Source organism: Melanerpes formicivorus, unplaced genomic scaffold (genome assembly GCF_026170545.1).
Source record: "Melanerpes formicivorus ecotype bairdi unplaced genomic scaffold, bMelFor1.0.p_v2 SCAF_9, whole genome shotgun sequence".
Classification (NCBI taxonomy): Eukaryota; Metazoa; Chordata; class Aves; order Piciformes; family Picidae; genus Melanerpes; species Melanerpes formicivorus.
Window position 1 is genome coordinate 22,108,581 of NW_027142361.1, and position 144,179 is coordinate 22,252,759.

The window sequence follows — 144,179 nt, forward strand, 5'->3', positions numbered from 1 at the left end:
GACAAGTTCACCCTCCTCCTGGAGGAAGACAAAAGCCAAGGCATGAGCCAGGCTTGCACGCACCCACCGCATGCAGTGCTCATGCTGACACGAAGTATGGGCATAATTCTTGCTTCACGCTTTCTATAGGCTGAGGCCAGTTGTTTATGAGAGTGCCCATTGTTCAAGCCCAGCCTCGAGGAATCTATAAGTATCACCCCAGTTGGTAAACAAGTGGCCCCCTCATTCACTTTGTCTCTGTGCTTGCTCGAGAGAGCAACTCTCGAGCTGCAGCCTTTGCCATTGAGCTGATTGTTGTTAGCACGCATAGTGAAAGCCCGTTCATGGTGAGAAGCCCAGAGGGAGGACCTTCGCTGTTTCTAAGGAATCCAGCGTTGCTATAGCCAGTTGTACCGACCGGGAGAGCCCATTGTGCCACCGGAGGACTGGACCAACCCCCGAGGGTAAGATCTGCCCAGTTGCCGGGGAGAAGGGACTTGATCGATACCGAGTCCACGTATGCCTAGCCCTGCCGTAGCGGGAGAGAAGCCGCCGAATGCCGCTCTGAGGAGTGCTGCTCTGAGCCCTGTGAACCTCAGGGAAGACTAAAGCATTGTTCGTGCCTATACTGCACCAAACCCAGGACCACTCTGACAGTCCCGCTGCTCCTTTAAGCTCAGTAGACAAGAATCCGCCGCATAAAACAGCTGCATTCTCTCCCCGAGGCTGTTTGCATTAGCCCCGAGGACCGCCATGGTGGGGCCGAGCCCCGTAGCTTTGTCCGCTGCCACGTCGACCAAGCCCACCTACCGGCCACCATCGTCCCGCCCTGCCGTGCGAGCCGACTTCTGAGGGCCGACCCGACGGACCGACCCTGTCCAGGACTGATCCCTGTTGTCTGAAGGGATTCGAATATCTTCCACGTGCTTTCCATCCGCTAGCACTCAGTTCAAAGTATCCGCGTCTAGCAGAGTAAGCGCTGACGCATAGAAAGATTGTAATATTGCTGTGTATAGCCAGAAGCTGCCCGCGTCCCGCCGAGTCCCATCTAGTGGCCAAGCCGCGGAACTGCACCCTTTGTTATATAAATATAGAAAGGGTTTATAAATAGTTCAATTAAGTCCTAATCATAACACTAAGCCACTTGTGGAATGTATTTCACGAACGTGCACTAGAACATGTATATAAGTTGGTGATTCATCGGTTATTAATAGTTTGATAATTAATAAAAATAATATTTTCATAATTCATATTTCATATTAATAAATTTAATAACCTCTTCACCACATGGCCTTCCAGTATCTGAAGGGGGCCTACAGGAAGGCTGGGGAAGGACTTCTCAGGATCTCAGGTAGTGATAGGACTAGGGGGAATGGAATGAAGCTCGAGATGGGGAGATTCAGGCTGGATGTGAGGAGGAGGTTCTTCACCATGAGAGTGGTGAAGCCCTGGAATGGGTTGTCCAGGGAGGTGGTTGAGGCCCCATCCCTGGAGGTGTTTAAGACCAGGCTGGATGAGGCTCTGTCCAGCCTGATCTAGTGTGGGGTGTCCCTGCCCATGGCAGGGGGGTTGGAACTAGATGATCCTTGTGGTCCCTTCCAACCCTGACTGATACTATGATACAACGGAACTCATTTCAAAAGCCACCTTGTAAAGAAGTGGACCAAAGAGCACGGTATTGAGTGGATATTCCATATTCCTTGCTATGCACCAGCTGCAGGGAAGGTTGAACTCTACAACGGTTTAATGAAGACCACTCTTACAGCCAATGGGTGGTGGATCTTTGAAAAACTGTGAAAAACATTTAGCACAAGCAACCTGGCTGGTTCAGTGAATCGAGCTGGACCTCCACATTCAGATCTGCTACAGAAAGTAGAAGATGATAGAGTTCCTGTTGTTAAATGAAGAATCTGTTATGTAAAACTATTTGGGTGTTTTCTCCCTCAGGAGAGGCTAAACCTGTCTGAGGGGTGGTTTCAGCTGAAGGTCCAGGTCCCGTTTATTGGGTAATGCAAGAGAATGGTGTAATTCAGTGTATTTCACAATGAAATTTAACTTTAGCTGAAAGAGCTTAATTTCAGACTGTTTTTCAGCTACATCGCGTCCAAAGGAAGAATCTACGAGGAATCTATGGTGCACGAACCCTGAGAACCCTGAGAGCCCTGAGTCAACTAAGAGACCCTGAGAATCCCGGTTTCCTTTTCTTCACTTCGTCTGCGAAGAGACAAACTGTTTTCCATTTTTCTCATTTCCTGATTTTCTTGGACTTTTGAATCATCTACATCTGAGTATAGCTGGAATGGACTATGAACTTTACTCACGAACTGTAAATATCATCTTGGATTGGATGGACAGTACGAACAGCCAATGCAATTGTTTAGAAGGGGTGGATTATGACCGTTTGAGGCTGTGCCTTTAAGAAAGGGACAGTGCTGGGACACTCTGGCTGAATGTTTTGGAATAATAACAAAAACAATCAGATATTCTAAACGAATTTCATTGGTAGATTGGTGGAATTCAACTTTAATTTTTAGTGCATGCTGGAATTTTTTCTCTGTTCGTTCCTTTCCCTCTCCCTTCCAGCTTGCCTGCTTCTGGGCTCCTGGCCAGAGCAACCTTGGATAAAGATAAGTACTAATACTGCATGCGCTTTTAAGGCCTAACCAAATTTCATCCTTATTAATTACCTTTTCTCTCTCACTAGCCTGTTTTGGGAAAAAAGGGAGGTAGGGGGAGAGAGGGGGGTACGGGGGGGATCCCTCCTCTGTCCGGAGGAGGGAATTTCATTCCTGTATTCTTTTTTTTTTTTTCCTTGCTGTATATTTCTGTATATATATTGTAAATACTGTATATATTGTGTATACCTAACCTGCCTTTCCACATTGCTTGTAAAATATAGCATCCCTTCCACTTCTCCGACTGAGTTAGCTGTAGGTTTTTTTTTTCCTCTTTGTGGGGGAGAGAAAGCTAGGCCTTCTCTCTCAACCCACTACAGCATGGAAAGAGAGAGGCTTTTCCAGAGAGTGATGTACATCTAGACTGGGCTGAGTTGTTATTTGACAGCACTTTTCTCAGGGCATATAACAGGAATCTAAGATGTGGGACACCAGTCAATCACTAGTAGAAACATAACATTAGTGGAAAAATGTCTCTCATGGTCACTTGCTACTTGTCCACTTAATGCTCTCTTCTAATCGTGGATCAAAATCTGTGCATTTCAGACCTTTTATTTTTGGGGGGGTTTTCATGACTCTCAGCTCCTGAAAGGATGTGGTAGCAAGGTGGGTATCAGTCTGTTCTCCCACATTAAAAAACAGAACAAGAGGAAACAAGAGGAACAAGATCCTCCTGGAGTACCTACTCGCTCAAAAGAATAGTGAAGAGATGATTGGGAGCAGTCAGCATGGCTTTGCCAAGGGCAAATCCTGCCTGACCAACCTGGTGGCCTTCTATGAGCAGGTGACAAAATTAATAGATGAGGGGCGAGCAACTGATGTCATTTACCTGGACCTGAGCAAAGCCTTCGACACTGTCCCGCACCACATCCTGGTCTCCAAACTGGTGACACATGGGTTTGATGGGTGGACCACTAGATGGATAAGGAACTGGCTTGATGGCCGCACCCAAAGAGTGGCTGTCAATGGGTCCATGTCCCAGTGGAGGCCAGTGACAAGCGGAGTCCCTCAGGGATCAGTCCTGGGACCTGTCTTATTCAACATCTTTGTGGGTGACATGGACAGTGGCATTGAATGCACCCTCAGCAAGTTTGCTGATGACACCAAGCTGTGTGGTGCAGCAGACATGCTGGAGGGAAGGGAGGCCATCCAGAGGGACCTTGACAGGCTGGAGAGGTGGGCACAAGCCAACCTCATGAAGTTCAATAAGAGCAAGTGCAGGGTCCTGCATCTGGGTCGAGGCAATCCCAGGCACAAATACAGGCTGGGCAGTGACTGGCTGGAAAGTAGCCCTGAGGAGAGAGACTTGGGGGTGCTGGTGGACAAAAAGCTCAACATGAGCTCTCAATGTGCACTTGCAGCCTGCAAAGCCAATCAGATCCTGGGCTGCATCAGGAGAAGTGTGGCTAGCAGGTCGAGGGAGGTGATCCTCCCCCTCTACTCAGCCCTGGTGAGACCCCACCTGGAGTGCTGTGTCCAGTTCTGGAGCCCCTTTTACAAGAGGGATGTGGAGGTGCTGGAAGGTGTCCAGAGAAGGGCCACAACGATGATCAGAGGGCTGGAGCACCTCTCCTATGAGGACAGACTGAAGGAGTTGGGACTTTTCAGTCTGCAGAAGAGAAGGCTCCGAGGTGACCTAATTGTGGCCTTCCAGTATCTGAAGGGGGCCTATAGGAAGGCTGGGGAAGGACTTCTCAGGATCTCAGGTAGTGATAGGACTAGGGGGAATGGAATGAAGCTGGAGGTGGGGAGATTCAGGCTAGATGTGAGGAGGAGGTTCTTCACCATGAGAGTGGTGAAACCCTGGAATGGGTTGTCCAGGGAGGTGGTCGAGGCCCCGTCCCTGGGGGTGTTTAAGAGCAGGCTGGATGAGGCTCTGGCCAGCCTGATCTAGTATGGGGTGTCCCTGCCCGTGGCAGGGGGGTTGGAACTAGATGATCCTTGTGGTCCCTTCCAACCCTGAATGAAACTATGAAACTATGAAACTATGAAATTGTCTCAACCTGAGCCAGAGGAGGCTTAGGTTGGACTTTAGGAATATTTTCTTTCTCCAAAGGGCTGTCAAGCTGCTGGAACAAGTTGCTCATGGAAGTGCTGAAATCCCTACCCTTGGAGGGGTTTAAAAGACATGTAGATGTGGTGCTGAGGGACATGGTTTAGTTGTGACTTGGCAGTGTTCTGTTAACGGTTGTACTTCATGATGTTAAAGGTCCTTTCCAATCCAAATGAGTCTATGATTCTGTGATTCACACATAGTGAAGACAGGTGAAATACAAAGGCTTTCACGTTGTGATATTATGCTCATCTTTGTTTCACTGACTTCTGAGGTGTACACAAAGTTGGATGATTCAGGTGAAAATTAGACCTCTAGTGAGGTGCTCTTAGAGGTCTTTTCTAACCTGATTAATGTTTCTAACCTGATTAATTTTGTGATTTATCAAAAGCTATTAAAAGTGGTATCACTAATTTTAAAAATAAATAAATAAATAATTATCTAACTGTGGAAATTCACCTTTCTGCTTCTTCCTCCTTGTCTCTCACCTGCATTGGTTATTCTTACAGAAAATAAGTGCACAGCTTAAAGGAGATTTTAAATGCTCACTGAAAGATGTATTTTAACATAATTATCATTTAATGTGCCCTCATTCTCTCTTACCAAGCAGCTTGGACTAAAATAATTTTCTAGCTTCTGATCCCTTAAATATGATCTAATTTTGATTTGGGACCATACAAATAATGGCAAGAAACAAGATGGAACTCAATTTAAAAATCACTGTGAATACAGACATAGAATAGAATAGAATAGAATAGAATAGAATAGAATAGAATAGAATAGAATAGAATAGAATAGAATAGACCAGGTTGGAAAAGACCTTTGAGATCATTGAGTCCAACCTATCACCCAACACCATCTCATCAACTAAACCATGGCACCAAGCATCCCATCCAGTCTCAAACACTTCCAGTGATGGTGACTCCACCATCTCCCTGGGCAGCACATTCCAATGGCCAATCTCTCTTTCTGTGAAGAAAGAGAGCTATCATGATACTTTCATAAGCATCCTAGAGAAACTTATTTGAATGCCTTTTCAGCTCCCTTAACCCAAGATATGTATTGTTCATGGCATTAAGGCCATGCAAAATTTTTGTCTAAGTCAAGAAAATAAGTTTGCAGTTTCTTTAATCCTCACATTCCAGGCAACCAGCACCAGAACAAGAGGACACAGTCTCAAGCTGGACCAGGGGAAGTTTAGACTTGAGGTGAGGAGAAAGTTCTTCCCAGAGAGAGTTGTTAGCCATTGGAATGTGCTGCCCAGGGAGGTGGTGGAATCACCATCCCTGGAGGTGTTCAAGAGGGGATTGGTTGTGGCACTTGGTGCCATGGTTGAGTAATCATGAGATCTCTGGTGATGGGTTGGACTTGATGATCTCTGAGGTCTCTTCCAAACTTGGTGATTCTGTGATCATTTGATGATATTTCTGACACAGGTGTCAAGGTCCGGAGACACAGTTCTTTTAAATATTCCCGTGTTGTGAAATTAGAGGCACAAACGAGGCCAAAGTATCAACAGCTAGACTATTTATTACATAAACAAAGTGGAAATAAGAAGGGGAGAGGGAGAAAATGGAGAGGGAGAGAGAGAGGGAGAAGAGGGAAGGAATTAGAAGGAGAAAGTCAGAAAGAGATTATATTACCAACGGTCAGGGGTGGTGAGAGTCCAAGATGCGTTGTGTTGCCCCGTGATGTTATGGTGCCGTCTTCTCTCTTCTTCTTTGACAGTGTCACTCAGGTCTTTCATACAGTTTTTTAGTCCTCAGGCAGGTGTTGGTATGTCAGGTATTCCAGAGGCAAGGAAATAATCCAGGTATCCGTTCCCCCAGAAATCTTTCTGTGTATTGCTGTGTATGTGGGCAAGATTTTTGGATGGAGGCGGGAGGGGCCTCCGTCCCCCCCCTCCATTCAGACAAGTCCTCCCACATTCCTTTACACAGGTGGTGGAAACCATTGTATCACCCTGCCCAGGGTACTTGATGGGCGGAAATTATTTTGCCCAGAAGGCGTGATGGCTGGGTCCTTGGGTCCATTGTTGTAGTCCAGTGTTATCACGATGCAATCACAAGCTGATTTGCATCCAGGATTGGTAGACAGGATTCTTTGCATCTTTCCAGTGGCTCTGCTATCAGTTTATCTTTGTTGACTTACATTAAGAGAGACAAACTTGTCGTCTTCCATAACAGGTTAAACAGGAAAAATAGTATAAAAATAATTTTTAAAGGCAGTTTCAATGCTGTTGTAACTGGAGGCAGTTGGAACAAGAGAGAGAAACTCTACTTATGAAGTTGTCTTTTTCTGCTTAAACCATACTTTTATGGGTGCACCACAGTTATCAATTAAGCATTTCTTTCAACTTTTGAGGGAAACAGAAGACTGAACCTGAATTAAACCTGAATTCACACTTTTGAAGTTCTACTAGGAACTTTAAAGGTAGAAAGAAGCAGTTAAGTCATAAAGAGAACCATCAGCTGGGATTCATCTGCTCACAGGTATGTTTCTGCAGATTGGACATCTGTGCCTGAGCGCAGCTATATCCCAAATGTCAGTCGAGAGATGGAAGAGCTTTCATTTCCTTCTGTGTTGCAAGAAGGGGCCGCTATACGATCAATGTGATCAGCGGAATCCAACTTTATTGAGCATCAGACACATCTTATATACAGTTTACTATAACTATGCCTACTTGGTAACATACTATTGGTTACAGATTACATGTCAACCCCACCTCTTGCAGTTTTAACATCCTACTTCAGCTAGCCACACACATCTTGTTTGGATAAGCCCCCTACTTGTTTTACGACCCTCACGATTACACGACTACAGTGCCCTTGTGACACTTCGTGATAATTCAGCTACATCCATCATGTTCTGTGGCATTCCTTATCTTGGCAGGGCGCCAGGCAGTCCTGCAGGCATCCCTTATCTTATCAGAAGGCCAGAAGGTCCTGCAGGCCTCTTTCCTTTGCCCATCCTTCAACAATTCCCCCGTTTTCTTTAACAACTACAAAAGATTCAGTAAAATGATCAAACTGTTTCATTACACATCTAAATATTATTCGTGCAGCAATAATAATAATAATAATAATAATAATAATAATAATAATAATAATAATAATAATAATAAACAAAAGCGCAATGCTTCCTTGGCCAATCCTTTCGCATTTTGATGAAAGGTCATATGTGCTTCTCAGGCCTTTACTGAGGCTGAGACTGGTACAGATAAGGATACCAACTTATCTGCTCGAGTGTTTCCTTCTCCCAGGCCAACATCAAACTTATGACTTCTAATATGCAAAATACAATATGATGCTGACCTACATCTTATGGCTTGTTGTAACCTCAACATCAACTCATATAATCTCTTATTTGTTACATCTTTAATCAGGGTATCCTCTATCCGTTGTACAACCCCTGTAACATACATGGAATCTGACACTACATTAAGAGGTTGGCTCATCCAATGCTGTAATTCCCACAACACTGCCAACAATTCCAAAGTTTGAAGTGAGTCCTGTGGTTCTGCCTCTAACATCACATGTATCCACTGGCTAATACTCTTATCTTTCCAAGTCACTGCAGCTTTTCGGGAATGCTTCCCTGCGTCTGTAAATACTGTCAGAGCACCCACAATTGGTTGCTCCTTATATTTTGGTATACCAATCCACGATTGCTGCGACATCCAGCCTAAAATCTTATCTTGCAAAGGTGCAGTCTTAATGACAGCACCTTCAAAAATTGTTTGAAAAATGGTATGTTGTGGTTGTAAGGATGGAAAGACCCATTCCAATACTCAGGTCTGTACACTCTCCTGACCTCTTTTTCCCCCGTTTTCTTTAAAGCTTGAGTCAAGGACCCCGTAAGGTGTTTTGTTTCTGCTAAGGAAAGGTACTGGGTCCTATTAATGCTCACCGTTGGCCTAATGCTGTTTCTTTTTATTTCAAATTTCTCCTAGCTAAAACTTCCATAATTCTTACATCCTCTCTAAGTTTTGTTAAATCACATTTAAAATCACATATAAAATGAAAATTTGAGAACATAGTATGCTTTAACTATTCTTTCTTATAACATAATACCTGAATTCCCCTCTTTTGTTTTTATAACCTAACATTAAAATGTATTTTGTGCTATAATTGATTTTGACTTTTCCTATAACTATTTAAAATTACAACAAACTGATGAGTTAACATTTAAATCCATATAAACATTTTCTCTAACCATACAATCATTAAGCAATTATGATATACAGCCCTAAGTATTAAACAATTCTTTAAACTAACCATTATTATCAATCTGCAAGTGTGTTACTCTCTATTCCAGTTCTTGAACATGCTTATGCATTGAGACTAAGTGATCTAACAGATTCATACAACACAATTAAAACAATCATATAGGCCATAAACCCTTTTGCTAGTTATGGCCTTGATTTCAACATGCGTCACAGCATGCTCCAACCGGTTGTCCATTAATCTTAATGGGACCTTTTACGTCAGTTAAAATCTTTTGTGGTCTATTGTCCAACAAGGTACAAGGCTTAAGTTGAACTAATAACAATGTTTTAACAGAGCTGGCATAATACATGGTCAAAGATAACAGACATTGTAAAAAAGAAATTTAGATCTTAATAATTCCAGTCTTTACATTTCACTCCCCTTATTGACAAAAAATACTTGATTATGCCTGAACACATTGCAAAGATTCAAACATAAATACAATCCTTAACACTGTTTTACAATCTGCTTTAGGGGTATGTTGCATTTTTATTTTCTCTAGGATGGTCAAAAATCATAAATTGTTTAATAATAGCAAGATTTCTTTAATCTGTAAAGGTAGATCTGGCCAGGCTCTAGCTTCACAGACAGAAAACTTGCAGGCAAACAGCAAGAGCAAAAGAACTTCATTGCTTTGCCCAATAGCATTTTTGCTCATCCTAATAATGCTAATCTCTTATTGGTACCATTATATATATATATATAATCCTTAAAAGCTATTACAAATACAAAATAAGACCAAAATTCTCATTCCATAATATACCTATAACAAACCCTTAACTTATGCTAATACCAAAAATCCTTAAACCTTAAAAAACTATGTTAAAATTGATCCATCAAATCAGTGTCTAAAAAGAATAAAATTGTTACATTAACTAAAAAACACTTTCCAAAATTAAAACCTGTTTATACATTCCTTAACTATATTACATGGAGCTCCTTTGAAATGCCTATAGGCACACAATTAAAAAGGTTCGAACCAAAAGAAAATCATACAATGTGAACTCATTACAAAGCACTTACACCTTACTGCAATTACTATGTACCAAGTACTTATAAATACCAATTGCTTACTTATTCATTATGCTTATTAGAAAAACTTAACAAAACTCTAAATAACAAATCTCTGAAAGACATTACAATCAGAAATGACAAAATGAGTACTGTTGCTTTAAATCAGAGCAGAGTAGTGCGGCTAAAGCCGCTGCGGGGGAAAGGGGTGGGGGCTGCTGGGCCGCTGCTACTGTCGGTGCTGTCGGTGTCGGTGGTGCGTCAGCCGGTACCGCCTTGGTCGGAGCCGTCGGTATCTGCAGGGGTCGGCAGGGCTCGCGGGAGGGATGCGGCCATAAGAACGCCGTAATTGCGAGCCTCCAAGCGCTCCATTTTTTCTAAGAGGGGCCGTAAAGCAAAGTCGGCGCTGTTTGAATTCCTCGCTGCCGGTGTTGTCGCGTTCCGAATCCGAGCCGTCGCTGGCGATGTCAGAGGAAGGTGTTGATAAAAGGGGTCGAACACACTGAGCTGCCTTTTTTCGGTTTTTTCCCCGCTGTGTGCAAACGGCAGTGGTGACGGCTGGTAAACGGTGTGGTCGCCACAAGATGTATCGGGGGCGGCCCCGGTCGATCGGTCGATAGTTCTCAAACACATCTTTCAGCTGCAACTCAGATACACCTGGCGCTGCATCTCTTCCTGACAAAGTTGCTCTAACTGCAGCAGCCATTCGCTGTTCCAGTTCATAGGTTTTAACACAGTTCATGCATTCTCGCCACGGCTTTTGCAGCTTGATGGTAACCCAGTCCCACAGTTTGTCAAAAGGCTTATCTCCTAACTTACACCATTCTCCTTTTTCATCTCCCTTCTCGTGTAAATGCTCTGCAACCCTTCTCCAATAATCTCTGTTTCTTTGTCCTAAATCATCGTTAACCTCTTCCCTATTTACTTCCTTTGTCTCCACAACTTCCTCACCCTTCCGCAACTCAGAAGAGTGAGGCGACGGAGGAAATTTCCTCCTCTGCATATTCTAACATGGGTACTAACTCCCTTTTAAAATCCAACTTACATCCTCGCTTTTCTAAAAAGCACTTAAACAAATCATACGCCGCCTGCCTATCCATTACTATCTATTATGCGGTAATACCTGTGCGCACAGTCTACTCAGAGAAGTGTCGGCTTACGGCGTCTTCGGTCTTCTGCTGCTTCCTCCGCCTCTCTGTGGGTCGGTAAACACAGCACCAGTACTGCTATCCTGGACCGGAATACTTCTTGCTTTTCGCGCTCTCGAACCCTGAATAGTCCTCTTCGGAACGGCACGGCTTCCTTCTTCGCCGTGACTCCTTTCGGAGATTTGCAGAACCCTCCTTTTTGGGTTCAGGACCCACTCTGTGGGGTCCCTGTTCAAGGCGCCGTTGCCCGCATTCTCCACCATTTGTTGCAAGAAGGGGCCGCTATACGATCAATGTGATCAGCGGAATCCAACTTTATTGAGCATCAGACACATCTTATATACAGTTTACTATAACTATGCCTACTTGGTAACATACTATTGGTTACAGATTACATGTCAACCCCACCTCTTGCAGTTTTAACATCCTACTTCAGCTAGCCACACACATCTTGTTTGGATAAGCCCCCTACTTGTTTTACGACCCTCACGATTACACGACTACAGTGCCCTTGTGACACTTCGTGATAATTCAGCTACATCCATCATGTTCTGTGGCATTCCTTATCTTGGCAGGGCGCCAGGCAGTCCTGCAGGCATCCCTTATCTTATCAGAAGGCCAGAAGGTCCTGCAAGCCTCTTTCCTTTGCCCATCCTTCAACACTTCTGTACTAAGTTACTTCTAAAATACATCAGATGAACAACACAGCTTTCTGCACTGAGTATGAGAAGAACCTTTGCTCAGCCATAGCTCTTTGTAATATAAAGTGATGGGAGGTGAATCGGGGCCAGGTTGGATGAGGCCTTGAGCAACTTGGTCTAGTGGAAGGTGTCCCTGCCCATGGCAGGGGTGCTGGAATTAGATGATATTGAAGTTTCCTTCCAATCCAGACCATTCTATGAATCTCTTAATTCCATTATTTCAGATTCTAAGGGCTGTCTTCCTGAAATCCTGGACACAGTCTCAAGCTGCACCAGGGAAGGTTTGGGCTGGATGTTAAGAAGTTCTTCACAGAAAGAGTGATTTGCCATTGGAATGTGCTGCTCAGGGAGGTGGTGGAGTCTCCATTGCCATGGTTTAGTTGATTAGATAGTGTTGGATGACAGGTTAGACATGATGATCTCAAAGGTCTTTTCCAACCTGGTCTATCCTATCCTATCCTATCCTATCCTATCCTATCCTATCCTATCCTATCCTATCCTATCCTATCCTATCCTACTCTGTTCTACATAAATTTCTTAGTATGAAAATTTGTAATTGTGTTGTTTAAGTTATAATTTTAATCTCCAGGGTTCACTCTAAAATCACTCATGAGAAGCAAAGGCACTTGGAGAGGATTACTGATCCCTTGTTCAGATAAGTATCAACAATTGCTCTCAGAAAGCGCCTCTTTCTTTCCATTGACCTTAAAGGGGTGCTGGAGGATAAACTTGGTCTAATATCCTGATTTTAAACACAGACTAAAATGAGGCAAGTTTAATGCTCAGTTCAGTGGGGAAAATTAAGGTCTGAATGTCTTCAGTTCTTCTTCCACTATCACAGCAAATATTCTATCACTTGTGGAAAAAACAAGACATGAAGCCCAAGGCAGCACACCAACCACTACCTTGTGTGCTTTGAAATTGAAGGTGGGAACTCTCAGGATATCCAGGCATTGATCAAGTGAACAAAAATGCAACAAAGTTAAGTACATTTTTGTTGTCCTTGTTGTTAACTTCGTTGGTAAATTTCCTGGCTCTGGAGCTAGTTTGTTGAGATCTGAACTGGTTCTTTTTGCATGCAGAGAGATTCACTCCTGCGGAGGCTCTTACATATTTTATTGTTTATTTTCTAGTAATTAGTCTGAACCAGTGACTCAAACAGAACTAGCCAAGTGAAAAAGAAAATATAACAAAGTCCCTCAATATGTTGCCTTTGCCTTGGGCAATAAGCAGCTGACAGCTAATGGGACAGATGATGCTCCTCTTCTCAGTTCATCCATTTAGCCGCTTGTTTAAGACACAAGAACGCCTATGTGCCTTGACCCACACTTTGCCATTAGAAACTTTGTTGTGTGTTCTTGGTAAAGCTGGACAAATATTTTTCCTGACTTTTGGAAAGCACCAATTTTTTTTCAGCAAAAACTTGAAACCTGCAGTGTTTTGCTTTGCAAATCCAGATATGCTGCCTTTATACACTAAGTTAGAAATCTCTTCCTCTCTTTCTCTGGCAATTACAGGGTTAGTGGCCTCTCTAAATGTGCTGCAAGCTCCTCTCCTGATAAAGAAGTGGCAAGTGGCAGTCTGTAGTGAACAATGCTTATGGTCAGGATTGTGCCCCAAACATTTGTGTAGGATATATTTCTCTGTGTGTTAACCCTCCTTTGTTCCCCCTCCTTTCTGGAGGTGGCAGGAGGGGATCCTGGCGCCACTGAGTCCAGGTAAACAGCCTAACTGGGCGTGGTCTCACCCCTGTAGTACACAAGAGGCAGGCTATATGTTTGTTTCCCTGGGTATAGCATATACTTAGGCCATATTTGGTAGGTGTCAGTTCATTGGTTAATCTTTGCGTTAGCAACAGATGCTTATTGGACCAGTATTCACTGGGGCAAATGGTAAATAGGGGTCGTTTGGTAAATGAGCCCCCCCCCCTCGGTGTTGGAGACTCTGTGTGTGTGCGTGCCAGTGCTTCAAGAGGCCTCGTGGTCCTTTGCCACCGTCACCCAGCTGCGTGCGGTGCCGTGGACAGCACACCGTGGGATCAACCGCTGCGTGATCCATTGCTGTAGGAGAAAACGTGGTAGCCCGTGCGAACCAGTGTTGCTGACCTGCCACAGCCCCCCTCCAAGCGAGGAACCTTTTGTATCCTGGGAGAGAACAGCAGAGCCACATGGTGCGGCCACACGGCTGGTGCCATTTCCTGTCTCCTTATTATGGCACATCCGTGCCACGTTCTCTGGACTATAAACATTATTAAGGAAAGACTTCACGAAGTTCTCAGCTTGTGAGTAAGCCAAGCCCTTCTTTATAAAGCTTCAGTCAGGGTAGCGTTTAAATTGCTCCAGGTGGAGGGTTGCCGGTCACTGACCAACCCCTCCCCCGCCACTTCCTGATTCATTTTGATTTAAGTGCCCATACATAACATTCTGTAAAGATAGTTCCACTAACCGAATATTGATACCTGTGAAGGGTGACTGTAAATGCCCCGTTACAGAGTTTGTATATATATATAAATAAACTTACATTTTCATTGATACATCTGCCGATCATTTCTGAGGGCATATCCACTACACAGTCCAGCATCAGCAAATGTTGAGGGAGATGCAGCACAGAGTTAGAGAGGAAGGAGAGAGAAACCTCAATGTTGTAAGGGATTATGACATGTATTAATGAGGCTATGCAAAGTGAAATAGCTGGGGGTGGTAGTGGGGAGAAAGAATAGCACCCTGCAAGCAGGTGAAAACCAGGTAACAGCAATTGCTTTTGTTTCTGGAATCAAGTTTCCCCTCCTGAGACAGATGTCAATTACAGGTGATGGGAGTTGCCTACTGGACACACCTCTGGACTCCTTGGGAAGTAGCCTAGATCAGATGTTGGAGTTTAAATAGATGAAGTTTGATGACATTAATCTTTTTCCTCAGGCAATGAGCTGCAGTCTCAGGGCATAGATGTCTAGTAGTTTAGCAGGGTGTAGGTGAAGTTACTGAGTGAAAATGTGTGGATACTGTCTTAAGCTCTTGGTTTACCAAAGGCGTTACACACCAGATTAAATTCTTCACCGTGAGAGTGGTGAAGCCCTGGAATGGGTTCTCCAGGAAGGTGGTTGAGGCCCCGCCCCTGGAGGTGTTTAAGACCAGGCTGGATGAGGTTCTGGCCAGCCTGATCTAGTGTGAAGTGTCCCTGCCCATGGCAGGGGGGTTGGAACTAGATGATCCTTGTGGTCCCTTCCAACCCTGACTGATTCTATGAAATTCCACTATCATTGCTTATCTAAAGAGTAGCTAAGTATAACTACTGGAAGAAGATGCTTTATATTAGCAACTTCAAAGCATAGCACATCTGTTGTCCTTGCTGCACCAGTCACATGTCCTACCCTCTTTTCCTACTCCCTGCCCTCTGGTCCATGTCAGTGCTGTTCCTGAAGTTAAACTGAGTGAGAATCTGATGGCAGGAATCAACACTGATTTCCACATTGACTGTGTTTATTTCTATTCATTCCCTTGGGGACTTTGAGGTTTTTCTGTTTTGTTTTCTTTTCTCATTTTCTTCCAAGGAACTTTACCGCTGTCTCTAAGGGAGACAATCCAACTTTGCTAGCTGGTGATGGCAGCTCGGGGGCTCCCTCAAAATGTTGAAAACTCCCACTTTCCAGAAGGTTTGTTGAAGAAAAGTTTGCACAGCTTGTGCTGAGTGCTTGTTACACAAAAGGATGTGGAGCTCACAGGTACAAAATACCTCTTTGGTCTCTCTTCCAGAGCTCCAGTTTTCCCAGCATACAAACTCTTATCCCTCCAAGGCAGAAACTGGCATCAGAAATCCTTTTAAAGATCCACTGGAAGTTTTCACAGCAGTGGGATGAAGAGTCAGGACCCACTCCCAATCAATACAAATAGACTAGTGTGAGGAGAGGCTGAGGGAGCTGGGGTTGTTTAGCCTGGAGAAGAGGAGGTTCAGGGGAGACCTTATTGCTCTCTACAACTACCTGAAGGGAGGTTGTAGCCAGGAGGGGGTTGGTCTCTTCTCCCAGGCAACCAGCACCAGAACAAGAGGACACAGTCTCAAGCTGCACCAGGGGAGGTTTAGGCTGGAGGTTAGGAAGAAATTCTACACAGAGTGATTGCCTATTGGAATGGGCTGCCCCGGGGAGGTGGTAGAGTCCCCCTCATTGGAGGTGTTTAGGAGGACACTTGATAGGGTGCTTGGGTGCATGGTTTAGTTGATTAGGTGGATTGGATAATAGGTTGGACAAGATGATCTCGAAGGTCTCTTCCAACCTGGTTTATTCTATTCTATTCTTCTATTCTATTATCAGAGAGGTTTCCAAACTTCCTATTCGGTATCTCTAAAACAAACAAACAAAAAGAACCCAAAAACCCCAAACAAAAGAGCAAAAAACCCAAACCAAAACAAACAAAAAGAGAGAGAAAAAAAAAAAAAGGAAAAAATAGAAGGAAAAAAAATGTTGAAGAAGTCAGGAAGAAATGTAATTGAAACAAAAACATGGCCTTAACTGCAGCATAATATACAAGGAAAATTATACTGTCAGTGTATTCCTTCTTTGGACAACTTATCCAAGCTGTCTCTTAACGCTAATAAAAACCAGAATATTACAACTTTTGAAAACCAGTTTGGTTTCTTTCTGTTTGGTTGTGGTTTGGGATTTTTTTTTTTAGCATGTGCTTGTCTTACTGCATTTAGTTCAGTGTAAGCAAAACTGAAGAGTTTCAGTTTGACTCTGGCTGGTTTGCAGGGTTCCAATTAAGCCCCAGATATGTTGAAGTCCAAAGCTCTTGAGAGCGGGGTGAAGGCATGTTTATTTTCATTTTGGAAGGAATGCTTCCCATGAAAATAACTCTGATAACTAGAAACTAAATTGCTGTTTCATGTTGTTATTTAATTTTGTGGATGAGAATTTCGGATGGGGTTTGGGTATCTCACGGTTCAATTTGCATGTCATTGGGATTAAGGAAATTATTGTGAAGGAAGGCAGGATGAGGGCATAGAGCACAACAGACAATCTGAAACGATTCTCTATTTAATTCTGGGAGAACACAGTACTCACACAAGGCACTATTGTGGAGTTGCCATTGGACTGGAGCCTGTTTCATTCAATTTCCATGCACAGGGAAATTGTTCCCAACTCCCTCAGGCAGCTTTGAAGATCTGCTCAGGGATACTGAGGAAATTTAATCTGAATTAATTTTGTGTTGCAGTTTGAGCTGGGTGCCCCCCTGCAGTGTTTACTTCCTGTGTCCAGAAGTCCAGCCCAGAGGGGTGGACACAGGAAATTATGTAGTATTTCCTACCACAATCCTTTGCACCACTATAAGATCCAGTGCGGAGTCTAGCACTTGCTCTTTTCTTCCTCCTCCATCAGCCGGTAACTGGGGAGATGTCTCCTGGCTTTGGGCCTGGCTAGGCCCAAGGCCACGGGGGGATGGGCAGTCTCAGATCTGGCCATCTGAGACTAGCCTAGCAGTGGGAGGGGGAAGAAGGAGCCCTGGGGGTCTTGGCTGTACCCTCAGGTGGGGATGGGATCTCTCTGGGTCTGCTTTGGGATTTTTCTTTGTCACTCTGCTTTTGCTTTTCTGTAAAGGTTCACTGCTTTCTATTTAAACTTTCCATCACCTTTGCAATCCATTTGTCTGAGTGTTTATTGTTGCCAGGGGTGGGGAAGGGGGCTGCCTCAACCCAGCACATTCTTGGTAGCAGAGGATGGTTAAGGTGGGCAGAGGGTCTGCCCCCAACCCGTTACATTCTTGGCGAGCCAGGCAGGAGTAGGAGTTGGTTATTGTGGCTACTCTGCAGATCGGATTGCAAAAGATAAGAGAGTTTAAATTTAGTTCTGGGCGTCATTTTGGTCTTCTGGCAGTTGGGGGCTCGTGTTGTTGTTGGGGCGACTGTGTTAAGTTCTTGTGGATTGCAGGGGGACTCCTGGTGCATGACCGGTGGCAGAGAGTCCCTCCTTCTATTTCAAGCAGGGATGGTTCTTAACCATCGGAATGGGGGCACCGCTTGAGAATGCGGGACCTGCCTACCTCCACCTTTATTCTCTGCGGAGCAGTAGAGGCGGCAGGGAGTGAAGTGAGGGAGGAGCAGTGGCGAGCAGATCAAAGTCAGGTCCGCTCTCGCTGCGGGGTAGGGCCAGCCGCGGCGAGCGGGCGAGCTCGGCTCCCTATGGGCGAACGGGGACTCCAGCTGAAAGCTGTTCTCAAGGGCCCTGAGGACGTGATCATGGCTTTTGCTGGAGGAGACGTTTGAATGCCTGAGGGGTGGAGGCGATTTTGATTCTGTACCGCGGCGGCAGAGGTGGGCGGAGCCCTGCTGTGTGCTCGGGCGGCGGCGGGCCCCGGCCGTGCGCTCGGAGCGGCGCCAGTGGCCCCCGGCCATCCACCTGAGCTGCAGTGGCGGCGGGACCGGCCGTGCACTCAGGCTGCGGCGGCGGTGAGCACGGCCGCGCGCTCGGAGCGGCGACGGCGGTCCTGGCCGTGCGCTCGGGCTGCGGCGGCGGTGAGCACAGCCGTGCGCTCGGAGCGGCGCCGGCGGTGAGCACGGCCGTGCGCTCGGGCTGCGGCGGCGGTGAGCACAACCGTGCGCTCAGAGCGGCGGCGGCGGTGAGCACGGCCGTGCGCTCGGGCTGCGGCGGGGCCGGCCCTAGTCTCTTCCCCGACTTTTTTCGGACGAGTTCTGAAAATGGCGCCGAGCACCTGGCTCCACCTCCCTTCTTCTCACTAGGTTGTGGTGCAGCCCCTCCCTCCGCCAGGGGAGGGTTAAGTTGTTGGATGCTGGCTCGTTTTGGTACGCGAACGCCTAGTGGAAAGGCGGTGTACCGTGACATGCATCTATAGAGCCTCGGGCCGCGGCTGGAAGCGGTCAGCACTGGGCTTGGGACAGGTCCGTGCAGGGTTGTGAAAGGCTCAGCGTGCTGTTTTCCTGGAGGGGTGGAGAAGCAGTGTTACAGTTTGAGCTGGGTGCCCCCCTGCAGTGTTTACTTCCTGTGTCCAGAAGTCCAGCCCAGGGGTGGACACAGGAAATTATGTAGTATTTCATACCACAATCCTTTGCACCACTGTCACCGGCTGAGGCTGTACCCTTAAGAAAGGGAATATGGTGGACAGAAGTTGGTAAACGGAAAGAATTATCTAAACTAATTTCATTGGTAAAGTGGGAGGAAGCACCTTCTGAAATGGGAGTGAACTGGGCATTTCAGCACTTTTATCTTCAGTCTTGCTTCCGCCTCTCCACGGTGCAGCAGCTCTCTCTGTGCTGGGCTTTCTGCCAAGACTTCGGCCTTGAAACCGATAAGATACCAGGCCTGTATTAACTCCTTTCCAATTAACACAAACTGCTTCTAACTTTTTTTCCTCTCTTTTCTTTCTCTTTCTATCCCACTCTGGGGAAAGGGGGAAAGAGGGGAGAGCGGAGGTGGGAAACCCCCCTCAGCAGAGGGGGGAACTCTCATTTCTGTGTTACTCTGTTGTATATCTTTGTATATATTGTAAATATTGTAAATTTGTATATATTCCCCTGCATATCCTGCATTGCTTTGTAAATATAAAGCTCCACTGCTTTGCTAATTCAGCTTGTGAGGTTTTTTCCCTTTCCCTTCAATTTTCTTTCCCTTTACTTTACAAGGGGGAAGGGAGGAGGCTTCTTGGCCTTACCCTTCCAACCCACCACAACCACTATAACATCCAGTGCGGAGTCTAGCACTATCTCTTTTCTTCCTCCTCCGTCAGCTGGTAACTGGGGGAGATGTCTCCTGGCTTTGGGCCTGGCTAGGCCCAAGGCCACGGGGGGATGGGCAGTCTCAGATCTGGCCAGCTGAGACTAGCCTAGCAGTGGGAGGGGGAAGAAGGAGCCCTGGGGGTCTCGGGTGTACCCTCAGGTAGGGTTGGGATCTCTCTGGGTCTGTTTGGGTATTTTTCTTTGTCACTGTGCTTTTGCTTTTCTGTAAAAGTTCCCTGCTTTCTATTTAAACTTTCCATCACTTTTGCAATCCGTTTGTCTGAGTGTTTATTGTTGCCAGGGGTGGGGAAGGGGGCTGCCTCAACCCAGCACATTCTTGGTAGCAGAGGATGGTTTCAGTGGGCAGAGGATCTGCCCCCAACCCCTTTACATTCTTGGCGAGCCAGGCAGGAGAAGGAGTTGGTTATTGTGGCTACTCTGCAGATCGGATTGCAAAAGATAAGAGAGTTTAAATTTAGTTCTGGGCGTCGTTTTGGTTTTTGGCAGTTGGGGGCTCATGTGGTGTGTTGGGGCGACTGTGTCAGTTCTTGTGGATTGCAGGGGGACTCCTGGTGCGTGACCGGTGGCAGAGAGTCCCTCCTGCTATTCAAGCAGGAGTGGTTCTTAACCATCGGAATGGGGGCACCGCTTGAGAATGCGGGACCTGCCTTCCTCCACCTTTATTCTCTGCGGAGCGGTAAAAGCGGTAGGGAGTGAAGTGAGGGAGGAGCAGTGGCGAGCAGATCAAAATCAGGTCCGCTCTCGCTGCGGGGTATGGCCAGCCGCGGCGAGCGGGCGAGCTCGGCTCCCTATGGGCGAACGGGGACTCCAGCTGAAAGCTGTTCTCAAGGGCCCTGAGGACTTGATCATGGCTTTTGCTGGAGGAGGCATTTGAATGCCCGAGGGGTGGAGGCGATTTTGATTCTGTACCGCGGCGGCAGAGGTGGGCGGAGCCCTGCTGTGTGCTCGGGCGGCAGCAGGACCGGCCGTGCGCTCGGAGCGGCAGCAGCGGTCCTGGCCGTGCGCTCAGGTTGCGGCGGCGGTGAGCACAGCCGTGCGCTCGGAGCGGCGGCGGCGGTGAGCACGGCTGTGCGCTCGGGCTGTGGCAGGGCCGGCCCTAGTCTCTTCCCTGACTTTTTCGGACGAGTTCCGAAAATGGCGCCAAGCACCTGGCTCCACCTCCCTTCTTCTCACTAGGTTGTGGTGCAGCCTCTCCCTGCGCCAGGGTAGGGTTGTGTTTTGGATGATGTCACGTCTTGGTACGCGAACGCCTAGTGGGAAGGCGGTGTACTGTGATAAGCATCTGTAGAGCCTCGGGCCGCGGCTGGAAGCGGTCAGCACTGGGCTTGGGATAGGTCCGTGCAGGGTTGTGAAAGGCTCAGCGTGCTGTTTTCCTGGAGGGGTGGAGAAGCAGTTAGAGCCTGATTGTTCTGACTGGCTTGCCCCAGGGGTGGAAACATGCCTCTGAGTAAATAGTGATGGGAATAAAGGTTTGGTTGAGAAGTTGTGAGGTTCTTTCCAGGTGACCAGGATGTCCAACGGATCCATGAAGAGCCTGCACTGCAGAAGAGTAAACTGCATCGCTGAGAGGTTCTGCTAGATGAGGGAAGAAGAACTGGAATGGACGGACACTTGAGCCTGAATGAGAGACTGTTTGGGTGGACGCCCAGATGAAGATATGGACTTTGCTGAACATGTCATTGGAAGATTTCTGATTTAATGATGTGTTTGGGTGCAAAGATTATGGTATGAAATAAGGGGTGGTATGTTACAGTTTGAGCTGGGTGCCCCCCTGCAGTGTTTACTTCCTGTGTCCAGAAGTCCAGCCCAGGGGTGGACACAGGAAATTATGTAGTATTTCATACCATAATCCTTTGCACCACTATAAGATCCAGTGCGGAGTCTGGCACTATCTCTTTTCTTCATCCTCCGTCAGCCGGTAACTGGGGGAGATGTCTCCTGGCTTTGGGCCTGGCTAGGCCCAAGGCCATGGGGGGATGGGCAGTCTCAGATCTGGCCATCTGAGACTAGCCTAGCAGTGGGAGGGGGAAGAAGGAGCCCTGGGGGTCTCGGGTGTACCCTCAGGTAGGGATGGGATCTCTCTGGGTCTGTTTGGGGATCTTTCTTTGTCACTGTGCTTTGGCTTTTCTCTAAAAGTTCCCTGCTTTCTATTTAAACTTTCCATCACTTTTGCAATCTGTTTGTCTGAGTGTTTATTGTTGCCAGGGGTGGGGAAGGGGGCTGCCTCAACCCAGCACAAGCAGTTAGAGCCTGATTGTTCTGACTGGCTTGCCCCAGGGGTGGAAACATGCCGCTGAGTAAATAGAGATGGGAATAAAGGTTTGGTTGAGAAGTTGTGAGGTTCTTTCCAGGTGACCAGGATGTCCAACGGATCCATGAAGAGCTTGCACCACAGAAGAGTGAACTCTGCATCGCTGAGAGGTTCTACTAGATGGGTGAAGAAGAACTGGAATGGACGGACACTAGAGCCTGAATGAGAGACTGTTTGGGTGGACGCCCAGATGAAGATGTGGACTTCGCCGAACATGTCATGATGTGGTGGGTTGGAAGGGTAAGGCCAAGAAGCCTCCTCCCTTCCCCCTTGTAAGTAAGGGGAAAGAAAAAATTGAAGGGAAAGGGAAAAAAAACTCACAAGCTGAATTAGCAAAGCAGTGGAGCTTTATATTTACAAAGCAATGAAGGATATGCAGGGGAATATATAAAAATTTACAATAATTACAATATATACAAAGATATACAACAGAATACCACAGAAATGAGAGTAACCCCCCTCGGCAGGGAGGGTTCCCCACCTCCGCTCTCCCCTCTCTCCCCCCCTTTCCCCAGAGTAGGTCAGAAAAAGGGAGAAAGAAGAAAGAAAGAAGTTAAAAGCAGTTTTGTGTTAATTGGAAAGGAGTCAATACAGGTCTTCTATCTTATCGGTTTCAAGGCCGAAGTCTTGGCAGAAAGCCCAGCAGAGAGAGAGCTGCTGCACCGTGGAGAGGCGGAAGCAAGGCTGACAGAGAAGTGCTGGAAATGCAAAGTTCACTCCCAGTTCAGAAGGTGCTTCCTCCCACTTCACCAATGAAATTAGTTTAGATTATTCTTTCCGTTTACCAACTTCCGTCCACCATATTCCCTTTCTTAAGGGGACAACGTCAACCGGCCACAGTCCACCCCTTCTAAACAATTTCATTGGCTGTTCATACTGTCCATCCAATCCAAAACGATATTTACATTTCGTAAGTAAAGTTCATAGTCCATTCCTGCTATGCTCAGATGTAGATGATTCAAAAGTCCAAGAAAATCAGAAAATGAGAAAAATGGAAAACAGTTCATTTCTTCGCCGGTGAAGCAAAGAAAAGGGAAACAGGGATTCTCAGGGTCTCTTAGTTGACTCTTAGTTGACCTCTTTCAGCTAAAGTTAAATTTCTTTGTGGAATACACTGAATTTCACCATTCTCTTGCATTACCCAATAAGTGTGACCCGGACCTTCAGCTGAAACCACCCCTCGGACAGGTTTAGCCTCTCCTGAGGGTGAAAATACCCAAACAGTTTTACCTAACAGATTCTTTTCTCTAACAACAGGAACTCTATCACCTTCTACTTTCCGTAGCAAATCTGAATGTGCAGGTCCAGCTCAGTTCACTGAACCTCTACTATTTACCAGCCAGGTTGCTTGTGCTACATGTTTTTCCCAGTTTTTCAAAGATCCACCCCCCATGGCTTTAAGAGTGGTCTTCAACAAACCGTTGTAGCGTTCAATCTTCCCTGAAGCTGGTGTATAGTAGGGAATGTGGAATATCCACTCAATACCGTGCTCTTTTGCCCAGCTCTTTACAAGGTTGTTCTTGAAATGAGTTCCGTTGTCTGACTCAATCCTCTCTGGAGTTCCGTGTCTCCACAGGATCTGTCTCTCCAGACCGAGAATGGTGTTGCGTGCAGTTGCATGTGGAACTGGATAAGTCTCCAACCATCCAGTGTTTGCCTCTACCATAGTAAGCACGTATTGCTTACCAGAACGAGAACGTGGTAGAGTGATGTAGTCAATCTGCCAAGCTTCACCATACTTGTACTTGGACCATCTGTCACCATACCACAAGGGCTTAAGTCGTTTTGCCTGCTTAATAGCAGCACAAATGTCACAGTCATGGATGACTTGTGTGATAGCATCCATGGAAATGTCTATGGATCTGTCACGAGCCCATTGGTATGTTGCATCTCTGCCTTGATGTCCTGATGAATCATGAGCCCACCGAGCTAAGAATATCTCACCTCGGTGTTTCCAGTCGAGATCAAGATTAGAGTCCATGTCTACTTGAGAAACTCTTGCAGCTAGATCTGCCTGATGGTTGTGTTGCTGTTCCTCAGTAGCTTTGCTCTTAGGAATGTGAGCATTGATGTGTCTCACTTTCACTGGAATTCTCTCGATTCGATCAGCAATGTCCTGCCATAGGTTGGCTGCCCAAATGGGTTTTCCTTTCCTCTGCCAACCACTCTTGTTCCAGTTCTTTAGCCAACCCCATAGAGCATTGGCTACCATCCATGAGTCGGTGTAGAGATAAAGCTTTGGCCATCTCTCACGTTCAGCCACGTCGAGAGCTAGCTGGACATTTCTGTGTTACTTTGTTGTATATTTCTGTATATATTGTAAATACTGTAAATTATGTATATATTAACCTGCATTCCCTAAACTGCTTTGTAAATACAGCACATTCCTTTTGCTAATCCGGCTGTGCATTTTTTTTTTTCCTTTCAATTTTCTTCCCTTTACTTACAGGGTGGGGAGAAGGCCCGGCCTTTCCCCCAACCCTCGACATCACAGAATCACAGAATCACCAAGGTTGGAAGAGACCTCAAAGATCATCAAGTCCAAGCTGTCACCACAGACACCATGACTAAACCATGGCACCAAGTGCCACGTCCAATCCCCTCTTGAACACCTCCAGGGACTGTGACTCCACCACCTCCCTGGGCAGCACATTCCAATGACTAACAACTCTCTCTGTGAAGAACTTTCTCCTCACTTTGAGCCTAATGTGAGGGTTTATAAAATGTGAAAGTGTGTGCCTTTTTCAAGCCAGTTTTATTCAAAGGGTAGTTACATCTTCTAAGTCACTAGTGATGGCTTTCTATCCCACCATGGTTCTCCAGATCCTTCTGCTCTTCTCACCTCTTCAAATGAATCATTTTTATTATTTTTTTAAATGTATTTAAGCATAGAAGGCAACTACCCAGCAGTAGGAGCAAGCTTGGCCTTACGCAAATACCTTGAGAACATAAACAGACCTATTTTCTCATGGGCACATTTTATAGGTGTGAGAGACCATGTTCATGTTGGTGGTGGGATATGGCTGATACCCATCAGCAAGAAAATAGGGCATATCAACTAAAGCAACTATGACTCACATTAAATCAATTAAAGGTATTCTCCATCTGGTTCTACCCAAGGGGTTTGTAATGATTTAACTAAATTGGTTTCTAAACAGATTTAGTTAAATTGGTGAATAAACTGTGTGTACAACAGCCAAAAGTAAGTACAAAAGAGTCTAAGTAAGTCAGACAAATCCAGTTGAGTAGAAGAAACACAGTGAAAGAGCTGGGGAGGAGATTAAGTGGCAGCATAGCCTTTAGAGGTTATGCAGAGTGATTCTGAGCACAGCTGTAGATCTAATGACAACATTAACATCTGTCTCTACCTGCACTGACTTTTGGTCTCAAAAGCAGTGGGAGGTGCAGGTCTGAGCCTGAAAATATGAATGAATATGTTCAGAAAGCTCAAAAGTGGTGGTACTGAAACTGTCTGCTGTACTTGAAGCCTCAGTGAGCTAATGCTGACCTACAGAAAACAGCCCAAAAGAGTGGCAGAAGGGTATAAATGGCTGTATTTAGGCTGGGTGGTTAAGAAGTGCATAGTTGCAGATGCCAAGTGCAACAGAGAAGAGGTAAAGAGCTATGCAGTGCTGAACATTGGTACAAGGAGGTAGTCTCATGGCTAAAACTACTCCTAAAGAGTCAGAATGTAGATCTTAGAACTGGTGTTGATTCTACTTGCTTGGCAGTGAAGGAATCATCTCATGCACTTATTTCAGACCATCTGCAGTGATCATCATCACAATAGTACTGGATGTAGTTTACCTGGACTTCAGCAAGGCCTTTCACACCGTCCCCCATAGCAAACTCCTCGCCAAGCTGTCAGCCCATGGCTTGGACAGCAGCAATCTGAGCTGGGTTAGGAACTGGCTGGATGGCCGAACCCAGAGAGTGGTGGTGAATAGCGCCACATCCAGCTGGCGGCCAGTCAGTAGTGGGGTCCCCCAGGGATCAGTGCTGGGCCCCATCCTCTTTAACATCTTTATTGATGATCTGGATGAGGGCATTGAGTCCATCATCAGTAAATTGGCTGATGACACCAAGCTGGGGACAGGAGTTGATCTGCTAGAGGGTAGAGAGGCTTTGCAGAGAGACCTCGACAGGCTGGACAGATGGGCAGAGTCCAACGGCATGAGATTTAACACATCCAAGTGCCGAGTTCTGCACATTGGCCACAACAACCCCATGCAGTGCTACAGGCTGGGGTCAGAGTGGCTGGAGAGCAGCCAGGCAGAGAGGGACCTGGGGGTGCTGGTTGATGGTAGGCTGAACATGAGCCTGCAGTGTGCCCAGGCAGCCAAGAGGGCCAATGGCATCCTGGCCTGCATCAAGAACAGTGTGGCCAGCAGGAGCAGGGAGGTCATTCTGCCCCTGTACACTGCACTGGTTAGGCCACACCTCGAGTACTGTGTCCAGTTCTGGGCCCCTCAGTTTAGGAAGGATGTTGACTTGCTGGAACGAGTCCAGAGAAGGGCAATGAAGTTAGTGAGGGGCTTGGAACACAAGCCCTATGAGGAGAGGCTGAGGGAGCTGGGGCTGCTTAGCCTGGAGAGGAAGAGACTCAGGGGTGACCTCATTACTCTCTACAACTACCTGAAGGGGGGTTGTAAACAGGCAGAGGTTGGTCTCTTCTCCCAGGCAGCCAGCACCAGAACAAGAGGACACAGTCTGAGGCTGCGCCAGGGGAAGTTCAGGCTGGAGGTCAGGAGGAAGTTTTACACAGAGAGAGTGATTGCGCTATGGAATGGGCTGCCTGGGGAGGTGGTGGAGTCACCGTCACTGGAGGTGTTCAGGAGGAGACTTGACAGGGTGCTTGGTTGCATGGGTTAGTTGATTAGGTGGTGTTGGTTGATAGGTTGGACACGATGATCTTGAAGGTCTCTTCCAACCTGGTTTATTCTATTCTATTCTATTCTATTCTATTCTATTCTATTCTATTCTATTCTATTCTATTCTATTCTATTCTATAAGAAAGGATTTGAGTTCCTGTTCCTACATAATTCCTGGCTGTAGCTTAGGTGTTAGCATGAGCCATGGAACATTCCTACGGGCCATTTTAAATGTGATCACCTTATTCTGAAGGCTGAGAGTTTAATCACAGTCACATCCAGACAATACCAAATGACTACCATGAGGGTGGTGATAAACTGAAACAGGTTGCCCAGGCAGGTGGTAGAAGCCAGGCTGGATGTGGCTCTGAGCAACCTGATCTAGTGCAAGGTGTCTCTGCTCATGACAGTGGAGTTGGAACTGGATGGTCTTTAAGGTCCTTTCCAACCCTGACAGTTCTGTGATTCTAAGACTTCAGGGAAAAGTGCATCCTCAAAATGTTAGAATAGAATAAACCTTTATTAGAATAAACCAAACCAAACCAGGTTGGAAGAGACCTTCAAGATCATCGTGTCCAACCCATCAACCAATCCAACCCTCCCAAACAGCTAACCCATGGCACCAAGCACCCCATCAAGTCTCCTTCTGAACACCTTTAATGACGGCGACTCCACCACCTCCCCAGGCAGCCCATTCCATAGCGCAATCACTCTTTCTGTATAGAATTTCTTCCTGACATCCAACCTGAACCTCCCCTGGTGCAGCCTGAGACTGTGTCCTCTTGTTCTGGTACTGGGTGCCTGGGAGAAGAGACCATCATCCGCCTGTCTACAACCTCCCTTCAGGTAGTTGGAGAGAGTGATAAGGTCACCCCTGAGTCTCCTCTTCTCCAGGCTGAGCAACCCCAGCTCCCTCAGTCTTTCCTCATAGGGCTTGTGTTCCAAACCCCTCACCAACTTTGTTGCTCTTCTCTGGACTTGTTCCAGCAAGTCAACATCCTTCCTAAACTGAGAGGCCCAGAACTGGGCACAGTACTCAAGGTGTGGCCTGACCAGTGCAGTATACAGGGGCAGAATGACCTCCCTGCCCCTGCTGGCCACACTGTTCCGGATGCAGGCCAGGATGCCATTGGCCCTCTTGGCTGCCTGGGCACACTGCAGGCTCATGTTCAGCCTACCATCGACCAGTATCCCCAGGTCCCTCTCTGCCTGGCTGCTCTCCAGCCACTCTGTCGCCCGCCTGTAGCACTGCATGGGGTTGTTGTGGCCAATGTGCAGAACTCGGCACTTGGATGTGTTCAATCTCATGCCGTTGGATTCTGCTCATCTGTCCAGCCTGTCGAGGTCCCTCTGCAGAGCCTCTCTACCCTCCAGCAGTTCAACTCTTGCCCCCAGCTTGGTGTCGTCAGCAAATTTACTGATGATCGACCCAATGCCCTCATCCAGATCATCAATAAAGATGTTAAAGAGCACAGGGCCCAGCACTGATCCTTGGTGCACCCCACTAGTGACTGGCTGCCAGCTGGATGTGGCACCATTCACCACCACTCTCTGGGCTCGGCCATCCAGCCAGTTCCTAACCCATCGCAGTGTGCTCCCGTCCAAGCCCTGGGCTGACAGCTTGGCCAGCAGTTTGCTATGGGGGACGGTGTCAAACGCCTTGCTGAGGTCCAGGTAGACTACATCCACAGGCCTCCCCACATCCACCAGGCGGGTCACCTGATCGTAGAAGGAGATCAGGTTGGTCAGGCAGGACCTGCCCTTCCTAAATCCATGCTGGCTAGGCCTGATCCCTTGGCCATCCTGTAAGTGTTGTGTTATTGCACTCAGGATGACCTGTTCCATGATCTTGCCTGGCACTGAGGTCAGGCTGACAGGCCTGTAATTCCCTGGCTCATCCAACCGGCCCTTCTTATGAATGGGCACCACGTTGGCCAGCTTCCAGTCCTCTGGGACCTCTCCAGTGAGCCAGGACTGCTGGAAAATTATGGAGAGTGGCTTGGCCAGCTCATCTGCCAGCTCTCTCAGCACCCTAGGATGAATCCCATCCGTTCCCATGGACTTGTGGGGATCCAAGCTGCTAAGGAGAGTTCCAACCACCTCCTCATGGAACATAGGGAAACTGTGCAGCTCCCTGGCTCCTTCTGCCAGCTCTGCAGGCCAGCTGTCAGGAAGACGTTCTGCCCTTCTAGTAAAATTGGAGGCAAAGAAGGTGTTAAGTATCTCTGCCTTTTCCTCATCCTTTGATACAATATTTCCCTCCATGTCAACCAAGGAGTGGAGGTTGTCCTTTCCCTTCCTCTTACTATTAATGTATTTATAGAAGGACTTTTTGTTGTCCTTCCCAGTAGAGGCCAGTTTAAGCTCCAAGTGTGCTTTTGCCTCCCTAATTTTCTTCCTACAAGACCTAGCAACATCCTTAAACATTCTGTGGGTTGCCTCCCCTCTCTTCCAAAGGTGATACACCCTCTTTTTTTCCCTCAGTTCCATTAAATGTTCATGAACCATCCAGGCTGGCCGTCTGCCCCGGCGGCTCATCTTCTGGCACATTGGCACAGCCTGTCCCTGAGCCTTCAACAATTCTTCATTGAAGTAGGTCCAGCTCTCCTGGACCCCTTTGTTTTTAAGGGCTTTATCCCAAGGAACCCTCTGAATTAGTTCCTTGAGTAACCCGAAGTCTGCCCTCCGGAAGTCCAGAGTGGAGGTCTTCTTGCCGCCCCTCTTGGCTTGACCAAATTGCCGAGAATTCAATTATCTCGTGGTCACTGGACCCCAAACACCCTCCAACCACCACATCTCCCACCAGTCCTTCCCTGTTGGTGAAGAGGAGGTCAAGCATAGCCTTGCCCCTGGTAGGCTCTTGCAGCACCTGGGATAAGAAGCTGTCCTCCATGCATTCTAAGAATCTTCTAGACTGTCTCCTCTCTGCCGTGTTGAGTTCCCAGCAGATGTCAGGCAGGTTGAAGTCGCCCATGAGAACAAGGTCCGGAGATCTTGAGACAGCCCTGAAATTCCTGTAGGAACTGGTCTTGCTAAAAAGCCCATCAAAATTGCTCCTTCTAATTATGCAAACATTCTGGCAAGCAGAATTGTGGCAGGAAATTGTGGTGGAGCTCCTCCCACGGTTGGCCAGTTCAGTGATCAAATGAGGCAATTGCAGGATTGCATGACACGTGTTTCTTTGGTTTCAGCCATTCAAACTCTGCCTGGAAAAATTGAGAATTGCATGAAAGAGCTGAAGGATGAATTTAAAAACACAATATCCCAATTGGCACAAAGAGATAATTGCAATTCTTCCTCCAGGTGGATACAAGTTTCATCTGTGAGGAATACACGTCCTCCAAGGATGTCATTCCAAAACAGATCAAACCAAAACAGACCACCAAGGCAGTCACGTAGGACTATTTGGATAACTCTGCGTGATCAATTTGGTAAGAACATGAGCAGATGGGATGGTCAACCAACCTCTAATCTTTTCAGGAGACTGAGGGAACTGCAAAGTGGCAGAACCCGAGGTAGCAATACCAGAAGGGTAGCTGTTACTTCCACAGTTCCCCAGAACAACTATAATAGCTCCAAGAGTGGCTCTAGTTATAACACTGCACACTGTGTACATCCAGTGGCCTGGCACTTCACAATTTTGGAAATACAGGGCCTGGGTTGACACAGGAGCCCAGTGCACCATAATGCCATCAAATTATCAGGGATCAGAGTCTATAACTATTCTGGGAGTCAATGGTGGATCTCAAGAGCTAACTAAGGCAGAGGTCGATATAATTTTAAGTGGTAAACAATGGAGGAAGCATACAGTGGTGACCAGACCTGATGCACCTTGTATTTTGGGAATTGATTTTCTGAGAGAAGGGCATTTCAAAGGCCCTAGAGGTTACAAATGGGCTTTTGGAGTAGCTTCTGTAGAAATTGATGGACAAAAACTAAAGCTGTCTGTTAGACCGGAGCTTTCTGATGAATCTGCAGTTGTGGGACAACACAAGATACAGGACATTAAATTACCGGTTGCTTCTCAGACTGTGCATCACAGACAATACAGAACCAACCGTGACTCTTTGTTGCCCATTCAGAATCTGATTCGTCAGCTGGAGAGTCAGAAAGTTGTCAGCAAAACTCATTCACCTTTCAACAGTCCAGTGTGACCTGTGCGAAAACAGAATGGAGACTGGCGTCTGAAAGTCGACGACCAAGCCCTGAATGAAGCAACTCCGCCTATGAGTGCAGCAGTCCCAGACATGATGGAGCTACAGTATGAGCTGGAATCCAAAGAGGCCAAATGGTATGCTACCATAGACATTGCTAATGCATTTTTCTCTATTCCCATAGCAGAGGAATGCAGGCCTCAGTTTCCTTTCACCTGGAGAGGAATCCAGTACGCTTTCAACAGCTTGCCAATGGGCTGGATCCACAGCTCAAACATCTGTCATGCAGTAATACATGATGCTCTGGAGAAAGGTGGTGCTCGAGAACACATTGTCGTAGGGTTGGAAGGGTAAGGCCAAGAAGCCTCCTCCCTTCCCCCTTGTAAAGTAAAGGGAAAGAAAATTGAAGGGAAAGGAAAAAAAAAACTCACAGCTGAATTAGCAAAGTAGTGGAGCTGTATATTTAGAAAGCAATGTAGGATATGCAGGGGAATATATACAAAGTTACAATATTTACAATATATACAAAGATATACAATAAAGTAACACAGAGATGAGAGTTCCCCCCCCTCTGCTGATGGGGTTCCCCACCTCCACTCTCTCCCTCTCTCCCCCTCTTCCCCAGATCAGGTTAGAAAGAGAGAGAGAAAGAGAAAAGGTTAGAAGCAGTTTTGTGTTAATTGGAAAGCAGTTAATACAGGCCTTTATCAGTTTTCAAGGCCGAAGCCTTGGCAGAAAGCCCAGGAGCTGCAAGCTGCTGCCCAAAGGAGAAGCGGAAGCAAGACTGAAGATAAAGTGCTGGAATGCCCAGGATACCCTCCTGCACTCCCAGTTCAGAAGGTGCTTCCTCCCACGTTACCAATGAAATTAGTTTAGATTGTTCTTTTCATTTACCAACTTCCGGCCATCATATTCCCTTTCTTAAGGGCACAGCCTCAAACGGTCACACACATCCAGTTCATCGATGATATCATCGTCTGGGGTAAAACTGCTGAAGAAATCTTCGAGAAAGGTAACAAAATCATTGACATTCTTCTGAATGCAGGTTTCGCCATCAAGCGAGACAAGGTGAAAGGACCTACCACAGAGATTCAGTTTCTGGGAGTGCGGTGGCAGGATGGACGCCGACACATTCCAGTGGATGTGGTAAATAGAGTCTCTACCATGGCAAATCCCATGAACAAGCAAGAGACCTTAAGTTTCTTGGGGATAGTAGGATTTTGGAGACTGTACATTCCTGGATGCAGTCCGATTGTGAAACCTCTGTATTATGTGACTCAAAAGAGAAACAATTTCCCCTGGGGGCCTGAACAACAAGCAGCTTTTGACCAGATAAAGCAAGAGGTAGTTCAAGCAATGGGTCTGGGACCTGTCCGAGATGGTCCAGACATGAAGAACATTTTGTACACGGCTGCAAGTGACAATGGTCCAACCTGGTGCTTGTGGCAAAAAGCTCCAGGTGAGACACGTGGACAAGCCCTTGTTTTCTGGAGTCGAGGTTACAGAGGTTCAGAGGCAAATTATACTCCAACAGAGAAAGAGATTCTAGCTGCCTATGAAGGAGTAGAAGCAGCTTCTGAAGTAATTGGAACAGAATCACAGCTTCCCTTGTGTGGTGGGGTGGAAGGGTAAGGCCAAGAAGCCTCTTCCCTCCCCCCTGTAAAGTAAGGGGAAAGAAAAATTGAAGGGAAAGGAAAAGAAAACTCACAAGCTGAATTAGCAAAGCAGTGGAGCTTTATATTTACAAAGCAATGTAGGGTATGCAGGGGAATATTTACAAATTTACAATATCTACAATATATACAAAGATATACAATAAAGTAACACAGAAATGAGAGTAACCCCCCTTGCCGAGGGGTTCCCCACCTCCGCTCTCCCCTGTCTCCCCCCCCCTTTCCCCAGAGTAGGTCAGAAAAGGGAGAAAGAAGAAAGAAAGAAGTTAAAAGCAGTTTTGTGTTAATTGGAAGCAGTTAATACAGGCCTTATCAGGTTTGTCAGTTTGAAGGCCGGAGCCTTGGCAGAAAGCCCAGCACAGAAAGCTGCTGCCTGAAGAAGAGGCGGAAGCAAGACTAAAGATAGAAGTGCCGGAGTGCCCAGTTCACTCCCAGTTCACTCCCAGTTCAGAAGGTGCTTCCTCCCACTCTTCCAATGAAATTAGTTTAGATTATTCTTTCCTTTTACCAACTTCTGTCCACCATATTCCCTTTCTTAAGGGGACAACGTCAACCGGTCACACCTTGGCTCCCAGACTGCCAGTTTTGAATTGGATGTTCAAAGGCAAAGGTTACACATCATGCCACAGATTCAACCTGGTCTAAGTGGATGGCTCTGATAACACAGAGAGCTCGAATGGGAAATCTTGAAAGACCTGGTCTAGTGGAGGTGATCTCAAGTTGGCCTGAAGGTACCAAATGTGCTAAACCTCCAGAGAAGAGAGTAACTCATGCTGAGGAAGCTCCTCCTTACAATGATCTTTCTGATGATGAAAAGAAATATGCTTTGTTGACAGACTGTTCCTGTCATATTGTTGGAAACAAGCGAAGGTTTATATTTACGCCTGATAGTTATGCAGTTGATATTTATGCTTGGTAGTTATGCAGTTAGGGAATGATGATGTTGCAACCAGAACTCCCAGGGCTATCAAAGATGACTTCAGGGCCCTGGGAGATCTGGTTGAGGGATCAGGGGCACAAATAATTTTTTCATCTATACCCTTAGTTGCAGGTGGGAATACCATAAGGAACAGGTCAGCAGCTGAAGTCAACAAGTGGCTTAGAGGCTGGTGCAGGCAAAAGAATTTTGGGTTTTTTGATCTTGAAAAACTTTCTGCTGCACCAGGCCAGCTGGCAACAGATGGAGCACATCTGTCCCAGAGGAGGGGTAAGATCAGAGTGTACGAGAATGGCCTATCCCTCAAAGGGAAAAAGATTCTGGGGAGGCAATTGGCAGGTCTCATAGACAGGGCTTTAAACTAGTTTCGAAGGGGGAAGGGGTTGAAACCAGTCCCCCCAGGCTGGGGTCTGGGGGTGATAAGCCAGAGCCAGAGGTGAAACCAGCAGCCCGGCTGAAGTGCATGTACACTAATGCATGAAGCATGGGCAACAAACAAGAGGAGCTGGAAGCCTTGCTGCAGCAGGAAAGTTATGATGTAGTTGCCATCACAGAGACGTGGTGGGACGACTCACATGACTGGAGTGCTGCAATTGATGGCTACAGGCTCTTCAGGAGAGACAGGCAAGGAAGAAGGGGTGGAGGGGTAGCCCTGTACGTCAGGGAGGCACTAGATGCCATTGAGACGGAGATTAGGGACGATCGGGTTGAGTGCCTGTGGGTAAGAATTAGAGGGAAGGCCAACAGGGCTGACATCCTGGTTGGAGCCTGTTATAGACCACCCAACCAGGAGGAGGATGTTGATGAGTCATTCTATAGGCAGCTTAAGGCTGTCTCAAGATCGCCTGACCTTGTTCTTATGGGTGACTTCAACTTGCCTGATATCTGCTGGGATCTTAACATAGCAGAGAAGTGGCAATCTAGGAGGTTCTTAGAATGCATGGAGGACAGCTTCTTATCCCAGGTGCTGCGAGAGCCTACCAGGGGCAAGGCTATGCTTGACCTCCTCTTCACCAACAGGGAAGGGTTGGTGGGTGATGTGGTGGTCGGAGGGTGCTTAGGGGCCAGTGACCACGAGATAATTGAATTCTCATTATTTGGTCAAGCTAAGAGGGGTAGCAAGAAGACCTCCACTCTGGATTTCCGGAGGGCGGACTTCAGGCTACTCAAGGAACTAATTCGGAGGGTTCCTTGGGATAAAGCCCTTAAAAACAAAGGGGTCCAGGAGAGCTGGTCCTACTTCAAGGAAGAATTGTTGAAGGCTCAGGGACAGGCTGTGCCAATGAGCCGGAAGATGAGCCGCCGGGGCAGACGGCCAGCCTGGATGGTTAAAGAACTTTTAATGGAACTGAGGGAAAAAAAGAGGGTGTATCACCTTTGGAAGAGAGGGGAGGCAACCCGTGAAAAATTTAAGGATGTTGCTAGGTCTTGCAGGAAGAAAATTAGGGAGGCAAAAGCGCATTTGGAGCTTAGTCTGGCCTCTGCTGTGAAGGACAACAAAAAGTCCTTCTATAAATACATTAATAGTAAGAGGAAGGGCAGAGACAACCTCCACTCCTTGGTGGACATGGAGGGGAACGTTGTGATAAGGGATGAGGAAAAGGCAGAGATACTTAACACCTTCTTTGCCTCAATTTTTACTAGCAGGACAGAATGTCTTCCAGACAGCTGGCCTGCAGAGCTGGCAGAAGGAGCCAGGGAGCAGCATAGTTTTCCACTGTTCCAAAATGGGGTAGTTGGTGATCTGCTCAGCCGCCTGGATCCCCACAAGTCCATGGGACCAGATGGGATCCATCCTAGGGTGCTGAGGGAGCTGTCAGAGGAGCTGGCCAAGCCGCTCTCCATCATTTTTCAGCAGTCCTGGCTCACTGGCGAGGTCCCAGAGGACTGGAAGCTGGCCAACGTGGTGCCCATCCATAAGAAGGGCCGGTTGGATGAGCCAGGGAATTACAGGCCTGTCAGCCTGACCTCAGTGCCAGGCAAGATCATGGAACAGGTCATCCTGAGTGCAATAACACAACACTTAGAGGATGGCCAAGGGATCAGGCCTAGCCAGCATGGATTTAGGAAGGGCAGGTCCTGCCTGACCAACCTGATCTCCTTCTATGATCAGGTGACCCACCTGGTGGATGTGGGGAGGCCTGTGGATGTAGTTTACCTGGACCTCAGCAAGGCCTTGGCAAACTCCTGGCCAAGCTGTCAGCCCATGGCTTGGACAACAGCACTCAGCTGGGTTAGGAACTGGCTGGATGGCCGAACCCAGAGAGTGGTGGTGAATGGCGTCACATCCAGCTGGCAGCCAGTCAGTAGAGGAGTCCCCCAGGGATCAGTGCTGGGCCCCATCCTCTTTAACATCTTTATTGATGATCTGGATGAGGGCATTGAGTCTATCATCAGTAAATTTGCTGATGACACCAAGCTGGGGACAGGAGTTGATCTGCTAGAGGGTAGAGAGGCTTTGCAGAGAGACCTCGACAGGCTGGACAGATGGGCAGAGTCAAACGGCATGAGATTTAACGCATCCAAGTGCCGGGTTCTACACATTGGCCACAACAACCCCATGCAGTGCTACAGGCTGGGGTCAGAGTGGCTGGAGAGCAGCCAGGCAGAGAGGGACCTGGGGGTGCTGGTTGATGGTAGGATGAACATGAGCCTGCAGTGTGCCCAGGCAGCCAAGAGGGCCAATAGCATCCTGGCCTGCATCAAGAACAGTGTGGCCAGCAGGAGCAGGGAGGTCATTCTGCCCCTGTACACTGCACTGGTTAGGCCACACCTCGAGTCCTGTGTCCAGTTCTGGGCCCCTCACTTTAGGATGGATGTTGACTTGCTGGAACGAGTCCAGAGAAGGGCAACGAAGTTAGTGAGGGGCTTGGAACACAAGCCCTATGAGGAGAGACTGAGGGAGCCGGGGCTGCTTAGCCTGGAGAGGAGGAGACTCAGGGGTGACCTTATTGCTCTCTACAACTACCTGAAGGGGGGTTGTAAACAGGCAGAGGTTGGTCTCTTCTCCCAGGCAGCCAGCACCAGAACAAGAGGACACAGTCTCAGGCTGCGCCAGGGGAAGTTCAGGCTGGAGGTCAGGAGGAAGTTTTACACGGAGAGAGTGATTGCCCATTGCAATGGGCTGCCTGGGGAGGTGGTGGAGTTGCCGTCACTGGAGGTGTTCAGGAGGAGACTTGACAGGGTGCTTGGTTACATGGGTTAGTTGATTGGGTGGTGTTGGGTGATAGGTTGGACGTGATGATCTTGAAGGTCTCTTCCAACCTGGTTTATTCTATTCTATTCTAAGGTGGAAGTCTGCAGTGTGGAGTCCAACACGCCGAGTTGCTCTCGATGTAGCTGAACGTGAGAAATGGCCAAAGCTTTATCTACACCGACTCATGGATGGTAGCCAATGCTCTGTGGGGTTGGCTAAAGAACTGGAAAAAGGATGGCTGGCAGAGGAAAGGAAAACCGATTTGGGCAGCCGACCTATGGCAGGACATTGCTGATCGAATCGAGAGAATTCCAGTGAAGGTGAGACACATTGATGCTCACATTCCGAAGAGCAAAGCTACTGAGGAACAGCAACACAAACATCAGGCAGATCTAGCTGCAAGAGTTTCTCAAGTAGACATGGACTCTAATCTTGATCTTGACTGGAAACACCGAGGTGAGATATTCTTAGCTCGGTGGGCTCACGATTCGTCAGGACATCAAGGCAGAGATGCAACATACCAATGGGCTCGTGACAGATCCATAGACATTTCCATGGATGCTATCACACAAGTCATCCATGACTGTGACATTTGTGCTGCTATTAAGCAGGCAAAGCAAATTAAGCCCTTGTGGTATGGTGACAGATGGTCCAAGTACAAGTATGGTGAAGCTTGGCAGATTGACTACATCACTCTACCACGTTCTTGTTCTGGTAAGCAATACGTGCTTACTATGGTAGAGGCAAACACTGGATGGTTGGAAACTTATCCAGTTCCACATGCAACTGCACGCAACACTATTCTCGGTCTGGAGAGACAGATCCTGTGGAGACACGGAACTCCAGAGAGGATTGAGTCAGACAACGGAACTCATTTCAAGAACAACCTTGTCAAGAACTGGGCAAAAGAGCACGGTATTGAGTGGATATTCCACATCCCCTACTATGCACCAGCTGCAGGGAAGATTGAATGCTACAATGGTTTGTTGAAGACCACTCTTAAAGCCATGGGGGGTAGATCTTTGAAAAACGGGGAAAAACATTTAGCACAAGCAACCTGGCTGGTAAATAGTAGAGGTTCAGTGAATCAAACTGGACCTCCACTTTCAGATCTGTTACAGAAAGTAGAAGGTGATAGAGTTCCTGTTGTTAGAGAAAAGAATCTGTTAGGTAAAACTGGGTATTTTCTCCCTCAGGAGAGGCTAAACATGTCTGAGGGGTGGTTTCAGCTGAAGGTCCTGGTCACACTTATTGGGTAATGTAAGAGAATGGTGAAATTCAGTGTATTCTACAAAGAATAAACTTAAACTAGTAAGTTTAGTTTAAGCAAAGATTTCCTGTTGTATTGTGTTATTGGCCCCACCCTAAGTTAGGAAAAATGACCAAGAAGGCTTAGAATAAAGAATATTGACAGCCAACTTCCTAAAAGTATGAAGTTTAACCCTCATGCAGTTCGAGTTCATGGCTGGGAGTTAAGACATTTTGGGTTGTATCTCAGTTCTAAATCAAATGTATTGGGCTTGATTCAGATCCAGGTACAGAAGGTATCCAAAGCTGCCTAGATCTAGACATATAGTGTCATTTTCCAGGCTGGATGTGGCTCTGAGCAACTGGATGTAGTGTGAGGTGTCCCTGCCCAGGACAAGGGGGTTGGGACTGGATGATCCTTGAGGTCACATCCAACCCTAACAATTCTATGATTCTATGATTCGAGACTGCCCAGCATATTCCAGATATGCACACAGGAATGAAATTATGGAACCCCTCCTGTCTTTGGGATTGCCAGCTAGAGGCCATCCAGAGAGGGCCTAGAAAGAGGGACAACTGACATGTCTGTGCACTCATAACAGCCAGTGGGGATGCAAACTATGAAGCTAAGAGAGCAGCCCTCTCCTTTTGAGAGGTTGAATAACCCTCTTGTCTCTGTTGTCGAAGTGTAGGTGGAGGCTGCCCATCCAGGTTTCCAGCTGGCTCAGCAGAAGTGCATAATTGTTCCTCAAGTCCTGTGTTATGTCTGTTAGGCCTATGAAGATATATCTGAGACATTTTAAATGACACTAAGTACACTAAGTATCTATATAAGTAACCTACATAGGCAGCTGAATCCCCCTGTGAGCTTCAGCAGATGGTTCTTTCTTATCTATACACCTATGCAAGCAGATAGGTATTTAAATGCAGATGTGCTGGCCAGGCCGCTCTCCATCATTTTCCTCCAGTCCTGGCTCACCGGTGAGGTCCCAGATGACTGGAAACTGGCCAATGTGGTCCCCATCCATAAGAAAGGTCGGATGGAGGAACCTGGAAACTACAGGCCAGTCAGCCTGCCCTCAGTGCCAGGGAAAGTGATGGAGCAGATTATCCTGGCGGCAATAACTGCCCACCTGAAGGACGGCCAAGGGATCAGGTCCAGCCAGCATGGATTTAGGAAGGGCAGGTCCTGCCTCTCCAACCTGATCTCCTTCTATGATCAGGTGACCCATCTGGTGGACGTGGGGAGTCACCAGGACTGGAGGTGTTTAAGAGGAGACTGGATGGGGCACTTGGTAACATGGTTTAATTGATTAGATGGTGTTGGGTGATAGGTTGGACTCGATGATCTCAAAGGTCTTTTCCAACCTGGTTAATTCTATTCTGTTCTGTTCTATTCTATTCTATTCTATTCTATTCTATTCTATTCTATTCAGCACCGAATCTGATTCTTCAGAATGCTGCCCAACAAAGCCTTAGGCAACATGTCTGTTATTTTGATGAACGTTGTTTAACATGGTACTGTGAAAAAAAAAATAGATGGCCCTGGTCCTAGAGCTAGGGTTCCATAGTATGTGCCACCCATACATAGGAGAAACCAGGTTTAAACTCAACAGATACTAGGCACAGAGAAGTAGGGGACAGAGATCACAAGATCACAGGATGTTAGGGGTTAGAAGGTGTGGCAATGCCAGCGACGAGCAGTGTGAGCAATCTGGCAGTGCAGGCCTAGAGCCTGACATGGTGGTAGGCCATAAATGCAGAGTTAGCTAGCAGTGTAGCAAAACAGTTCTGTGCCTGCAGCATGTAACTAAAACAAGACACTGGTAGCTATAAACATGGACAGTTATCTTGGGACAACAGGACATGCACCTGCATCAACAACCTTGTTGTGTCATTAGTAGTTGGACCAATAATCTGTAATAGTGTAATGTGTGGTCACTCAGAGGGAACCAATGGAGCTATGCCAATGAGGCTCTCCGAGTCTATATAAGTTGTAGCAGTTGCCTTGCTACTCACTTCTTCTTCTGCCTTTCCTGTCTCCTGTTTCTTCTACACTTTACAGTGCTATACTTGCACTACAGGCCTGCTCCATAGGCCTGCACTTCAGGCCTGCACCATCGGCCTGCAACACTGGAACAATAAAGGAACAATACTCGATCACATTGGTCAGCCGTATTGATTCCCAATCTCCGTTGTCTACAAGAAGGGACCTCTGAAGATTATGAAGTCCAACCCCCCTGCCAGACTGAGACCATAGAAGAGCACAGGAGACCTGTGCTCTCTATGCACAGGTCACACAGGAACACATCCAGATGGGTCTTGAAAGTCTCCAGAGAAGGAGACTCCACAACCTCTGGGCAGCCTGTTCCAGTAGTCTGTGACCCTCACAGTGAAGAAGTTCCTCCTCATGTTGAGGTGGAACCTCCTGTGCTGTAGTTTATATCCATTACCCCTTGTCCTATCAGAGAGTGTAACTGAGCATAACCTGTCCTCTCCCTCTTGACCCCCAGCCCTCCGATATTTAGAAACAGTGATTAAATCCCCTCTCAGTCTTCTCTTCTCCAGACTAAAAAGCCCCCGGTCTCTCAGCCTCTCCCCATAGGGCAGTGTTCCAGTGCCTCAATCATCCTGGTAGCTGTCAGTTAGACTCTCTCAAGCAGATCTCTGTCCCACTTGAACTGATCATCTGAGTGGTGATTATAACACACAGAGCCACTCTTGGAGATATCTGGAAGGCAATAATTCTTGTGGGGGGGTGGGAACCCTTGCATTCAGTTCCAGCAGCAGTCTGTGCCACTGCAGTTTCTCCTGGGCAGGTTGTATAGTATATAAAGGTGATGATGTGCATCATCTATAGGCCAGTGCACTAAGGCTTAGTCACAGCAACAGACCGCCACTGGCAGCAGCTCCTTCCAGCCTCCACATCTTTGGCACTGACAGAGGACTCTGCTTTCTGTCAGTGTATTTGTGCAGTGACACATATTCTCTAGTGATTAGATTAACGTCAGCAAAGGCAATATGAAAAACCCACACAGATTACCACTGTCACCCGCAGTAATTACATTTATTCATTTCCATTAAGCCAAGTTTGTACAAGCTGAGCAAGGGGCCAAATAACCAATAAACACACAGAGGCAAGAAATTAAAATGCTGATCCATTCACTGTGAAAACAATCAAACCATCATCTTTCTTTAGGCAGCTCATTCATCATCCAAGAGGGCCACAGTGTGCAGATATGGAGGGCTGGAAATCTAATGTTATTACATGTAAATTCACTAACATGAAATTACTGCCCCTGATATGATTTTACTAATAAATTAGTTAATTTCTATCTTTTCACAAGAGACTTTAGGGACTGTGGAGAATTGTACATGAGCCTTGCAATCTCGCCTGCTTTATTTCAAGTGAAGAGGCAGTTTAGTTCCTCCCTCCACCATCATCCCCTCCTTCGCCTTGTGACTCTTACCCTCACTCTGTTTCATCAGGGGATAAATAGACAGTCATAGTTTTATTGCCTTGTAGCCAGTTTTGTTGCCTTGGGTCCAGGAGAGGTGTAAGAGAGTAAAGGTCCCTTGGCTTTGCATTTTTCCTGCTGTGGCAGTGACTGGAACAAGCAGGTATCTAGACCTTGTCTCAAAGTTTTCTGAACTGTAAAATCCATGCAAGTTGAGTTTTAGGAGCCTGAACTTCTTCTTTTATATATACCAAAACTGGTAGGATAAGAAGAGCCAGTTCCTAAAGTGACAGCAGAGTCACAGGTCCATGTAGTAGTAGGACTGGATAAAGAAAGAGTTAATATAAGGAAACACTGAGACAGATCCATTTTTATCTCTCTCAAAACTGTTTTGCCTCCCATATCTCCTTTAGATCAAAGCACCCTGATGTGCAGGGGGTGTAAAGGACTTGAAGTCAGTGACCATATATCTGTTTGAGAATTTGATCCACAACCTCAATGGGCTTCAGAGTAGTGCAGAGTTTTAACAGGTTAAAAGGCTTTGATAGAGTTACTTCTGTTTTGCAAAGGTGTAAAAGGAGAATGAGTTTGGGATTAATTTCCCATTTTTATTCCTGCTAAGTTTCTTCTGAATTTGGCCAATCTCCAGAAGGAATGGTGCTTTATTCTTCCAGACATATAGATGATTCTTCAGTCTGACTCAGCAGCAGCAGAAATACTTTCCTCAGTCTACATCCCTTGCTCCCCTTAAAGTCAAAGGCAAGATACAAGTCACTCAATGCTGAACTTGATTCTTTTTTTGCTTCTCAATTATAAGAGAGCAAATTTAGTCAATTCTCCTTCCATCACTGGTGGTCCAAATCAATTCCAGACCATCAGGTCTGCTTTCTCTGCCACCATGGCTTTGCATTGGTAGCAAGAGTCAGCAGTGAAAACTCACTGTCTAGTACCTGTGAGACATACCCAGAGCAAATTCACATATCAAAGTTAGTTTCACACAGAGCAGCTTTCAGGAGCAGTCACTAAATGATCATAGTGTTTACATCTCTTAGATTCTGTGGAGCTGGATCAGTTTATAATACTAGGGGGGAGAGGGGAACATGTTTCAAAAGCACCTGTGAGTTCTGAAGTCTCACTGTTCATTTCCTATGCTGTCATTCATATTGTGTGACTGAGTTATTTCATTTCACCCCTTCCTCACCTATTCCAGCACTGCTTGTATGTTCAGCATCAAGGACATCTGTATCTCACTACATGTTTTGTGGTTCTTTGGCCAATAAGACCCCACAGAGGATTTGGGGCCATCCTTGCTATCAGATAAATAAGGACATTTATCTGCTTTAATACAAATGTCAAAGAATTGCACACCTAAGCCTGATCCAGTTATCTAAGCTCTTCCTGCAGTCAATGGGAAGAAACAGACCTTTTTGAAAGCATGATTTTGAAGCAGATGACTATCTGGCAGTGCCTGAAATAATAATACATATCAGTTGTGGATTTTTTTTTGGGGGGGGGGGCAGATTTTAGAGTGCCCTTTTGATATGGCTCTCTAGATCATCTTCATTCCATGCACTGCAGTTCATCACAACTGATTCATTCCTTTGGCCTTGGAGTGAACAGGGTTACTTCCAAAGGAAATTAAGCCAGAAGATAAACTCTAGAGTTGTACCCAACAGTTGCTAACTATGGATGGGAATGGGGACAAGCTAGACCAAAGTCAAATCCTTCTGAAATGGCTACAGGATGGATGCTAGCACTGCAAGATGGATTGGCTCAATCTACAAATTCAACCTTGTTTGTCCAGACTAAGTGCTAAGATGGATATTGTCTATGTCTTCCTTCTACCTCAGAAAGTTATATAGAGTTTACTATTAAATTTGAGGTACCTGAGCAATGTAAGCTGAACCTCAGTTTAGGAAATAAAGGACCTAACATTGACTTGTGCAAAGTACTCAGAAGACAAAGAGAATCATGATAGTTCATCCCTGTTACTAGGAGTATGACCACTGTAAATAACTTCTGACTGAAGAGATGTTATTTCATTAAGGAAACAACTAAAATTCCCAGTAGTCTTTCTACCCAATAAGCTGATTATCTGTAAATCAGCCAAACTTGCTGTCAACATGGACAAGCTGTTGACAAGTTTAGTAGTTTGTCTTATCTTGATTGTCATAAAAAATGAAATTATACAGTCAGAAGGACCTCAATATGTCAGGAGTTACTATCTGGATCACTAAGATTTACCTACCAGTCATGTCTGAACGAGGTTGGGATGACAGAAGGGGGAGCAGTGATCAGGGCAAGGGCTGTGTTGAAGCAAGGCAGCCTTTTCCTGTCCTCACCTTCTCAGAAGTAAATTAGGAGATTGTTCTAACCAAGTCTTCAGACTTTCATCAGAATTGAACTAGCACAGGAAAAAAGATTTCGGGCTTACAAAATCCCACCGCATCCAATTAGCACCAAAGTGAGACATAAATTCAAGCAGCAGGTCACAAGATCAGTCCACCACTGCTGGAGTTCCTCTGTAGTCATCACAGCCAGGGTGACTGTGGCACATTGCTCTCTTGTTTCAAAGACTCATAGGTATTAGGGACAACTAAATTATCATCAAACCAGTCTTCAGTGTAATGAAATTCAGACAAGGGTCTTGGACTAGGTTGAGTGACACTGACATACTTCCCTCTTCTCTTGCAAAACTTCAACTGGCTCAAATGCTAGAGCTTCTGGTGCAACCCAGCTCTCCACGTGGAGGCTTTTACAGCTGAGCTGATGGCCATGCTAAAAACTTGACCACATTCAGCTCATCTAACTAACCACATCACCTCTAGATGCAGATTATAAGTGGATGGCAGAAGCTGCAAGCTGTCTTTGGCTGTCTGTCCCATTCATTTGACAGAGGTTGCTGTTCATCATTGGAATGGGCTGCCCAGGGAGGCTGCCTTCTATATGATCGCTGTCTGGGATTCTTTTGGCTTATCAGATACAGGAATGTGACCTCTAGCACTCTCCCGATTGAGATAAGGCAGTTTACGATTCCAGTAGGTGAAAGAGTAGTTTTGAGTGATGGCTGGGATCCAAAGATGATTTATTTTATGTGTGTAATCCTGCTGCTGCTGCTAACTAATGCGTATTCGCTATATACTTGGCATCGGGAGAAAAAGGTGTCTAAAGCCTGTTTCATTATGAAGCATAGATCAAAGAGGAGGAGGCGTACCTCTGGGTCAGCCCCAGAGACGTCCAGTGATGAGGAGAATGGAGAATCTGTGTCAGTTAAAGATAAAGCTAAAAAGTCTATTGGAAAGGCTGCTTTGAACGGTTCTGTTGCTGATTCTGGCAAGCAGCCAGGGGCAGTGGCAGCTCCCAACATGGCGGCTACCCTGGCTCCAGCTGTAGCCACCATTAACGAGGCAAGGTCATTTCCACCCACCTTCTCGGCAGGACTGGAAGCCACTTCCACAGCAGCTGATCTGTCTCAAAACCTGTCAGCTTCTGTCAAGGTGTCTGTAAATTCAAACACAGATCCAATTAAGCAAGTAGCAGTTTTAAAGACTAAATGGAAAGGCCAAAGATGATCCAGGAGTTAATGGGGGAGAAGAGCAGGAGACTGATCGTGGGGAGGGACCTTCTACTGGAAAAGATCCTGCTGAGGAGGAAGAGAAGGTTTGTTTTAAAGATCTAGCAGAGTTCTGTTCGTCGGGCAGCCTCTCGGGACAGCACCAAGACCAGCAACCGCCGGGGACCAGCTGCTGCTCTCCTTTTCAGGCTGCGGGAATTGCCAACACTGCGGAGATTTGCTGCGAGGCAGGAGCAGCCGTCTTTTCACGTGGTTAGACTCATGATCCCAGTGGCGGGAGCGGCTTAATTTAAAAGGGTTTGCTGGGGCTCGCGGGGACTCTGTTTGTCAGGCAGCCCGCATTCTCTTGTACTCTCTCATGCTCTCACGCGCCGCCGCACTTTTACTAGTTGTTTTTTTTGGTTTTTTTTTTTGTGTAGTAGGTGCTGTGGCCAGGGACAGGCATGGTTGTAACTCGCAGCAAAATCTCCCTAAAAAAATCAGTGTCAACCCAGACCGAGGTAGAACACAAGCAGGTAGCTGTCCAGGTATCTGGCTGTAGAGAATGTTGGAGCCTGGTTCTTGAGAAGCAGGGTAGTGGGGGCAACTCTTGCATAAAGTGTGAGCAGATTGACTATCTGCTTAATCTGGCGGCCAGACTGAAGGATGAGGTTGCTAGCCTTAGAAATGTAAGGGAACGTAGGAAAGAGATGAACCAGAGGAGGAAGGAGATGGACCAAAGGAGGAAAGAGATGAACCAGAGGAGGAAAGAGTTGAATCAGAGTAAGCAGTCTCTGCAGGCTCCCCCAGCAGAGGCTGGTTATTCAAAAAGCAGAGGGGAATGGACGCAGGTTCCTCACAAAAGACACAAAGTAAAACCTCCTTGCCTCCCCTCACCTTCCCTGCTGCTCTTGGAAAACAGGTATGGGGCTCTGGAGATCGAGGGTGAGGTGATTCTGATGCCGGAGGACACGCAGGGGTTCTCCCTGAGGTTAAACAGCCTAAGGTTAAACAGCCTAAGGCAAAGCAGCCTAAGGTTAAACAGCCATCCCCTGGCATCAGGACCTGTTTCCTCAAAAAAAAGAGGAGGGTAATTGTTATTGGTGATTCCCTTCTGAGGGGAACGGAGGACCCCATATGTCGGCCTGACCCATCTCATAGGGAACTCTGTTGTCTGCCAGGAGCCCAAGTTAATGATGATACCAGTAGGCTGCCTAGCCTGGTGCACCCTACTGACTACTATCCTTTACTAGTTATGCAGTTAGGGAATGATGATGTTCCAACCAGAACTCCCAGGGCTATCAAAAATGACTTCAGGGCCCTGGGAGACCTGGTTGAGGGGTCAGGGGCACAAATAATTTTTTCATCAATACCCTTAGCTGCAGGAGGGAATACCATAAGGAACAGGTCAGCAGCTATAGTTAACAAGTGGCTTAGAGGCTGGTGCAGTCAAAAGAATTTTGGGGTTTTTGATCTTGGGAAACTCTCTACTGCACCAGGCCAGCTGGCAACAGATGGAGTACATCTGTCCCAGAGAAGGGGAAAGGGCACAGTATATGAGAACGGCCTGTCTCCCAAAGGTAAAAAGATCCTGGGAAGGGAATTGGCAGGTCTCATCGACAGGGCTTTAAACTAGTTTCAAACGGGGAAGGGGCTGAAACTAGCCCCCTCAGGCAAGAGTCTGGGGGCGATAAGCTAGAGTCAGAGGTAAAACCAGCAGCCCAGCTGAAGTGCATGTACACTAATGCACGAAGCATGGGTAACAAACAAAAGGAGCTGGAAGCCTTGTTGCAGCAGGAAAGTTATGATGTAGTTGCCATCACAGAGAGGTGGTGGGACGACTCACATGACTGGAGCGCTTCAATTGATGGCTACAGGCTCTTCAGGAGAGACAGGCAAGGAAGAAAGGGTGGAGGGGTGGCCCTGTACATCAGGGAGGCACTAGATGCCATTGAGACGGAGATTAGGGACGATCGGGTTGAGTGATTGTGGGTAAGAATTAGAGGGAAGACCGGCCGGGCAGACATCCTGGTTGGAGTCTGTTATAGACCACCCAACCAGGAGGAAGATGTTGACGAAGCATTCCACAGGCAGCTTAAGGCTGTCTCAAGATCTCCAGACCTTGTTCTCATGGGCGACTTCAACCTGCCTGACATCTGCTGGGATCTCAACACAGCAGAGAGGAGACAGTCTAGGAGGTTCTTAGAATGCATGGAGGACAGCTTCTTATCCCAGGTGCTGCGAGAGCCTACCAGGGGCAAGGCTATGCTTGACCTCCTCTTCACCAACAGGGAAGGACTGGTGGGCGATGTGGCAGTTGGAGGGTTTTTAGGGGCCAGTGACCACGAGATAATTGAATTTTCAGTATTCGGTCAAGCTAAGAGGGGCAGCAAGAAGACCTCCACTCTGGACTTCCGGAGGGCAGACTTCAGGCTACTCAAGGAACAAATTCGGAGGGTTTCTTGGGATAAAGCCCTTAATAATAAAGGGGTCCAGGAGGGCTGGACCTGCTTCAAGGAAGAATTGTCGAAGGCACAGGGACAGGCTGTGCCAATGTGCCGGAAGATGAGCCGCCAGGGCAGACGGCCAGCCTGGATGGTTAATGAACTTATAATAGAACTGAGGAAATAAAAAGAGGGTGTACCACCTTTGGAAATTAGGGGAGGCAACCCACAGAATGTTTAAGGATGTTGCTAGGTCTTGTAGGAAGAAAATTAGGGAGGCAAAAGCACACTTGGAGCTTAAACTGGCCTCTGCTGTGAAGGACAACAAAAAGTCCTTCTAAAATATACTAATAGCAAGAGGAAGGGCAAGGGCAACCTCCAATCCTTGGTTGACATGGAGGGAAATATTGTACCAAAGGATGAGGAAAAGGCAGAGATACTTAACACCTTCTTTGCCTCCATTTTTACTAGAAGGACAGAACGACTTCCTGACAGCTGGCCTGCAGAGTTGGCAGAAGGAGCCAGGGAGCTGCACAGTTTCCCTATGTTCCATGAGGAGGTGGTTGGAACTCTCCTTAGCAGCTTGGATCCCCACAAGTCCATGGGACCAGATGGGATTCATCCTAGGGTGCTGAGAGAGCTGGCAGATGATCTGGCCAAGCCACTCTCCATCATTTTCCAGCAGTCCTGGCTCACTGGAGATGTCCCAGAGGACTGGAAGCTGGCCAACGTGGAGCCCATCCACAAGAAGGTCCGGTTGGATGAGCCAGGGAATTATAGGCCTGTCAGCCTGACCTCAGTGCCAGGCAAGACCATGGAACAGGTCATCCTGAGTATAATCACACAGCACTTAGAGGATGGCCAAGGGGTCAGGCCCAGCCAGCATGGATTTAGGAAATGCAGGTGCTGCCTGACCAACCTGATCTCCTTCTACGATCAGGTGACCCACCTGGTGGATGTGGGGAGGCCTGTGGATGTAGTCTACCTGGACCTCAGCAAGGCCTTTGACATCGTCCCCCATAGCATACTCCTGGCCAAGCTGTCAGCTCATAGATTGGACGGGAGCACACTGCACTGGGTTAGGAGCTGGCTGGAGGCTGAGCCCAGAGAGTGGTGGTGAATGGTGCCACGTCCAGCTGGCGGCCAGTCAGTAGTGGTGTGCCCCAAGGATCAGTGCTGGGCCCTGTGCTCTTCAACATCTTTATTGATGATCTGGATGAGGGCATTGAGTCGATCATCAGTACATTGGCTGACGACACCAAGCTGGGGGCAGGAGTTGAACTGCTGGAGGGTAGAGAGGCTCTGCAGACAGACATCGACAGGCTGGACAGATGGGCACAGTCCAACGGCATGAGATTTCACACATCCAAGTGCCGGGTTCTGCACATTGGCCACAACAACCCCATGCAGTGCTACAGGACGGGGTAAGAGTAGCTGGAGAGCAGCCAGGTAGAGAGGAACCTGGGGGTACTGGTCGATGGTAGGCTGAACATGAGCCTGCAGTGTGCCCAGGCAGCCAAGAGGGCCAATGGCATCCTGGCCTGCATCAAGAACAGTGTGGCCAGCAGGGGCAGGGAGGTCATTCTTCCCCTGTACACTGCACTGGTTAGGCCACACCTCGAGTACTGTGTCCAGTACTGGGCCCCTCAGTTTAGGAAGGATGTTGACTTGCTGGAACGAGTCCAGAGAAGAGCAACAAAGTTGGTGAGGGGTTTGGAACACAAGCCCTATGAGGAAAGACTGAGGGAGCAGGGATTGCTTAGCCTGGAGAAGAGGAGACTCAGGGGTGACCTTATCACTCTCTACAACTACCTGAAGGGAGGTTGTAGACAGGCGGATGATGGTCTCTTCTCCCAGGCAACCAGTACCAGAACAAGAGGACACAGTGTCAGGCTGCGCCAGGGAAGGTTTAGGTTGGATGTTAGGAAGAAGTTCTATACAGAAAGAGTGATTGCCCATTGGAATGGGCTGCCCAAGTAGGTGGTGGAGTCGCCGTCATTGGAGGTTTTCAGGAGGAGACTTGGGGTGCTTGGTGCCATGGGTTAGTGTGGTGGGTGGAAGGGTAAGGCCGAGAAGCCTCCTCCCTTCCCCCTTGTAAGGTAAAAGGGAAAAAAAAATGAAGGGAAAGGAAAAAAAAACTCACAAGCTGAATTAGCAAAGCAGTGGAGCTATATTTACAAAGCAGTGTAGAGTATGCAGGGGAATATTTACAAATTTACAATATCTACAATATATACAAAGATATACAACAGAGTAACACAGAAATGAGAGTAACCCCCTCGGCAGAGAGGGGGTTCCCCACCTCCGCTCTCCCCTCTCTCCCCCCCTTTCCCCAGAGTGGGATAGAAAGAGAGAGAAAAGAGAGGAAAAAAAATTGTTAGAAGCAGTTCGTGTTAATTGGAAGGGAGTTAATACAGGCCTGGTATCTTGTTTTCAAGGCCGAGGCCTTGGCAGAAAGCCCAGCACAGAGACAGAGCTGCTGCACGAAGAAAAGACGGAAGCAAGACTGAAGGTAGGAGTACCAGAGTGCCCAGTTCATTCCCAGTTCACTCCCAGTTCAGAAGGTGCTTCCTCCCACTCTTCCAATGAAATTAGTTTAGACTATTCCTTCCGTTTACCAACTTCCGTCCACCATATTCCCTTTCTTTAGGGGGCAACGTCAACCGGCCACAGTCCACCCCTTCTAAACAATTTCATTGGCTGTTCATACTGTCCATCCGATCCAAAACTATATTTACAGTTCGTGAGTAAAGTTCATAGTCCATTCCGGCTATGCTCAGATGTAGATGATTCAAAAGTCCAAGAAAGTCAGAAAATGAGAAAAATGGAAAACAGTTCATTTCTTCACCGACGAAGCGAAGAAAAGGGAAACAGGGATTCTCAGGGTCTCTTAGTTGACTCAGGGCTCTCAGGGATCTCAGGGTTCGTGCACCGTAGATTCCTCGTTGATTCTTCCTCTGGACGCGATGTAGCTGCACAACAGTTTGAAATTAACCTCTTTCAGCTAAAGTTAGATTTCTTTGTGGAATACACTGAATTTCACCATTCTCTTGCATTACCCAATAAGTGTGACCCGGACCTTCAGCTGAAACCACACCTTGGACAGGATTAGCCTCTCCTGAGGGTGAAAATACCCAAACAGTTTTACCTAACAGATTCTTTTCTCTAACAACAGGAACTCTATCACCTTCTACTTTCCGTAGCAAATCTGAATGTGCAGGTCCGGCTCGGTTCACTGAACCTCTACTATTTACCAGCCAGGTTGCTTGTGCTAAATGTTTTTCCCAGTTTTTCAAAGATCCACCTCCCATGGCTTTGAGAGTGGTCTTCAACAAACCGTTGTAGCGTTCAATCTTCCCTGAAGCTGGTGCATAGTAGGGAATGTGGAATATCCACTCAATACCATGCTCTTTTGCCCAGTTCTTTACAAGGTTGTTCTTGAAATGAGTTCCGTTGTCTGACTCAATCCTCTCTGGAGTTCCGTGTCTCCACAGGATCTGTCTCTCCAGACCAAGAATGGTGTTGCGTGCAGTTGCATGTGGAACTGGATAAGTTTCCAACCATCCAGTGTTTGCCTCTACCATAGTAAGCACGTATTGCTTACCAGAACGAGAACGTGGTAGAGTGATGTAGTCAATCTGCCAAGCTTCACCATACTTGTACTTCGACCATCTGTCACCATACCACAAGGGCTTAAGTCGTTTTGCCTGCTTAATAGCAGCACAAATGTCACAGTCATGGATGACTTGTGTGATAGCATCCATGGTAATGTCTATGGATCTGTCACGAGCCCATTGGTATGTTGCATCTCTGCCTTGATGTCCTGACAAATCGTGAGCCCACCGAGCTAAGAACATCTCACCTCGGTGTTTCCAGTCAAGATCAAGATTAGAGTCCATGTCTACTTGAGAAACTCTTGCAGCTAGATCTGCCTGATGGTTGTGTTGCTGTTCCTCAGTAGCTTTGCTCTTAGGAATGTGAGCATCGATGTGTCTCACTTTCACTGGAATTCTCTCGATTCGATCAGCAATGTCCTGCCACAGGTTGGCTGCCCAAATGGGTTTTCCTTTCCTCTGCCAACCACTCTTCTTCCAGTTCTTTAGCCAACCCCATAGAGCATTGGCTACCATCCACGAGTCGGTGTAGAGATAACTCTTTGGCCATCTCTCACGTTCAGCCACGTCGAGAGCTAGCTGGACAGCTTTTACCTCTGCGAACTGACTGGATTCTCCTTCTCCATCTTTCGCCTCTGCAACTCGGCGTGTTGGACTCCACACTGCAGACTTCCACCTTCGCTTGTTTCCAAGAAGACGACAGGAACCGTCTGTGAACAAAGCATATTTCTTTTCATCATCAGAAAGGTCATTGTAAGGAGGAGCCTCCTCAGCACGAGTAACTTTCTCCTCTGGAGGCTTAGCACAGTTGATGCCTTCAGGCCAACTTGAGATCACCTCCACTAGACCAGGTCTCTCAAGATTTCCCATTCGAGCTCTCTGTGTTATCAGAGCAATCCACTTAGACCAGGTTGAGTCTGTGGCATGATGTGGTGTGGAGCCTTTCCCTTTGAACATCCAATTCAAAACTGGTAATCTGGGAGCTAGAAGAAGTTGTGATTCAGTTCCAATCACTTCAGAAGATGCTTTCACTCCTTCATAGGCAGCTAAAATTTCTTTCTCTGTTGGAGTATAATTAGCCTCTGAACCTCTGTAACCTCTACTCCAGAAACCAAGAGGTCGTCCACGTGTCTCACCTGGAGCTTTTTGCCACAAGCACCAGGTTGGACCATTGTCACTTGCAGCCGTGTACAAAATGTTCTTAATGTCTGGACCATCTCGGACAGGTCCCAGACCCATTGCTTGAATCACTTCTTGCTTTACCTGGTCAAAGGCTGCTTGTTGTTCAGGTCCCCAGTGGAAATGGTTTCTCTTTCGAGTCACATCATACAGAGGTTTCACAATCTGACTGTATCCAGGAATGTGTAGTCTCCAAAATCCCACTATCCCCAAGAAACGTAGGGTCTCTTGCTTGTTTGTGGGACTTGCCATGGTGGAGACTCTATTTACCACATCCACTGGAATGTGTCGGCGTCCATCCTGCCATCGCACTCCCAGAAACTGAATCTCTGTGGTAGGCCCTTTCACCTTGTCTCGTTTGATGGCAATACCTGCATTCAGAAGAATGTCAATGATTTTGTTACCTTTCTCGAAGACTTCCTCAGCAGTTTTACCCCAGACAATGATGTCATCGATGAACTGGATGTGTTCTGGAGCACCGCCTTTCTCCAGAGCATCGTGGATCACTGCATGACAGATGCTTGAGCTGTGGATCCAGCCCATTGGCAGTCTGTTGAAAGTGTACTGGATTCCTCTCCAGGTGAAAGCAAACTGAGGCCTGCATTCCTCTGCTATGGGAATAGAGAAAAATGCATTAGCAATGTCTATGGTAGCATACCATTTGGCCTCTTTGGATTCCAGCTCAAACTGTAGTTCCATCATGTCTGGTACTGCTGCACTCATAGGTGGTTTTACTTCATTTAGGGCTTGGTAGTCTACCGTCAGACGCCAGTCTCCATTCTGCTTCCGCACAGGCCACACTGGACTGTTGAAAGGTGAATGAGTTTTGCTGATGACTTTCTGACTCTCCAACTGACGAATCAGATTCTGAATGGGCAACAAAGAGTCACGGTTGGTTCTGTATTGTCTGTGATGCACAGTCTGAGAAGCAACCGGCAATTTAATGTCCTGTATCTTATGTTGTCCCACAACTGCAGATTCATCAGAAAGCTCAGGTCTGGCAGATAGCTTCAACTTTTGTCCATCAATTTCTATGGAAGCTACTCCAAAAGCCCATTTGTAACCTCTAGGGTCTTTGAAACGCACTTCTCTCAGAAAATCAATTCCCAAACTACAAGGTGCATCAGGTCCGGTCACAACTGTATGCTTCCTCCATTGTTTGCCAGTTAAACTTATATTAACCTCTACCTTACTTAACTCTTGAGATCCACCAGTGACTCCCAGAAGAGTTATAGACTCTGATCCCTGATAATTTGATGGTGTTATGGTGCACTGAGCTCCTGTGTCAACCAAGGCCCTGTACTTCCGAAATTGTGAAGTGCCAGGCCACTGGATGTACACATCCCAATAGATTCTATTATCTCTGTTATCCCTTTCCTCCCCCTGGCGGGAGGCAGGGCACCCCTATTTATGGGGAACATGCGCTCATGTGCATTGCACATAGTTTGCAGGGTTATAACTTTGCATGTTATAACTAGAGCCACTGTTGGAGCCATAAGAGTCGTTCTGGGGAACTGTGGAAGTAACAGCTACCCTTCTGGTATTGCTACCTTGGGTTCTGCCACTTTGCAATTCCCTCAGTCTCCTGAAAAGATTAGAAGTTGGTTGGCCATCCCAGCGGTTCATGTTCTCACCAAACTGATCACGCAGAGTTATCCAAATAGTTCTACGTGATTGCCTTGGTGGTCTGTTTTGGAATGACCTGTTTTGGAATGTCCTGTTTTGGAATGACCTCCTTGGAGGACGTGTATTCCTCACAGATGAAACTTGTACCCACCTGGAGGAAGAATTGAAATTATCCTTCTGTGCCAATTGGTATATGGAATCTTTTCACTCTCTTATGCAATTCTGTATATCACCAGACATAGTTTTAATGGCCGAAACCAAAGAACCACGTGTCATGCTATCCTCCAATTGTCTCATTTGATCACTGAATTGGCCAACCGTGGGAGAAGCTCCACCATAACTTCTTGACACAGTTCTGCTTGCCAGAATGTTTGCATAATTAGAAGGAGCAAGTTTGATGATCTTTTTAGCAAGACCAATACCCACAGGAATGTCATCAGGATTCAGAGTTTCATGTTCACCATAGAGTAGCTCTCTAACAGCAAATTCTCTCAAGCGCTTAATTCCCTCATCTATGGTAGTCCAGGGTTTAGGATTCCATGGGAGATCATCTCGGGAAGGGTATCTCAGGGCAACCGCCATTAAAAGGCGTATCCAGAGATTAACCTTACCGAGAGCCCTGCCTAGATGTCTATCTATTCCATTGTCCCTTGAGAGAGTTCCTAACTGAGCTGCTGACTTGTCTCCAACTGTTAGAGCTGAAGCACCTGTATCATAACACCTACTAAGCCAAGCTAGAACTGGCTCCTTATCTGCCCTGGTGAAATCTTTACGGACATTTCGCAATTCCTCCCGTGGTGACGAACAGTCTGTAATATCATCTTGATCTTCATCTCCCTGAATTCTTTGCCCATATAATCCTGCTGTCATTCTCCTAAGGATCTCTTTAAGCTGAGAACCACCTTTGCCAGCTGCTTTCCTAGCTTCATCTCTATCCTGCTTTGATCTCACTAGGTTAGCTAGATCTTTAAAACAAACCTTCTCTTCCTCCTCAGCAGGATCTTTTAGAGTAGAGGGCCCCTCACCAGGATCAGTCTCCTCCTCTTCTTCTCCATCTTTGGCCTTTCCACCTCTAGTCTTTATAACAGCCACCTTAACTGGAGCTGTGTTTGAATTTACAGCCACCTTAATGGAAGCTGACAGGTCCTGAGATAAAACAGCTGCTGGGGCAGTGACTCCCGGTCCCACCGAGGGAGTGGGTGGAAGTGACGTTGCTCCGTTAATGGCCGACGGAGAAGAAGAAGAAGGAGAAGGAGTAGGAGAAGGAGTAGGCGCCATGTTGATACCAGCCGATGCCCTTGGCTGCTTGCCAGAATCAGCAAAGTCATTTAGAGCTGCCTTACCAATTAACTTTTTAGCCTTCTTTTTAACTGACACGGGTTCTGCACAGTCCTCATCACTAGATGACTCTGGGACTGATCGAGAGCCACGGCGTTTTCTTTTTGATCTAGTTTTAATAACAAAACAAGCTCTGGACACCTTTCTCTCTCGCCGAAAAGAAATCAGGAGATACACGTTAATTATCACCATCAGCAGAATTATAGACACCAAATAAATCACCTTTGGATTCCAGGCATCTCCTAAAGTTACTCTCTCCTCAGGCGGAATCTTAAAACACTTTATCTCAATTGGGAGAGTGGTGGAGGTAACATTCCTGTATCTCACTGGCCATAAGATATTAATACATTTTCCATACCATAATTTAACTCTATACATAACCCACATATAAATTGTCTGCACCAAATATTTACCCAGGTAATCCAAAATCAAACCCAAACAATATCTGTAAACCAGAGCCCCAAAAATTGAAAAGAATAATCGCTCCACAAACCACAATACCTTCATGTTTGCTAATTCAGCTAGAAAACACTAAATCAATCAAATAATAAATTAAACTAATTATCTGCCCCACGTTGGGCGCCAATAGAAAAAAATGTGGTGGGTGGAAGGGTAAGGCCGAGAAGCCTCCTCCCTTCCCCCTTGTAAGGTAAAAGGGAAAAAAAATTGAAGGGAAAGGAAAAAAAAACCTCACAAGCTGAATTAGCAAAGCAGTGGAGCTATATTTACAAAGCAGTGTAGAGTATGCAGGGGAATATTTACAAATTTACAATATCTACAATATATACAAAGATGTACAACAGAGTAACACAGAAATGAGAGTAACCCCCTCGGCAGAGAGGGGGTTCCCCACCTCCGCTCTCCCCTCTCTCCCCCCCTTTCCCCAGAGTGGGATAGAAAGAGAGAGAAAAGAGAGGAAAAAAAATTGTTAGAAGCAGTTCGGGTTAATTGGAAGGGAGTTAATACAGGCCTGGTGTGGCCGGTTGACGTTGCCCCCTTAAGAAAGGGAATATGGTGGACGGAAGTTGGTAAACGGAAGGAATAGTCTAAACAATTTCATTGGTAAAGTGGGAGGAAGCACCTTCTGAGCTGGGACTATACTGGGTTTTTCCAGCTCTTTGTCTTCAGTCTTGCTTCCGCCTTTCCATGGTGCAGCAGCTCTGCAGCTAACTCTGTGCTGGGCTTTCTGCCAAGGCCTCGGCCTTGAAAACAAGATACCAGGCCTGTATATTAACTCTTTTCCAATTAACACAAAACTGCTTTTAACTTCTTTCTTTCGCTCTCTCTCTCTTCTAACCTAATCTGGGGAAAGGGGGGAAAGAGGGGAAAGAGGAGGTGGGGAACCCCCTCTCTGCCGAGGGGTTTACTCTCATTTCTGTGTTACTCTGTTGTATATCTTTGTATATATTGTAGATATTGTAAATTTGTAAATATTCCCCTGCATACTCTACATTGCTTTGTAAATATAGCTCCACTGCTTTGCTAATTCAGCTTGTGAGGTTTTTTTTTCTTTCCCTTCAAGTTTCTTTCCCTTTACCTTACAAGGGGGAAGGGAAGAGGCTTCTCGGCCTTACCTTCCACCCACCACATTTTTTTTTTATTGGCGTACCCAACGAGCGGCAGATAATTAGTTCAATTTATTATTTGATTGATTTAGTGTTTTCTAGCTGAATTAGCAAACATGAAGGTATTGTGGTTTGTGGAGCGATTATTCTTTTCAATTTTTGGGGCTCTGATTTACAGATATTGTTTGGGTTTGATTTTGGATTACCTGGGTAAATATTTGGTGCGGACAGTTTATATGTGGGTTATGTATAGAGTTAAATTATGGTATGGAAAATGTATTAATTTCCTATGGCCAGTGAGATACAGGAATGTTACCTCCACCACTCTCCCAATTGAGATAAAGGGTTTTAAGATTCCGCCCGAGGAGACAGTAACTTTAGGTGATGCCTGGGATCCAAAGCTGATTTATTTCATGTCTATAATTCTGCTGCTGGTGATAACTAATGTGTATTCTCTGTATTCCTGGCGTCGGGAGAAAAAGGTGTCCAGGGCGTGTTTTGTTATTAAAACTAGATCAAAAAGAAAATGCCGTGGCTCTCGATCAGTCCCAGAGTCATCTAGTGACGAGGACTGTGGAGAACCCGTGTCAGTTAAAAAGAAGGCTAAAAAGTTAATTGGTAAGGCAGCTCTAAATGACTTTGCTGATTCTGGCAAGCAGCCAAGGGCATCGGCTGGTATCAACATGGCACCTACTCCTTCTCCCACTCCTTCTCCTTCTTCTTCTTCTCCGTCGGCCATTAACGGAGCAACGTCACTTCCACCCACTCCCTCGGTGGGACCGGGAGTCACTGCCCCAGCAGCTGATTTATCTCAGGACTTGTCAGCTTCTATTAAGATGGCTGTAAATGCAAACACAGCTCCAGTCAAGATGGCTCCTTTAAAGACTAGAGCTGGAAAGGGCAAAGATGGAGAAGAAGAGGAGGAGACTGATCCTGGTGAGGGGCCCTCTGCTCTAAAAGATCCTGCTCAGGAGGAAGAGAAGGTTTGTTTTAAAGATCTAGCTAACCTAGTGAGATCAAAGCAGGATAGAGATGAAGCTAGGAAAGCAGCTGGCAAAGGTGGTTCTCAGCTTAAAGAGATCCTTAGGAGAATGACAGCAGGATTTTACGGGCAAAGAATTCAGGGAGATGAAGATGAAGATGATATTTTGGAGTGCTCTTCTCCACGGGAGGAATTACGAAATGTCCGTAAAGATTTCACCAGGGCAGATAAGGAGCCAGTTCTAGCTTGGCTTAGTAGGTGTTATGATTCAGGTGCTTCAGCTCTAACAGTTGGAGACAAGTCAGCAGCTCAGTTAGGAACTCTCTCAAGGGACAATGGAATAGATAGACATCTAGGCGAAGCTCTCGGTAAGGTTAATCTGTGGATATGCCTCTTAATAGCGGTTGCCCTGAGATACCCTTCCCGAGATGATCTTCCATGGAATCCTAAACCCTGGACTACCATAGATGAGGGAATTAAGCGCTTGAGAGAATTTGCTGTTAGAGAGCTACTCTATGGTGAACATGAAACTCTGAATCCTGATGACATTCCTGTGGGTATTGGTCTTGCTAAAAAGATCATCAAACTTGCTCCTTCTAATTATGCAAACATTCTGGCAAGCAGAATTGTGTCAAGAAGTTATGGTGGAGCTTCTCCCACGGTTGGCCAATTCAGTGATCAAATGAGACAATTGGAGGATAGCATGACACGTGGTTCTTTGGTTTCGGCCATTAAAACTATGTCTGGTGATATACAGAATTGCATAAGAGAGTGAAAAGATTCCATATACCAATTGGCACAGAAGGATAATTTCAATTCTTCCTCCAGGTGGGTACAAGTTTCATCTGTGAGGAATACACGTCCTCCAAGGAGGTCATTCCAAAACAGGACATTCCAAAACAGGTCATTCCAAAACAGACCACCAAGGCAATCACGTAGAACTATTTGGATAACTCTGCGTGATCAGTTTGGTGAGAACATGAACCGCTGGGATGGCCAACCAACTTCTAATCTTTTCAGGAGACTGAGGGAATTGCAAAGTGGCAGAACCCAAGGTAGCAATACCAGAAGGGTAGCTGTTACTTCCACAGTTCCCCAGAACGACTCTTATGGCTCCAACAGTGGCTCCAGTTATAACATGCAAAGTTATAACCCTGCACAATATGTGCAATGCACATGTGCACATGTTCCCCATAACTAGGGGTGCCCTGCCTCCCGCCAGGGGGAGGAGAGGGATAACAGAGATAATAGAATCTATTGGGATGTGTACATCCAGTGGCCTGGCACTTCACAATTTCGGAAGTACAGGGCCTTGGTTGACACAGGAGCTCAGTGCACCATAATACCATCAAATTATCAGGGATCAGAGTCAATAACTATTCTGGGAGTCACTGGTGGATCTCAAGAGTTAAGTAAGGTAGAGGTTAATATAAGTTTAACTGGTAAACAAAGGAGGAAGCATACAGTTGTGACCGGACCTGACGCACCTTGTATTTTGGGAATTGATTTTCTGAGAGAAGGGCGTTTCAAAGACCCTAGAGGTTACAAATGGGCTTTTGGAGTAGCTTCAATAGAAATTGATGGACAAAAATTGAAGCTGTCTGCCAGACCTGAGCTTTCTGATGAATCTGCAGTTGTGGGACAACATAAGATACAGGACATTAAATTGCCGGTTGCTTCTCAGACTGTGCATCACAGACAATACAGAACCAACCGTGACTCTTTGTTGCCCATTCAGAATCTGATTCGTCAGTTGGAGAGTCAGAAAGTTGTCAGCAAAACTCATTCACCTTTCAACAGTCCAGTGTGGCCTGTGCGGAAGCAGAATGGAGACTGGCGTCTGAAAGTCGACGACCAAGCCCTGAATGAAGCAACTCCGCCTATGAGTGCAGCAGTACCAGACATGATGGAACTGCAGTATGAGCTGGAATCCAGAGAGGCCAAATGGTATGCTACCATAGACATTGCTAATGCATTTTTCTCTATTCCCATAGCAGAGGAATGCAGGCCTCAGTTTGCTTTCACCTGGAGAGGAATCCAGTACACTTTCAACAGACTGCCAATGGGCTGGATCCACAGCTCAAGCATCTGTCATGCAGTGATCCACGATGCTCTGGAGAAAGGCGGTGCTCCAGAACACATCCAGTTCATCGATGACATCATCGTCTGGGGTAAAACTGCTGAGGAAGTCTTTGAGAAAGGTAACAAAATCATTGACATTCTTCTGAATGCAGGTATTGCCATCAAGCGAGACAAGGTGAAAGGACCTACCACAGAGATTCAGTTTCTGGGAGTGAGGTGGCAGGATGGACGCCGACACATTCCAGTGGATGTGGTAAATAGAGTCTCTACCATGGCAAGTCCCACAAACAAGCAAGACACCCTACGTTTCTTGGGGATAGTGGGATTTTGGAGACTACACATTCCTGGATACAGTCAGATTGTGAAACCTCTGTATGATGTGACTCGAAAGAGAAACCATTTCCACTGGGGACCTGAACAACAAGCAGCCTTTGACCAGATAAAGCAAGAGGTGATTCAAGCAATGGGTCTGGGACCTGTCCGAGATGGTCCAGACATTAAGAACATTTTGTACACGGCTGCAAGTGACAATGGTCCAACCTGGTGCTTGTGGCAAAAAGCTCCAGGTGAGACACGTGGACGACCTCTTGGTTTCTGGAGTCGAGGTTACAGAGGTTCAGAGGCTAACTATACTCCAACAGAGAAAGAAATTTTAGCTGCCTATGAAGGAGTAAAAGCATCTTCTGAAGTGATTGGAACTGAATCACAACTTCTTCTAGCTCCCAGATTACCAGTTTTGAATTGGATGTTCAAAGGCAAAGGCTCCACGCCACATCATGCCACAGACTCAACCTGGTCTAAGTGGATGGCTCTGATAACACAGAGAGCTCGAATGGGAAATCTTGAAAGACCTGGTCTAGTGGAGGTGATCTCAAGTTGGCCTGAAGGTATCAACTGTGCTAAACCTCAGAGGAGAAAGTGACTCGTGCTGAGGAAGCTCCTCCTTACAATGACCTCTCTGATGATGAAACGAAATACGCTTTGTTCACAGACGGTTCCTGTCGTCTTCTTGGAAACAAGCGAAGGTGGAAGTCTGCAGTGTGGAGTCCAACACGCCGAGTTGCAGAGGCGAAAGATGGAGAAGGAGAATCCAGTCAGTTCGCAGAGGTAAAAGCTGTCCAGCTAGCTCTCGACGTGGCTGAACGTGAGAGATGGCCAAAGAATTATCTCTACACAGACTCGTGGATGGTAGCCAATGCTCTATGGGGTTGGCTAAAGAACTGGAAGAAGAGTGGTTGGCAGAGGAAAGGAAAACCCATTTGGGCAGCCAACCTGTGGCAGGACATTGCTGATCGAATCGAGAGAATTCCAGTGAAAGTGAGACACATCGATGCTCACATTCCTAAGAGCAAAGCTACTGAGGAACAGCAACACAACCATCAGGCAGATCTAGCTGCAAGAGTTTCTCAAGTAGACATGGACTCTAATCTTGATCTCGACTGGAAACACCGAGGTGAGATATTCTTAGCTCGGTGGGCTCACGATTCGTCAGGACATCAAGGCAGAGATGCAACATACCAATGGGCTCGTGACAGATCCATAGACATTTCCATGGATGCTATCACACAAGTCATCCATGACTGTGACATTTGTGCTGCTATTAAGCAGGCATAACGACTTAAGCCCTTGTGGTATGGTGACAGATGGTCCAAGTACAAGTATGGTGAAGCTTGGCAGATTGACTACATCACTCTACCATGTTCTCGTTCTGGTAAGCAATACGTGCTTACTATGGTAGAGGCAAACACTGGATGGTTGGAAACTTATCCAGTTCCACATGCAACTGCACGCAACACCATTCTCGGTCTGGAGAGACAGATCCTGTGGAGACACAGAACTCCAGAGAGGATTGAGTCAGACAACGGAACTCATTTCAAGAACAACCTTGTAAAGAACTGGGCAAAAGAGCACGGTATTGAGTGGATATTCCACATTCCCTACTATGCACCAGCTTCAGGGAAGATTGAACGCTACAACGGTTTGTTGAAGACCACTCTCAAAGCCATGGGAGGTGGATCTTTGAAAAACTGGGAAAAGCATTTAGCACAAGCAACCTGGCTGGTAAATAGTAGAGGTTCAGTGAACCGAGCTGGACCTGCACATTCAGATTTGCTACGGAAAGTAGAAGGTGATAGAGTTCCTGTTGTTAGAGAAAAGAATCTGTTAGGTAAAACTGTTTGGGTATTTTCACCCTCAGGAGAGGCTAAACCTGTCCGAGGGGTGGTTTCAGCTGAAGGTCCGGGTCACACTTATTGGGTAATGCAAGAGAATGGTGAAATTCAGTGTATTCCACAAAGAAATCTAACTTTAGCTGAAAGAGGTTAATTTTGAACTGCTGTACAGCTACATCGCGTCCAGAGGAAGAATCAACGACTAATCTACGGTGCACGAACCCTGAGATCCCTGAGAGCCCTGAGTCAACTAAGAGACCCTGAGAATCCCTGTTTCCCTTTTCTTCGCTTCGTCGGTGAAGAAATGAACTGTTTTCCATTTTTCTCATTTTCTGATTTTCTTGGACTTTTGAATCATCTACATCTGAGCATAGCCGGAATGGACTATGAACTTTACTCACGAACTGTAAATATCGTTTTGGATTGGATGGACAGTATGAACGGCCAATGAAATTGTTTAGAAGGGGTGGACTGTGGCCGGTTGACGTTGCCCCCTTAAGAAAGGGAATATGGTGGACGGAAGTTGGTAAACGGAAGGAATAGTCTAAACAATTTCATTGGTAAAGTGGGAGGAAGCACCTTCTGAGCTGGGACTATACTGGGTTTTTCCAGCTCTTTGTCTTCAGTCTTGCTTCCGCCTTTCCATGGTGCAGCAGCTCTGCAGCTAACTCTGTGCTGGGCTTTCTGCCAAGGCCTCGGCCTTGAAAACAAGATACCAGGCCTGTATATTAACTCTTTTCCAATTAACACAAAACTGCTTTTAACTTCTTTCTTTCGCTCTCTCTCTCTTCTAACCTAATCTGGGGAAAGGGGGGAAAGAGGGGAAAGAGGAGGTGGGGAACCCCCTCTCTGCCGAGGGGTTTACTCTCATTTCTGTGTTACTCTGTTGTATATCTTTGTATATATTGTAGATATTGTAAATTTGTAAATATTCCCCTGCATACTCTACATTGCTTTGTAAATATAGCTCCACTGCTTTGCTAATTCAGCTTGTGAGGTTTTTTTTTCTTTCCCTTCAAGTTTCTTTCCCTTTACCTTACAAGGGGGAAGGGAGGAGGCTTCTCGGCCTTACCTTCCACCCACCACACCTGGTATCTTGTTTTCAAGGCCGAGGCCTTGGCAGAAAGCCCAGCACAGAGACAGAGCTGCTGCACGAAGAAAAGACGGAAGCAAGACTGAAGGTAGGAGTACCAGAGTGCCCAGTTCATTCCCAGTTCACTCCCAGTTCAGAAGGTGCTTCCTCCCACTCTTCCAATGAAATTAGTTTAGACTATTCCTTCCGTTTACCAACTTCCGTCCACCATATTCCCTTTCTTAAGGGGGCAACGTCAACCGGCCACAGTTAGCTGTTTAGGTGGGTTGGATTGGTTGATGGGTTGGACGTGATGATCTTGAAGGTCTCTTCCAACCTGGTTTGGTGTATTCTAAATGGAAGTTAGGATGATGAAATTTGGTTCTAAAGGGATGCCAGGGTGTAACTGTTAAGGTGTTTGATCCTGCTTAGACTTTTGAATGTGCTTTGTGTGCCTGAGAGTCACCCCTTTCAAGACACAAGGCCTTTCTTTTTGAAACCAGGCATATGTGTCAGTGTGGCCGGTTGACGTTGCCCCCTTAAGAAAGGGAATATGGTGGACGGAAGTTGGTAAACGGAAGGAATAGTCTAAACTAATTTCATTGGACGAGTGGGAGGAAGCACTTCTGAGCTGGGACTATACTGGACATTTCCAGCACTTCTCAGTCAGTCTTGCTTCCGCCTCTTCTTCAGGCAACAGCTTTCTGTCCTGGGCTTTCTGCCAAGGCCTCGGCCTTGAAAACCAGATAACAGGCCTGTATACTAACTCCCTTCCAATTAACACGAACTGCTTCTAACTTTTTTTTTCCTCTCTTCTCTTTCTCTTTCTATCCCATTCTGGGGAAAGGGGGGGAAGAGAGGGGAGAGCGGAGGTGGGGGACCCCTCTCTGCTGAGGGGGGCACTCTCATTTCTGTGTTACTCTGTTGTATATCTTTGTATATATTGTAGATATTGTAAATTTGTAAATAATCCCCTGCAAACCCTACATCGCTTTGTAAATATAGCTCCACTGCTTTGCTAATTCAGCTTGCGAGTTTTTTTTTCCTTTCCCTTCAATTTTTTTTCCCTTTTACTTTACAAAGGGGGAAGGGAGGAGGCTTCTCAGCCTTACCCCTTCCATCCCACCACATTTTTTTTTATTGGCGTACCCAACGTGGGGCAGATAATTAGTTTAATTTATTATTTGATTGATTTAGTGTTTTCCAGCTGAATTAGCAAACATGAAGGTATTGTGGTTTGTGGAGCGATTATTCTTTTCAATTTTTGGGGCTCTGGTTTACAGATATTGTTTGGGTTTGATTTTGGATTACCTGGGCAAATATTTGGTGCGGACAATTTATATGTGGGTTATGTATAAAGTTAAATTATGGTATGGAAAATGTATTAATTTATTATGGCCAGTGAGATACAGGAATGTTACCTCCACCACTCTCCCAATTGAGATAAAGAGTTTTAAGATTCCACCTGAGGAGACAGTAACTTTAGGTGATGCCTGGGATCCAAAGGTGATTTATTTCATGTCTATAATTCTGCTGATGGTGATAATTAACGTGTATCTCCTGATTTCTTTACGGCGAGAGAGAAAGGTGTCCAGAGCTTGTTTTGTTATTAAAACTAGATCAAAAAGAAAACGCCGTGGCTCTCGATCAGTCCCAGAGTCATCTAGTGACGAGGACTGTGGAGAACCCGTGTCAGTTACAAAGAAGGCTAAAAAGTTAATTGGTAAAGCAGCTCTAAATGACTTTGCTGATTCTGGCAAGCAGCCAAGGGCATCGGCTGGTATCAACATGGCACCTACTCCTTCTCCCACTCCTTCTCCTTCTTCTTCTTCTCCGTCGGCCATTAATGGAGCAACATCACTTCCACCCACTCCCTCAGTGGGACCGGAAGTCACTGCCCCAGCAGCTGATTTATCTCAGGACCTGTCAGCTTCCATTAAGGTGGCTGTAAATTCAAACACAGCTCCAGTTAAGGTGGCTCCTTTAAAGACTAGAGCTGGAAAGGGCAAAGATGGAGAAGAAGAGGAGGAGACTGATCCTGGTGAGGGGCCCTCTACTGTAAAAGATCCTGCTCAGGAGGAAGAGAAGGTTTGTTTTAAAGATCTAGCTAACCTAGTGAGATCAAAGCAGGATAGGGATGAAGCTAGGAAAGCAGCTGGCAAAGGTGGTTCTCAGCTTAAAGAGATCCTTAGGAGAATGACAGCAGGATTTTACGGGCAAAGAATTCAGGGAGATGAAGATGAAGATGATATTTTGGAGTGCTCTTCTCCACGGGAGGAATTGAGAAATGTCCGTAAAGATTTCACCAGGGCAGATAAGGAGCCAGTTCTAGCTTGGCTTAGTAGGTGTTATGATACAGGTGCTTCAGCTCTAACGGTTGGAGACAAGTCAGCAGCTCAGTTAGGAACTCTCTCAAGGGACAATGGAATAGATAGACATCTAGGTGAAGCTCTCGGTAAGGTTAATCTGTGGATACGCCTTTTAATAGCGGTTGCCCTGAGATACCCTTCCCGAGATGATCTTCCCTGGAATCCTAAACCCTGGACTACCATAGATGAGGGAATTAAGCGCTTGAGAGAATTTGCTGTTAGAGAGCTACTCTATGGTGAACATGAAACTCTGAATCCTGATGACGTTCCTGTGGGTATCGGTCTTGCTAAAAAGATTATCAAACTTGCTCCTTCCAATTATGCAAACATTCTGGCAAGCAGAATTGTGTCAAGAAGTTATGGTGGAGCTTCTCCCACGGTTGGCCAATTCAGTGATCAAATGAGACAATTAGAGGATTGCATGACACGTGGTTCTTTGGTTTCAGCCATTGAAACTCTGTCTGGAAAGATTGAGAATTGCATGAAGGATCTGAAAGATTCCATATACCAATTGGCACAAAGGGATAATTTCAATTCTTCCTCCAGGTGGGTACAAGTTTCATCTGTGAGGAATACACGTCCTCCAAGGAGGTCATTCCAAAACAGGTCATTCCAAAACAGGTCATTCCAAAACAGACCACCAAGGCAATCACGTAGAACTATTTGGATAACTCTGCGTGATCAGTTTGGTGAGAACATGAACCGCTGGGATGGTCAACCAACTTCTAATCTTTTCAGGAGACTGAGGGAATTGCAAAGTGGCAGAACCCGAGGTAGCAATACCAGAAGGGTAGCTGTTACTTCCACAGTTCCCCAGAACAACTCTTATGGCTCCAACAGTGGCTCCAATTATAACACGCAAAGTTATAGCCCTGCACAATATGTGCAATGCACATGTGCGCATGTTCCCCATAACTAGGGGTGCCCTGCCTCCCGCCAGGGGGAGGAGAGGGATAGCAGAGATAATAGAATCTATTGGGATGTGTACATCCAGTGGCCTGGCACTTCACAATTTCGGAAGTACAGGGCCTTGGTTGACACAGGAGCTCAGTGCACCATAATACCATCAAATTATCAGGGATCGGAGTCTATAACTATTCTGGGAGTCACTGGTGGATCTCAAGAGTTAAGTAAGGTAGAGGTTAATATAAGTTTAACTGGTAAACAATGGAGGAAGCATACAGTTGTGACCGGACCTGATGCACCTTGTATTTTGGGAATTGATTTTCTGAGAGAAGGGCGATTCAAAGACCCTAGAGGTTACAAATGGGCTTTTGGAGTAGCTTCAATAGAAATTGATGGACAAAAATTGAAGCTATCTGCCAGACCTGAACTTTCTGATGAATCTGCAGTTGTGGGACAACATAAGATACAGGACATTAAATTGCCGGTTGCTTCTCAGACTGTGCATCACAGACAATACAGAACCAACCGTGACTCTTTGTTGCTCATTCAGAATCTGATTCGTCAGTTGGAAAGTCAGAAAGTCGTCAGCAAAACTCATTCACCTTTCAACAGTCCAGTGTGGCCTGTGCGGAAGCAGAATGGAGACTGGCGTCTGACGGTAGACTACCGAGCCCTGAATGAAGTAACACCACCTATGAGTGCAGCAGTACCAGACATGATGGAGCTACAGTATGAGCTGGAATCCAAAGAGGCCAAATGGTATGCTACCATAGACATTGCTAATGCATTTTTCTCTATTCCCATAGCAGAGGAATGCAGGCCTCAGTTTGCTTTCACCTGGAGAGGAATCCAGTACACTTTCAACAGACTGCCAATGGGCTGGATCCACAGCTCCAGCATCTGTCATGCAGTGATCCACGATGCTCTGGAGAAAGGCGGTGCTCCAGAACACATCCAGTTCATCGATGATATCATCGTCTGGGGTAAAACTGCTGAGGAAGTCTTCAAGAAAGGTAACAAAATCATTGACATTCTTCTGGATGCAGGTTTTGCCATCAAACGAGACAAAGTGAAAGGACCTACCACAGAGATTCAATTTCTGGGAGTGCGGTGGCAGGATGGACGCCGACACATTCCAGTGGATGTGGTAAATAGAGTCTCTACCATGGCAAGTCCCACAAACAAGCAAGAGACCCTACGTTTCTTGGGGATAGTGGGATTTTGGAGACTGCACATTCCTGGATACAGTCAGATTGTGAAACCTCTGTATGATGTGACTCGAAAGAGAAACCATTTCCACTGGGGACCTGAACAGCAAGCAGCCTTTGACCAGATAAAGCAAGAGGTGATTCAAGCGATGGGTCTGGGACCTGTCCGAGATGGTCCAGACATTAAGAACATTTTGTACACGGCTGCAAGTGACAATGGTCCAACCTGGTGCTTGTGGCAAAAAGCTCCAGGTGAGACACGTGGACGACCTCTTGGTTTCTGGAGTCGAGGTTACAGAGGTTCAGAGGCTAATTATACTCCAACAGAGAAAGAAATTTTAGCTGCCTATGAAGGAGTGAAAGCATCTTCTGAAGTGATTGGAACTGAATCACAACTTCTCTTAGCTCCCAGATTACCAGTTTTGAATTGGATGTTCAAAGGCAAAGGATCCACACCACATCATGCCACAGACTCAACCTGGTCTAAGTGGATGGCTCTGATAACACAGAGAGCTCGAATGGGAAATCTTGAAAGACCTGGTCTAGTGGAGGTGATCTCAAGTTGGCCTGAAGGTATCAACTGTGCTAAACCTCCAGAGGAGAAAGTAACTCGTGCTGAGGAAGCTCCTCCTTACAATGACCTTTCTGATGATGAAAAGAAATATGCTTTGTTCACAGACGGTTCCTGTCGTCTTGTTGGGAACAAGCGAAGGTGGAAGTCTGCAGTGTGGAGTCCAACACGCCGAGTTGCAGAGGCGAAAGATGGAGAAGGAGAATCCAGTCAGTTCGCAGAGGTAAAAGCTGTCCAGCTAGCTCTCGACGTGGCTGAACGTGAGAGATGGCCAAAGCTTTATCTCTACACCGACTCATGGATGGTAGCCAATGCTCTATGGGGTTGGCTAAAGAACTGGAAGAAGAGTGGTTGGCAGAGAAAAGGAAAACCCATTTGGGCAGCCAACCTGTGGCAGGACATTGCTGATCGAATCGAGAGAATTCCAGTGAAAGTGAGACACATCGATGCTCACATTCCTAAGAGCAAAGCTACTGAGGAACAGCAACACAACCATCAGGCAGATCTGGCTGCAAGAGTTTCTCAAGTAGACATAGACTCTAATCTTGATCTCGACTGGAAACACCGAGGTGAGATATTCTTAGCTCGGTGGGCTCACGATTCGTCAGGACATCAAGGCAGAGATGCAACTTACCAATGGGCTCGTGACAGATCCATAGACATTTCCATGGATGCTATCACACAAGTCATCCATGACTGTGACATTTGTGCTGCTATTAAGCAGGCAAAACGACTTAAGCCCTTGTGGTATGGTGACAGATGGTCCAAGTACAAGTATGGTGAAGCTTGGCAGATTGACTACATCACTCTACCACGTTCTCATTCTGGTAAGCAGTACGTGCTTACTATGGTAGAGGCAAACACTGGATGGTTGGAAACTTATCCAGTTCCACATGCAACTGCACGCAACACCATTCTCGGTCTGGAGAGACAGATCCTGTGGAGACACGGAACTCCAGAGAGGATTGAGTCAGACAACGGAACTCATTTCAAGAACAACCTTGTAAAGAACTGGGCAAAAGAGCACGGTATTGAGTGGATATTCCACATTCCCTACTATGCACCAGCTTCAGGGAAGATTGAACGCTACAACGGTTTGTTGAAGACCACTCTCAAAGCCATGGGAGGTGGATCTTTGAAAAACTGGGAGAAACATTTAGCACAAGCAACCTGGCTGGTAAATAGTAGAGGTTCAGTGAACCGAGCTGGACCTGCACATTCAGATTTGCTACGGAAAGTAGAAGGTGATAGAGTTCCTGTTGTTAGAGAAAAGAATCTGTTAGGTAAAACTGTTTGGGTATTTTCACCCTCAGGAGAGGCTAAACCTGTCCGAGGGGTGGTTTCAGCTGAAGGTCCGGGTCACACTTATTGGGTAATGCAAGAGAATGGTGAAATTCAATGTATTCCACAAAGAAATTTAACTTTAGCTGAGAGAGGTTAATTTCAAACTGTTGTATAGCTACATCACGTCCAAAGGAAGAATCAACGAGGAGTCTACGGTGCACGAACCCTGAGATCCCTGAGAGCCCTGAGTCAACTAAGAGACCCTGAGATTCCCTGTTTCCCTTTTCTTCGCTTCGTCGGTGAAGAAATGAACTGTTTTCCATTTTTCTCATTTTCTGATTTTCTTGGACTTTTGAATCATCTACATCTGAGCATAGCCGGAATGGACTATGAACTTTACTCACGAACTGTAAATATCGTTTTGGATTAGATGGACAGTATGAACAGCCAATGAAATTGTTTAGAAGGGGTGGATTGTGGCCGGTTGACGTTGCCCCCTTAAGAAAGGGAATATGGTGGACGGAAGTTGGTAAACGGAAGGAATAGTCTAAACTAATTTCATTGGACGAGTGGGAGGAAGCACTTCTGAGCTGGGACTATACTGGACATTTCCAGCACTTCTCAGTCAGTCTTGCTTCCGCCTCTTCTTCAGGCAACAGCTTTCTGTCCTGGGCTTTCTGCCAAGGCCTCGGCCTTGAAAACCAGATAACAGGCCTGTATACTAACTCCCTTCCAATTAACACGAACTGCTTCTAACTTTTTTTTTCCTCTCTTCTCTTTCTCTTTCTATCCCATTCTGGGGAAAGGGGGGGAAGAGAGGGGAGAGCGGAGGTGGGGGACCCCTCTCTGCCGAGGGGGGCACTCTCATTTCTGTGTTACTCTGTTGTATATCTTTGTATATATTGTAGATATTGTAAATTTGTAAATAATCCCCTGCAAACCCTACATCGCTTTGTAAATATAGCTCCACTGCTTTGCTAATTCAGCTTGCGAGTTTTTTTTTCCTTTCCCTTCAATTTTTTTTCCCTTTTACTTTACAAAGGGGGAAGGGAGGAGGCTTCTCAGCCTTACCCCTTCCATCCCACCACAGTCAGCACTTGTAGGACTGGGGTGTGACTGCACATTGGTTTGTAGTAAAGCCAGAGAGAGAAGAGGAATGGCTTTCTGTTGGAATATTCTCCTTTGAAATTCTCACTTCAGAAACCCTGGGTTAGGTTGTTTTGGCTGGTTTGGTTTGGCTTGGGGGTTTTTGTTTGGTTTTGTTGTGTTGTTTTGTGTGGTATTTTTTTCTGCTTATGGGCAAATGTCAATATATAAATAAGTATAGGAGTCTCTTTTTCCATTTTCCACCTGCCACTAGAACAACAAAGATGAGCAAAGCAGCATGAATGTACTTTTCACTCAAATTTTCAAGGTGGAAACCTTCTGAATTGGAGTAACACCCCCCAAAAAAATAAAGATATCTGTGTGCTTCTTTCAACATTGTTGATTTTCTGTAGAAAATATATATTTTTAACAACTCTGTAATTTTGAAAGAGTGATTTGGTTTATCCCATATCCTTTGGGGAAATTGTGCACTTAGACTTTCTTGTGGAGATGTAGGTTAAGCAGTTAGAGGACACAGTCTCAAGCTGCACCAGGGGAAGTTTAGGCTCAAGGTGAGGAGAAAGTTCTTCACTGAGTCATTCGTCATTGGAATGGGCTGGCCAGGGAGGTTGTGGAGTCACCATCCCTGAAGGTGTTCAATAGGGGATTGGACGTGGCACTTGCTGCCATGGTTTAGTAGTCATGAGGTGTTGGGTGACAGGTTGGACGTGATGATCTTTGAGGTCTCTTTCAACCTTATTGATTCTATGATTCAGTGACCCTACTTTGTTCCCCAAAAATGCAGCTCCAAATCTATCTAAATTTAAGAACTATGAAACACTGTTAAGGAATGCCTGGGGAAAGTGGAATATCCATCACTGGAAATCTTACAAAACAGGTGAGAAAATATAACTAACAAATTGGAGAGAGAGATATGAGACCTTCCCTGTAGAAAGGGAATGCCTAGTTGCCATTTCCTAAACCTATTTTGGTAACTCTGTTCTGTAGATCCTTAACAGATGCTCAGGATTGTTGCCAATATGTATCTCAAGACTTAATCTATAAGAAGTGTTCATTTTTTTTCTGAAGAAGACTTATGTAGGGCTTGAAAAATTCAGTTGCAGTTGTGGACAGTGAAGGAGGACAGCCGAGTCTGGCCAGAATTAGAGGATGGAAAAATTGCCTTATGGATTACTTTTGTCATTATTGAGTCTGATCAACAGCTTGATTCTTGCTTCTAATGCAACATGATCAAACAAAGAAAGATCAGTGGGTGTCAGATATGACTTGGATTTATACTCTCACCTAAAAGCTTCTTTCTGGGTGTGCTTGACAGTCTGTGCCAGGCAAACTATCATTCTTAAGGTCTTGATGCAGACAACTGAACTTCACTGGTAGCTTCACCTATTCAGTCAGTAAGGATCCATATTTTAAAATATCCAATTCCTTCAGAAATAACATGAATTTAGAAAGCTTGAAGTGGTGGAAGATGACCACCATCACACTGCCTTCTGGCAATGATCCCAGATTTGCGATGACCCCCAAGATGCCTGAGAATTTTGGAGGTCACAGCTAGCTGGAAGATGCATAATAATTTAGTAATATGACTGGGTAAGGTTTAGTATGTGTAGTGTGAACATAGAATATTCTCCATGACATTCCAGTATTTAAAAAGCAGAAATTACCTATAACAAGGTGGAAGTTGAGCATCTTATGCTAATGAACCTCTGAAGTCACTCACACAGCCCATGGCAGAGCAAGGAACCATCTCCTTCTTCCCCAAATTTCCTTAACATCAGCATTTCAGATTTCTAGTCCTCTGATCACCTCTGAATCAGCACATAACCCTGTCAGAAGAGTGTAGACGACGGAGATTGGGAATCAATACGGCTGACCAGTGTGATCGAGTATTGTTCCTTTATTGTTCCAGTGTTGCAGGCTGATGGTGCAGGCCTGAGGTGCAGGCCTATGGAGCAGGCCTGTAGTGCAAGTATAGCACTGTAAAGTGTAGAAGAAACAGGAGACAGTAAAGGCAGAAGTGCATAGCAAGGCAACTGCTACAACTTATATAAACTCGGAGTGCCCTGTGGCATAGCTCCATTGGTTCCCTATGAGTGACCACACATTGCACTATTACAGATTATTGGTCCAACTACTAATGACACAACGAGGTTGTTGATGCAGGTGCATGTCCTGTTGTCCCAAGATAACTGTCCATGTTTATAGCTACCAGTGTCTTGTTTTAGTTACATGCTGCAGGCACAGCACTGTTTTGCTCCACTGCTAGCTGACTCTGCATTTATGCTGAGCATGTCCTACCATCATGTCAGGCTCTAGGCCTGCACTGCTAGATTGCTCACACTGCTCGTTGCTGGCATTGCCACAGAAGAGCATGTACATAAAGGCAAATGTTGGATTCAGACAAGTCCAGGGTTCAGAGGCATTGATCACTACTCTGCACATTAAGAAGGAAGTCACCCTTTCCAACCCTGTCTGTATTTTAACTTCAGTCCAGGACTATTTGGCTGTTGGCTATTTGGCTGCCCTGAAAAAGTTTAGTCTCTCAGATTCTTCCATTCCATCTTAGAGTTCTGCTCATCCTCATTTCCTGCTCTGACAGCATTAGCCAGAAAACTAATGGGAAGGCAGAAAGCAGATAATGATGCAAAGTCTTCTGGAAAAAAACAAACACAACAACTTTCTAAAACAGCCCAAGGACTGAGAAATGTGGATTCACATAGGCATGCTCTGCTGCAGAAGCCTGGGTCACTAATCTTTCCTTTTAACAGAGTACCTCTGCAATTTGATTCAAGGACTCTTTTCCAAGCAATGAGGCTCTGCATTAGGCACCAGAAGCAGAGAAACTGGGGTGGATGCAATGGAGAGGGGGGGAAGGGAAAGAAAGTAATTTAGCATCTGGCGAAATGGATTGTGAACATCCAGAAGATGTTATGCTGTTAAGACTTCTCTCTCTCTCCCTCTTTTATTAAAGGCCTAGGCAATTTAAAAATGGAGGCTGTGTATCCCAGTTAATAGCATCGCTGTTAATCTCCTCACCAGTCAGCTCTCAGCTCTAAGTATTGAGCGCACAAAAACCCTGCTCCTGTCACCAGCTGTGGTTAGGGTGTGACTGTCCTCAGGGGCTCTGAGCCTTTAAAAAAAAAATTAAAAAAAATAAATCCAAACCACCCTCACTGCTGAGAAAAGGCAATAACAGGAGTCTGCTGTTGTTTAACCTGCCATATAAATGAAACAATCAAAGAAGACAACAAAGGAAACTCCAGTAACATCCAGAGGCAAAAGCAGTTTGCTGTGATATATCCTGGCTTGGGGAACTATTTTTAGCCAAACCCCACTTTTGGTTTTTTTTACTTTTTTTTTTTTAACAGGCACACACAATCTCTTTCTAATTTTGATTAAGAGAGGAGAAGGGGGGGAACAAAAAAAACCCCAGCACTCAAAGACATGTAGGGAAGAATGTGAAGAGGCAGTAAGTTATAAGGGAAAGTTGAATTAAACAGATCCTTACTCATGCAGAAAAGATGAAGGTGGGAAAAAAAATAGTCTGAATGTTTAAATAAAAGCAGGTTCTGATTCTGCACTGTTCAAAACTCTGAAAGCCTCAGTCATTACCAGCATGCAGATGGTAGTTGTCTGTGGTGCTTGGGGCTGTATTGGCATGAACCAAAAAATGATGGTTCTGACCTCAGATTTATAAATGCATAGATATAATTGTATATATACTGATATAAATTGATTTTACCCATGCAATGCATACAGATGCATACCTGCACTTCAGTGAGCACATAGTAAGTGGCATGTGTTATGCATATAAAGCAGATGTGCAAATCATAACAATGAAATCTCATTTAAAACATTTTTTTTCTGAGATTTGGGATGGGAGTTAATTTTGGGATTCCCAAGCCATGATTTTCTCGTGTAGTTATGGATCTCCCAGAGCTAAAAATATACCCAGATATTCCCCATTCACTGTCAAACCCTGAATTAGCAGCACTAAAGAACTGAACCTGTATAGTATCATAGTATCACAGTATCACAGTACATTAGAAGTTGGAAGGGACATCCAGAGATCGAGTCCAGCTCCCCTACCAAAGCAAGATCTCTTAGGGTTGTCTGCACAGGAACCCCTCCAGGTGGGTTTTGAATGTGTCCAGAGAAGGAGAACTTCACAACTTCTCTGGGCAGCCTGTTCCAGTGCTCAGTCACCCGCACTGTAAAGAAGTTTCTCCTCATGTTGAGGTGAAATCTTCTATGTTCAAGCTTGAACCTGTTGTTCCTTGTCTTATTAGTGTGCACCACTGAAAAGAGATTGACCCCCTCCACTTGACACCTACCCCTCAGATATTTATACACATTGATGAAATCCCCTCTCAGTCTTCTCAAGACTAAATAGCCCCAGGTCTCTCAGTCTCTCTTCATAGGGGAGGTGCTCAAGTCCCCTAATTATACTTGTGGCCCACCTGGAAAAAATTATGGCTGGCACCCACAATCAACACCAGAATATCAGACCACAGTTAGAGCATTCAGCTGGTTGGAATGATCCTTTAAGTCTGCTATGCAAATTATTTAGTCTTAAGACTGTCTAACACAAGATGTTTGAGCATCATCATCACATCTAGCTCTGTTTTTGTGTAAATGTCACCACATCTAACTTTAGAGAAGATATCTGAATTTGAGCTAGTTGTCTAGAATGCCTTTATAAACTAGTGGCTACTTCTTAGGTGAAATGCTTTCTTCTTCAGATGACCCTTTCTTCTTCTTATAGCCATACTCCAGACCTATTACTCCTCTCCACAGATGATATGTAATGATCATTCTGCACCATGCTCAACTGTACAGACAAAATTGACTGCATGTTAGGAAGAAGTTCTTCATAGAAGGAGTGATTGCCCATTGGAATGTGCTGCCCAGGGAGGTGGTGGAGTCACCATCACTGGAGCTGTTTAGGAAGAGACTTGATGGGGTGCTTGGTGCCATGGTTTATTTGATTAGATAGTGTTGGATGATAGGTTGGACTCGATGATCTCGAAGGTCTTTTCCAACCTGGTTAATTCTATTATATTCTATTCATCCATGATACACTGTCTTTTGGCTATTATTTGGTCCAATTTCAATAAGTAAGATGATTTGTATTGTCTATAAAGATTATATTGTCGATAAAGATTATTCAGGAACCTACAGATTACAGCATGGTCACAGGAAATGTGATTCAAATAATACCAATCTGAAGCTGCCCAGAGAAGTCTCCTTACTGAAAGAAAAATCCAAGATTTACTCATTAATGTCTCTAACTTGAGTACAAAGTTCCTGGACCAGAAAGGTTGGTGATATCTGTCCAGAGAAGGGCAAGAAATCTGGCGAGGAGTCTGATGCACAAGCCTTATGAGAAGAGGATGAGGGAACTAAAGTTGTTTACCCTGGAGAAGAGGAGGCTCAGGGGAGACCTTATTGCTGTCTGCAACTATCTGAAAGGAGTTTGTAGCCAGGTGGGCATTGGTCTTTTCTCCCATGCAACCATCACCAGAACAAGACGACAGTCTCAAACTGTGCCTGGGGAAGCTTAGGGTTGATCTCAGAAAGAAGTTATTTACAGAAAGAGATATTGGCCATTGGAATGTGCTGCCCAGGGAGGTGGTGGGGTCAATGTCCCTGGAGGTGCTTAGGAAAAGCCTGGATGAGGCAGTTATTGCCATGGTTTAGTTGATTAGATAGGGTTCGACGATTGGTTGGACTTGATGATCTTGGAGGCCTCTTCCAACCTGGTTGATTCTGTGATTCTGCATCTAACTTGCATCCCATCAGGGTTATCTGACCACCTTCACTGAACATATGGGCAATATGCCTCTCTAAACTGGGCACTCTAGTTTTCCCTTCAGAATCAAAACCTGAGGTTTTATCCTTTTATGCCCTTAGGTTTAGAGGTCACAGGCTCAATACCATGTAATGGCTGCAAGCATAGTCATTACATAGTAAACCTTCAGTATAAATTCTTGTTAATTGGATAACGGCCCTGAGCAAAGCACTAGTTATTAAGGAACTTTAGAAGTAAGTTGGCAGCTTGGAGCCATCAGCCTCTTAAAATCTACCAGTCATCTCCTGGAAAGTTATTTAACAAAAATATAGCTTTCAAAAATGGAAAGAAAAAAAAAAAAAACAAAACAAAAAAGTTCCTGTTGTTGCTGGCAGTCTTGGCTGAAAGCCAAAGCACTACAATGGTTTTCTTGCTGCTGGAAATAAAAAGTGCTATCCACAACTGTGTCAGTAAGTGGGAGAAATATCCTCTTGTTTTGTGAGAGGGTTCTAGAAAGAAACTGCACAAATGTGCCCTGGTGGTCAAGAAGGCCAATGGGATCCTGGGGTGTATTAAGAGTGCATCCAGCAGATTGAGGGAGGTTCTCCTCCCCCTCTACTCTGCCCTGGTGAGACCTCATCTTGAGTACTGTGTTCAGTTTTGGGCTCCCCAGTTCAAGAGGGACAGGGATCTGCTGGAGAGGGTCCAGTGGAAGGCTATGAGGATGATTAGGGGACTGGAGCATTGCCCTATGAGGAGAGGCTGAGGGACCTGGGGCTTTTTAGTCTGCAAAAGAGAAGACTTAGAGGGGATTTAGTAAATATTTATAAATATCTGAGGGCTGGATGTTGGGAAAAGGAGGACAGGCTCTGCTCACTTGCTCCCTGTGATAAGACAAGGAGCAATGGATGGAAGCTACAACACAGGAGGTTCCACCTCAACACAAGGGAGAACTTCTTTATTGTAAGGGTCACAGAGCACTGGAACAGGCTCCCCAGAGAGATTGTGGAGTCTCCTTCCCTGGAGACTTTCAAGGCCCTTCTGGATGTGTTCCTCTGTGACCTGAGCTAGATTGTATGTTCCTGCTCTGGCAGGGGGGTTGGACTTGATGATGTCTTTGGATCCTTTCCAACAACTGAAATCCTGTGATTCTGTGAAATTTTCTAAGAATTCAAAGACTCATCCTTTGTGAAGGGTCACTCTTAATTAATAGACCATCTTTATTAAAGATTGACTCATTTTTGCCATGCCCAGTGAGTGGCTAGAGAGCAGCCAGGCAGAGAGGGATCTGGGGGTGCTGGTTGATGGTAGGCTTAACATGAGCCTGCAGTGTGCCCAGGCAGCCAAGAGGGCCAATGGCATCCTGGCCTGCATCAAGAACAGTGTGGCCAGCAGGAGCAGGGAGGTCATTCTGCCCCTGTACACTGCACTGGTTAGGCCACACCTCGAGTACTGTGTCCAGTTCTGGGCCCCTCAGTTTAGGAAGGATGTTGACTTGCTGGAACGAGTCCAGAGAAGAGCAACAAAGTTGGTGAGGGGTTTGGAACACAAGCCCTATGAGGAGAGGCTGAGGGAGCTGGGGCTGCTTAGCCTGGAGAAGAGGAGACTTAGGGGTGACCTTATCACTCTCTCCAACTACCTGAAGGGAGGTTGTAGACAGGCTGATGATGGTCTCTTCTCCCAGGCACCCAGTACCAGAACAAGAGGACACAGTCTCAAGCTGCGCCAGGGGAGGTTCAGGTTGGATGTTAGGAAGAAGTTCTATACAGAAAGAGTGATTGCGCTATGGAATGGGTTGCCCGGGGAGGTGGTGGAGTCGCCGTCATTGAAGGTGTTCAGAAGGAGACTTGACGGGGTGCTTGGTGCCATGGGTTAGCTGTTTGGGTGGGTTGGATTGGTTGATGGGTTGGACACGATGATCTTGAAGGTCTCTTCCAACCTGGTTTGGTTTATTCTAATAAAGGTTTATTCTAATAAATAATGTGTATAGCATCTTCTTCAATATCTTTTTTTTCAGTGTGATTATAGCCACTTATAATTCAGAAGTCTCAGATCCCTAGCAGACTAATTCCTACTATTAAACATTCATAGGCCTTTGATAAAATCTTGAGAACCTTTACACAGAGTGGCCGACGGATTGACAAGTCAGATATGGTGACTGGAAAGACAAGTTAGTGTTCTGTTGGGTTTATCTCTTCCTTTTCAAACTTTGAAAAACATATTTCTTATGACTTCATCCTGGTAATACATAGGCTGTGCTTGTGATGTACAGGTGGTAAAACTAAGGATCTTGAAACTTGATTCTGTATGGAAGGCCAGTGAACAAATAAAGAAAATGAGGGCAAGAGGGCAAGAAGCATTTTGTTATCTCAAGCTTGCCATTCATAATCATGAGTAACTGAAACTGTATTAAAGGTTGTTTCTCAAGCAGGGCTGCCAGAACATGTGAAGACTTCAGAAACAGCCACCTCTCACTCTTCTGTTTCATATCTGGCACCAGGGTTTGGGCAATGTGACGATGTGGTGGAAGTAGGCTCAAGGTGAGGAGGAAGTTCTTCACAGAGAGAGTTGTTAGCCATTAGAAGGTGCTGCCTGGGGAGGTGGTGGAGTCACCATCCCTGGAGGTGTTCAAGAGGGGATTGGACATAGCACTTGGTGCCATGGTCTAGTAGTCATGAGGTGTTGGGTGACAGGTTGGACTTGATGATCTTTGAGTTCTTTTCCAACCTTGTTGATTCTATGATTCTAAGTGATGAGATATGTGATGGAGTCAGGAGCAGGAGCTCACATTTTGCTGTTTTTTACCACATGATTGTTGACTTTGACAAATTATGTTTGAAGTCAAAGATGGATGAAAAAGGTTTATCTTTTTTGCTGATTATTGCTGCCTAAAAGAATTGATGTTGCTTAGCTGTAATGCTCCAGCAGTCCACCTCTACCCAAGCTGCGAGTTCAAGACTCTGGGGAGACCTAACAGCAGCCTTCCAGTACCTGAAGGGGGCCTACATGAAGGATGGAGAGAGACTATTTAAAAAGGTCTGCAATGACAGAATAGAATAGAATAGAATAGAATAGAATAGAATAGAATAGAATAGAATAGACCAGACCAGACGAGACCAGACCAGACCAGACCAGGTTGGAAGAGACCTTCAAGATCATCACGTCCAACCTATCATCCAACACCACCCAACCAACTAAACCATGCAACCAAGCACCCTATCAAGTCTCCTCTTGAACACCTCCAGTGATGGTGACTCCACCACCTCCTCGGGCAGCCCATTCCAATGGGCAAAAGAACAAGGGGCAATGGCTTCAAACTAGAGAAGAGCAGATTTAGATTGGATGTTAGGAACAAGTTCTTTACTATGAGAGTGGTGAAACACTGGAAAAGTTTTCCCAGGGAGGTAGTTGAGGCACCTTCCTTGGAAATATTCAAGATGAGGTTGATGAGGCTCTGAGCAATTTTATCTAGTTGAGGATGTCCCTGCTGACTGCAGGGAGGTTGGACAGGATGACCTTTGGGAGGTCACTTTTGGACAGACCATTCTGTGACTCTATGATTCTATGATTCTATGACTTATGAAGTCAGCAAGTGTTTACTGAATCCTACACCCCTTATCTCCCCTTATCTGCCAGCTGTGTTTAAATTAAAACACCCTTCCCGTGAAATGCTCAACTTCTCGTTGTTAATTTCAAGCCCGGCTGACAGAGTTCAGCTTGGATCTTGTCCCCGTAGGGAGCCAACAAGCAGTTTCCACTCACAGATCACACATAGCTGAGTGATGTTTAGAGATCCCCTTGCTCCCCCAGCCCCGCGCCCTGCGAAGTGACATTAGACCTGGCTAATGATCTCTAAATGTGTCAGAACTGTGCCACCTAGTGACACCGCTGCCTCCTTCCTTTGGTGAAGTCCCACTGATCGCACAACAGCAAGCCAGAAAATAATTAGAACTAATTTGGTTTCTCGGTAGCTGGCTGCTGCACAGCTCCCTGCTCAGCCACTCTCTGCTTCTCTAGGAGACTTTTCTGAACAGACTAAGAGCTTCATCACTGTGACCGTTTGAGGCGGTGCCTTTAACAAAGGGATACTATGGCCGAATGTTTATAAATAAAGGACAGATCTAAACTAATTTCATTGGTGGAGAGGCAGAAGCACTGCCTTAAGTTTGATTCCCAGTGGGACTAGTCTCAGTTGTTCTCCTTTTTTCCTTCCTTGTGGCTTTCTGGGCTTTTGGCCAAACTGACCATGAAACTGATAAACTGCAAGGCCTGTATTAACTGCTTTCCAATTAACAACTGTTTTTTTTTCCTCTCTCTCTTTCTAACCCTCTCTGGGGAAAAGGGAAGAGAAGGGGGATACAGGGGTGGGGAACCCCCCTCAGCAGAGGAGGGAACTCTCATTTCTGTGCTACTTTGTTGTATATTTCTGTATATATTGTAAATACTGTAAATTCTATACATAAACCTGCGTTCCCTAAACTGCTTTGTAAATATACAGCACCCACTCCTTTGCTAATTCGGCTGTGCATTTTTTTTTCCTTTCAATTTTCTTCCCTCTACTCCCGGGGGGGGAAAGGGCCCGGCCTTTCCCCCAACCCTACGACAATCACAAATTTGTTTCCTCCATTTTAAATTGTGTAACACAATGTTATATATGTTTTCAAGATTTTGGTTGGTTTTTTTTAATGGATTTTCTGCACATCAAAATGAATCTAAACTTCATGAAGACCTTCATCTGTGATTTGTGCACAGGTCCCTTCCAGTCCCTAACATTCTGTGATACTGTGGTTGTTTCTGTGAATAAAATGGGATGGATTTGTTATACCTAACAATTAGAGCTCACTGGAAATTTCTGGACAGGTTTTTTTTGTCACCACAAAATCATGTCCTTTAGCACCACATCTTCATGTATCTTAAATCCTTCCAGGGATGGTGACTCCACCACTTCCCCAGGCAGCCTGTTCCAGGGCTTTACAAACTTTACAGGGAAGAAATTTTTCCTAGTATCCAACCTAAACCTCCACAGCACAACTTGAGTCCATTTCCTCTTGTCCTATTACTTGTTGCTTGGGAGAAGAGATTCTTAGCTCTCTACAACTTCCTTTCAGGGAGTTGTAGAGAACAAGAAAGTCTCCCCTGAGCCTCCTTTTCTCCAGGCTAAACAACATCAGTTAGTCCTCATAAGTCTTGTGCTCTAGGATGGTGGATGGAGATTACTTTAGGGTGTCAGGTAATGACAGGACTAGGGGGAATGGAAGAAAACTATAAATGGGTAGATTCAGATTGGATGTTATCATAGTATCATAGTATCATTCAGGGTTGGAAGGGACCACAAGGATCATCTAGTTCCAACCCCCCTGCCATGGGCAGGGACACCCCACACTAGATCAGGCTGGCCAGAGCCTCATCCAGCCTGCTCTTAAACACCCCCAGGGACGGGGCCTTGACCACCTCCCTGGACAACCCATTCCAGGGCTTCACCACTCTCATGTTAGGAAGAAGTTCTTCATCATGAGAGTGGTGAGACACTGGCACAGGTTGCCCAGGGAGGTGGTAGAAGCCTGATCCCTGGAAGTTTTTCAGGCCAGGCTGGATGTGGCTGTGAGCAACCTGATGTAGTGTGAGGTTTCCCTGCCCATGACACGGGGCTTGGAACTAGATGATCCTTAATGTCCCTTCCAACCCTAACAATTCTATGACACTAGAGGCATCCTCAAATTATGGTGGTTGCATGCTTCAATGCTTTTGGAACAGCACCATGTCCAGCTTTCAGAGGGCCACAATGCAAATGTTTGGAATCTTATCCTATAAAACTCAGCAATACTTTGCTGTATATAATAGCCTAAATGCAAACTTATTTTATTAATGAGTTAGAATATTCCTGTTTGGGTAAGGTGTATTCAGCTAAATGCAGACATTTCCACAGGAAGTGGTCACCCTTGACTCCTTTTATAGTCATTGCAAAGCAATTACCACTAATAAAAGTGATTCATCTCAGCTTAGAGTAGATGCCTAAAATAGGTCAGATGAATCAAACTTAAAAGAATATCTTTTATTACTGACTGTAAAGGAAATCTGGGATTGACATCTTTAAATTGCTCTCCCTCCGGAATCTTGGGCAAATATTAGAATAAACCTTTATTAGAATAAACCAAACCAGGTTGGAAGAGACCTTCAAGATCATCGTGTCCAACCCATCAACCAATCCAACCCACCCAAACAGCTAACCCATGGCACCAAGCACCCCGTCAAGTCTCCTTCTGAACACCTTCAATGACGGCGACTCCACCACCTCCCCGGGCAACCCATTCCATAGCGCAATCACTCTTTCTGTATAGAACTTCTTCCTAACATCCAACCTGAACCTCCCCTGGTGCAGCTTGAGACTGTGTCCTCTTGTTCTGGTACTGGGTGCCTGGGAGAAGAGACCATCATCAGCCTGTCTACAACCTCCCTTCAGGTAGTTGGAGAGAGTGATAAGGTCACCCCTGAGTCTCCTCTTCGCCAGGATAAGCAACCCCAGCTCCCTCAGTCTTTCCTCATAGGGCTTGTGTTCCAAACCCCTCACCAACTTTGTTGCTCTTCTCTGGACTCGTTCCAGCAAGTCAACATCCTTCCTAAACTGAGGGGCCCAGAACTGGACACAGTACTCCAGGTGTGGCCTAACCAGTGCAGTGTACAGGGGCAGAATGACCTCCCTGCTCCTGCTGGCCACACTGTTCTTGATGCAGACCAGGATGCCATTGGCCCTCTTGGCTGCCTGGGCACACTGCAGGCTCATGTTCAGCCTACCATGAACCAGCACCCCCAGGTCCCTCTCTGCCTGGCTGCTCTCCAGCCACTCTGACCCCAGCCTGTAGCACTGCATGGGGTTGTTGTGGCCAATGTGCAGAACCCGGCACTTGGATGTGTTAAATCACATGCCATTGGATTCTGCCCATCTGTCCAGCCTGTCGAGGTCCCTCTGCAGAGCCTCTCTACCCTCCAGCAGATCAACTCTTGCCCCCAGCTTGGTGTCGTCAGCAAATTTACTGATGATGGACTCAATGCCCTCATCCAGATCATCAATAAAGATGTTAAAGAGCACAGGGCCCAGCACTGATCCTTGGGGCACACCACTAGTGACTGGCTGCCAGCTGGATGTGGCACCATTCACCACCACTCTGTGGGCTCGGCCATCCAGCCAGTTCCTAACCCATCGCAGTGTGCTCCCATCCAAGCCATGGGCTGACAGCTTGGCCAGCAGTTTGCTATGGGGGACGGTGTCAAAGGCCTTGCTGTGGTCCAGGTAGACTACATCCACAGGCCTCCCCACATCCACCAGGCGGGTCACCTGATCGTAGAAAGAGATCAGGTTAGTCAGGCAGGACCTGCCCTTCCTAAATCCATGCTGGCTAGTCCTGATCCCTTGGCCATCCTGTAAGTGCTGTGTGATTGCACTCAGGATGACCTGTTCCATGATCTTGCCTGGCACTGAGGTCAGGCTGACAGGCCTATAATTCCCCGGCTCATCCAACCGGCCCTTCTTGTGGATGGGCACCATGTTGGCCAGCTTCCAGTCCTCTGGGACCTCTCCAGTGAGCCAGGACTGCTGGAAAATGATGGAGAGTGGCTTGGCCAGATCATCTGCCAGCTCTCTCAGCACCCTAGGATGAATCCCATCTGGTCCCATGGACTTGTGGGGATCCAAGCTGCTAAGGAGAGTTCCAACCACCTCCTCATGGAACACAGGGAAACTGTGCAGCTCCCTGGCTCCTTCTGCCAGCTCTGCAGGCCAGCTGTCAGGAAGACGTTCTGCCCTTCTTGTAAAAATTGAGGCAAAGAAGGTGTTAAGTATCTCTGCCTTTTCCTCATCCTTTGTTACAATGTTCCCCTCCGTGTCCACCAAGGAGTGGAGGTTGTCCTTTCCCTTCCTCTTACTATTAATGTATTTATAGAAGGACTTTTTGTTGTCCTTCACAGTAGAGGCCAGTTTAAGCTCCATGTGTGCTTTTGCCTCCCTAATTTTCTTCCTACAAGACCTAGCAACATCCTTAAACATTCTGTGGGTTGCCTCCCCTCTCTTCCAAAGGTGATACACCCTCGTTTTTTCCCTCAGTTCCATAAAAGTTCATGAACCATCCAGGCTGGCTGTCTGCCCCAGCGGCTCATCTTCCGGCACATTGGCACAGCCTGTCCCTGAGCCTTCAACAATTCTTCATTGAAGTAGGTCCAGCTCTCCTGGACCCCTTTGTTTTTAAGGGCTTTATCCCAAGGAACCCTCCGAATTAGTTCCTTGAGTAACCCGAAGTCTGCCCTCCGGAAGTCCAGAGTGGAGGTCTTCTTGCCGCCCCTCTTGGCTTGACCAAAAACCGAGAATTCAATTATCTCGTGGTCACTGGACCCCAAACACCCTCCAACCACCACATCGCCCACCAGTCCTTCCCTGTTGGTGAAGAGGAGGTCAAGCATAGCCTTGCCCCTGGTAGGGTCTCGCAGCACCTGGGATAAGAAGCTGTCCTTCATGCATTCTAAAAACCTTCTAGACTGTCTCCTCTCTGCCGTGTTGAGTTCCCAGCAGATGTCAGGCAGGTTGAAGTCGCCCATGAGAACAAGGTCCGGAGATCTTGAGACAGCCCTAAGCTGCCTATAGAATGCTTCGTCAATATCTTCCTCCTGGTTGGGTGGTCTATAACAGACTCCAACCAGGGTGTCTGCCCTGCTGGTCTTCCCTCTAATTCTTATCCACAAGCATTCAACCCGATCGTCCCTAGTCTCCATCTCAATGGCATCTAGTGCCTTTCTGATGTAAAGGGCCACCCCTCCACCCCTTCTTCCTCGCCTGTCTCTCCTGAAGAGCTTGTAACCGTCAATTGCAGCGCTCCAGTCATGTGAGTCGTCCCACCATGTCTCTGTGATGGCAACTACATCATAATTTTCCTGCTGCATCAAGGCTTCCAGCTCCTCCTGTTTGTTACCCATGCTTCGTGCATTAGTGTACATGCACTTCAGCTGGGCTGCTGGTTTCACCTCCGACTCTAGCTTATCGCCCCCAGACTCTTGTCTGAGAGGACTCTTTTCAGCCCCTTCCCCCTTCGAAACTAGTTTAAAGCCCTGTCGATGAGACCCGCCAATTCCCTACCCAGGATCTTTTTACCTTTGGGGGACAGTCCGTTCTCATATACAGTGATCTTTCCCCTTCTCTGGGACAGATGTACTCTATCTGTTGCCAGCTGACCTGGTGCAGTAGAAAGTTTCCCAATATCAAAAAAAACAAAATTCTTTTGACTGCACCAGCCTCTAAGCCACTTGTTAACTATAGCTGCTGACCTGTTCCTTATGGTATTCTCTCCTGCAGCTAAGGGTATTGATGAAAAAATTATTTGTGCCCCTGAACCAGGTCTCCCAGGGCCCTGAAGTCATTTTTGATAGCCCTGGGAGTTCATATCCTGTTTAAAATTTTCTGGGGCTCAAATTGTCAATCTTACCAAAACACCATGATTCCTAGGCCTTAAGTTTAAATGTCTGTGGCAATTTTCGGCTATGCCTGTAAAATTTTGTTACAGATTTAGAGCAGAAATGTAGAAAAATATAAATAAATCACTATTGGGTGTCAACCCACCACAATGTCCAAGTTTCAGCCTGAATTAGCCTTGTTAAAAAGATGGTGGCTTACTGTGAACAAAAAATAAAATGGGTATATATTGAATTAAAAAGTGGCATTTAGCTGTATTGAAACATGTATCTGGTTGTTTTAATATTAATGCTTTCCTCTTACTTGTCCTTTCCCATTAGTAGAATAGAATAGAATAGAATAGAATAGAATAGAATAGAATAGAATAGACCAGGTTGGAAGAGACCTTCAAAGGCATCGCGTCCAACCCATCATCCAACACCACATAATCAACTAAACCATGCAACGAAGCACCCTATCAAGTCTCCTCCTAAACACCTCCAATGGTATAGCACTGAACTATTTTCCAAAGTAGGTCAGCAACTTGGTCACTATTTCAGAGACATGGTAATTGTATCACAGAGGGATCACAGAGTCACAGACTGTAAGGAATTTATTGTAAGAATCATAGAATCACAGAATCATAGAATCAATAAGGTTGGAAAAGACCTCAAAGATCATCAGTTCCAACCTGTCACCCAACACCTCATGACTACTAGACCATGGCACCAAGTGCCAATCCCCTCTTGAACACCTCCAGGGACAGTGACTCAACCACCTCCCTGGCCAGCCCATTCCAATACCTAACAACTCTCTCTGTGAAGAACTTTCTCCTCACCTTGAGATCAGCCCTTCCCTCTCAACTTCCCCTCCTCAGGATTTGCAGAGAACAGGTGTCCAAGTATTGACCCTCAGGTTACTCTGTTTCATATCAGCCTACAGCCATGTGTGAAGATGTTGATTACTAAACCTTGAACCTGCTGTTTCAGTCATATTTCAACCAGTTCAACAGTCTGTTTGTTCAGCCTTCATTTCCTCAACTTTCAGACAAGGATGTGAGAGAAAGGAAAGCCTTACTAGAAAAAGTAATATCCTATGTTCTTTCCTACTCTTTATAACCTGTCTTAAAGAAAGTAATCAAAGTGTTCAAATATTTGTCTCTGGCGAATCCATGCTGACTACTCTGAATACCTTCTTGTCCTTTATGTGTTTGGAAATGTTTTGGAAATGCTGCATGACCTTTTCAGAGCATACGGATCTGACTGCTTGATCAGTCTTCAGCTCCTCCTTCATTACTTTCTTGAGGACATGAAACACATCAGCCTTTTTCATTGCCCATCACTTCTTGGTAGCCATAGTTTTTGCTAAATGATAGACAAAGGCCTCAACCATCCACATCAGGCAACACTTTCAGCATCTTCACGTGTATCCTGTCTGATCTAGTGGATTTGGTAGCATTGACGGGCTGCCCAGGGAGGTGGTGTGTAGTGAAGAGGTTATTACATTTATGAATATGAAATATGAATTATGAAAATATTATTTTTATTAAGTATCAAACTATTAATAACCGATGAATCACCAACTTATATACATGCTCTAGTGAACGTTCGTGAAATACATTCCACAAGTGGCTTAGTGTTATGGTTAGAACTTAATTGAACTAGTTGCAGACTATTTCTATATTTATATAACGAAGGGTGCAGTTCCACGCTTGGCCACTAGATGGCGACTGGGCGGCACGCGGGCGGCTTTGGGCTATACACAGCAATATTATAATCTTTCTATGTGTCAGCGCTTACTCTGCTAGACGCGGATACTTTGAACTAAGTGCTAATGGATGGAAAGCACATGGACGATATTCTGTAGCTGTTGTTTGTAGCAAGGTGGGGGTCCTTGCAGATGGTTGCCACTGGACTGGTTCCTAGTTGAGTTGGGACGGCGGCGTTGGGTTACTGTCTCCTCTCTTCACAACAGGGAAGAGGGAATAGTGGAACCTGGGCTTAGCATGGAAGCAGGTTCCCTTTAGGACTCGGTCGATTCCCTCCAGACAACAGGGATCGGTCCTGGTCGGGGTCGGCCCGTGGGGTCGGCCCTCAAAGTCGGCTCGCACGACAGGTGGGGCGACGGTTGCCGGTAGGCGGGCTCGGACGACGCGGCAGCAGGCAAAGCTATGGGGTCGGCCCAACCACGGCGATTCTCAGGGCAGATGTAAACAGCCTTGGGGAGAGAATGCGGCTGTGTTAGGCGGCGGATTCTCGTTTACTGAGCTTAAAGGAACAACGGGACTCTCGGAGTGGTCTTAGTTTCATAGTTTCATAGTTTCATTCAGGGTTGGAAGGGACCACAAGGATCATCTAGTTCCAACCCCCCTGCCATGGGCAGGGACACCCCACACTAGATCAGGCTGGCCAGAGCCTCATCCAGCCTGCTCTTAAACACCCCCAGGGACGGGGCCTCGACCACCTCCCTGGACAACCCATTCCAGGGTTTCACCACTCTCATGGTGAAGAACCTCCTCCTCACATCCAGCCTGAATCTCCCCACCTCCAGCTTCATTCCATTCCCCCTAGTCCTATCACTACCTGAGATCCTGAGAAGTCCTTCCCCAGCCTTCCTGTAGGCCCCCTTCAGATACTGGAAGGCCACAATTAGGTCTCCTCGGAGCCTTCTCTTCTGCAGACTGTACAGCCCCAACTCCTTCAGTCTCTCCTCATAGGAGAGGTGCTCCAGCCCTCTGATCATCCTTGTGGCCCTTCTCTGGACACGTTCCAGCACCTCCACATCCCTCTTGTAATAGGGGCTCCAGAACTGGACACAGTACTCCAGGTGGGGTCTCACCAGGGCTGAGTAGAGGGGGAGGATCACCTCCCTCGACCTGCTAGCCACACTTCTCCTGATGCAGCCCAGGATCTGATTGGCTTTGCGGGCTGCAAGTGCACACTGAGAGCTCATGTTGAGCTTTTTGTCCACCAGCACCCCCAAGTCTCTCTCCTCAGGGCTACCCTCCAGCCAGTCACTGCCCAGCCTGTATTTGTGCCTGGGATTGCCTCGACCCAGATGCAGGACCCTGCACTTGCTCTTATTGAACTTCATGAGGTTGGCCTGTGCCCACCTCTCCAGCCTGTCAAGGTCCCTCTGGATGACCTCCCTTCCCTCCAGCGTGTCTGCTGCACCACACAGCTTGGTGTCATCAGCAAACTTGCTGAGGGTGCACTCAATGCCACTGTCCATGTCCCCCACAAAGATGTTGAATAAGACAGGTCCCAGGACTGATCCCTGAGGGACTCCACTTGTCACTGGCCTCCACTGGTCCCGGGTTCAGTGCAGTATAGGCACGAATAATGCCTTTGTCTTCCCTGAGGTTCACAGGGCTCAGAGCGGCACACATGGCGGCTCCTCTCCCGCTACGGCGGGGCTAGGCATACATGGACTCGGTATTGATCAAGTCCTTTCTCCCTGGCAACTAGGCAGATCTTACCCTCGGGGGTCGGTCCAGTCCTCCGGTGGCACGGTGGGCTCTCCCGGTCGATACGACTGGCTGTAGCGATGCTGGGCTCCTCAGAAACAGCGAAGGTCCTCCCTCTGTGCTTCTCACAATGCAGAGGCTTTCAGTATGCGTGCATGTATAACAGAAGCTAACAACAATAAGCTCAGTGGCAAAGGCTGCAGCTCGAGATTTGCTCTCTCGAGCAAGCACAGAGACAAAGTGAATGAGGGGGGCAACTTGTTTACCAACTGGGGTGATACTTATAGATTCCTCGAGGCTGGGCTTGACCAATGGGCACTCTCATAAACAACTGGCTTCAGCCTATAGAAAGCATGAAGCTAGAATTATGCCCATACTTGGTGTTTGCACGAGCACTGCATGCGCTGGCTGCATGCTGGCCTGGCTAATGCCTTGGCTTTTGTCTTCCTCCTGAAGGAGGGGGAAGTTGTCCACATGCTGGGACAAGATTCAGTATCTGGGCATAATGTACCTTCACCACATGGTGGAGTCACTGTCAATGGAGGTGTTTAGGTGGAGACTGGACAAGGCACTTGGTGCCATGGTTTAGTTGATAAGATGGTGTTGGGTGATAGGTTGGACTCAGTGTTCTCGAAGGTCTTTTCCAACCTGGTTAATTCTATTCTATTCTATTCTATTCTATTCTATTCTATTCTATTCTATTCTATTCTATTCTATTCTATTCTAAGTTTCTCTGGTTTCTCTTCAGATCGTATAAATCTTTCGCCTTTTACTAAAGAGGAACAAGTACGAGTGTCGATGAATTTTTTGAGGCTTAACCAGGGAACTACAGGCCAACCAGGGAACTACAGGCCAGTCAGTCTCACCTCTGTGCCTGGAAAGATCATGGAGCAGATCCTCCTGGAGTCACTACTCGCTCAAAAGAATAGTGAAGAGGTGATTGGGAACAGTCAGCATGGCTTTGCCAAGGGCAAATCCTGCCTGACCAACCTGGTGGCCTTCTATGAGCAGGTGACAAAATTAATAGATGAGGGGCGAGCAACTGATGTCGTTTACCTGGACCTGAGCAAAGCCTTCGACACTGTCCCGCACCACATCCTGGTCTCCAAACTGGTGACACATGGGTTTGATGGGTGGACCACTAGATGGATAAGGAACTGGCTTGATGGTCGCACCCAAAGAGTGGCTGTCAATGGGTCCATGTCCCAGTGGAGGCCAGTGACAAGTGGAGTCCCTCAGGGATCAGTCCTGGGACCTGTCTTATTCAACATCTTTGTGGGGGACATGGACAGTGGCATTGAGTGCACCCTCAGCAAGTTTGCTGATGACACCAAGCTGTGTGGTGCAGCAGACACGCTGGAGGGAAGGGAGGCCATCCAGAGGGACCTTGACAGGCTGGAGAGGTGGGCACAAGCCAACCTCATGAAGTTCAATAAGAGCAAGTGCAGGGTCCTGCATCTGGGTCGAGGCAATCCCAGGCACAAATCCAGGCTGGGCAGTGACTGGCTGGAAAGTAGCCCTGAAGAGAGAGACTTGGGGGTGCTGGTGGACAAAAAGCTCAACATGAGCTCTCAATGTGCACTTGCAGCCCGCAAAGCCAATCAGATCCTGGGCTGCATCAGGAGCAGTGTGGCTAGCAGGTCGAGGGAAGTGATCCTCCCCCTCTACTCAGCCCTGGTGAGACCCCACCTGGAGTACTGTGTCCAGTTCTGGAGCCCCTATTACAAGAGGGATGTGGAGGTGCTGGAACGTGTCCAGAGAAGGGCCACAAGGATGATCAGAGGGCTGGAGCACCTCTCCTATGAGGAGAGACTGAAGGAGTTGGGGCTGTTCAGTCTGCAGAAGAGAAGGCTCCGAGGTGACCTAATTGTGGCCTTCCAGTATCTGAAGGGGGCCTACAGGAAGGCTGGGGAAGGACTTCTCAGGATCTCAGGTAGTGATAGGACTAGGGGGAATGGAATGAAGCTGGAGGTGGGGAGATTCAGGCTGGATGTGAGGAGGAGGTTCTTCACCATGAGAGTGGTGAAACCCTGGAATGTGTTGTTGTGGTGTGGTGGAAGGGTAAGGCCAAGAAGCCTCCTCCCTTCCCCCTTGTAAAGTAAAAGGGAAAAAAAATTGAAGGGAAAGAAAAAAAACTCACAAGCTGAATTAGCAAAGCAGTGGAGCTTTATATTTACAAAGCAATGTAGGGTGAGCAGGGGAATATTTACAAATTTACAATATCTACAATACATACAAAGATATACAACAGAGTAACACAGAAATGAGAGTAACCCCCCTCGGCAGAGGGGGTTCCCCACCTCCGCGCTCCCCTCTCTTCCCCCCTTTCCCCAGAATGGGATAGAAAGAGAAAGAAAAGAGAGGAAAATAAAAATGTTAGAAGCAGTTTTGTGTTAATTGGAAAGGAGTCAATACAGGCCTTCTATCTTATCGGTTTCAAGGCCGAAGTCTTGGCAGAAAGCCCAGCAGAGAAAGAGCTGCTACCCAAAGAAGAGGCGGAAGCAAGACTGACAGAGAAGTGCTAGAAATGCCCAGTTCACTCCCAGTTCAGAAGGTGCTTCCTCCCACTCTTCCAATGAAATTAGTTTAGATTATTCTTTCCTTTTACCAACTTCCATCCACCATATTCCCTTTCTTAAGGGGACAGTGTCAACCGGCCACAGTTGTCCAGGGAGGTGGTCGAGGCCCCGTCCCTGGAGGTGTTTAAGAGCAGGCTGGATGAGGCTCTGGCCAGCCTGATCTAGTGTGGGGTGTCCCTGCCCATGGCAGGGGGGTTGGAACTAGATGATCCTTGTGGTCCCTTCCAACCCTGAATGAAACTATGAAACTATGAAACTAAGTTGTGCTTCGTCAATACACACAGAGGTTTGGAAAATTTTGCTTGTGAAAACTGATACAGAGAAAACATTGTGTAGGTTGTCTCCTGCATCCAGCAGTGGACATGCAGTTCCTTCTGCTACTCTCACACCTGTAGACTCCATTCTTTCTTCTATTATTCCTCTGTGTCTTAGTGACAGCTGGGATTTGGTCATCCTCTTTCATCCCTAAGAGCCCAAGCTCTTGCTTTGTTTCTCTTCCTCATTTGCATTTTGTGTATGCTCCCCTTCAGCATCAAGGAGTTCTTTGATTACCAAGCGGAGATGGTGAAGTTCTTGCTCTTTTTGCACAGAGCATTTATTCCACAGCTCTTTGGTAAGCTTTCTTTAAAAGTATATCAGCTCTCCACAGCAGTTTTCCCTTTTCTGCCCAGTTTCAGGGGCCTCTGCATAGCACTTTCCACTGACCTTTTCTGCCCTCCAGAATTCCACTGCTCTGACTCTGCAACCACCACCCCAAGCCTCCCTTCATGTTCTGCAGCCTTGCTGTATCACCACTGTCCAAACTACCATCTATGGCCACATTCACCACCTGTTCTTCCCTGATGATGAGGAGCAGAGCTAGAAGAGCACTGACCCTGACTCTCCTTTCTGGTATTTTCATCACAAAGTATCTTACCCAAGGCCAACCAGAGCCAAGAATCAAATCTATTTTTTTTTTTAATTTCTGTGCTGTCTTAAATGAAAATGTTCTATAAATATGTGCAGCAATGAGGAGATTGGACATCTCTGAAGACACATTTCCATCTTTCTGCCTTATTTACTGGAGAAAATGGTTAAACAGCATCATATCTTACTTGGAAAAAATAGCTGTGCTTTTGCCAAGGTCAGCAAGATGCAGAGAGATTTGCTGAGGGCTATATTCTCCTCTCTGATCTATTCTGCCAATTTCCACTTCATATTCAGCAATCTATCCACACATGGGCCTCCAAAGGATGTCAGCAAGAATTCCACAACCACAAGAGAAGGACTGGGCCCTTCAAAACTTAGTTACTCAAGTTAAAACTACCTCAGGGCAACTTTGACTTATGCATTTAGTTCATTTGACTTAAGCATTCAGTTAATTTTGATAATACTCTACACATTTACAAGCTGCTGTTTTGTCTGTCAGGACACAAAAGAAAAGAAAAAGCACGTAGGATTGGAATGGATTGCTTGGATCACTACCTGTAGGTCACCCTTTAACACAGCCCAGCAGGTCAGATGGTGCCTTTTATAACTGTATCAAGTCCCATGTTATAAGTAGATAGATTTGTTGTATCCTAGTGGTCTCACTGAAATGCTGCCCAGAGTTTCCTTTCTTTGGTGGCAGCTTAAAATTGCTGCTCATTTGTTTGTGTGCAGTTGTTTTTCTGCCAGCTTTGTCCATTTGTTTAAAAAAGCTCTTCTCTCTTCTGCCTGCTTGTTTTCTTCTCCCTCTGCAAAATTCTACCTTCACAACTTAATAGTTCTTGTCTCTATGTCCACACTATTTATTACTTACAGTGGCCTCCTTTCCATCTCTTCAAGTCTGGAATTTTTTAACTTGAGTGAGCATGAGTGACCTGTGCTTGTTCAAACATGATTGCTGAACAACCCACCCACCCCTTCCTAAAGCCTTTAAAACACTCTTTTTCTATTGCCAGATGCCTGCTTTTCCTAGCCCTTTGCCTTCCTCTGATTTACACATTTCTGTTATTGCATGCTTTGCACAGTCCTCCTTTTTGGCCTTCTCTGGGCATACTCATCCTAAATATTTTTTTTCCTTTGCTGATCTATATTTAAAAAAAGAAAAAAGCCAAGAACCTATTCCTTTATTTTTAAAGAAAAACACACCATATGATTAACAATGTAATCATACATTTTACTGTGGAATGGAATGGAACAGAAAAGAATGAAAGAGAATAGAATGGAAATAGAATAGAATAGAATAGAATAGAATAGAATAGAATAGAATAGAATAGAATAGAACTGCATAGCTTAGCATAGCACAGAATTAGAATAGAAGAATAGAAGAGTTCTATTGGAAGGGACCTGTAGTGATCATCTACTTCACTTGAACTTGATTTTAGCTACTCTTTTGCATTCCAAAATCCCACCTGCTCCTACCTTTCCCTATGACTCTGCCTCAGTTCCTTATCCGTGCTTCTGTCTTTCCTGCCCAGTACTTTCCTTCCTTGAACTACTGTTGTATCCTCCTCATCCATAGCTGTCAGCTTCTTGCTTGCAGCTTTCTTTTTCCTTTTCCAAGCTTTCCTTCTGCATCTTTTCTTCTATTTTCAACACAGATGTTTTGCTTTCTCTGGCATCCCTCCTCAAACCCCATCCCTTCTTCTACCATCAGCATAACATTTTAAAACCCATGTTAGTATTTATTCTGATTCTATATACTGCATATATATATGCAAATAGTGCTGTGTGAAGAGTGCTTGAATATCCTGTCTCACTCATTGAAAACTGCCTGTCCTGCCTCAGTCATTGAAAACTAGTGAACTAGGAGTTGGTTTAAGCTCTGAAAGGGTGTGTTATGGTCTTTAGGAAGGGGTAGATAGTTCAGCAATCATGTTTGAACAAGCACAGGTCACTCACGCTAAAAAATTCCAGATTGGAAGAGATGGAAAGGAGGCCACTGTAACTAATAAGGAATGTGGACAATGAGAACAAGAAGAACAGGGTCATAGTAGGCTGTGAAGGTAGAAGTTTGTAGAGGGAGAACAGGATTGTATATTTTCCATGGTGTGGCAGAACTGGGGTATCTTTTTATTTTATTTGCTACTAAACTGATGCTGAGAGCTCAGGGGAAACCCAAGACAGCCATAAAAAAGGCAACTCTCCCTCCTGACAGAGGGTAGAAGAGTGTTTATGTGAGCAGTTGTCATTTGGCTGGGGTTCTGATGTTTAGCTTCTCACACTGCTTGTCAGAAACACCAAGGATCTCACTTCACAGTGGGTTTTGCTTTTTGACAGAGTCTGAAGCCCAAACTAAGGTTGAGATCCACTACACCAACCTTAGTTTGAGCAATCTATGGTGAAAGTAAGACCCTGCCATGAGCAATTTACACTCACTTAACACATTAAATCCTTTGCCAGCGTCTGTGAAGGAGTCGTAGAGCCCTCCCAGCAAATGAGGAACCAGGAGCACTGTCTGAAATCTTTTCTGTCTCTTCTTAGGGCTCTTCCACCCAAAAAGGGGTTGAATCAATGGATATGACAACTCCCCAGCCCCAGAGAGTATGACTACAGTTCACATGGGGAGTGAAGAGGAACAGGAGGTGCTATTTACATGTCAGAATAACTGATGTGAACATTCCTATGACTACTTCAAAGGAACTTTTCATTGTCTTTCTTATTAACTGCATCTGTGTTACTAAGAAGGGAGGCAGGTTAATTGGAGAAATTATGTTTAAACTTTATAAACAGTGCAAGCATGAAACCCATCATTCTAAGAAACATTATCATGTCTTCTGAATCTAATAGATCTTACCTGATGCATGCTATCATTAAGTTTAATTTAAGAAACTACCCCTAGAGATGTTTTCTAAATCAGTTGGAGACATGTTCTGAAGCAATTTTAGAGGTATTTGATTTACCTACATCCTCATCATTGCACCACTTGCCTGAGTAAAGCAGGAGAGAAGAGTATATCACTTTACCATCTTGTCTTCCACACTAAGAGAAATGGGAAGCTTTTTTTAGGCAATATATTAAAGTCATCCATCACTGCAATTGAGTCACCTCTGAAGCAGCTGTTTAATAGTGCAGTGCCAATGCTTCAAACAGGGACATGTTAACTAGATCCAAATAAATTATTGCACAGAATTAACCTTTTTTCTCATTCTAAAAATGAGTAACAAAGTTTGGTTTCTTTTGCATGCTTCTGCTTCATAAGGATTGAAAGAAAAACATGGTCAGAACTGAGGCTGTTCCATTTAACCACTGATTGAGCATTTAGGAACTAAGACTGTCCAGGGCTCTGAGGATGATCAGAGGGCTGGAGCACCTCTCCTATGAGGACAGACTGAGGGAGTTGGGGCTGTTCAATCTGGAGAAGAGAAGGCTCTGAGGAGACCTAATTGTGGCCTTCCAGTATCTGAAGGGGGCTACAAGAAAGCTGGGGAGGGACTTTTTAGGGTGTCAGGGAGTGAAAGGACTAGGGGGAATGGAATAAACCTAGAAATGGGTAGATTGAGATTGGATGTTAGGAAGAAATAGTTCACCATGAGGGTGGTGAGACACTGGAACAAGTTGCCCAGGGAGGTGGTAGAAGCCTCATCCCTGGACGTTTTTAAGGCCAGGCTGGATGTGGCTGTCAGCAACTTGATGGTAGTGTGAGGTGTCCCTGCCCATGGCAGAGGGGTTGGAACTGGATGATCCTTGAAGTCACCTCCAACCCTAACAATTCTATGATTCTGTGATTTAAGCCGCAAGTACATGTCTCTGGAATCTACGCTGGCTGCTCAGATGCTCAGCATCAAAGACCAGATAAGTAAAGCTACCTGAATGGGATAAAATAGAAGAGTAATATGCTGAAAAACCACAGGGATAAGATGGGCAAGGCAAGAGATCTTAACAAAGAGGGCTTCTTGGATAATATTTGCTCTTTGAAGGGATTATTTTTTAGAGTGACTTCTGGTTCTGAAACCACAAAATGCATCTAGGCACAGGTACAGCAGAACCCAAAGTGATTCCACCTTTGAGAGGCAATGAGGTGTGCTATGCAGCAGCATAGAGCAGCTAAGATATTGTAGGGAAGTCAGCCTGAAGAGGTGACCACATGTTAAATACACAGCCTGCTTATTTTTCAGTAAGTTTGCTCTGGGGGAAACCACAAATATGCTTAGTTAATTCTGTGTGCTTACAGTAAGCCTCTATAACCTTTCCAGCAAAGCTGTAGATGGAGGCAAGAAAGCAAATCCATGGTTTAACACAGTAGCTGACAAGATTCAAAAGAGAACTTCTGACCCATAAACAGGGCAGTTTGTGCTTTGAAGTGTCTTTGATAGGCCATCATCTGTTACTGTCCCGTTCAGAAGAATGCATCTGCCTCTTGCCATGTGGTGGCTTTATTTATCACAGTATCACAGTATCACAGTATCGCTAAGGTTGGAAGAGACCTCGAGGATCATCGAGTCCAACCTGTCACCACAGACCTCATGACTAGACCATGGCACCAAGTGCCATGTCCAGTCTCCTCTTGAACACCTCGAGGGATGGCGACTCCACCACCTCCCTGGGCAGACCATTCCAATGACCAATGCCTCTCTCAGTGAAGAACTTTATCCTCACCTCGAGCCCAAATTTCCCCCGGCACAGCTTGAGACTGTGCCCCCTTGTTCTGGTGCTGATTGCCTGGGAGAAGAGACCAACCCCTTCCCAGCCACAACCACCCCTCAGGTAGTTGTAGAGGGCAATGAGGTCACCCCTGAGCCTCCTCTTCTCCAGGCTAAACAATCCCAGCTCCCTCAGCCTCTCCTCATAGGGCTTGTGTTCAAGGCCTCTCACCAGCCTTGTTGCCCTTCTCTGGACACGTTCAAGTGTCTCAATGCCCTTCTTAAATGGAGGGGCCCAGAACTGGACACAGTACTCAAGGTGCAGCCTAGCCAATGCAGAGTACAGGGGCACAATGACTTCCCTGCTCCTGCTGGCCACATTATTCCTAATACAGGCCAGGATACCATTGGCCCTCTTGGCCACCTGGGCACACTGCTGGCTCATGTTTAGGTGGCTGTCAATCAGCACCCGCAGGTCCCTCTCTGATTGGCAGCTCTCCAGCCACTCTGACCCCAGCCTGTAGCTCTGCATGGGGTTGCCATGGCCAAAGCGCAGCACCCGGCACTTGGATTTGTTGAATGACATCCTGTTGGACTCCACCCATATGTGCAGTCGGTCAAGGTCCCTCTGCAGAGCCTTTCTAGCCTCTAACTGACTAACATCTGCCCCTAACTTGGTGTCATCTGCAAATTTGCTGATGACTGACTCAATCCCCTCATCCAGATCATCAATGAAGATGTTAAAGAGGATGGGGCCCAGCACTGATCCCTGGGGGACGCCACTGGTGACTGGCCGCCAGCTGGATGTGGCACCATTCACCACCAATCTCTGGGCCTGGCCCTCCAGCCAGTTCCTAACCCAGCACAGAGTGTTGCGGTCCAAGCCACGAGCTGACAGCTTAGCCAACAGTTTGCTGTGTGGGACGGTATCAAAGGCCTTGCTGAAGTCCAGGTAGACCACATCCACAGGCCTCCCCACATCCACCAGACGGGTCTCCTGATCATAGAAGGAGATCAGGTTGGAGAGGCGGGACCTGCCCCTCCTAAATCCATGTTGGCTGGACCCGAGCCCTTGGCCATCCTTCAGGTGGGCAGTTATTGCCGCCAGGATAATCTGCTCCATCATTTTCCCTGGCACTGAGGGCAGGCTGACTGGCCTGTAGTTTCCAGGTTCCTCCATCCGACCCTTCTAGTGGATGGGGACTACACTGGCCAGTTTCCAGTCATCTGGGACCTCACCGGTGAGCCAGGACTGCAGGAAAATGATGGAGAGCGGCCTGGCCAGCTCATCTGCCAGCTCTCTAAGCACCCTAGGATGGATCCCATCCGGTCCCATGGACTTGTGAGTGTACAAGTGGCTCAGCAGGTCCCAAACTAATTCCTCATGGATTTCCAGGGCATTACACTGCTCCCTGACCTCATCTCCCAGCTCAGGAGGCCACTTGTCCTGAACTCCTCCTGCCTTGCTGTTAAAAATTGAGGCAAAGAAGGTGTTAAGTACCTCAGCCTTTTCCTCGTCTTCAGTCACAGTGTTCCACTCCAGGTCCAATAAGGAGTTCTCAGTGATACCTACTTTTATTTTTTAACTCCTGGACATAATAGAAAAGAAAAGGGAAGAAAAGAGAAGAGAAGAAAAGAAAAGACAAAACAAAACAAAACAAAACAAAATAAAATAAGTAAAGTAAAATAGGAAAGAAAAGCAAGATGAAGAAGCCAAAGTTGCTGTTCATATTCAAATCAATTCCTCCAAGCCATGGGCACTGGGGCAAAGTAACACACAGAAACCTGCTGTTACTTACATAAACAGATGCAAAACAGAATGAAAAATCATCCTTCCTGCAAGAAGGCCTTGAGAACGGCAGGTAGACTGCAATATCTTGAAGTTCAAGCATTCTTATGAGTCAGGCCTAAGAAAACATGAGGTTATTTTAGCAAACAAGGTCCTTAATAAAGTAGTACATTCTGGGTTCATTTTATTTGCATCCTGCTTTCGGAGCCTTTAGGGTAGCCCATTGTGGTGGGGTGGAAGGGTAAGCCCAAGAAGCCTCCTCCCTTCCCCCTTGTAAGGTAAAAGGGAAAAAAAAATTGAAGGGAAAGGAAAAATAAACTCACAAGCTGAATTAGCAAAGCAGTGGAGCTATATTTACAAAGCAGTGTAGGATTTGCAGGGGAATATTTACAAATTTACAATATTTACAATATATACAAAGATATACAACAGAGTAACACAGAAATGAGAGTAACCCCCCTTGGCAGAGGGGGTTCCCCACCTCCGCTCTCCCCTCTCTCCCCAACTTTCCCCAGAATGGGATAGAAAGAGAAAGAAAAGAGAGGGTAAAAATGTTAGAAGCAGTTCGTGTTAATTGGAAGGGAGTTAATACCGGCCCGTATTTGGTCTTCAAGGCCGAGGCCTTGGCAGAAAGCCGAGCAGAGAGAGAGCTGCTGCACCGTGGAGAGGCGGAAGCAAGACTGACAGAGAAGTGCTGGAAATGCCCAGTTCACTCCCAGTTCAGAAGGTGCTTCCTCCCACTTCACCAATGAAATAGTTTAGATTATTCTTTCCGTTTACCAACTTCCGTCCACCATATTCCCTTTCTTAAGGGGACAGCGTCAACCGGCCACAGTCCACCCCTTCTAAACAATTTCATTGGCTGTTCATACTGTCCATCCAATCCAAAACGATATTTACAGTTCGTGAGCAAAGTTCATAGTCCATTCTGGCTATGCTCAGATGTAGATGATTCAAAAGTCCAAGAAAATCAGAAAATGAGAAAAATGGAAAACAGTTCATTTCTTCGCCGATGAAGCAAAGAAAAGGGAAACAGGGATTCTCAGGGTCTCTTAGTTGACTCAGGGCTCTCAGGGATCTCAGGGTTCGTGCACCGTAGATTCCTCGTTGATTCTTCCTCTGGACGCGATGTAGCTGCACAACAGTTTGAAATTAACCTCTTTCAGCTAAAGTTAGATTTCTTTGTGGAATACACTGAATTTCACCATTCTCTAGTTTTACCTAACAGATTCTTTTCTCTAACAACAGGAACTCTATCACTTTCTACTTTCCGCAGCAAATCTGAATGTGCAGGTCCAGCTCGGTTGACTGAACCTCTACTATTTACCAGCCAGGTTGCTTGTGCTAAATGTTTTTCCCAGTTTTTCAAAGATCCACCTCCCATGGCTTTAAGAGTGGTCTTCAACAAACCATTGCAGCGTTCAATCTTCCCTGAAGCTGGTGCATAGTACGGAATATGGAATATCCACTCAATACCGTGCTCTTTTGCCCAGTTCTTTACAAGGTTGTTCTTGAAATGAGTTCCGTTGTCTGACTCAATCCTCTCCGGAGTTCTGTGTCTCCACAGGATTTGTCTCTCCAGACCGAGAATGGTGTTGCGTGCAGTTGCATGTGGAACTGGATAAGTTTCCAACCATCCAGTGTTTGCCTCTACCATAGTAAGCACGTATTGCTTACCAGAACGAGAACGTGGTAGAGTGATGTAGTCAATCTGCCAAGCTTCACCATACTTGTACTTGGACCATCTGTCACCATACCACAAGGGCTTAAGTCGTTTTGCCTGCTTAATAGCAGCACAAATGTCACAGTCATGGATGACTTGTGTGATAGCATCCATGGAAATGTCTATGGATCTGTCACGAGTCCATTGGTATGTTGCATCTCTGCCTTGATGTCCTGACGAATCATGAGCCCACCGAGCTAAGAATATCTCACCTCGGTGTTTCCAGTCGAGATCAAGATTAGAGTCCATGTCTACTTGAGAAACTCTTGCAGCTAGATCTGCCTGATGGTTGTGTTGCTTTTCCTAAGTAGCTTTGGTCTTAGGTATGTGAGCATCGATGTGTCTCACTTTCACTAGAATTCTCTCAATTCGATCAGCAATGTCCTGCCACAGGTTGGCTGCCCAAATGGGTTTTCCTTTCCTCTGCCAACCACTCTTCTTCCAGTTCTTTAGCCAACCCCATAGAGCATTGGCTACCATCCATGAGTTGGTGTAGAGATAAAGCTTTGGCCATCTCTCACGTTCAGCTACGTCGAGAGCTAGCTGGACAGCTTTTACCTCTGCGAACGGACTGGATTCTCCTTCTATATCTTTCGCCTCTGCAACTCGGCGTGTTGGACTCCACACTGCAGACTTCCACCTTCGCTTGTTCCCAACAAGATGACAGGAACTGTCTGTGAACAAAGCATATTTCTTTTCATCATCAGAGAGGTCATTGTAAGGAGGAGCTTCCTCAGCACGAGTTACTTTCTCCTCTGGAGGTTTAGCACAGTTGATACCTTCAGGCCAACTTGAGATCACCTCCACTAGACCAGGTCTTTCAAGATTTCCCATTCGAGCTCTCTGTGTTATCAGAGCCATCCACTTAGACCAGGTTGAGTCAGTAGCATGATGTGGTGTGGAGCCTTTGCCTTTGAACATCCAATTCAAAACTGGTAATCTGGGAGCTAGAAGAAGTTGTGATCCAGTTCCAATCACTTCAGAAGATGCTTTTACTCCTTCATAGGCAGCTAAAATTTCTTTCTCTGTTGGAGTATAGTTAGCCTCTGAACCTCTGTAACCTCGACTCCAGAAACCAAGAGGTCGTCCACGTGTCTCACCTGGAGCTTTTTGCCACAAGCACCAGGTTGGACCATTGTCACTTGCAGCCGTGTACAAAATGTTCTTAATGTCTGGACCATCTCGGACAGGTCCCAGACCCATTGCTTGAATCACCTCTTGCTTTATCTGGTCAAAGGCTGCTTGTTGTTCAGGTCCCCAGTGGAAATGGTTTCTCTTTCGAGTCACATCATACAGAGGTTTCACAATCTGACTGTATCCAGGAATGTGCAGTCTCCAAAATCCCACTATTCCCAGGAAACGTAGGGTGTCTTGCTTGTTTGTGGGACTTGCCATGGTAGAGACTCTTTTTACCACATCCACTGGAATGTGTCGGCGTCCATCTTGCCACCGCACTCCCAGAAACTGAATTTCTGTGGTAGGTCCTCTTACCTTGTCCCGTTTGATGGCAAAACCTGCATTCAGAAGAATGTCAATGATTTTGTTACCTTTCTCAAAGACTTCTTCAGCAGTTTTACCCCAGACGATGATATCATCGATGAACTGGATGTGTTCTGGAGCACCGGCCTTCTCCAGAGCATCGTGGATCACTGCATGACAGATGCTTGAGCTGTGGATCCAGCCCATTGGCAATCTGTTGAAAGTGTACTGGATTCCTCTCCAGGTGAAAGCAAACTGAGGCCTGCATTCCTCTGCTATGGGAATAGAGAAAAATGCATTAGCAATGTCTATGGTAGCATACCATTTGGCCTCTTTGGATTCCAACTCATACTGAAGCTCCATCATGTCTGGCACTGCAGCACTCAAAGGTGGTGTTACTTCATTCAGGGCTTGGTAGTCTACTGTCAGACGCCAGTCTCCATTCTGCTTCCGCACAGGCCACACTGGACTGTTGAAAGGTGAATGAGTTTTGCTGACGACTTTCTGACTCTCCAACTGACGAATCAGATTCTGAATGGGCAACAAAGAGTCACGGTTGGTTCTGTATTGTCTGTGGTGCACAGTCTGAGAAGCAACCGGCAATTTAACATCCTGTATCTTATGTTGTCCCACAACTGCAGATTCATCAGAAAGTTCAGGTCTGGCAGACAGCTTCAATTTTTGTCCATCAATTTCTATAGAAGCTACTCCAAAAGCCCATTTGTAACCTCTAGGGTCTTTGAAACGCCCTTCTCTCAGAAAATCAATTCCCAAAATACAAGGTGCATCAGGTCCGGTCACAACTGTATGCTTCCTCCATTGTTTACCAGTTAAACTTATATTAACCTCCACCTTACTTAACTCTTGAGATCCACCAGTGACTCCCAGAATAGTTATAGACTCTGATCCCTGATAATTTGACGGCATTATGGTGCACTGAGCTCCTGTGTCAACCAAGGCCCTGTACTTCCGGAAATTGTGAAGTGCCAGGCCACTGGATGCACACATCCCAATAGATTCTGTTATCTCTGTTATCCCTCTACTCCCCCTGGCGGGAGGCTAGGCATCCCTAGTTCTGGGGAACATGCACACATGTGCATTGCACATAGTTTGCAGGGTTATAACTTTGCATGTTATAACTGGAGCCACTGTTGGAGCCATAAGAGTCGTTCTGGGGAACTGTGGAAGTAACAGCTACCCTTCTGGCATTACTACCTCGGGTTCTGCCACTTTGCAATTCCCTCAGTCTCCTGAAAAGATTACAAATTGGTTGGCCATCCCAGCGGTTCATGTTCTCACCAAACTGATCACGCAGAGTTATCCAAATAGTTCTACGTGATTGCCTTGGTGGTCTGTTTTGGAATGACCTGTTTTGGAATGACCTCCTTGGAGGACGTGTATTCCTCACAGATGAAACTTGTATCCACCTGGAGGAAGAATTGAAATTATCCCTTTGTGCCAATTGGGATATGGAATTTCTAAATTCATCTTTTAACTCTCTTATGCAATTCTGTATATCACCAGACGTAGTTTTAATGGCCGAAACCAAAGAACCACGTGTCATGCTATCCTCCAATTGTCTCATTTGATCACTGAATTGGCCAGCCGTAGGAGAAGCTCCACCATAATTTCTTGACACAATTCTGCTTGCCAGAATGTTTGCATAATTAGAAGGAGCAAGTTTGATGATCTTTTTAGCAAGACCAATACCCACAGGAATGTCATCAGGATTCAGAGTTTCATGTTCACCATAGAGTAGCTCTCTAACAGCAAATTCTCTCAAGCGCTTAATTCCCTCGTCTATGGTAGTCCAGGGTTTAGGATTCCAGGGAAGATCATCTCGGGAAGGGTATCTCAGGGCAACCGCCATTAAAAGGCGTATCCACAGATTAACCTTACCGAGAGCTTCGCCTAGATGTCTATCTATTCCATTGTCCCTCGAGAGAGTTCCTAACTGAGCTGCTGACTTGTCTCCAACTGTTAGAGCCGGAGCACCTGTATCATAACACCTACTAAGCCAAGCTAGAACTGGCTCCTTATCTGCCCTGGTGAAATCTTTACGGACATTTCGCAATTCCTCCCGGGGAGAAGAACACTCTAAAATATCATCTTGGTCTTCGTCTCCCTGAATTCTTTGTCCATATAATCCTGCTGTCATTCTCCTAAGGATCTCTTTAAGCTGAGAACCACCTTTGCCAGCTGCTTTCCTAACTTCATCTCTATCCTGCTTTGATCTCACTAGGTTAGCTAGATCTTTAAAACAAACCTTCTCTTCCTCCTCAGCAGGATCTTTTAGAGCAGAGGGCCCCTCACCAGGATCAGTCTCCAACTCCTCTTCTTCTCCATCTTTGGCCTTTGCACCTCTAGTCTTCAAAGGAGCCACCTTAACTGGAGCTGTGTTTGCATTTACAGCCACCTTAATGGAAGCTGACAGGTCCTGAGATAAATCAGCTGCTGGGGCAGTGACTTCCGGTCCCACCGAGGGAGTGGGTGGAAGTGACGTTGCTCCGTTAATGGCCGATGGAGAAGAAGAAGAAGGAGAAGGAGTAGGAGAAGGAGTAGGCGCCATGTTGATACCAGCCGATGCCCTTGGCAGCTTGCCAGAATCAGCAAAGTCATTTAGAGCTGCTTTACCAATTAACTTTTTAGCCTTCTTTTTAACTGACACGGGTTCTCCACAGTCCTCGTCACTAGATGACTCTGGGACTGATCGAGAGCCACAGCGTTTTCTTTTTGATCTAGTTTTAATAACAAAACACGCCCTGGACACCTTTCTCTCTCTCCGTAAAGAAATCAGGAGATACACGATAATTATCACCAGCAGCAGAATTATAGACATGAAATAAATCACCTTTGGATTCCAGGCATCACCTAAAGCTACTCTCTCCTCAGGCGGAATCTTAAAACCCTTTATCTCAATTGGGAGAGTGGTGGAGGTAACATTCCTGTATCTCACCGGCCATAAGATATTAATACATTTTCCATACCATAATTTAACTCTATACATAACCCACATATAAATTGTCCGCACCAAATATTTACCCAGGTAATCCAAAATCAAACCCAAACAATATCTGTAAACCAGAGCCCCAAAAATTGAAAAGAATAATCGCTCCACAAACCACAATACCTTCACGTTTGCTAATTCAGCTGGAAAACACTAAATCAATCAAGTAATAAATTAAACTAATTATCTGCCCCACGTTGGGCGCCAATAAAAAAATGTGGTGGGGTGGAAGGGTAAGGCCAAGAAGCCTCCTCCCTTCCCCCTTGTAAGGTAAAAGGGAAAAAAATATTGAAGGGAAAGGAAAAATAAACTCACAAGCTGAATTAGCAAAGCAGTGGAGCTATATTTACAAAGCAGTGTAGGATTTGCAGGGGAATATTTACAAATTTACAATATTTACAATATATACAAAGATATACAACAGAGTAACACAGAAATGAGAGTAACCCCCCTCGGCAGAGGGGGTTCCCCACCTCCGCTCTCCCCTCTCTCCCCCCCTTTCCCCAGAATGGGATAGAAAGAGAAAGAAAAGAGAGGAAAAAAAATGTTAGAAGCAGTTCGTGTTAATTGGAAAGGAGTTAATACCGGCCCGTATCTGGTCTTCAAGGCCAAGGCCTTGGCAGAAAGCCGAGCAGAGAGAGAGCTGCTGCACCGTGGAGAGGCGGAAGCAAGACTGACAGAGAAGTGCTGGAAATGCCCAGTTCACTCCCAGTTCAGAAGGTGCTTCCTCCCACTTCACCAATGAAATAGTTTAGATTATTCTTTCCGTTTACCAACTTCCGTCCACCATATTCCCTTTCTTAAGGGGATAGCGTCAACCGGCCACACCCATATAAAAAAGTCTGTCTTCAATCTTCTGTCTGCAAATAAAAAAAAGCCAATTTATTCTTATGAAGTATGACATAGATTCCATGATGCTTTGGGCAGGAAGTTTTTCAAAGACACCACACACATATGGCATACAATCAGGAGAAGAAGCAGAGCTGCCTAGAAGAGTATCCAGTTCCCTTATTACGAGACATATATTGGGTGATGCCCAAAGAAAGTGCCATGGGTTAGCTGTTTGGGTGGGCTGGATTGGTTGATGGGTTGGACACGATGATCTTGAAGGTCTCTTCCAACCTGGTTTGGTTTATTCTAATAAAGGTTTTTTATTCTAATAAAAAACAAAAATGTCGGAAAAAAACATTCTGCCCCTGTACACTGCACTGGTTAGGCCACACTTCAAGTACTGTGTCCAGTTCTGGGACCCTCAGTTTAGGAAGGATGTTGACTTGCTGGAACGAGTCCAGAGAAGGGCAATGAAGTTGGTGAGGGGTTTGGAACACAAGCCATATGAGGACAGACTGAGGGAGCAGGGGTTGCTTAGCCTGGAGAAGAGGAGACTCAGGGGTGACCTTATTGCTCTCTACAAGTACCTGAAGGGAGGTTGTAAACAGGCAGATGTTGGTCACTTCTCCCAGGCAGCCAGTACCAGAACAAGAGGACACAATCTCAGGCTGTGCCAGGGGAGGTTTAGGTTGGATGTTAGGAAGAAGTTCTATACAGAGGGACTGATTGCCCATTGGAATGGGCTGCCCGGGGAGGTGGTGGAGTCACCATCACTGGAGATGTTCGGGAGGAGACTTGATGGGGTGCTTGGTGCCATGGCTTAGTTGTTTAGGTGGGTTGGATTGGTTGATGGGTTGGATGCGTGCAATTAAATTAGTTTAGACCAGTCTTGTTTATAAAACATTCAGCCATGGTGTCCTTTGTTAAAGGCACCGCCTCAAACGGTCACAGTCCACCCCTTCCAAACAATTTCATTGGCTGTTCATACTGTCCATCCAATCCAAGACGATATTTACAGTTTATGAGTAAATTTCATAGACCATTCTGGCTACACTCAGATGCAGATGATTCAAATGTCCAAGAGAATCAGAAAATGAGAAGAATGGAAAACAGTTTGTTTCTTCGCTGACGCAAAGAAAAGGGGAAAAGGGATTCTCAGGGTCTCTCAGTTGACTCAGGACTCTCAGGGTTCGTGCACCGTAGATTCCTCATTGATTCTTCCTTTGGACACGATGTAGCTGAACAACAGTTTGAAATCAAACTCTTTCAGCTAAAGTTAAATTTCTTTGTGGAATACACTGAATTTCACCATTCTCTTGCATTACCCAACAAGTGTGACCAGGACCTTCAGCTGAAACCACCCCTCGGACAGGTTTAGCCTCTCCTGAGGGTGAAAATACCCAAACAGTTTTACCTAACAGATTCTTTTCTCTAACAACAGGAATTCTATCACCTTCTGCTTTCTGTAGCAGATCTGAATGTGCCGGTCCAGCTCAGTTCACTGAACCTCTACTATTTACCAGCCAGGTTGCTTTAAGAATGGTCTTCAACAAACCGTTGTAGCGTTCAATCTTCCCTGAAGCTGGTGCATACTAGGGAATGTGGAATATCCACTCAATACCGTGCTCTTTTGCCCAGTTCTTTACAAGGTTGTTCTTGAAATGAGTTCCGTTGTCTGACTCAATCCTCTCCGGAGTTCCGTGTCTCCACAGGATCTGTCTCTCCAGACCGAGAATGGTGTTGCGTGCAGTTGCATGTGGAACTGGATAAGTTTCCAACCATCCAGTGTTTGCCTCTACCATAGTAAGCACATATTGCTTACCAGAACGAGAACGTGGTAGAGTGATGTAGTCAATCTGCCAAGCTTCACCATACTTGTACTTGGACCATCTGTCACCATACCACAAGGGCTTAAGTCGTTTTGCCTGCTTAATAGCAGCACAAATGTCACAGTCATGGATGACTTGTGTGATAGCATCCATGGAAATGTCTATGGATCTGTCACGAGCCCATTGGTATGTTGCATCTCTGCCTTGATGTCCTGACGAATCATGAGCCCACCGAGCTAAGAATATCTCACCTCGGTGTTTCCAGTCAAGATCAAGATTAGAGTCCATGTCTACTTGAGAAACTCTTGCAGCTAGATCTGCCTGATGGTTGTGTTGCTGTTCCTCAGTAGCTTTGCTCTTAGGAATGTGAGCATCGATGTGTCTCACTTTCACTGGAATTCTCTCAATTCGATCAGCAATGTCCTGCCACAGGTTGGCTGCCCAAATGGGTTTTCCTTTTCTCTGCCAACCACTCTTCTTCCAGTTCTTTAGCCAACCCCATAGAGCATTGGCTACCATCCACGAGTCGGTGTAGAGATAAAGCTTTGGCCATCTCTCACATTCAGCTACATCGAGAGCTAGCTGGACAGCTTTTACCTCTGCGAACTGACTGGATTCTCCTTCTCCATCTTTCGCCTATGCAACTCGGCGTGTTGGACTCCACACTGCAGACTTTCACCTTCGCTTGTTTCCAACTAGACGACAGGAACTGTCTGTGAAGAAAGCATATTTCTTTTCATCATCAGAAAGGTCATTATAAGGAGGAGCTTCCTCAGCACGAGTTACTCTCTTCTCTGGAGATTTAGCACAGTTGGTACCTTCAGGCCAATTTGAGATCAGTTCCACTAGGCCAGGTCTTTCAAGATTTCCCATTCGAGCTCTCTGTGTTATCAGAGCCATCCACTTAGACCATGTTGAGTCCGTGGCATGATGTGGTGTGGAGCCTTCATCTTTGAACATCCAATTCAAAACTGGAAATCTGGGAGCTAAGAGAAGTTGCGATTCTGTTCCAATTACTTCAGAAGATGCTTTTACTCCTTCATAAGCAGCTAGAATTTCTTTCTCTGTCGGAGTATAATTAGCCTCTGAACCTCTGTAACCTCTACTCCAGAAACCAAGAGGTCGTCCACGTGTCTCACCTGGAGCTTTTTGCCACAAGCACCAGGTTGGACCATTGTCACTTGCAGCCGTGTACAAAATGTTCTCAATGTCTGGACCATCTCAGCCAGGTCCCAGACCCATTGCTTGAACTACCTCTTGCTTTATCTGGTCAAAGGCTGCTTGTTGTTCACGCCCCCAGGGGAAACTGTTTCTTTTTCTAGTCACATCATACAGAGGTTTCACAATCTGACTGTATCCAGGAATGTGCAGTCACCAAAATTCCACTATCCCCAAGAAACGTAGGGTCTCTTGCTTGTTTGTGGGATTTGCCATGGTAGAGACTATATTTACCACATCCACTGGATGGTGGTCCTTTCACCTTGTCTCGCTTGATGGCAAAACCTGCATTCAGAAGAACGTCAATGATTTTGCTACCTTTCTCGAAGACTTCTTCAGCAGTTTTACCCCAGACGATGATATCATCGATGAACTGGATGTGTTCTGGAGCACCGCCTTTCTCCAGAGCATCATGGATTACTGCATGACAGATGCTTGAGCTGTGGATCCATCCCACTGGCAGCCTGTTGAAAGTGTACTGGATTCCTCTCCAGGTGAAAGCAAACTGAGGCCTGCATTCCTCTGCTATGGGAATAGAGAAAAATGCATTAGCAATGTCTATGGTAGCATACCATTTGGCCTCTTTAGATTCCAGCTCATATTGGAGTTCCATCATGTCTGGTACTGCTGCACTCATAGGTGGCGTTACTTCATTTAGGGCTCGGTAGACGACCGTCAGACGCCAGTCTCCATTCTGCTTTCACAGAGGCCACACTGGACTGTTGAAAGGTGAATGAGTTTTGCTGACAACTTTCTGACTCTCCAACAGACGAATCAGATTCTGAATGGGCAACAAAGGGTTGGTTCTGTATTGTCTGTGATCACAGTATCACAGTATCACAGTATCACTTAGGTTGGAAAGGACCTCGAGGATCATCGAGTCCAACCTATCAACACAGACCCCATGACTAGACCATGGCACCAAGTGCCACGTCCAATCTCCCCTTGAACGCCTCCAGATGCACAGTCTGAGAAGTAACCGGCAGTTTAATGTCCTGTATCTTGTGTTGTCCCACAACTGCAGATTCATCAGAAAGCTCAGGTCTAGCAGACAACTTTAGATTTTGTCCATCAATTTCTACAGAAGCTACTCCAAAATCCCATTTGTAACCTCTAGGGCCTTTGAAATGCCCTTCTCTCAGAAAATCAATTCCCAAAATACAAGGTGCATCAGGTCCGGTCACAACTGTATGCTTCCTCCATTGTTTACCAGTCAAACTTATATTAACCTCCACCTTACTTAACTCTTGAGATCCACCAGTGACTCCCAAAATAGTTATAGACTCTGATCCCTGATAATTTGATGGCAGTATGGTGCACTGAGCTCCTGTGTCAACCCAGGCCCTGTACTTCCGAAATTGTGTAGTGCCAGGCCACTGGATGTACACATCCCAATAGATTCTATTATCTCTGTTATCCCTGTCCTCCCCCTGGCGGGAGGCAGGGCAACCCTACTTATGGGGAACATGCCCACATGTGCATTGCGCACAGTGCCCAGTGTTATAGCTAAGCATGTTATAAACGGAGCCACTGTTGGAGCTACTAGAGGGTTTCTGGGGAACTGTGGAAGTAACAGCTACCCTTCTGGTATTGCTACCTCGGGTTCTGCCACTTTGCAGTTCTATCTGTCTCCTGAAAAGATTAGAAGTTGGTTGGCCAGCCCAGCGGTTCATGTCCTCACCAAACTGATCACACAGAGTTATCCAAATAGTTGTACGTGACTGCCTTGTTGGTCTGTTTTGGTTTGATCTGTTTTGGAATGACCTCTTTGGAGGATGTGTATTCCTCACAGATGAAACTTGTATCCACCTGGAGGGAGAATTGAAATTATCCCTTTGTGCCAATTGGGATATGCAATTTTTAAATTAATCCTTTAACTCTCTTATGCAATTCTGTATATCACCAGACATAGTTTTAATGGCCGAAACCAAAGAACCACGTGTCATGCTATCCTCCAATTGTCTCATTTGATCACTGAATTGGCCAACCATAGGAGAAGCTCCACCATAATTTCTTGACACAATTCTGCTTGCCAGAATGTTTGTATAATTAGAAGGAGCAAGTTTGATGAGCTTTTTAGCAAGGCCAGTACCCACAGGAATGTCATCAGGATTCAGAGTTTCATGTTCACCATAGAGTATCTCTCTAACAGCAAATTCTCTCAAGCACTTAATTCCCTCATCTATGGTAGTCCAGGGTTTAAGATTCCATGGAAATCATCTCGGGAAGGGTATCTCAGGGCAACCGCCATTAAAAGGCGTATCCACAGATTAACCTTACCGAGAACCTTGCCTAGATGTCTGTCTATTCCATTATCCCTCGAGAGAGTTCCTAACTGAGCTGCTGACTTGTCTCCAACTGTTAGAGCCGGAGCACCTGTATCATAACACCTACTAAGCCAAGCTAGAACTGGCTCCTTATCTGCCCTGGTGAAATCTTTACAGACATTTCGTATCTCTTCCCTTGGAGAGGAACACTCGGAAATATCATCCTCTTCTTCCTCAACTTGTTGTCCTAATAATCCTGCTGCCATTTTCTCAAGTACCTCTTTAAGCTGAGAACCACCTTTGCCAGCTCCTGTCCTAGCTGCATTTCTATCCTGCTTTGCTCTCACTAATTCAGCTAGATCTTTAAAACAAATCTCCTCTTCCTCCTCAGCAGGATCTTTTCTAATAGAGGGTCCCTCACCAGGATCCGTCTCCTGCTCTTCTCCTCCATTAGCTCCTGGATCAGCTTTGGTCTTTCCACTTCTAGTCTTTAAAACGGCCACCTTAACTGGAGCTGTGTTTGAATTTACAGCCACCTTAACAGAAGCTGACAGGTCCTGAGATAAATCAGCTGCTGGAGCAGTGGCTTCCGGTCCCACCGTTCAAGAAGACGGAAATGACCTCGTCCCATTAATGGCCAAAGGAGAAACAGGAGGAGGAGAACAAGGAGACGCCATGTTGATATCTGCCGCCACCCCTGGCAGCTTGCCAAGATCAGCGGGAAAGCCATTCAGGGCAGCTTTTCGAAGTAACTTTTTAGCCTTCTTTTTAACTGACACAGATTCTCTACACTCCTCAACACTTGACGTCTCTGGGACTGACCCATAGCCACATCGCTTCCTTTTTGATCTAGTTTTAATAACAAAACACGGTCTCGATACCTTCCTCTCCCGACGCAAAGAGTACAGCGAATACACATTAGTTATCACCAGCAGCAGGATTATACACACAAGATAAATCACCTTTGGATCCCAGCCATCACTTAAAGTTACTCTCTCCTCTGCTGGAATCTTAAACCCTTTTATCTCAATCGGGAGAGTGCTAGAGATCACATTTCTGTATCTGGCTGGCCACAAAAAATCCACACATTTTCCATACCAGATTCTGACTCTATACATACACCACAGATAAATTGTCCGCACCAAATATTTACCCAAGTAATCCAGAATCAAACCCAAACAATATTTGTAAACCAGAGCCCCAAAAATTGAAAAAAATAAGTGCTCTAAAATCCACAGCACCTTCATGTTTGCTAATCCGGCTATAAAGCAATAAAGCAATAAAGCAATAAATCAAGCTAATTATCCGCCGCATGTTGGGAAGCCAAGAAAAAAAAATGTCGAGGGTTGGAGGGGAAGGCCAGGCCTTCTCCCCCCCCCCGTAAAGTGAAGGGAAAGAAAATTGAAAGGAAAGAAAAAGACAGGCAGATTAGCAAAGGGATTGTGTGCTGTATTTACAAAGCAGTTTAGGGAATGCAGGTTTATATACAGAATTTACAATATTTACAATATATACACAGAAATATACAACAAGGTAACACAGAATGAGATTCCCTTCCCCCCGTCTGGAGGAAGGGTTTCCCCCTGTACCCCCTTCTCTCCCCCTTTTCCCCAGAGAGGGTTAGAGAGAAAAAGGAATAATTTGTTAATTAAAAGCAGAAATATGGTTAGAGCAAATGTGTTAGCAGAGCCTTATCTTTTTCCAAGGTCAGTCTGGCTGAAAGCCCAGAAGCTGTGAGCTGCGGGAAGAAGAATGTGCAAAACTGAACTGAGACAAGTCCCACTGGGAATCAAAACCTAAGGCAGTGCTTCTGCTTCTCCACCAATGAAATTAGTTTAGACCTGTCTTGTTTATAAAACATTCGGCCATGGTGTCCCTTTGTTAAAGGCACCGCCGCAAACGGTCACAACGCGATGGTCTTGAAGGTCTCTTCCAACCTGGTCTGGTCTATTCTATTCTATTCTATACAAGTCTTAAATTCTTTGATAAGGAAATATTGTGAAAGAGCTCCCAGAGCTTTGTGTGATCATTGAGTACTTTGTCCAGTTCCGGGCTCCTCAATTTAAGAAGGATATTGAGACACTTGAACGTGTCCAGAGAAGGGCAACGAGGCTGGGGAGAGGTCTCAAGCACAAGCCCTATGAGGAGAGGCTGAGGGAGCTGGGGTTGCTTAGCCTGGAAAAGAGGAGGCTCAGGGGAGACCTTATTCCTCTCTACAACTACCTGAAGGGAAGTTGTAGCCAGGTGGGGGTTGGTCTCTTCTCCCAGGTAACCAGCGGCAGTCTCAAGCTGCACCAGGGGAAGTTTAAGCTCAAGGTGGGGAGAACTTCTTCCCAGAAAGAGTAATTTGCCATTGGAATGTGCTGCCCAGGGAGGTGGTGGAGTCACTGTCCCTGGAGGTGTTCAGATGAGGATTGGATGTGGCACTTGGAACAATGGTTTAGTTAGTTATGAGGTGTTAGGTATTTAGTAATAGGTTAGACTTGATGATCTCTGAAGTGTTTTCCAACCTGGCTGATCCTATGATTCTATGATTTTCAAAACGTCAGAAGATTCATTAACAGCTTCCCCTGGAGTTGACAGAACACAAATTTATGTTGCTCTGGAAGTCAAAACCAAACTCTGTAAAATCAGAAAGAGGATATGGTGTTCTAAATTAGTTGTCACTGTTAAAAGTTCTATTTTGACAAAGGATGTGCCCAGCTCTTTGTGTGGAAACAAGAAAAACAGCTCTAACTGATTTTAAACTCTGGAAAACTTTCCCTCAATGAGTTTCTTTATTCACTATATACAGTCAAGGAACACCTGAGAAGGAAAATTTGGGATCAGATTTTGAGATACCTGTTCATGTTTAATTGTATCTTTACTCCTCTGTGTTTGTCCTATTAATGTAACCATTACTGGAATTACAGTAAAAGCAGCTAAAGTAACTCTGCCATTGCAAAAAGGAAGGAGTACTCTCATGTGGCTGGCTTTGGCATCTGTGCTGAAATCTGTTTGAGATTACTTTTGTTGCTCACTGTGACCTTGCTCTCTGTAAAATTATCAGCCGTTTGAATTCATGCTCAACCAACCTTCTCACTATGTGCCATGCCCTGGAAACGTGATACAACCTAGCCCTGTGCATAATATATGGGCAAAAGCTGGTCTGTTTCACTGGCAAGGACTGACTTTTAAGACAATACAGAAAGGAAAATAAATAAGTGGACAGAAGGAAAATAAACCAAAAATCAGCTCTTTAGTTTTGATCTGTTGCTTTTGCGGGTTTGATTTCTTTAGCAAAAGTCTGAGTTCTCACTCTAGAACGCTGCAAGAATAGTTGGGCTGAGCCCAAGAGAGCTCAGAGTAAGCAGAGAAGATTACAGCTGCCCAGTGTTGCTTCATCAACTGATTAAGGTGCTTTTGCTAACCAGAGAAAGCAATTTTCATAGGGTTTATTTCCATTCCACAAATGCCATTATGCCACAAGGGGGTAGGGGTGCTCTGTTTAAAACTTTGCAACATAATCCTGCAGCCCCAGCATTTCAATGAAAAAAACCAGCGTTGAGTATTATAAAAAGCAACACAGATTGAATCTGCACAGACATTTCCTATATCATCTGCATTTCAACTATTGCTTGCCTTATAATTAACATACAAGGTATGTTGCATCTCTGCCTTGATGTCCTGATGAATCATGAGCCCACCGAGCTAAGAATATCTCACCTCGGTGTTTCCAGTCGAGATCAAGATTAGAGTCCATGTCTACTTGAGAAACTCTTGCAGCTAGATCTGCCTGATGGTTGTGTTGCTGTTCCTCAGTAGCTTTGCTCTTAGGAATGTGAGCATCGATGTGTCTCACTTTCACTGGAATTCTCTCGATTCGATCAGCAATGTCCTGCCATAGGTTGGCTGCCCAAATGGGTTTTCCTTTCCTCTGCCAACCACTCTTCTTCCAGTTCTTTAGCCAACCCCATAGAGCATTGGCTACCATCCATGAGTCGGTGTAGAGATAAAGCTTTGGCCATCTCTCACGTTCAGCTACGTCGAGAGCTAGCTGGACAGCTTTTACCTCTGCGAACTGACTGGATTCTCCTTCTCCATCTTTCGCCTCTGCAACTCGGCGTGTTGGACTCCACACTGCAGACTTCCACCTTCACTTGTTCCCAACAAGACGACAGGAACCATCTGTGAACAAAGCATATTTCTTTTCATCATCAGAAAGGTCATTGTAAGGAGGAGCTTCCTCAGCATGAGTTACTTTCTCCTCTGGAGGTTTAGCACAGTTGATACTTTCAGGCCAACTTGAGATCACCTCCACTAGACCAGGTCTTTCAAGATTTCCCATTCGAGCTCTCTGTGTTATCAGAGCCATCCACTTAGACCAATCTGAGCAGCAAGGACAAAATTACTTAAGAGCTGTCTATCTTTCAGCATTGTGTGTTTCTGGGGATGGCTCTGCAGGTGCAGAATGGGTTACCCCCAGGAAAGAGGATTTGGTTACAAGAAGCACCTTTCATTAATCTAAACAGACTGCCAAAGGCTTGGCAGCATCACAATGGGCACAACTGGATCTCATCAGAGAAAGTGCCCCTCCAGCATGCAAAAATAACATAACATTGGTGGGGTTGGTGGCACAAGCACTCACTACCTCGTTCAGAAGAGCAAGCAGGAAGAAGACGACATGAAGATAAAAGCCCATAGGTGACCCCTGACGAAGCATACTCCAGAGGAGAGTGCAAGCATGTGTTCTCTGAAGCCACCTGATAAGAGGAACATTGAAGTTAATGGCTTTTTCTTTTGTTTGACTCAAAAAATCCTGGCCATTTTAGAATAGCATAGAATAGAATAGAATAGAATAGAATAGAATAGAATAGAATAGAATAGAATAGAATAGAATAGAATAGAATAGAATAGACCAGGTTGGAAGAGACCTTCAAGATCATCGCATCCAACCTATCATCCAACACCACCCAACCAACTAAACCATGCAACCAAGCACCCTGTCAAGTCTCCTCCTGAACACCTCCAGTGATGGCGACTCCACCACCTCCCCGGGCAGCCCATTCCAATGGGCAATCAGTCCCTCTGTATAGAACTTCCTCCTGACCTCCAGCCTGAACCTCCCCTGGCGCAGCCTGAGACTGTGTCCTCTTGTTCTGGTGCTGGCTGCCTGGGAGAAGAGACCAACCTCTGCCTGTCTACAACCCCCCTTCAGGTACTTGTAGAGAGCAATAAGGTCACCCCTGAGTCTCCTCTTCTCCAGGCTAAGCAACCCCTGCTCCCTCAGTCTCTCCTCATAGGGCTTGTGTTCCAAGCCCCTTGCCAACTTTGTTGCCCTTCTCTGGACTCGTTCCAGCAAGTCAACATCCTTCCTAAACTGAGGGGCCCAGAACTGGACACAGTACTCCAGGTGTGGCCTAACCAGTGCAGTGTACAGGGGCAGAATGACCTCCCTGCTCCTGCTGGCCACACTATTCCTAATGCAGGCCAGGATGCCATTGTCCCTCCTGGACACCTGGGCACACTGCAGGCTCATGTTCTGCCTACCATCAACCAGCACCCCCAGGTCCCTCTCTGTCTGGCCGCTCTCCAGCCACTCTGACCCCAGCCTGTAGCTCTGCATGGGGTTGTTGTGGCCGATGTGCAGAACCCGGCACTTGGATGTGTTAAATCTCATGCCGTTGGACTCTGCCCATCTGTCCAGCCTGTCGAGGTCCCTCTGCAGAGCCTCTCTACCCTCCAGCAGATCAACTCCTGTCCCCAGCTTGGTGTCATCAGCAAATTTACTCATGGTGGACTCAATGCCCTCATCCAGATCATCAATAAAGTTGTTAAAGAGGATGGGGCCCAGCACTGATCCCTGGGGGACTCCACTACTGACTGGCCGCCAGCTGGACGTGGCACCATTCACCGCCACTCTCTGGGTTCGGCCATCCAGCCAGTTCCTAACCCAGCTCAGAGTGCTGCTGTCCAAGCCATGGGCTGACAGCTTGGCCAGGAGTTTGCTATGGGGGACGGTGTCAAAGGCCTTGCTGAAGTCCAGGTAGACTACATCCACAGGCTTCCCCACATCCACCAGGCGGGTCACCTGCTCGTAGAAGGAGATCAGGTTGGTCAGGCAGGACCTGCCCTTCCTAAATCCATGCTGGCTGAGCCTGATCCCTTGGCCATCCTCTAAGTGCTGTGTGATTGCACTCAGGATGACCTGTTCCATGATCTTGCCTGGCACTGAGGTCAGGCTGACAGGCCTATATTTCCCTGGCTCATCCAACCGGCCCTTCTTGTGGATGGGCACCACGTTGGCCAGCTTCCAGTCCTCTGGGACCTCGCCAGTGAGCCAGGACTGCTGGAAAATGATGGAGAGCGGCTTGGCAGCTGTGGTAGAAGAAGATGTGGCACCTGGATACAGAGCACAGAACATGTAGTCAGCCAAAATAAAAAAGGGGGGTGAAAATTTGAGCTGATGTGCTGGGCAAATATTTTCAAAATTCTCTGTATTGCTGCTTGTTAACACATGTTATTGCACGGTTAATAGGAGGGACAGGTGGCTCAGTTGATAGCGCACAAGACTCTTAATGGGAAGGTCGTGAGTTCAAGCCTGCAGTGGGCAGTGGTGTCCTCCCTACTCTAGTCGGGATGTCTGTGGTGACAGGTTGGACTCGATGATCTTTGAGGTCCCTTCCAACCTTAGGAGTACTGAATGTACTGAATGTACATAAGTAGAATCCAGCCATCTTTCCGTTCCCCTGTTTCTCCTGGCAAGCAAACAGTTGGAAGCCTTCAGCCATCTTCCAGTGAGACACTGAGCTGTGCTCCTGAAGTGCACAGAGAGAGTGATTGCCCATTGGAATGGACTGCCCGGGGAGGTGGTGGAGTCGCCGTCACTGGAGGTGTTCAGGAGGAGACTTGACAGGGTGCTTGGTTATATGGGTTAGTTGATTAGGTGGTGTTTGGCGATAGGTTGGACGCGATGATCTTGAAGGTCTCTTCCAACCTGGTTTATTCTATTCTTATTCTATTCTATTCTTAAGTCCTTTTCAGCCAACAGTGTCGACAGCACTCTGCTAACACTAATAGGCCACACAGAGCATAAGAATGGAATAAATTTGTCCTTTCTTATGCGTTTCATTAGAAATAGAGATTCATCACCCTCCAAACTCTCTTATTTTACTATGTTTTCCCCAGCCACTTCTTCAGTCATAAAGAAGAAGCAAACTAGTATTCTGGCATGACCAAGTGAAACACTTGAACCTCCTATGCATTGAATTGCCCTCTGCTTGTACTTAAAAAAAAAGAGGAGAGAATGCAAAATGAAAACTTGCTGCCAAGACTAATGTGGTCAGAGACTTTGTGGTGGGGTTGGAAGGGTAAGGCCAAGAAGCCTCTTCCCTCCCCCCTGTAAAGTAAAGGGAAAAAAAAAATTGAAGGGAAAGGAAAAAAAAACTCACAAGCTGAATTAGCAAAGCAGTGGAGCTGTATATTTACAAAGCAATGTAGGATATGCAGGGGAATATATACAAATTTACAATATTTACAATATATACAAAGATATACAATAGAGTATCACAGAAATGAGAGTTCCCCCCCTCGGCAGGGAGGGTTCCCCACCTGGGATCTCCCCTCTCTCCCCCCTTTCCCCAGAGTAGGTTAGAAAAGGGAGAGAAAGAGAAAAAAAGTTAGAGGCAGTCTTGTGTTAATTGGAAAGCAGTTAATACAGGCCTTATATCTTATTGGTTTCAAGGCCGAAGTCTTGGCAGAAAGCCCAGCACAGAAAGCTGCTGCCCAAAGAAGAGGCGGAAGCAAGACTGAAGATAAAGTGCCGGAGTGCCCAGGATACTCCTCCTGCACTCCCAGTTCAGAAGGTGCTTCCTCCCACTTCACCAATGAAATTAGTTTAGATTATTCTTTCCGTTTACCAACTTCCGTCCACCATATTCCCTTTCTTAAAGGCACAACCTCAAATGGTCACAGACTTTTCCTGGTCTCTTTCTTTTCAGTTTGACATGCCCATTGAGGCAAAAAAAAATTTCATCCTTCAGAGGGATCAGCATAAAGTTTTGTTTTCCCTAAGTTGTCCAAGAGCATGCATATCCTCACCTGCCATTGTTAGGATATTAATCTTGTCCTGCTGCAATAAGTATAGACAGGGGAAAAGAAAGGATGAGTGTTGTGACCATTTGAGGCGGTGCCTTTAACAAAGGGACACCATGGCCGAATGTTTTATAAACAAGACAGGTCTAAACTAATTTCATTGGTGGAGAAGCAGAAGCACTGCCTGAAGTTTTGGGCTCAGTGAGACTATTCTCAGTCTTGCACTCTTCCCCCCTCCTTCCCGCAGCTCACAGCTTCTGGGCTTTCGGCCAGACTGACCTTGGAACCGATAAGGCCTGTACTAAACTTACTAACACATTCTGCTCTAATATATATAGCTGCTTTTAATTAACAATTGCTCTTTTCTCTCTTTCTAACCCTCTCTGGGGAAAAGGGGGAGAGAAGGGGATACAGGGGGAAACCCTTCCTCCAGATGGGGGAAGGGAATCTCATTCTGTGTTACTTTGTTGTATATTTCTGTGTATATATTGTAAATATTGTAAATTCTGTATATAAACCTGCATTCCCTAAACTGCTTTGTAAATACAGCACACAATCCCTTTGCTAATCTGGCTGTGGTTTTTTTTCCTTTCAATTTTTCTTCCCTTCACTTTACAGGGCAGGGAGAAAGCCTGGCCTTCCCCTCGACCCTGGACAAGTGTCTTCAGCAGTAGGAGGAAATGACACATGGTCAGACCAGCCTACTTTTTGTTTTGGTAGTCATTTTTCTCTGTCTGAGATACCATCATCGGTCAGATCCAGCCCCTCTTCTTAGATCATCCAGTATGCATCAGTAGCTGCGCACCAGAATAGGTCACAGACTGGTTTTCAGGTTCTTGCAATGCTTTTACCATGCAATTTGCATCATTTAACAGACTGCTTCCCCCAGAATTGTCCTGGAGTAATGGTATGGGAAGAGCAGGATGCATGTGTCCAGTGTGACACACTGTGTCCAGTTCTGGGGCCCTCATTTTAGGAAAGATGTTGAGTTGCTGGAACGTGTCCAGGGAATGGCAACAAAGCAGGGGAGGGGTTTGGAGTACAAGCCCAATGAGGAGAGGCTGAGGGAGCTGGGGTTGCTTAGCCTAGAGAGGAGGAGGCTCAGGGCAGACCTTATTGCTGTTCACAACTACCTGAAGGGAGGTTGTATACAGGTGGGGGTTGGTCTCTTCTCCCAGGAAACCAGCACCAGAACAAGAGGGCACAGTCTGAAGCTGTGCCAAGGGAGGTTTAGGCTGGGTGTTAGGAAGAAATTCTTCACAGGAATGATTTGCCATTCGAATGTGCTGCCCAGGGAGGTGGTGGAGTCACCATCATTGGAGGTGATTAAGAGAGGACTGGATGAGGCATTTAGTGCCATGGTTTAGTTGTTTGGATGGTGTTGGATGATAGGTTGGACTTGGTGATCTCAAAGTTCTTTTCCAACCTGATTAATTCCATTCCATTCCATTCCATTCCATTCCATTCCATTCCATTCCATTCCATTCCATTCCATTCTAACATACTGCAGAAAAGAAAAGAAAAGAAAAGAAAAGAAAAGAAAAGAAAAGAAAAGAAAAGAAAAGAAAAGAAAAGAAAAGAAAAGAAAAGAAAAGAAAAGAAAAGAAAAGAAAAGAAAAGAAAAGAAAAGAAAAGAAAAGAAAAGAAAAGAAAAAGAAAAACCAACAACTTCCAGCTCTGTTCCATGAGGAATTTCATATGGAGCCAACTAAGGCAAAGCGGCATCTTTTCGTCCCGTAAGGGAGCAGGGTAATAAGTGACAGATCCAGCAGGGTGAGAGCGGCGAGGGAGCAGGACAGGCGCTTGGGGAAGGCAGGTGCTGCAGTCAGTCTCTTCTCTGCCAGGAAACGCAGGAAGAATGCATGACCAATTCGGTTTCAGAGCAGAATTCAGTCTTTACTGGACAGAAAACACTAACCTTTTATTTTTTTTTTTTCTCCCCTCTCCCTCTCTTTTATTTTTTTTTTTTTTTTTTTTTCACCCCCACCCCAGTTTTAACCCTTTGAAAGGACAAAGGACAAAGCTCTCATCTCTGTTGCAACCTATTTCCACCCTGTCAAGAGTTTCCATGTTACTTACTTAGAATCTTGGACAAATGCACCATTGTGTGAAGGCAAAATAAACATCCTGAGAGAGCTGGATTATCTGAGAGAGAGATGAAATCAGGGTAAAACAGACAAAATACTCCCCTGACATCTAAGCACCTGGCTTTTCTTTTGTTTGTTTGTTTGTTTGCTGCTTTGTTTTTCTTTTTATTCCTTTTGCTTGCCACAAACCCAACAGGAATTGTAAGGCTCTGGCAAGCGCCACCGGTATTTAGCATTTGGACTGAGGAGGATCTCAGATTAGGAGAATCTTCTGCAAAGGAGGAAAATTCTGAAGTGGCCCAAAACTGTGGGGAAAGCTCGCTTAAAGAAGCAGATTTGGGTATGACACTACACCCTGGATGTGCTTAAAGGTTGTTTTGGATGTGGTGCCTGGGGATATGGTTTAGGGGTGGAACAGGCTGCCCAGGGAGGTTGTGGAGTCTCCCTCCTTGGAGATATTCAAAACTCCCCTGGATGTATCCCTGTATAATCTGGTGTAGGTGATCCTGCTCTGGCAGGGGCATTGGAGTAGATGATCTTTTGAGGCCCCTTACAGCCCCTGAAATTCTGTGATTCTTGCAGAACAGGGTTCTTGGTTGGCCTTGATGATGCTGAGGGTCTTTTCCAACCCAATTGTTTCTGTACTTCTATGATTAACTTAGGCTGTGCTGAAAGCAAGAGTCAGAGCTGCTTTGCGCAGGATCAAACCTTGAAGTGAGTTAAATCAGCTGAACAATTTGGTTGCCATCAGCCACTGGCATCATCAGTGACTTCTCTTCCTGAGGATTTTGTCTGGTTCAGTGTCCAAAATATACATAGGTTAAGGCTTACTCATAGATAACATGAAGGAGATGCAACCACAGTATAAAAGCACAGCAACAAAGGTACCCTGTAGGCATCCTTATACATTTATTATAGTCAAGACACACTAACCATGCACAGCCAGGCACAGAGCAAAGAATTTATTTCCTGTATCAATTATTTGCTTCTAAAGACAGTTCAAGTTTAGGAGTTCTGAATATGCAACCTGACATAACAGCATTATACAAAGATTTTCTTCCTGGGACAAAACTGGAGTTAATGGGAATGAAACATGTGGTGTTCTTGAAACAAATAGCCTTCCTCCTACATCTAACAGATGCACACTGAAACTTATCCTCCTGCCCACAGCTTGCTCAGAGTTTTCCATTAGCTGGAGTAAACCAGCATTAAAAAAAAAAAAAAACAAAAAAAAAAAAAAAGGGAAAAAAGAAAAGCTGGAAAAAAAGAGATTAATTTTACGACTCAGTAGTTTGAATTATAGCATATGACAAACCCAAGATACTTCAAACACAGGACAGGAGTCTGACATTACTGGGATTTATTATTTGAAAGCCCCCCTGAATCAGACACGCAAACTGTTGGGTTTTGAGGTTTGGATGCTACAGTAAAAGAAGATTTTAAAAGTATTGGGTTTTCTTTTGTGTGTGGCTAATATAAAGGATACCCTTTTGGCTCATGTGTGTCTGTGTGTATTCATAGGTGTGTTATATCAGTCTGGAGAAGAGAAGGCTCCAAGAAGACCTAATTGTAGCTTTCTAGTATTTTAAAGGGGCTGCAAGAAAACTGGGGAGGGACTTTTTAGGGTGTCAGGGAATTATAGGAGTAGGAGGAATGAAACAAAAATAGAAATGAGTAGATTCAGATTGGATGTCAGGAAGAAGTTCTTCCCCATGAGGGTGGTGAGACACTGGAACAGGTTGCCCAGGGAGGTGGTAGAAGCCTCATCCCTGGAGGTTTTGAAGGCCAGGCTGGATGTGGCTGTGAGCAACCTGATGTAGTGTGAGTTTTCCCTGCCCATGTCAAGGGAGTTGGAACTAGATGATCCTTGAGGTCCCTTCCAACCCTACCAATTCTCTGATTCTATATGTATACTTTTCCATATAGTTTAATGCACATCCTTTAAGATTTAAAACAAACAAGCAAACAAATAACAAGCAGGTCATATCCATGCTTTAAAAGAAGCTGGTTTGATTTCTTAGGAAAAGATCAAAGTACTAATGAAATTGAGGGTTGTTTAAATCAGGGGTAATTAGGGAGCACACATTTCTTTTTCTGGGGTATGCAATTGCATTCAATGTTTGCAGTGCAAGGCCTGCCTGTAGGATAAATAATGTAATGGGGTCTGTGATTTGATACTAAAAGCATAACAAAATCCTACAGCTGTAGATTAATTCATGTAGGTTATTTTTCTCCTCCACACTCAAAGTGCTTACTGTTTTGGTTTTTTAATTGCATATTTTGTGCAATTAACAACAACTAAAAAAATTAATCAGATTCTATTTTCTAGGAGAAAATTTCCAGCAGAATTAGGCAACTGAATTTAATGACAGGAATTTTAGGAAGTGAAACAAACAGAAGAAGAACGATTGTGGTGGTGGTTTGTGATTGAGGTGCAATTGACAGCTGATATCTTTCAACTTCTACACTTTTTTATCCCTTCAGCACAACAAAATGTGTGTACCCATTCCACATTTTGTGGAACAGAGCCTAATGTGCAAAAGCTCCAATTCTCACAGGCACCAGGGACAACAACACTTTTAAAGGTAATGAGATGCCTGAAGATACAAATCAAGAGATCTGATGGGATTTTCAAAAGTGCCTCAGTGCCTGACTTCCAATTTTGGGTGCCTGGATACCATGAAAAAAAATATATATGTACTCTATCCAGAACTTCCAAATAATTTTAGCTGCATATAACCATTGTACAACCTCCCTTTAGAAAACAGTGGTGGAAAGACACAATCAAGCAAGCATCTTCCTAATTTGTTGTGGTTCCCCCCTCCCCCGACTTTAGCAACCATTTTAACAAAATCCTGGCAACTTCCTCCAAGTCAGGTAGAAAACATCTTAAACATATTTATTTGGACTCACGGTGACAGAAGGTTTTTGACGTGCAGCCAGCCCTGCCATGGACAAATATATTCTCAGGTTTTCTCTAAATGGCAGGAACTGAAAGCAGCTGTGCTATATTATCAGGGTCTAACCATTCTTTGCCTTTGCCACAGGTTGTGGTCACACACTGAAGCTCAGCTGGGACACACACAAGGACCTGACAAGCTGCTGCTCTGTGTCTAAGGGGGAAGGTGCATCCCTCCTGTTGCCCTCAGTTTGGACAGATAGAATCATAGAATTGTTAGGGTTGGAAGGGACCTGAAGGATCATCTAGTTCCAACTCCCCTGCCATGGGCAGGAACACCTCACACTACATCAGGTTGCTCAGAGACACATATTAAGACAATTAAATTTGGGGCATCTTAGTGGGACACATTAAGAGGAAACTTAGTAATTCAAAAGACAGTAAACAGAGAGAGATGAGTCTCTGACATGGGCTCCATGGTGAAGGTTGGGGTTTACTGATATCAAAAGAAATGTGGGATGAATCCAAGCATGCCTTCCTCTGCATCCTCCAAAACATGAGAGTTATGAAAGTGAAGCTGCTTGTTTTCCAGATGGAGAGAAAAATTCAAGCCCCACCAAGTTCAAACGTGTTGTCATAAGGTCACAAAACTTCCCACCAGCTTTGGAAGCAAGTTAAAGTAATCCCAAGGAGAGGAAACTGAGGATTATTGAGGAAATGTTTTTCATTGTTATTATTATTGTAAAATGCCAATGAGTCAAACTGGAGGTAATCCTGGGAAGATTGCTTCCAATGTGCTCATCTCTCCCACAGTGGACCTTTGAGAGGACCAATTCTGTGTTTGTTGCAGGAATAGCTGATGCCTTAACCTGGGAAAGTGAGGTAAATACTTAAAGGAATAAAAGGAGCCTCAGCTTCTTCTCTCAATGCCCTGACCTAAAGGATTACCATTTCCCCAGGACAAGTTAGAAGTTTGCTGAAGTCAGTAAAAAAACTCATTTTAAGTCCCCCTTTCTCATCAATCTTGCCCTTGGATATCAGGGAGCTATTGAGGGAACCCAAACAACATCACCTGGATAGCCATTCAGACCCCTTGAGGGTTTTTACTGCCCAGAGCTCTGTAAGCTCTGTCTTAGTGTGACCTCTGCTCCTTCCTCCTGCTTGCTCAGCACACTAATCCTATCCAGAGATCTAACTAGAGGGGTGCCCTTCATGATCCAAAGCCCACTTGCAATAGCAATGATTAAAATGACTTTATCTTGCCTTAAATAATCTCACATGAGTTCTCACAATTCAGCTCTGTTTCCATTGTTCAAATGCATAATATCAGGCTAGAGCAACTCCTCAACAAAGCTGCTCTTTTCTGACTCCTTGACTTCTTGGGCAAGGAATATAATGACCTCCATTGATTCAGCTGCTGGTAGCAAGAGTGAAGGGGAAGAGGTTTCCCATTTCCTCCCCAGTGAGGCTTCTAGGTTGGTGGAATTGATAAAGGATTTTGTTTTCTGGCCAAGAAAGTCTTATACTGGTGCCAGGGTTGCATGAGGGAATAAAAACAAGGAACAGAGGCAAGGAGGAGACAAGTAATTTAGATGAGGGAAAAGATTTTCTCCATGCAGGATGTCTGTCTATTTTGAGAAAGACACAGCAAGAAAGACTCTTGGCTTGCAGGATGGCTATTAACAAATACAGAGTTGAGGGGGAGAGTGCAGCACAAGCAGAATAAAAACCTCCATTGCCCTTACGGTTCATACCGATAAGGTTTATTCTGGAGATTAAAGGCAGGTGGAAATTGCCATCTGAGATTAATGGCAGAGACAGAAGTAGAGGCACCCCAACCTTCACCTTATTCTACAGGGCTTTTGAATATTGTCCTGCATGGAGTCCTTGATGGTTCACTCTATTTTGAAATCAGGCATTTAAAGTGTTTCTAGCAGGGGAGGGTCATCAGATCTTCAGTGTGTAGCATGAAAATACAGCTAGAAAGGGGTGCATGGGAGGAAAGGAGGAACAACCACAGGGGCCAGCTGCCTGCCTTTGGTGTGCATTATGCCAGATAGAAAAAGAGCCTATGGGATCACAAGGAGAAAACTGGATAAAGTTAGTCCTAATGAGTATTCATTATTAGAGGTTTTTATTGTTTTCAGCTCCCGAGACACTCTGAGACATGTGACTTTTCTTCCTGCTTTGGGATAGGATGTTTTTTAAAGTCTGAATGAATATTTCTACAGTGTGGAGAAGCTGTCCATGCACAGCTCAGTCAGTAATGCAATCGATACAAGTTAAAACCTCTGTGAAACATTATGGTTGGTGAGTCAATTAGATTCATCCACCAGAGGTCATTAGATGATCAAATTACATTTTCCTACTGTCTCTACAAGTAAAAGATGTCAGCACTCTGTGCTATTAAAGAAAACCCATTCTCATTAATAATAAAAACCTTAAAGGAGAAATAAAAATGAAGTAAATGATCACACAGTGAAGTTCATGATTTTTAAAGAGCTTTGATAAGAAAACAACACCAGACTGAACAATACTATCAAAAGAAATTACAGTGCCCATGAATTCTCCTTTCAACACCATGGGAGACACTTAAAAGGTAAGTTTGACTCTCCATTAGTCAAATGACATACCTCTAATTGTACTGAATGAATGGGATAAACGCTGCCTATGGTCTGTGACTATAGAAAATATGTGATCATATGAGAGAGGTATCAAATTGTGCTTGTAATGAGAGAGGAGGAATATCCCAGGCATTGTTCCTGCATATCTTTAAACTAATGCAAATCAGAAGTTCTTCTGCCAAATAAAAGGAGTGGATTTTTCCTCCCCAGTTTCTCCCCATCCTTATTTTGATTTGCTCTTACTTTCCCTTAGTTTCTCTTCTTGTGAGAGCACTTTGTCCTTCTTTCTTCTCAAATATCCTGATATTTCACTTCACATGCCACCTACATGCCATTCCCTTCTGGTTTTTCTTACACTTCTCCGTGCTTGCCTTCCATTCCTAGTTTTAACTTTGCAATTTCATTATTTTGGGGTCTCCTCACCTCCAGCCTATAGTCCCCCTGGCACAGCTTGAGACTGTGTTCTCTTGTTCTTGTGCTGGGTGCCTGGGAGAAGAGACCAACCCCCATATGGCTACAAACTCCCTTCAGGTAGTTGGAGAGAGCAATAAGGTCTCCCTCAGTCTCTCCTCATAGGGCTGGTGCTTGAGTCCTCTTCCCAGCCTCATTGCCCTTCTCTGAATAGGTTTAAGAGTCTCAATATCCTTCTTCAATCAAGGGGCCCAGAACTGGACACAGTCCAGTCCAGTCAGTCTGGACTGTTTTCTCTTTTTTTGACCCACACTCCCTAATCTATGTGCCTTTATGTAGCTAATAGATACATAGAACAATTCTGGAGATGTGCTCTCTATAGTCATCATCAGTGTCTAAAAAACCAAAACAAAACTAAATGAAACCAAACAAAACAGTATCACAGTATCACAGTATCACAATATAACTTAGGTTGGAGAGGACCTCGAGGATCATCGAGTCCAACCTATCAACACAGACCCCATGACTAGACCATGGCACCAAGTGCCACGTCCAATCTCCTCTTGAACGCCTCCAGGGATGGTGACTCAACCACCTCCCTGGGCAACCCGTTCCAATGACGAATGACTCGCTCGGTGAAGAACTTCCTCCTCACCTCGAGTCTAAACCTCCCCTGGCGCAGCTTGAGACTGTGTCCCCTTGTTCTGGTGCTGGTTGCCTGGGAGAAGAGGCCAACCCCTTCCTGGCTACAACCACCTTTCAGGTAGTTGTAGAGGGCAATGAGGTCACCCCTGAGCCTCCTCTTCTCCAGGCTAAACAACCCCAGCTCCCTCAGCCTCTCCTCATAAGGCTTGTGTTCAAGGTCTCTCACCAGCCTTGTTGCCCTTCTCTGGACACGTTCAAGTGTCTCAATGTCCTTCTTAAACTGAGGGGCCCAGAACTGGACACAGTACTCAAGGTGTGGCCTAACCAAAGCAGAGTACAGGGGCACTATGACCTCCCTGCTCCTGCTGGCCACACTATTCCTAATGCAGGCCAGGATGCCATTGGCCCTCTTGGCCACCTGAGCACACTGTTGGCTCATATTCAGGTGGCTGTCAATCAGCACACCCATGTCCCACTCTGTTTGGGACCTCTCCAGCCACTCCAACCCCAGCCTGTAGCTCTGCATGGGATTGCCGTAGCCAAAGTGCAGCACTCGGCACTTGGACTTGTTGAATGACATCCCATTGGACTCTGCCCATCTGTTCAGTCGGTCGAGGTCCCCCTGCAGAGCCTTTCTACCATCTAACTGACTAACATCTGCTCCTAACTTGGTGTCATCTGCAAACTTGCTGATGACTGACACGACCCCCTCATCCAGATCACCAATGAAGATGTTGAAGAGGACGGGGCCCAGCACTGATCCCTGGGGGACGCCACTGGTGACTGGCCGCCAGCTGGATTTGGCACCGTTCACCACCACTCTCTGGGCTCGGCCCTCCAGCCAATTCCTAACCCAGCACAGAGTGTAGTGGTCCAAGCCACGAGCTGACAGCTTAGCCAGCAGTTTGCTGTGGGGGACGGTGTCAAAGGCCTTGCTGAAGTCCAGGTAGACCACATCCACAGGCCTCCCCACATCCACCCGACGGGTCACCTGATCATAGAAGGAGATCAGGTTGGAGAGGCAGGACCTGCCCTTCCTAAATCCATGTTGGCTGGACCTGAGCCCTTGGCCATCCTTCAGGTGTGCAGTTATGGCCACCAGGATAATCTGCTCCATCACTTTCCCTGGCACTGAGGGCAGGCTGACTGGCCTGTAGTTTCCAGGTTCCTCCATCCTACCCTTCTTATGGATGGGGACCACATTGGCCAGTTTCCAGTCATCTGGGACCTCACCGGTGAGCCAGGACTGGAGGAAAATGATGGAGAGCGGCCTGGCCAGCACATCTGCCAGCTCTCTCAGCACCCTAGAATAGAATAGAATAGAATAGAATAGAATAGAATAGAATAGAATAGAATAGAATAGAATAAACCAGGTTGGAAGAGACCTTCAAGATCATCACGTCCAACCTATCATGGATCCCATCCGGTCCCATGGGCTTGTGAGTGTCCAAGTGGCTCAGCAGGTCCCGAACTAATTCCTCATGGATTACCGGGGCATTACACTGCTCCCCAACCCCATCGCCCAGCTCTGGAGGCCACTTGTCCTGAACTCCTGCCTTGCTGTTAAACATTGAGGCAAAGAAGGCATTCAGGACCTCAGCCTTTTCCTCATCTTCGGTCACCATGTTCCTCTCCAGGTCCAATAGGGAGTGCAGGTTCTTCCTGCCCTTCTTCTTATTGTTAATATATTTATAAAAATGCTTTTTATTATCTTTGACAGAGGTGGCCAGCTTCAGTTCCAGATGGGCCTTTGCCTCCCTAATTTTATTTCTACATAATCTAACAGCTTCCTTGAACATACCTCGAGAAGCCTTCCCCTCCTTCCAAAGGTGATACAGCCTCTTCTTCCCCCTTAAATCCTCCAGGAGCTGCTTGCTCATCCAGGCCGGTCGCCTTCCCCGCCGGCTTGCATTTCGGCACGTGGGAATCGCCAATTACTGTGCCTTCAAGAGCTCCTGTTTGAAGTAGGTCCAACCCTCCTGAACCCCTTGGTTCATGAGGGCTGGTACCCAGGGGACTTTACAAATAAGTTTATTAAACAGGTTGAAGTTCGCCCTTCGGAAGTCCAAGGTAAAGGTTCTGTTGGCAGTCCTCCCTATCTCCCTGCATATTGAAAACTTCACTATCTCGTGGTCACTACACCCTAGGCAGCCTCCCACGATCACGTCTCCCACCAGCCCTTCCCTATTGCAGAACAGCAGGTCAAGCAGAGCCTGTCCCCTGGTAGGCTCGCTTAACAGCTGTGTCAGGAAGCAGTCCTCCATTCGCTCCAGGAATCTTCTGCACTGCCTCCTCCCTGCTGAATTAAGTTCCCAGCAGATATCTGGGAGGTTGAAGTTGCCAACAAGGACAAGATCTGATGATCTTGAGATGGCCTCCAGCTGCTTGTGGAACAATTCATCAGCTTCCTCATCCTGGTTGGGTGGTCTGTAACAGATTCCAATCAGGATGTCAGATTTGTTGGGCTGCCCTCTGATTTTAACCCACAGGCTCTCAACTCCCTCATCTTCCACCTCAAGTTGTGTGGCAGAGAGTGACTCCCTAATATACAGAGCCACCCCTCCTCCTCTTCTCCCTCGCCTGTCTCTCCTAAAGAGCCTGTAGCCCCCCAGTGTAGCACTCCAATCGTGGGTGTTGTCCCACCAAGTTTCTGAGATGGCGACTATATCATAGTCGCCCTGAGGGATCAGGACCTCCAACTCCTCTTGCTTATTGCACAGGCTGCGTGCATTGGTGTACATGCATCGCAGCTGGGTTCCTGACTTCTCAACTGACCTTACCTTGTGCCCTACTCTTTCCTCTGCAGAGGGACCGATTGCCTCACCCACCCCATTCAGACTTAGTTTAAAGCCCTCCTAATGAGCCCTGCCAACTCCATTGCCAGGACCCTCTTACCCCTTCTAGATAAATGCACCCCATCAGGACCCAGCAGGTCAGGTGCGGTGAAAGTTGTCCCATGATCAAAGAACCCAAAGTTCTGCCTCTGGCACCATCCCCTGAGCCAATTGCTGATGGTGTGGGTTCTCCCATTCCTCTCAGTGTACACCCCTGCCACTGAGGGAACTGAGCAGAACACCACTTGAGCTCCTGCCCCATCAATCAATTGTCCAAGGGCCCCAAATTCCTTCTTAATTGCCCTGGTGCCCTTCCTGTCAATCTCATCACTTCCAGCCTGTATTACAAGCAGAGGGTAATAGTCAGAGGGCTGGATTAATTTAGGGAGTCTCCTTGCAATGTCCCTAACCCGTGCCCCTGGTATGGAGCAGACGTCCCTGTGGGATGGGTCGGGACGACATATGGGTCCCTCAGTACCCCCCAGGAGAGAGTCCCCAACAACTATAACCCTTCTCCTTTTCTTTGTGGAGCTGGTCGTTATAGCTTGTGGGGACTGCTTGGGCTTAGGCTCCCTTCTGGATGCCTGCTTCTCAGCCTCAGCCCTCTCATGCTTACTGCCCTCAGCCTGCAGGGCCTCATACTTATTATGCAAAGGCAGCGGAGGAGGAGGAGAGGGTCGGGGTGGATTTCTCTTGCCAGCTCTGGCAGGGACCTGTATCCATCCCTCTCTGTTTCCAGGGACCCTTCCCTCAGCAGGGGAGATCTGCAGAGCCTTCTCCCACAAATCTAACTCCCTTTCACTTTCCCTTATTGTCCTTAGCCTAGACACCTCCTCCTTCAGCTTGGCCACTTCGTCCTTTAGCTCTGCCACCAGGCTGAGGAGAAAATTCACCTGGTCACACCTGACACAGGTGTCCTCTCCCTCTGACTGGCCGCCAGCTGGACGTGGCACCATTCACCGCCACTCTCTGGGTTTGGCCATCCAGCCAGTTCCTAACCCAGCTCAGAGTGCTGCTGTCCAAGCCATGGGCTGACAGCTTGGCCAGGAGTATGCTATAGGGGACGGTGTCAAAGGCCTTGCTGAGGTCCAGGTAAACTACATCCACAGGCCTCCCCACATCCACCAGGCGGGTCACCTGATCATAGAAGGAGATCAGGTTGGTCAGGCAGGACCTGCCCTTCCTAAATCCATGTTGGCTGAGCCTGACCCCTTGGCCATCCTCTAAGTGCTGTGTTAATGCACTCAGGATGACCTGTTCCATGATCTTGCCTGGCACTGAGGTCAGGCTGACAGGCCTATAATTCCCTGGCTCATCTAACCGGCCCTTCTTGTGGATGGGCACCACGTTGGCCAGCTTCCAGTCCTCTGGAACCTCGCCAGTGAGCCAGGACTGCTGGAAAATGATGGAGAGCGGCTTGGCCAGCTCCTCTGACAGCTCCCTCAACACCCTAGGATGGATCCCATCTGGTCCCATGGACTTGTGGGGATCCAGGCAGCTGAGCAGATCACCAACTACCCCATTTTGGAACAGTGGAAAACTATGCTGCTCCCTGGCTCCTTCTGCCAGCTCTGGAGGCCAGCTGTCTGGAAGACATTCTGTCCTGCTAGTAAAAATTGAGGCAAAGAAGGTGTTAAGTATCTCTGCCTTTTCCTCATCCCTTATCACAACGTTCCCCTCCGTGTCCACCAAGGAGTGGAGGTTGTCTCTGCCCTTCCTCTTGCTATTAATGTATTTATAGAAGGACTTTTTGTTGTCCTTCACAGCAGAGGCCAGACTAAGCTCCAAATGTGCTTTTGCCTCCCTAATTTTCTTCCTGCAAGACCTAGCAACATCCTTAAATTTTTCACGGGTTGCCTCTCCTCTCTTCCAAAGGTGATACACCCTCTTTTTTTCCCTTAGTTCCATTAAAAGTTCTTTAACCATCCAGGCTGGCCGTCTGCCCCGGCGGCTCATCTTCCGGCACATTGGCACAGCCTGTCCCTGAGCCTTCAACAGTTCTTCCTTGAAGTAAGACCAGCTCTCCTGGACCCCTTTGTTTTTAAGGGCTTTATCCCAAGGAACCCTCCGAATTAGTTCCTTGAGTAGCCTGAAGTCCGCCCTCCGGAAATCCAGAGTGGAGGTCTTCTTGCTACCCCTCTTAGCTTGACCAAATAATGAGAATTCAATTATCTCGTAGTCACTGGCCCCTAAGCACCCTCCGACCACCACATCACCCACCAACCCTTCCCTATTGGTGAAGAGGAGGTCAAGCATAGCCTTGCCCCTGGTAGGCTCTCGCAGCACCTGGGATAAGAAGCTGTCCTCCATGCATTCTAAGAACCTCCTAGATTGCCACTTCTCTGCTATGTTAAGATCCCAGCAGATATCAGGCAAGTTGAAGTCACCCATGAGAACAAGGTCAGGCGATCTTGAGACAGCCTTAAGCTGCCTATAGAATGACTCATGAACATCCTCCTCCTGGTTGGGTGGTCTATAACAGGCTCCAACCAGCATGTCAGCCCTGTTGGCCTTCCCTCTAATTCTTACCCACAGGCACTCAACCCGATCGTCCCTAATCTCCGTCTCAATGGCATCTAGTGCCTCCCTGACGTACAGGGCTACCCCTCCACCCCTTCTTCCTTGCCTGTCTCTCCTGAAGAGCCTGTAGCCATCAATTGCAGCACTCCAATCATGTGAGTCGTCCCACCACGTCTCTGTGATGGCAACTACATCATAACTTTCCTGCTGCAGCAAGGCTTCCAGCTCCTCTTGTTTGTTGCCCATGCTTCGTGCATTAGTGTACATGCACTTCAGCCGGGCTGCTGGTTTCACCTCTGGCTCTGGCTTATCACCCCCAGACCCCAGCCTGGGGGGACTGGTTTCAACCCCTTCCCCCTTCGAAACTAGTTTAAAGCCCTGTCTATGAGACCTGCCAATTCCCTCCCCAGAATCTTTTTCCCTTTGAGGGATAGGCCATTATCGTACACTCTGATCTTACCCCTCCTCTGGGACAGATGTGCTCCATCTGTTGCCAGCTGGCCTGGTGCAGCAGAAAGTTTTTCAAGATCAAAAAACCCAAAATTCTTTTGCCTGCACCAGCCTCTAAGCCACTTGTTGACTTCAGCTGCTGACCTGTTCCTTATGGTATTCCCACCTGCAACTAAGGGTATAGACGAAAAAATTATTTGTGCCCCTGATCCCTCAACCAGATCTCCCAGGGCCCTGAAGTCATCTTTGATAGCCCTGGGAGTTCTGGTTGCAACATCATCATTCCCTAACTGCATAACTATCAAGGGATAATAGTCAGAGGGCTGCACCATACCAGGCAGTCTTCTGGTAACATCTCCAACCATGGCTCCTGGAAGGGAACAAACCTCCCTGTGAGTAGGGTCTGGCCGACATATGGGGCCCTCTGTTCCCCTCAGGAGGGAATCGCCAATAACAATTACCCTCCTCTTTTTTTTAAGGGAGCAAGTCCTGATGCCGGGGGAAGGCTGTTTAAGCTTAGGCTGTTTCACCTTAGGTCGTTTCACCTTAGGCTGTTTTGCCACAGGGAAAACCCCAGATGGCGTGCCCTCCGATATCAGAATCACCTCACCCTCAACCTCCAATGCCCCGTACTTGTTTTCCAAGGGCAGTGGGGGGGGTGAGGGGGGGCAAGGAGGTTTAACCTTGCATCTTTTGATAGGAACCTGCATCCATTCCCCTCTTCTTTTTGGATAACTGGCCACTGCTGGGGGGGCCTGCAGAGCCTGGTTACTCAGGTTCGTCACCCTTCTGCAATTGCATACATCTCTAAATCTAGCAACCTTATCCTTCAGTCCAGCCACCAGGTTAAGCAGACAGTCGATCTGCTCACACCTAAAGCAGGAGCCGTCACCTCTACCCTGCATCTCAAGTGCCAGGTTCCAGCACTGTCTGCAGCTAGATGCCTGCACACCTACCTCTCGCTTATGACACCTACCTATCTGCTTATATTCCCCCTCAGTCTGAGTCGAGACTGACTTTTTAAAGGAGTTATTGCAGCGAGTTACCACCATGGCTAGCCCTGCCCATGGAACCTACTGGAGAATGTTTTTTTTTTTTTTAAAAAAGTGTGGCGGCGCGCGCATCCGAGCGAGAAGCCGGGCTGAAATGGAAGCTGCCTCGAGCTGCCGCGGGCTTTGAAACTGCCGCGGCACGCAGGGACCCGAACGATCCCGAACACGTGGAGAATCGGTGAGAGCCGATTCCTGCCGAGCGCAGAGGCTGTGTGCGGGTCCTTCAGGTCAAAAACAGCAGCAGTCCGTGCTTTTCCGAGGCTTCTGGTCTCGATGTGTGTCCCCGATGGTGAAGCTGGTGAAGCAACTCTGTCTGGGCAGATGCTGCTTTTCTACCCTTCATCCGAGTGACGACCACGGTGCAACATTTGGCGTTGGTTTTTTTTTTGGGTTTTTTTTTTGTCAACCAGCCGATAGGCTAGCTAGCGAACCAAAATGGCGCCGCGCGCACAGCCCGGGCGGGATTTAAAAGTGCCGCGGCTGAAGTCAGGCTCCTGTACCCGTGCAGGCTCGCGTGAGCACAATCCTGCCGGCTCCTCCCCCTACCAGGAGTCCTCCTGACCCGCGAAACCCTGAAAGGAAGGCAAAAAAAACCCCGAGAGAAACTCACAGTTTAAGCGGAGCGGTTCCGAACGAGCGGTCCCGATCGGCTAGCGAACCAAAATACCGAACCGAAAACCTAACGAAACCAAATGAAACAAAGAAAAACAAAGCAGTAAATTGTAAAATCTAATTTGCATTAAACTCCAAAGGGCACTAGTAACTAAAGATAATCAGTTCTTACAGAGAGAGGCATTTCGGGTTTTGCCTTCTAAATGTGCAATTATAGTAGAACTTCACAATTTTATCTGCCCCAATCTGCATAGCTTGTGGTGGTTGTGCTCAGCCCCATCTCTCTCCTCTGTGGATACTCCAAGATCAGTTCTGCTATCGCTTTGAGCGCTTCTGGGTATAGTAACTACTCAAACTATATGGCTCACTTGCAGTCCAGCAGGTAGTTTTGGCTGTAAACACACATTAGGTTTTCAGAATTGGGTCCCACAGAAATAAAATCATAGAATTGTTAGGGTTGGAAGAGATCTCAAGCATCATTTAGTTCCAACCCCCCTGCCATGGGCAGGGACACCTCACACTACAGCAGGTTGCTCACAGCCACATCCAGCCTGGCTGCAAAAACCTCCAGGGATGAGGCTTCCACCACCTCCCTGGGCAACCTGTGCCAGTGTCTCACCACCCTCATGACGAAGAACTTCTTCCTAATATCCAATCTGAATCTACCCATTTCTAGTTCTGTTCCATTCCCCCTAGTCCTATTTCTAACTGACACTCTAAAAAGTCCCTCCCCAGCTTTCTTTTAGGCCCCCTTCAGATTTTGGAAGGCCACAATTAGATTTAAATAACGATAAATAATGAACTTTATGTTGTGGAAGTAAAACTCTAATCCCAATGAGAAATTTATATGTTGCCCAACCACATCAGGTTCATCTTCTCCAATGGCCAGACTCTAACTCAAGCCAGAGAAAGATGTTTCAGAATGAGATCCAAAAGTGGATAATTCTAAGGTGATTTAATTCCAGTAAGTATAGGACATTTGTTTATCTGTGTTTCTGTCTCTTGGTTACATGCTACTTTTTTTGGTTGGTTTCTACATGGAGGAAAGAAAGTTAAACCACAACCTTAGCACACTCTAATGAGCTCTCCTGGGACCTCCATAAAAGTGTGTTAATCAGTGCATTCAATTTGTGCATTCATTTTAATGGGGCACAGCAATCTGCTGTATCAGAATAACAGAACATAGACTTGTAAGGCTGTACTGGACCTCCAAAGGTCACCTCTTCCATGCCCCAGCCCTAGGGCAGGATCACCTCTACCTATGTGGTGTCTCTAACCTGTTTGTAAAGGCCTTTAATGAAGGAGGTGATACAGAAGATGAAGTTTGAACACCATCACACAGCACTTTGCAGAGATTATTTCATACTGAACAATATATAAGTGGAATCTTTAAAATAAAGCATCAGTCAAAAACAAAGAAGAGAAGTGTACAATTTTAACCTGATCTAGTGTGAGGTGTCCCTGCCCATGGCAGGGAGGTTGGAACTAGATGATCCTTAGATGATCCTTGAGGTCCCTTCCAACCTGGACCATTCCATGATTCTATAATGTGGCAGACACTTGGAGGGAAAAAAAAAAAAAAACAAAAAGAAAAGCAAAAAGAAAAAAAGGAAAAAGAAAAAAGGGAAAAAAGAAAAAAAAAAAGGAAAAAGAAATAAAGAAAAAGGGGGAAAAATAAAAAAGGAAAAAAGAAAAAAGGAAAAAAGAAAAGAGAAAAAAGAAAAGATAAAAGAGAAAAGAGAAAAAGGAAAAAAGAAAAAAGAAGACAAAAAGGAAGAAAAAAGAAAAAAGGGAAAAAGAAAAAGGAAAAAAGAAATAAGTGAAAAAGGAAAAAGAAAAAAAAAAGAAAAAATGAAAAAAGGAAAAAGGAAAAAGAAAAAAGAAAAAGGGGGGGAAAAAAGAAAAAAGAAAACTGAATAAAGAAAAAAGAAAAATAAAAAAAGGAAAAAATAAATAGGTTTGTGATATCCAAATATATATTAAGAACTCATTCTAAGGATCTAATTTCTGGTTAATAAAACTGCAGCTGCTGTGATTGATAGAAATATGAGATTGACACAAGCAGTGTTTGTGTGAGTGAAGTTAGACTCTCAATAGTTTCTGAGTTTCCATTTAACACAGAATATCCTCATCTTACTCCTATAAAGGTTAAGATATTGCTAAGTATTTTGCTGCAGTAATAGAATGCAACATTAAATGTTGTGGATTAATTACATATAAACCCCCTTCCTTTTGTTAATTCAACAGTTTTGCCTTTAATATCCATTGGAGAGTCTCAGTTCAACTTTTTCTTGTTTTATTTCTTCAAAAGTAAAAGATAAATAGAAGCAGCATAGAATCATACAATGTTTGGGGTTGAAAGGGACCTTTAAAGGTCATCTAGTTCAACCTCCCTGCAGTGGTCAAGGCCATTTGTAATTAAATTCTATGCTATCATTAGATGATGAAATCAGGTTCTCAGAGCCCCATCCAATCTGACCTGGAATGTTTCTACCACCTCTGTATGCAACCTGTGGTGGGTATCAGGTTTATCATCTGATTTATCTCCCTTGTTTATACACCCAATTTTAACCTTTTATTTCATTTTTAGTCATGCTTGTTCACTCTGTTTCTGTTCTGTTCTATGTTGTCTGAGGCAGGGATCAGAACTGAACATTCAGCTAAAGATGAAGGAGCGCTGTGGACTCTTGCAGTCACATCAAATCTGCAGGGATATGGCTTTCTCCCTCTCTTTATGTAGGTAGCAGTCATGTTTTAGCATCTTCTTCATTAGCAAAGGTTTTCATTAAGTGGGTTATTTATCTTGTCCATGATAAGTTTACATAATTGTGGTTCTCTTCAGTCCCATTTGTCATAGGTATTGTATTGACACAAACAAATTCCCATCTGTTTCCCCTTCCTACTAACAGTTTTCACAGATCTCCATTTACTCTACCTTGTGTCTTGTCTTTAAATATTAATGATAACTGATGCTTTCTTGCCTTTAAACAAGGGTTCATTTAGGATAGTCACCTGAACAAGCTTTATTTGGGGATGTTGAGAATGCTTCATTTTGTGTCATGTTTAATACACAACACTAAGAGATGCCAGAAGATCACTTCTTTCTGGGAAAGGCTGCATTTGTCTCTCCCACTCAGTTTTTCTCCTGACTGGTTTCAGTTTAGGGAAATGAGCCTTTCTCCAAGCAGACAGTATATGTTTTAGTAGCTCAGAATACATCCTGCTTGCATATCACAAGCAGAATTAGGTCATGGGGCCATATGCACCTAGGCAACCATCAGTTTGAGTTCAGCAATCAATTCAGCAGCAACCACCCAGAGTAGGTTTGTTAAAGCTTCCATACAGAGAAATACAAACTGTTCCCTGAGAAGGCAAAAGCAAGAGCAAGAAGCAACGTGACTCATGAGCAGTTCCCACTCACATGAGGTGGGTGTGGACCCCAGGCCCTGTTTAAAGGACTCTTTATTTTGCATTAAACAGTTATTTCATGTAACCCAGAAATGATGCTGGAAGGGCTGGAACTAAGACCTTAGTGCTGAAAATGTTCTAACCCCAGGGTCAAACCTTTTCTTCCCTCTTCACTCCTGAGTTAGGAAGATAAAAGTGAGACCCTTCCTTTACTGTTTGAAGAAGGAAGCACTTACTGTAGCATAACTTAAAACAACAAAAAATATATAGTTGAGGAGTTGGCTACTGATTTAAATGGCAACTGCAAGCAGTTTGTTATCAGTGCACTTCCCTTCAAAGCGGGAGATGTAATTCACCTTTAAGGTCTCTCTTGATGCAGGTCATTGTGGGATTGTGTGGGCCAGGGTCTATATATGCCAGGATGTGTAATGCCCTCCTTTGGGGTTCTTTTAGGTGAAGATATGGGGAAGGGATAGGAGCAGTCTCAATTAATGCAATTTAGCCATGTCAGGTAAAATGAGCTCTTCATTTATCATCTACTAGCACAGACAAAGCACTGATGTGTATCTTTTCAGAACATCACTGCTTGTACAAAAATCTGAGGCTAAACTATTTAATTTCAGCCTCTTATTCTGGCAAGATTAGGGCTAGTTACATTTCACAGGGTCCTGGGGTGACTATTTCTCTCTCATATTTTATTCTGAAACGTCTGCAACTGGAAACTGGAGATTCCAGGGACATACCAAAACTAAAGGGCAAAACCTGAACAATTTGTGTTAAAGAAATTCACGGCCTCCCTCCCTCCCTCCCTCCAGCCAAATACACTGAACAGACAGGAGACGAAACTGAAATGACAGGTCTAAATTCAGGACCATTAACATACAGAACCAGGGGGGGTTAAAAGAAGTCAGATGGTCTGCACCAGCTCTGTATTATGTATTGTGCATCTGTTTTATGCAATTCTGCATGTTGCTGGATTGGCATCCAAATGAATAAGTTAAAGTTGTGACCTGTCTGCTTCTGATTTACTAAGGTCAAAGAGAGCGGATACCTCTTCTTCACGGAGAGTTATAAATGCAAATCACTGCCCAGATAAGCCAAGTGTGGGCAGCACCTCCTTCTTACTTGGGAAAAACAAAATAGATGTCTGCTTGGCTCTTTATTCCTGCACCTCTGAAACAGAAATAGATTTACTAGCCCCCCCCCTTTTTTTTAATTGGTGGAGCTTTGCTAAAGGTTTATTCACAGAAAGCCTGGATGGCCTGTGAATGCTTTTATTCTTCTGATCATGTGTCAGTCAAATGCTCAGAACAGTTCTGTAGTAGTGAATGAGAGTCCTGGGAAGGGATTGAAGCCTAACAACAACAACAACCACACACACACAGAGAGAAAAAAAAGAAACAACAAACCAATGCCGTAGTTTGGGCTGGGTGCCCTCTGCTATAGGGGTGTTTCCTGTGTCCAGAAGTCCAGCCCAGTGGATGGACACAGGAAATTAGGTTATTTCCTACCATGATCCCTTGCACCACTATAAGTTTCACAGCGGGGTCTGGCACTTCCTCTTTCCTTCCTCTCCGCCACCTGGTAACTGGGGGAGAGATCTCCCGGCCATGGGCCTGGTTAGGCCCAAGGCCACGGGGGGATGGGCAGTCGCAGATCTGGCCAGCTGAGACTAGCCTAGCAGTGGGGGGGGGAAGGAGGAGCCCTGGGGGTTTTGGGTGCACCCTCAGGTGGGGATGGAATCTCTCTCTGGGTCTGTTTTGGGGTTTCTTCTTGTCACTGTGTTTCTAGTTCTCTGCACGCACTCACTGTTTTCTATTTAAACTTTCCATCATTTTTGCAATCTGTTTGTCTGAGTTGTTATTTCTGCACATGGTGGGGAGGGGGGTTTGCCCCAACCCATTACAACCAACAAACAAGGGGGTTGGTATCTGGGCCAGAGGGTGAGAGCTGTTACATGTGTCCCTGTCTCCTGCTGCTTGGGGCCACCGGAGTTCATGAAATAACAATAAAGAATTAGAGAGCAAGAGGCACGTGTGCTGCAGCTGATTCTGACTGCTCAAAACCCAGCCATTCGTCGTGCCCCATGCAAATGAGTTATGGGGACCAAGCAGATGGGACTTTGTGTGTGCATGTGGGTGTCAGAAAAGAAGAGTTTGGCATCACTTAGCCCCTGCTTTATTGTCAGATCGTCACTTCTTATGGGGTCTTCTAACCCATGATTTATTTTAATACGTAAATCTTTTGCTCAAGAAGTAGAAGGGAAAGCTATGCACTGTCCATTGAAGAAGGAAACAAACAAAAAAGCCCAAAGCCCCAAACATTTACCAGACCCTGGTAATTACATTTACTGTGACACTTCTGGCATTTCCTCTTCTGATGCAAGGAAAGCTGCATCTAAAGTGACGGTGGTAAACAAAGAATGATTTCATAGAATGGCTTGGGTTGGAAGGGACCCTTAAAGGTCATCTGGTCCAAGCCCACTGCAGTGAGCAGGGATATGTTTCTCTAAACCCTGTCCTAACTGATCTTGAATGTTTTCAGGACGGGGCTTCTACCACCTCCCTGGACAACCTGTTCCAGTGTTTCACCACCTTCATTGTAAATAATTTCTTCCCTCTGTTTAGTTCAAAACTCCCCTTTTTTAGTTTAAAACCATCATCCTCTGTCCTCTCATAACAGACCTTCCTAAAAAGGCTGGGTTTAAGCATTAATCTTTTGTTGTAATGGTGACTGTGGTGAAAAGAAGCAAGGCAAAGCATGTGGGTGTCAGTGGAAGAGCTCTGTTGACATCACCAAGATTAATTTCAGACTCAAACCAGAGTAAAGAAATAACATGGAATTAGTTTCTCAGATTTAGCCAGTCAGAAGGTTAATGTCCAGTCTAAGCTATAGTCACAGAAGAGACACATCTGTTAGGAAGCAGGTTGAATGATCCTCAGAATTGGGGTCGGAGTGGCTGGAGAGCTCCCAAACAGAGAGGGACCTGGGGGTGCTGATCGACAGCCACCTGAATATGAGCCAGCAGTGTGCCCAGGTGGCCAAGAAGGCCAATGGCATCCTGGCCTGTATTAGGAATGGTGTGGCCAGCAGGAGCAGGGAAGTCATTGTGCCCCTGTACTCTGCTTTAGTTAGGCCACACCTTGAGTACTGTGTCCAATTCAGGGCCCCTCAGTTTAAGAAGGACATTGAGACACTTGAACGTGACCAGAGAAGGGCAACAAGGCTGGTGAGAGGCCTTGAACACAAGCCCTATGAGGAGAGGCTGAGGGAGCTGGGATTGTTTAGCCTGGAGAAGAGGAGGCTCAGGGGTGACCTCATTGCCCTCTACAACTACCTGAAAGGTGGTTGTGGCCAGGAAGGGGTTGGCCTCTTCTCCCAGGCAACCAGCACCAGAACAAGGGGACACAGTCTCAAGCTGCGCCAGGGGAGGTTTAGACTCGAGGTGAGGAGGAAGTTCTTCACCGAGCGAGTCATTCGTCATTGGAATGGGTTGCCCAGGGAGGTGGTTGAGTCATCATCCCTGGAGGCGTTCAAGAGGAGATTGGACGTGGCACTTGGTGCCATGGTCTAGTCATGGGGTCTGTGTTGATGGGTTGGACTCGATGATCCTCGAGGTCCTTTCCAACTTAAGTTATACTGTGATACTGTGATAGAAGGCAGCTCTCATTCTTATAGGTGCTTATTAAGTAGAGTACTGAGGTCAGGCTATTCACCTGCCTTGTACCCCACAAAGTTTAAGAGAGAAAAAGTGACATTTGGTGTTGGCTTCCATTTAGACTTTAGTAAAATTTTCTTTTTATGTCAGCAGGATTAGTGCTGGGAACAGAGGCCTGAAGCAGTGGGCACTGTGGCACATACCTGTGAATGGTCTGATTGAGGTTAACGGTGCTGCTTGCAGCTTTAAAAGGCTGCAAGGGCTCAACATGTGCACATTCCCATGGGCTTTGTGTCTACACTGAGAAAAACTGAGCACTGGCCCTGTGTCATTGTTACAGGGAAGTAAGGCATTTAGAATAGCAGGGCAATGAAAAGCAAAAATAGAAACCAGAAGAGTTTTTAATTTTTCTACCAAATATTCTGAAAGGTTTGGCTGGGAAATCTCACTCTGTGAAACCCAGAAGATTTTCTCAGGAAATAATTCATTTTATCTAGTTTAAAATTATGAATCTAAAAATAAATTTTAAAAAAATGAAGTGGAGATGTCAAGAAGTACAAAAACAGCACTTGAATGTTAATTAAAAGAAAAGAAGAAAAAAAGTCTTTTGATCTGCAGAGATTTTCTGGTTTGACTTTTGAAGTAATTTGTGATAAAATGAAATAATTACAATAAAAATACTAGAATGAAGAAGTTTAACTCACTCATTCATATCCATACTTGGAATCAATGGAACTTTTGGTTTTCCCAGTTAGTTTTAGAGGGGTCAAAGACTCATTAGTACTCTTGAGTATTGTGTCCAGTTCTGGGCTCCTCAATTTCAGAAGGATATTCAGACACTTTAATGTGTCCAGAGAAGGGCAACAAGGCTGGGTAGAGGTCTCCGGCACAAGCCGGAGAGGAGAGGCTGAGGGAGCTGGGGTTGCTTAGCCTGAAGAAGAGGAGGCTCAGGGGAGACCTTATTGCTCTCTCCAACTGCCTGAAGGGAGGTTGTAGCCAGCAGGGGGTTAGTCTCTTCTCCCAGGTAACCAGCACCAGAACAAGAGGACACAGTCTCAAGCTGTGCCAGGGGAAGTTTATGCTTGAGGTGAGGAGAAAGTTCTTCACTGAGAGAGTCATTTGTCATTGGAATGGGCTGCCCAGGGAGGTGGTGGAGTCACCATCCCTGGAGGTGTTCAAGAGGGAACTGGATGGGGCACTTGGTGCCATGGTTAAATAGTCATGAGGTGTTGGGTGACAGGTTGGACTTGATGATCTTTGATGTCTTTTCCAACCTTATTGATTCTACAATTCTAAATATTATACATGCTTAGAAAAAAAAACTTTTTTCTTCCTTTTTTTAATATATTTTTAGCAGAGGAGTAAGAAATTTTGCAGAGTAGCATATAATCAGAATAGCTTAAGCTGTGTGAATTTCTTTCTGTAACTTCCTTTCATTTCTTATTCTT